The sequence below is a fragment of the Ovis aries genome, chromosome X, assembly GCF_016772045.2.
Source record: "Ovis aries strain OAR_USU_Benz2616 breed Rambouillet chromosome X, ARS-UI_Ramb_v3.0, whole genome shotgun sequence".
NCBI classification, from domain to species: Eukaryota; Metazoa; Chordata; class Mammalia; order Artiodactyla; family Bovidae; genus Ovis; species Ovis aries.
The window spans coordinates 121,942,639-122,086,817 of NC_056080.1; the positions used below are offsets into that span (position 1 = coordinate 121,942,639).

The 144,179-nt window shown below is 40.6% G+C and overlaps 1 protein-coding gene across 1 annotated transcript; it reads left to right on the forward strand.

The window, feature by feature from the left end:
* The first annotated feature begins 50,649 nt into the window (after positions 1-50,649).
* LHFPL1 (LHFPL tetraspan subfamily member 1) lies at positions 50,650-114,752 on the forward strand. Its single transcript, XM_027963347.3, has 4 exons — positions 50,650-50,895; positions 59,896-60,534; positions 73,178-73,276; positions 109,478-114,752. The coding sequence occupies exons 2-4, from the start codon at positions 60,084-60,086 to the stop codon at positions 109,657-109,659; spliced, it is 732 nt and encodes a 243-aa protein (XP_027819148.2). The 5' UTR covers positions 50,650-50,895; positions 59,896-60,083; the 3' UTR covers positions 109,660-114,752.
* The last annotated feature ends 29,427 nt before the right edge of the window (positions 114,753-144,179 follow it).

Sequence of the window (144,179 nt, forward strand, 5' to 3'; positions counted from 1 at the left end):
GTAAGTTAGGTCTTTGTAAAATAGTGGTGGTTCAACACACATACAAGTAAGTTAGGTCTTTGTAAAATAGTGGTGGTTCAATTTCAATCTTGCCTTTCAGGTTTTTGTTTTAAATTTTTTTGTACTGAAGGGCAAATCAGGAAAAAAAAAAGTACGTGGCTTCCAGGGGCTGTTTCCCTTTAGATTATTACAGCATGTTAAAAACTGATCACAGTTGATATACATCAGCTTGCCTGAGTCTCTGCAACATGCCTCAAATGCAAAAATCCTTCATGATGGACGATTGTGGGTAAAAACATACATGCATCAGATTTCTCCTCTGATAGCTTCCAGACCTCATTTTAGTGGGTTTGGCTCTTAAGGCAAACTCCACTGGACAGCACAGGAGTAGCACTCAGTCATTTCTCCCACACTTGGCCTCCATTCAGTGGGCGGACCTGACTAGCTGCTTACATCCTCTCCCTCCTAAGGGAGAAGGGAAGTTAGAGATGTCCCTGGTGAGTGCTGAGTTGCCATCTGCGCATAAGGTTTTATACTGGAGAACCAAACACTCTGCTTTCTCTCAACTTCATTGTAATAAATCTTGGCAGAGACCCTCTCAGAGAGAGAAGAGGGAAGAGGGAGTGGAGAGATAAAGAGACAGAAGAAAAAGAAAACAGAGGAAAAGGAAGAGAGTAAGAGAAAGGGAAGAGAAGGGGTACATTGCCATTGCTCTACACTACTTTCCCATGTGTGCTTTGTACTTGTAATACATGTGTCCTAAATGCCACAAAGCTATTTCCTCCCCAATGACTAGTAGTAACAGTAATCCAAATGCAACCCCTGGTTTGTTTATGAGGGGAGAATAGGGTCTTTTGTTTCCTACCTACCTGGTTATTCTTTTAAGTGAATTGTTGAGTTAAAAAAAAAAAGAAAAAAAAAACCAGCAACTAAACTCTAGTCAATGTTCCAATAACCTACTCCTTTCTGCTGCCCCCTGCCTTTTGCTGCTCCACAGGTAACCTGTGCTCTCATCCACAGCGGGGGCTTAGCAAGGCAGGGTCTCCCCTGATGGCTCCGTGGTAAAGAATCAGCCTGCAATGCAGGAAACATGAGTTCGACCCTTGGGTTGGGAAGATCCCCTGGAAAAGTGAATGGCTACCCACTCCAATATTCTCTCTGGGAAAATTCCAACGACAGAGGAGCCTCACAGGCTACAGTCCAAGGGGTCGCAAAGTGTCAGACACTACCGAGCACACACACGTACATGCACACATCCAGGGCAGAACCTTTGTCATCAGCTGAGGGTTGTTGTGCCCTGGCCAGGCTATAGCGACCACACAAACATGTCAGCCTTCATCACCAAGTCTCTGTTGCTATTGCCACTTTCTTGACCTCTGTCTCCAGCAGATGAAGGTAAGGGAATTTTTTTTCAGCCTTTGGTACAGAAAAGGAAATGTAAACTAAAGAAAGAAAAGAACAGGAAAAGAGAAAAGGAAAATATGTAAGAAAAAATAAGAAAACCCCTGTAGCAGTTGTCCCCAAGCTCCATCCCTAGCTCATGTGACCTTCTCTGCTTCTCTGCTCAGAAATTCATTAAACAAATGATGTTCTGGAGGGAAGATGGGAGCTGACATGTATATACTGCATCACTACATGCACACTAAGTCATTACAGTCTTGTCCAACTCTGTGCAACCCTATGAACTGTAACCTGCCAGGCTCCCCCATCCCTGGGATTCTCCAGGCAAGAACACTGGAGTGGGGTGCCATTTCCTTTCCAATGCATGAAAGTGAAGAGTGAAAGTGAAGTCGCTCAGTCGTGTTCGACTCTTAGCGACCCCATGGACTGCAGCCTACCAGGCTCCTGTGTCCATGGGATTTTCCAGGCAAGAGTACTGGAGTGGGGTGCCATTGCCTTCTCACATGCACACTAAGTCATTACAGTCTTGTCCAACTCTGTGCAACCCTATGAACTGTAACCTGCCAGGTTCCTCTGTCCATGGCATTCTCCAGGCAAGAATACTGGAGTGGGTTGCTGTGCCCTCCTTCAGAGAATCCTCCCCACCCAAGAATCGAACCCATGTCTCTTACATCTCCTACATTGGCAGGCAGGTTCTTTACCACTAGCACTACATGGGAAGCCCATGCGTACACTACTATGTATAAAACTGATAACTGGTAAGAACCTACTGTATACCACAGGGAACTCTCCTCAGTACTCTGGTGACCTAAATGGGAAGGAAATCCAAACATGAGGAGATATATGGGCTTCCCAAGTGGTGCCAGTGGTGAAGAATCTGCCTGCAATGCAGGAAATGCAAGAGACACAGGTTTGATTCCCTGGGTTGGGAAGATCCCCTAGGAGGAAGGCATGGCAACCCACTCCAGTATTCTTGCCTGGAGAATCCCATGGACAGAGGAGGCTGGCGGGCTACAGTCCATGCGGTCACGAAGAGTCTGACACAACTGAGCACGGATGCATGTACATATGTATACATATAACTGATTCACTTTGTTGTAGAGGAGAAACTAACACGACATTGTAAAGCAACTTCAATTTTATATTATTATTTGTTCAGATGGTAATACTCTGGATACATTTGATTAAATATTAAATTTCAAAAAAAAATTAACTTTAAAAATGATGATTTTTGTTTTGAGGCATAGCCTTTTCGTTTCCTACTGTGGGGTCAGGAAAGTATTGATATATGATATGATGGAGATTGGACAGGCAGTAGAATTCTCTGCCTGGGTTCTCATTCCAGGATCTAGCCCAGTGCCTGGCCCATAGTGCCAAATCACCTCCCTTTCTTAAAAAGCTTGTATTTGAGTACCCTGTAGCAATGCCACCATTCCTGGACTGTTCAGAGGGTTCTAGCACTATGTGATATGCCAGTAACATCTCAGTGGGAATCTACTTTTCTCAAAGATGTTTGGTTATGAGGGAAATAGATTCCCATTAATAGGCAAAATATGTTGCTTCACATGCACATATGGACACACTTGTACACATTCATTGGGGTAAACAACCCAAACCTAATGAAAGGTGTTCTACCCCCTATTCTATAAGAAACCTCAGTTCCTTGTCCAAAGGTAACTGCAGAACCACTGTTAAATGATCCTTGTCTCACAGGCAGGCTTTAGTGTGGAAAGGAGGTGGGCTCAAGTTGCTCCTGGTTTGAACAGGCTGCTGAGGTAGAGGGTCCTCAGTAGTTCAGGGTGGGAGGCATCAGGCCTTGGGCTCTCATGGGGATGATAGCTCTGAAAACAGGTACGAGGAGAAGATGGGAAGCATCACCTGCTTTATTATAGTCTTACCTCCTTTGGGGTGTGACTCGGATCCTGGAATGGAATTGTCCAATGAAAGGAAAATTTGAGGTCCAGAAAGGAAGGGCTTTGTCTGAGGTCACACACCCCCCACATACAACAACAACACACACACATAATCGCAACTCACACACACACACACACACACACACATATATATGTATATATATATATTTAGAGGCAGAGCTGGAATGCTAGCTCCTAGGTCTCCAGCTTCCCAGGACAGTGTTCTTAATTCCCTAGCATCTCTACCAGTCGAATGAGCCAGGCTAGGATCTCTGCTCCTGGTACTTTCCACTGCTATTCTATTCCCTGTGTCTAGACTGTGAGCCTTACAGATGTCAAGGGTCCCTCAAAGAGAGGATTTTTTCTCTCCTTTTAATCAAAAGATGATAGAGTTTGGGGGCCTGTAGAGAGAGTTTTCAAACTGTCAACTGCTCTGAAACACCTGAAGTGATAATAACATCAGTCTTACCCAGCTGTTACTGACAAAGTCTACCCTTTTGAGAAAGGTCTACAACTCAGCAGGATTTTTTGTGTTTACATAATGGCTTTCCTTCCAATGCAGCCCTAAATCTGGACAGAAAGCACTGTCTTGTCTTTTTTTCTTATCATAATGTTTCTATTTGATTATAACGTTCATATACATTCCCTGGCAAAAGTGAATATTGTGGAAGAATATTAGGGAAAATATAAGTGAACAGATGCTGTGCTTAAAATAAATATGTACATATAACTGAATCACTTTGCTGCACACCTGACACTAACAGAATCTTGTAAGTTGACTATCCTTCAATTAAAGTGTTAGTCGCTCAATTGTGTGACTCTTTGCGACTCCATGGACTGTAGCCCGCCAGGCTCTTCTGTCCATGGGATTCTCCAGGCAAGAATACTGGAGTAGGTTGCCATTCCCATCTCCAGGGGATCTCCCCCAACCCAGGGATCGAACCCAGGTCTCTTGCATTGCAGGCAGATTCTTTACTGCCACCAGGGAGCCATACGTCATTTAAAGAAAAAGTTAAGAAAAAAAAAAAAAAAAGAGAAAAAACTGCCAACTGTTAAGAAATCCCTTTTCTAAACACAAGAGGGAGCTTTTACCTAAAATGAAAATAAAAGCAGTTTAATGTACATTCTACCATCTTTATTTTCTTTTCATCGAAAAAATTAAATTTGTGATCTTTGAAAACACATTTGTTAAATGATTGTGAATACATATAACCCTAGAGATAACAGGCTCCTGAACTACTGTGACCTCTCGTCAGCAGTTGATATGGTTGTCTATTCCTCTCCTTAAATGTTCTCTTTCCTTGGCTCCTGGGACACAACTCTGGCCCTGGGTCTGCTCATAACTTTTTTGATCATTTCTCTCTCTTCAGTGTGGGTGCTTTCCTGATTCCCCCAGCTCTCTGCCTTCTCATTCTGCAACATCTACACACTTTCCTTGACTGACCTCATGCATGCCCCGTGATTTCAATCCCCATTATGTGCTGATGAATAAATCACCACATGTACCTCCTGCTATTAAGTCCATGCTGAGGTCAAGACATGTATATTCACTTACCTACTGAACAAGTACGTCCAACAGCACAGAAGCTGCCAGAGGAGAATCAGTTAGCCTGACCCAAGACTACAGAACAGCTTGGTTAGGGAGTCTCTGAGTTTTTAGAGTCCTGTATAAACAGTGATATTTTTGAAATGGAATAAACATCAAACCAGCAGCAACAACAGCAACAACAAAAATCCTCTAAGTACTAGAACACAACAAAAATGATGGCAGACAGCAAAAAGGATGATGTTTCCCATCCTCTTTTTGTACAAATACAAAAAGTATCACTTAGAGCTGAGTTGTCCAACTTAATAGTCACTAGTTCACAGGTGGCTATTGTGCACCCAAAATGTGGCTGGTTTGAATTGAGATGTAGAGTATAAGTAAAATACATATCACATTTAAAAGAAAGCAGAGTATCTCATTAATCTTTTTATTTTAATGTTGTTCTAGAACAGCTCCCGGCTCATATGAAGTGCTCAATAAATGTTAGCTGCTACTATTACTAGACATTAATTCTAATCATTCCAAATTTCTTGATGTCACCAAAACCAACCAGGCCCTTTATGCTTCTCTACCTTTGTGACTGCTGTTTCACCTGCCTGGAATCATCTATCATAAGTTCTTTCTCTATTAAACTCTTACTCGTCTTTCAAGACCTGGCTTCAATGTCTTTCACCCAGTGTTTGAAGCCTTCCTCATTACCAGGGGTCATGTTCTCCTCTGTGGCATAATTTACATGTTGCTATTATTGCACACATTATTATAGTACAGATACATTTGTAGTGTAATTGTGTGTCTGTTTCCTCCATTAGACTCTTAAACTCAATGAGCACTGGGGCTTGTTTGCCTTCTCTTGATATCACCAGAATCTAGGACATTTGCCACGTAATATGTACTCAGTGGGCTTCCCTGGTAGCTCAGCTGGTAAAGAATCTGCCAGCAATGCAGGAGACCCCAGTTTGATTCTTAGGTTGGGAAGATTCCCTGGAGAAGGGATAGGCTACCCACTCCAGTATTCTTGGGCTTCCCTGGTAGCTCAGATGGTAAAGAATTGAGACCTGGGTTTGATCCCTGGGTTGGAAAGATCCCCTGGAGGAGGGCATGGCAACCCACTCCAGTATTCTTGTCTGGAGAATCCCCATGGACAGAGGAGCCTGGAGGACTGAGAATCTCCATGGACAGAGGAGCCTGGTGGGCTACAGTGCATGGGGTCTCAAAGGGTAGGACATGACTGAGTGACTAAGCACAGCACAGATACTCAATAAATGTTTTCCAAATTGAAAATTAAATCAGCCGATCAAACCATCTGTCTTTACATACGAAGAAACTGAAGTTCAAGGAGGTAATGCAACATTTTAGATGGGTTACACTTTGCATTCCAATGGACCAGGGGACCTTTCTTCTTGCCTCTGAAAAGAATAGGCAAAAAGTGATCTCAGGATACAAGTGCAGCAAGTAAAACTTTAGATTAACCTAGATCCTTAAGTTTCTCTGCCTTGTAAGAAAATATCATGAAAGAGAGAATCCAAAACCCTGATACTGAATTGAGCATTTTGTGCTAAGTCACTTCAGTCACATCCAACTCTGTGTGACCCCTTGGACTATAGCACCCCCAGGCTCCTCTGTCCAAGGGGATTCTCCAGGCAGCAATATTGGAGTGGTTGCCATGCCCTTTCCCAGGGAATCTTCCTGACCCAAGGATCGAACCCTCGTCTCTTATGTCTCCTGTGTTGGCAGGCAGTTCTTTACCACTAGCGCCACCTGGGAAGCCCCTGTATCAAAACTCCCACTAGATTCGGATCTTAGAATATTGTTTAAGAATATCGTTTTCATTTATTACCCCACTTTCGCTGGCTAGTCAGCAAGATCTGCAAGTGACTGAAGAGTGTCAAGTTCAATATTGCTGTGCCCTTGATGGCAAGAATACCATAACCCAAATAGCCTGGATGCTAATTCTTACTGTGCTGCTAAACTACTTAAACTCTCAGTAACTGTTTTCACATCCATATAAGAGGGTGTTAGGTCAGATGATCTCTAAAGTCTAACAAACTCCCCTGTGACTGTGACTATGACACAATCCTTCCTAGACAATGAGACTTATTTTTAGAGCTCCCTAGAAAAAACATGCATTTTCCTTAAGGATACCTTTAGTTTTCTTATATCTCTGAGGTTAGCAAATAATTATGGGAATACCTGATCAAAATGGCATTTGTAGATTTACTTTCGCATGCAACATTTCAGTCTGTAAAACCCCTGTGAGGAAAATAAACTGGTTGTTATACCAATTCTGCAGATAGTGGTGGTGATGATGGTGAGGATGATGATGATAAGAGCTAATATTTTTTATTGAGTGAGCTAGTTGTTTTTAGAACTCTGCATGTATCAATGGTACCATCCTGTTACTCTAGATGAAGATTCTAAAGGTCCATAAGGTTAAGTGATCAAAGTTGGCAGTGACAGAACCAGTACTTGAATCCAAATCAACTGTCATTTCTATATTCTTATACCAATTACTCATTTTCCTGCAGTATACAATTTCAATTTTTTTTTTGTACCATTGAAATGATCAGTTTTCATGATAGCCCTTCACAACTGGAGGCTACTACTCTTTATCCTTTTAACTTTCTCTTCTTTCCTAAATGAATTACATTTCTGGTCACAGAGCTGGTGCTGGCTCACCTCGTCTCATGAAAGTTAATTCTGTGGACCTCTTTCTGACTCCCCATTCAGTGATATCACTTTGGTGGCTTGAAATAGCCCATAGTGGGAGATTTTAATACCATGGAAATATATAGATGTTACAAATAGAGACCACTTTCCCTGCTGGAGAGCCAGTTGTTAAAATTTACCAGTACATGTCTGGTTCTAAATGAAAGAGAGAAATGCTTCAACCTTGTTCTGGGTTCCACTGCACAAAGTGGTCATCTGTATTTGGATAAAGATAGCAGTGTAGACCACAGCATCTGTCTTAGTCTGGAGAAAGAGAGGAGTTATTCTTCCTTTGAGATGCCTTTGCTATATTTCCAGATATATCTAGACTTGGAGAGAGCTAGTAGAGCTCAAGAAACAATTTACTGCTCTAAATTGTCACTATTCTCCTTTCTGTTGACTTCTAAAAACTGCCAAGGTGGAGGCTCTGATCCATTGTGGAATTGGCTAAGATTTTTATTTTATTTTATTTTTTTTTTCGACTTTTATTTTTTATTTTTTATTTATTTATTTATTTATTTATTTATTTATTTTAGTTTTTTATTTTTTAAATTTTAAAATCTTTAATTCTTACATGCATTCCCAAACATGAACCCCCCTCCCACCTCCCTCCCCATAACATCTTTCTGGGTCATCCCCATGAACCAGCCCCAAGCATGCTGCATCCTGCGTCAGACACAGACTGGCGATTCAATTCACATGATAGTATACATGTTAGAATGTCATTCTCTCAAATCATCCCACCCTCTCCCTCTCCCTCTGAGTCCAAAAGTCCGTTATACACATCTGTGTCTCTTTCCCTGTCTTGCATACAGGGTCGTCATTGCCATCTTCCTAAATTCCATATATATGTGTTAGTATACTGTATTGGTGTTTTTCTTTCTGGCTTACTTCACTCTGTATAATCGGCTCCAGTTTCATCCATCTCATCAGAACTGATTCAAATGAATTCTTTTTAACGGCTGAGTAATACTCCATTGTGTATATGTACCACAGCTTGCTTATCCATTCATCTGCTGATGGACATCTAGGTTGTTTCCATGTCCTGGCTATTATAAACAGTGCTGCGATGAACATTGGGGTACATGTGTCTCTTTCAATTCTGGTTTCCTCGGTGTGTATGCCCAGAAGTGGGATTGCTGGGTCATAAGGTAGTTCTATTTGCAATTTTTTAAGGAATCTCCACACTGTTTTCCATAGTGGCTGTACTAGTTTGCATTCCCACCAACAGTGTAGTCAGAATGGCTGCGATCCAAAATGTGGCTAAGATTTTTAGAAAGTCTGCTTTAAGCTACTTATATCAATTAGGGTGACACGGTCAGTAAATGGTAATGCCTGGGTTTCTTAATGGCCAGCGTCCTTGTACAAGACATGATTTGAAAATATTTGCAATATGTATTGATAGTCAGTGATATATGAATGAACAAAACTTACATTGTATAAACAATCACTCTAAGGATGTTTACTTAATGTTCAGTCGTCAGAGTCCCAGCATGTCCAACTGTTATACATACTCACATTTAAGGAGAAATCTACACCCTTTGTCATATTTTGGAGATGGAACAGTGTCTGTCATTCTCTTGAAGATAGGAGTAATGGAAGGTTTGATTTGATAGTGCACAGCACTGACCACAGAAGTACCTCATAACATAAGGCTGAATGAATTATGTTCACTTTCGTGAACTGGACTTCAGATTCCTCCCCCAAACTGTTCTAGACCTATGCCCTGGAAAGCAAAAGCCCCGGATACCCCAAGATAACCTCAATTCCAAAATCTCTGTCTGGCTCTAAGTCCTTACACCAGAAAATAGGCCCTACTTTTTGGTTCATGAAAATGCCATCATTGTATGCACTGGGAATGGGACTGTTTTGCTGGAAGAGGAGAAAACTGTTCATCATTATTCATATATTTCATTTGGGTATTATTTGGGGGAGCTGGTCTGGATGAGTGGGCAGAGCTCATGAGCTGGAGAGATAGAGACATGAGGGAAACCAGAAGAAAGTCACTTGAGCTCATGCCTCAGGCAGGCCTCTTCTCAGCAGATCCTCCTCAGGAGCTGGTCTGTGGCCTTCTCCCCAGGACCTGCACGTCTGGCCACATGTGTGTCCCAAAGGGAGGTCCACCTGTTGGACACAGTGCAGGCAGTATCCATAAGGTCCCCCACTCCAAACCCAACTCTGTTGCTGTAGCCCCTTAGCCTGTTTCTCTTGAAGCCTCATCTGGGCCCAAGGCTCTGAAGAAGAAGCCAGATGACTTAGCCTCTGGAACCATGAGAAGCTTAATCAGGAGTGAAGACTGATGTTTAATCACTCAGTTGTATCCAACTCTTTTGTGACCCCATGGACTTTAGCCCACCAGGCTCCTCTGTCCATGGGATTTTGCAGGCAAGAATACTGGAGTGGGTTGACATTTCCTCCTCCAGGGAATATTTCTGATCCAGGGATCAAACCTGGGGTCTCCCACATTGCAGGAAGATTCTTTACCATCTGAGCCATCAAGGAAGCCCTTATGAAGCCTAGTTACAGAAAATCTCAGGGGCAGACTCAGAATATGATTGATGGAATGAGGACTGAGTAGAATTCCCCTCTCTGGGAATTTTTACAAGGGCAGGGGCATGAAGACATTTAGGAAGAAGCAAACAGTGAGGTAGAAGGTCAGATGTGTTTGGATGAAGAATAGCTGAACTAAACCCCTTCTCCCTTGAGTGTTTCTCTGAAGGTGGAGGGATGAGAACAGAACTTTCTGGAAAAGAGCTTTGTGATAAAAGGCAGAGCCTATCAGAGGGTTTCCTGATAGAAAGACTGATTATCAAATATGCTCATGACTCTCAAGATTATAAATAGAGAGTAGACGAAGTCCTTTTTTGTTGAATTTTCTTTTCTACATCAAAGCTGGCATTCTTCAGCTCTTTCTGATTGTAAGCCACATTATAGGACCAGCTTGTTTGTACTCTTTTGATCTCCTACCGCTTGTCCTTTCTCTCTCTTTATATTTTTAAATATGGGCTTTGTATATCCAGTCCCAAGGCTAAAATGTGTCAGCCTCAAAACCCCTTAAGCCAAGCAGTCAGGTGATTTATAGATGCCAAGTTGAAGAATCTTATATTCTTATGAGGTGGAGAGGTGTGACATACAGTGCTAACTAGAGTGAAAAGAGCAAAAACAGCACAAGAAAAAGGCAAGGCTTGAGGGTGGGAATAGGCAAAGAAACAGACAAAACCCCAAAGCCCAGGGGAAAGCTTAGGCTGTAGGCAAACAGTGAAATTAATTCCAGTGATATCTGAGGTTGGATGAGATAGCTGTGGGGTCTGGGGAATATACTTAAATGCTTACCTGAAGGAAGAGACAATTAGGAAGTTGTTGCCAAAATTACACGCAGCAATGTTTGTTTCTCTACATGTTTTCTGATTCATAGAAGCAAATGCTTGTTTGAAGGAGGAGGGGGGAAACCATCATCATCAGAATTAATCCAAGTGATACTGGATTCTGAATGAATTATAGACATGCTTTGTTTTATTGTGTTTCACAGATACTGTATTTTTCACAATCTGAAGGTTCATGGCAACCCTACATCAAATAAGTCTATAGGCAACATTTTTCCAACAGCATTTTCTCATTTTGTATCTCTATGTCACATTTTGGTAATTCTCAAATTTTGTTTCAATTTTTCATCATTATTATACTTGTTATGCTGACCTGTAACCAGTGATCTTTTACGTTACTATTGTAATCATTTTGGGGTGCCACAAACTACAGTCATATAAAACAGCAAACTTAATAAATATTGTGTGTGTTCTATTATCTGAGACTCTGAGTCTGAGACAAAATAATATTGAAAATTAGGCCAATTAATAACCCTAAGTGTTCAAATGAAAGGAAGAGTCACTTGTCTCAAACTTTAAACCAAAAGCTAGAAAATTTGATTAAGCTTAGTGAGGAAAGCACATCAAAAACCAAGATAGACAAAAAACTAGCACTCTTGCACCAAACAGTTAGCCAAATTATTAATAACAAAGGAAAAATTCTTGAAGGAAATGGAAAGTGCTATACCAGTAAGCACTTGAGTGTTAAGAAAGAGAAATAACCTTCATTGCTGATATGGAGAAAGTTTTAGTGGTCTGGGTGGAAGATCAAACCAGTCAGAATATTCCCTTAAGCCAAAGCCGAATCAAGAGCAAGGCCCTAACTCTCTTACTTCTGTGAAGGTTGAGAGAGGTAAGGAAGCTGCAGAAGACAAGTTTGTAGCTAGCAGAGGTTGGTTCATGACGTTTGAGAAAAGAAAGTGTTTCTGTAACATCAAAGCGCAAGGGAAAGCAGCAAGTGCTGATGTAGAAGCTGCAGCAAGTTATCTAGAAAACCTAACTAAGATAATTCGTGAGGGTAGCTATGCTAAAAACCAGATTTTCAATGTAGATGAAATAGCCTTCTGTTGGAAGAAGATACCATCTAGGACTTAGAGCTAGAGAGGAGAAGTCAGTGCCTGGTTTCAAAGTACAGGTTGACTCTCTTTTGGGGGGCCAGTGCAGCTGGGGACTTTAAGTTGAAAAGCCAATGTTCATTTACCATTCTACAAATCCTATGCATTTGGAATTATGCTAAATTGATTCTGCCTGGAACATATAAATAGAACAAAACAGCCATAATGACAACATATGTTCAGAGTATGGTTTTAGTTCAGTTCAGTTCAGTCACTCAGTCGTGTCCAGCTCTTTGCGAGCCCACGAATTGCAGCACGCCAGGCCTCCCTGTTCAGCACCAACTCCCACAGTTCACTCAAACTCACGTCCATTGAGTCGGTGATGCCATCCAGTCATCTCATCCTCTGTTGTCCCCTTTTCCTCCTTCCCCCAATCCCTCCCAGCATCAGTCTTTTCCAATGAGTCAACTTTGCATGAGGTGGCCAAAGTACTAAACTTTCAGCTTTAGCATCATTCCTTCCAAAGAACACCCAGGGCTGATCTCCTTCATAATGGACTGGTTGGATCTCCTTGCAGTCCAAGGGACTCTCAAGAGTCTTCTCCAACACCACAGTTCAAAAGCATCAATTCTTTGGTGCTCAGCTTTCTTCACAGTCCAACTCTCACATCCATACATGACTACTGGAAAAACCATAGCCTTGACTGGATGGACCTTTGGAGAAGAGCTAATGCCTGTTCTAAAACTCTTTCAAAAAAATTGCAGAGGAAGGAACACTTCCAAATTCATTCTATGAGGCCACCATCACCCTGATACCGAAACCAAAGACAACACAAAGAAAACTACAGACCAATATCACTGATGAACATAGATGCAAAAGTCCTCAACAAAATTTTAGCAAACAGAATTCAGCAACACATCAAAAAGCTCATAATTCTTCAATATACACAAATGAATCAATGTGATACACCATATTAACAAATTGAAAGATAAAAACCATATGATAATCTCAATAGATGCAAAAAAAGCCTTTGACAAAATTAAGCACCTATTTATGATTAAAACTCTTTACAACATGGGCATAGAAGGAATCTAGCTCAACACAGTAAAGGCCATATATGATAAGCTTACAGTAAACATTGTTCTCAAGGGTGAAAAACTGAAAGCATTCCCCATTAGATCAGGAATAAGACAAGGGTGTCCAATTTTGCCATTATTATTCAATATAGTTCTGGAAATCCTAGCTACAGCAGTCAGAGAAGAAAAAGAAATAAAAGGAATCCAGATCAGAAAAGAAGTAAAGCTCTCACTGTTTGCAGATGACATGATACTGTACATAGAAAACCCTAAAGATAGTATCAGAAAATTACTAGAGCTAATCAGTGAATTTAGTAAATTTGTAGGATACAAAATCAGTACACATAAATCACTTGCATTTCTATATGCTAACAATGAAAAATCAAAAAGAGTAGTTAAGAAATCAATCCCATTCACCATTGCAACAAAAAGAATTAAATATCTAGGAATAAACTTACCTAAGGAGATGAAAGAACTGTACACAGAAACTTATAAGACACTAGTGAAAGAAATCAAAGATGACATAAACAGATGGATAGATATTCCATGTTCCTGGGTAGGAAGAATGAATATTGTGAAAATGACTATCCTACCAAATGCATTCTACAGATTCAATGTGATCCCTATCAAATTACCAATGGCATTTTTCACAGAACTAGAATAAAAAATTTCACAATTCATATGGAAACACAGAAGACCCCGAGTAGCCAAAGCAATCTTGAGAAAGAAGAATGGAGCTGGAGAAATCAAGCTTCCTGACTTCATGTTATATTACAAAGCTATAGTCATCAAGACATTATGGTACTGGCACAAAAACAGAAATATAGACCAATGAAACAATATAGCCTAGAAATAAACACATGCACCTATGGGTACGTTATTTTTTAAAAAGGAGGCAAGAATATACAATGGGGCAAAAGAGCCTCTTCAATAAATGGTGCTGGGAAAACCAGACAGCTCTATGTAAAAGAATGAAATTAGAAGACTCCCTAACACCATACACAAAGATAAACTCAAAATGGACTAAAGACCTAAATGTAAGACCAGAAACTATAAAACCCTTACAGGAAAATATAGGCAGAACATTCGATGAGATAAATCAAAGCAAGATCCTCTATGACCCACCTTCTAGAGTAACAGAAATAAAAACAAAATAAATAACTAGAACCTGATTAAACTTTAAGCTTTTGCACAACAAAGGAAACTATAAGCAAGGTGAAAAGAAAACCCTCAGAATGGGAGAAAATAATACAAATGAAACAACTGACAAGGATTAATTTCTAAAATATACAAGCAGCTCATACAACTCAATACCAGAAAAACAAACAACCCAATCAAAAAGTGGGAAGAAGACCTAAACAGACATTTCTCCAAAGAAGACATACAGATGGCTAACAAACACATGAAAAGATGCTCAACATTGCTCATTATTAGAGAAATGCAAATCAAAACTTCAATGAGATATCACCTCACACCAGTCAGAATGGCCCTTATCAAAAAGTCTACAAACAATAAATGCTGGAGAAGGTGTGGAGAAAGGGAACACTCTTGCACTGTTGGTGGGAATGTAAATTGATATAGCCACTATGGAAAATGGCGGAGATTCCTTTAAAAACTATGATTAAAACCACCATATAATCCAGCAATCCCACTCCTAGGCATATATACAGAGGAAGCCAAAATTGAAAGAGACACATGTATCCCATTGTTCATTGCAGCACTATTTACAATAGCTAGAACATGGAAGCAACCTAGATGTCCATTGACAGGTGAATGGATAAAGAAGTTGTGGTACATATACATGAGGGAATACTACTCAGCCATAAAAAGGAACACATTTGTGTCAGTTCTGATGAGGTGGATGAACCTAGAACCTATTTTACAGAGTGAAATGAGTCAGAAAGAGAAAGATAAATACCATATTCTAACACATATATATGGAATCTAGAAAAATGGTTATGAAGGATTTATTTACAGGGTAACAGTGGAGAAACAGACATAGAGAATAGACTTATGGACATGGGGAGAGGGGAGGAGAGGGTGAGATGTATGGAAAGAGTAACATGGAAACTTACATTACCATATGTAAAATAGATAGCCAACGGGAATTCTCTGTATGGCTCAGGAAACTCAAACAGCGGCTCTGTATCAACCTAGAGGGGTGGGATGGGGAGGGAGATGGGAGGGAGTTTCAAAAAAGAGGGGATATATGTCTCCCTCTGGCTGATTTATGTTGAGGTTTGACAGAAAACAGCAAAATTCTGTAAAGCAATTATCCTTCAATAAAAATAAATTAATTTAAAAATTTATAAAAAGAAAAATGCTAAATTTTAAAAATAAAGTGTAGTTGGGCTACTCCAAATCTTGCTTCCAGGTAAATTCTCCTTCCATTATTGATATAGTTGAATATTAAAATACAGTTATAGCATTGTAAACACAAAATTTCATAAGATATAACTTCCAGACACAGTTGTTGGTTTTGTTAGCTTTGGTCTTCTATAGGCAACTGTGTTAAGTAGCAGTATTTGCCTAAGTCTTTGTGCACACTGATTTCTTAAACAGTTCTCTGTTGCTTATTTGTTGTAAACATGAGGAAACTCCACTTACAACAAAAATAATGGAAGTGATGAGACTTCTTATAGATAAGAGCAGGAGAATGTGTTTTATGGTGTCCTTTTCCCTTTCCCTATCTCTCCTCCTCTCCTTTTGCCTTCCCCTACTTCCCTCCCTCCCCTCTCCCCTCCCCATCATCCCCTCCTCCTGTTCCTCTTTCTCTTCTTCTTTTTTTTTTTTTTCCTTGCAGGAGTCCTCATAAACCCTAAGTTGTTCATTATCTTCTAAACAACTAGACCTTTCTAGACCTGCCCTGCTGTGTAAAATTCTGTGTATTTGGACTGGCTATTAATGCATCAATCCTCTAACATAAAAGTATATGAAGCAATATATAGTTATTTTAAAAATAGTTTTCTTTAGTATAATATCTAACAGATATAAGAAATTCCCTAGAACAAATGTATAAGTCAACCAGTTTTTATGAGGCAGACAGCTTTAAAACCACCACCTAGGTTAAAAAGTAGAATTTTGCCATGTCTTACCCTACCCACAACCCCTTTCCTCTTCTCAAAAGTAATCACAATTCTAACCTTCATAGCGATTACTTCTTTCTTTATAAGTTTATCACCCAAACGTTATTCCTGGATTGGGAAGATCCCCTGGAGGAGGAAATAGCAACCCACTCTAGTAATCTTGCTGGGAAATCCCATGGACAGAGGAGCCTGGCAGACTACAGTCCTTGGGGTTGTAGAGTCAGACACGCAACTGAGTGACAAAGACTTAACTTAAGCACTAGTTTAGTTATACTTCCCTCTCTGCCAGAAGTCTCTCTCTCTCTCTCTCTCTCTTTTAAAATCTTTATTGAATTTGTTACAATATTGCTGCTGTTTTATGTTTTGGTTTTTTGGCTGTGAGGCATGCGGAATCTTAGCTCCCCAACCAGTGATCAAACCCAGGCCTCCTGCAGTGGAAGGCCAAGTCTTAAACATTGGACCACCAGGAAATTCACCATATGCCTCTTTTATTTCAGGGACTATCCTCCTATTATTGTAATTTATTTGTTGAAGAAATGGTGTCCTTTGTCTCTAGAGTTTCCCACAGTCTTGATTTCACTTGATGACATTCTCTGTTGCAGTTTAATATGCTTCTCAGTCCTGAGTTTCCTGTAGATTAGTAGTTAGTTCTACAGGATTAATCAGATTTGGGTTTATTTGTGTTTTTCTCTTGGCTTCTTAGGTAGTGGTGTGTTCTGTTTGGAGGTACACAATGTGGGTTGCTTCTCTTTTCTGTCATTTTAGCTGCCATTAATGATCAATGTCATCAGGCTTTAGGTCGATAATATTTCTGGATGTTTTGATTGTTAGAAGATAGTTCTCTAAAATAAGGAGAGAACTGTGGGAACAAGATTCCCTGACTTCTCACATGTTGATAAATTTGTTGCCTTTCTATTTGAAAATCAGACTGGGTATAAAATCTTTGGCTCAGCTTTTCTTTCCTTGAGTATATTAAACATGCTATTCCATTTCCTGCTGGCATAATGATTGTTGTCAAAGTCTGACAACAATCTGGCTTTCTCTCCTTTATGAGCAATTTTGTCCTTTCACTGACATTTTCCCCCTTAGACTCTAGTAGTTTTACTCGAATATGTCTCATTGCTTTGGCTGAGTCAATTTCCTTTTATAATATGCAGTTTCAAATTCTATTTCAGATATATTTTCATGAACTATACTTTTTTGAAATTGTTCTGTTTCCTTCCTTTGATTGTCTTCTTTGAAGATTGAGAGCCTTTGAAGAGTGAAACAATTTTGAACAGCTGCTTGAGGGACATCAACATAGGGGTAAAGAAATAAAGAATTGCCAATCAGTATTTAAAGCTGAACTGAGATTAAATGGCATTCACTTGTAGTGGAGCCAACTTTGTATTGCAGAACTCAGCAGATACAAACAAAACAGATGTTTGGGTATGGTGACAAAACAGATAGCATGGAACGGTAAGGGATTGAGGGATTCTAGGATGCTACTTATGGAGAAGGCAATGGAACCCCACTCCAGTACTCTTGCCTGGAAATCTCATGGACGGAGGAGCCTGGTGGGCTGCAGTCCATGGGGTCACTAAGAGTTGGACACAACGGAGCGACTTCACTCTCACTTTTCACCTTCCTGCATTGGAGAAGGAAATGGCAACCCATTCCAGTGTTCTTTCCTGGAGAATCCCAGGGATGGGGGAGCCTGGTGGGCTGCCATCTATGGGGTCTCACAGAGATGGACATGACTGAAGCAACTTAGCAGCAGCAGCAGCAAGATTCTACGTAAAGTATAGCTGGAATAATTACCAACATATTCATCACACAAATAAATGAAAAAAAAATCTAGGTATTTCTGGGAGAGTTTCAATTTATTACTATTTTACTTAATTTTTTGTTTTCTTAAAATGATTTTCCATAAATACTCTGAAGTATTTATTTATTTACGGCTACACTGGGTCTTGATTGCTGTGTGCAGGCTTTTCTCTAGTTGTGGAGAGTAGGGGCTACTCTCTAGTTGTGGTGTGCAGGCTTCTCTTTGTGGTGGCTTCTCTTGTTGTGGAGCACAGGCTCTAGGCATGCGGACTTCAGTAGTTGTTGTGCATGGGCATCGTTGCCCAGCAGCATGTGGGATCTTCCCAGACCAGGGATCAAACCCTGTGTCCCCTGCATTGGCAGGTGGATTCTTTACCACTGGACCACCAGGGAAGTCCACTGTTTTATTTCATATGAAGGGAACATAAATGTGTAACTCAGTGGGGGTTAATTCTTATTCATTTGTAAAAATGTTCATAATATATCAACAAATCAGAAAAGATAACCTTGATAAACAATCTGTCTGGATTTTTTGTTTCAAACAAAAATATTCCATATCTGTATGTTATATCAGCTAGGTCACAAAAACAGTCGCACATGGATTTTTGTTACACAGTAATGATGTCAATGAAAACAGTGCCTGGGAGTCAGGACTTTTTAGTTGGAAATTCGTTCTTGTAAGTCACATTGGCAGATGTCTCAACATTATTTCTACTAAATTTTAGGTCTGTGGCCCTGAAACTATCACTCAGAAAGTGAGCAAAGTTAATCTTTGTTCATATACTACATTTCTGAAGTAGGAATTCTTCAGTTTCTGGTTATTTTTTACATTTACACTTACCTTGAAGTAATACTAGACATAATCGTAATGTTAGAAAAGTGTATTACTTTTTGGCCTCTCTTTTCCTCATAGTAGTGGTAAAAGGGCTCCTTGGTCAAATACCTTTTCACTCTCCTGTAAGATTCCCGGTGTTCCTCTTGTCATATCTGTACCTCTTGTCACATTTGCAAATAAGCATCATTGATATTTATTGGTTGGTTTTCTTTGCCACTTTCCCCTAGGTACCTGTTAAACAAGAGTTAAGATACTGATGTCATCTCAGATAAAAGTGTTTATGTCCACATGGTCTTGCCCTGCATGGCAGAGGAGGGAGGAGCAAGCTAGATATATATCAAATATATATCCAAAGGAACTCTGCAAGCAACTTTAGAATCTCACATGAAGTTTTATTATTTCCAACCACAAACTCTTGTTCTTTCCATACCTACAAAGTCCATTCTTTCTTGATGCCCTCTCTTGCAGTTGTCCAGGCAGTAGCCATTTTTTGCTTGCTTTGAGAAGGATGGTGAAATGCAGCTGAGATGCTTCGCAGTGAGCTGAATAGGATCTTAAAGTGAGCTTCTTGACTAATTTGCTCAGCCTGCAACAATCTCCTTCGAAAGGATCTCAACCCATTTCCGTCCCTATCTATTGTTAAGATGCATTTTGTGGCTACTCTCCACAGATGGCTCCAGGATGCTGATGCTTTCACCAGGAACACCAGTGCCTAAACTCTTTGTTGGACCAAGGTGACATTGAGATGCTGAATTCTTTGTTGTAACAACACTGCAGATACTTGCACTTAGAGTACTGACACTGTATTAGAGGTCATGCATCATGTTGCTGCCAAAGCTGTTGGCACCCATGCTACTGATTCTTTTGTTTTCAATGTCCTATGGAGATTTACTGCAGTAAAGCAGCCTCCTTGCTAAAGGGTTCAGACTCCACTCTCCAAGGCCTGGCCTAAAATACAATCTGATATACACCATGCTATAGTTAAAGTCTACCTCTCCTCATCCTCAGATACTAACTTATTTCTGAGAGTCAGATTTGTTTACTTTCCCATACAACTGTTTCCCAGAAGAATCCTTAGGTCCTAGAACAATATCTTTTCCAGCCTCACCAATGATCCTGATAATGCTCAGATTGTATCTGGAGCCCCTGTTAACATTCTTCCCCTTCCCATTAACCCCAGTAAAAAAAGTTTGCTGTCTTTATTTAGAGTCTAACCCCACCCAATAACCAGCCTGAGCAATTGACACTCCTTCCAGTGAGAGCTTACACAACACTAAGTCATTGAGAAGAGAGAAAAGTGGAGCCATCTGGTCTTGTTTATTAGCTCACACAAGTTGCCACAGCCCTGTTGATACGGTCCCTGTCTGATGACTCATGGGACTCATCAGGAAGCTACTATTCAGTGCCTGCTTGGGACATGGTAATCTTTCTGTTGGGACATTGGTATATTTTATGAGATGTCTAATGGTCCTATCTTAGACGCACATCCCATAGCCATTTCCTTTTCGGAGTCATGAGGCCTCACTATCCACACTGCCAAGAATCAGGATGCAGGCCTTTGTTTTTGTTATCCACATACCTCTTGCTTTCCATTTCCATTGTCTCTTAGCTCAAGGAACTATAGGAAAATCCCCAGTGGCCCCACCATTCACAACTCTTACCACTTAATTTAACATACATCTCCCATATAATTTAGCCAGAGGCAAGGTAGGGTGAGGTTCACAGGAACATTTTAAATATCTGTTAGAAAGAACTAAAGAGCCTCTTGATGAAAGTGAAAGAGGAGAGTGAAAAAGTTGGTTTAAAACTCAACATTCAGAAAACTAAGATCATGGCATCTAATCCCATCACTTCATGGCAAATAGATGGGGAAACAGTGGAAACAGTGACAGGGCTTTATTTTGGGGGGCTCCAAAATCACTGCAGATGGTGACTGCAGCCATGAAATTAAAAGACACTTGCTCCTTGGAAGAAAAGTTATGACCAACCTAGACAGCATATTAAAAAGAAGAGACATTACTTTGCCAACAAAGGTCCATCTAGTCAAAGCTATGGTTTTTCCAGCAGTCATGTTTGGATGTGAGAGTTGGACTATAAAGAAAGCTGAGCACTGAAGAATTGATGCTTTTGAAGTGTGGTGTTGGAGAAGACTCTAGAGAGTCCCTTGGACTGCAAGGAGATCCAACTAGTCCATCCTAAAGGAAATCAGTCCTGAGTGTTCATTGGAAGGACTGATGCTGAAGCTGAAACTCCAATACTTTGGCCACCTGATGTGAAGATCTGACTCATTTGAAAAGACCCTGATGCTGGGAAAGATTGAAGGTGGGAGGAGAAGGGGATGACAGAAGATGAGATGGTTGGATGGCATCACTGACTCAATGGACATGGGTTTGAATAAGCTCCGGGAGTTGGTGAAGGACAGGGAAGCCTGATGTGCTACAGTCCATGGGGTCACAAAGTGTCGGAGATGACTGAGTGACTGAACTGAACTGAGAAAGCCTTGGAATAGGTATCCAGCATCTACTTGAAGCTTTTTTTTTTCTTTTTTTTTTGTATATATGGATAGGTTGTTTCCCTGGTGGCTCAGACCGTAGAGTGTGCCTGCAATGCAGGAGGACCCATGTTTGACCCCTGGGTTGGAAAGATCTCCTGAAGAAGGAAATGGCTACCCACTCCAGTATTCTTGCTGGAGAATTCCATGGACAGAGGAGCCTGGTGGGCTACAGGGCCGTAAATAGTTGGACATGACTGTGAGACTAACACTTTCACTTTCAGTTCACTCTTACTATCTTCAGCTTTGAGATTTTTAATTGAAATTGTGACCAAAAAGTCCCATTTGTAAGTCTAAATTTTCCCTCAATAAATGTCAATCTTCCCCCTGCGTATAGCAAAGTGCATGTACTTCCCTAAGTCTTCCATGTTCTCTTAATAATAGTCCTCTTCCAAGGCTGGAGAGAGCCCTCTCCAGCATCCTGAAATGCAGACACACTTAGTGTGCTGGGGATGGATAGCATTGTGGGACTACCTCAAGGGGAGTGCTGGTCAGAGATAATGAGAAAAATAAAATAAGGAAGCATTTTATTTATTGTATCGTAGAACAAACCAAGGAGAAGGCAATGGCAACCCACTCCAGTACTCTTGCCTGGCAAATCTCATGGACAGAGGAGCCTGACAGGCTGCAGTCCATGGGGTCGCTAGGAATCGGACACGACTGAGCGGCTTCACTTTCACTTTTCACTTTCATGCATTGGAGAAGGAAATGGCAACCCATTCCAGTGTTCTTGCCTGGAGAATCCCAGGGATGGGGTAGCCTGGTGGGCTGCTGTCTCTGCGGTCGCACAGAGTCAGACATGACTGAAGCGACTTAGCAGCATTAGCAGCAGCAGCAGGACAAACCAATGCTATGTACTTTAATTGCTCTAATTTACATAGTCACTAATTCGTATAAATAAGTCAATTGTTAACATAGAATTCCAGGGGAGATAGTAAGCTCCTATATCCCAGGGATGAAAACAGCTTATTTAATATCTTGTGAGGGATAGGTAAAGAAGGGCATGAGACTGGCACTATGGATAATACAGGCAATAGAGTGCTTTGTAAATAGCAAGTTACTGCAGCAGGCTACCTTGCTCATTAGGGGACTATATTACTAGATACAGACCATGCTCAGTTCAACTTTGGGATGCTATCAAGCACAACATTCATAGAAATTATGGGAATTAAAAGATTTAAATGTGTGTAACAGACCTTATGGGTAAGATCCAATGACTGGGATGTACATGTATATGTGGCAGTATTGCAAATTTTTGAAATTTTGCAAGAAGACAAGGATGTCTGATAAACACTCAGAGGAGATAGTGTGAAGAAGTGTACTTTCTCAAATGGAAGGTGACCATCTTATTATCGATTGATTGATCAATTGGCAGACTTTCCTTTTCTCCAGCATCACCTAATAATGTATGGTAACCCAGGGTGGAGACTCCCTGACTGATGTCTAACTGTGCTGTAATCTTTTAGTGACAGTGCCTTGCAGCCCTTCAGCCGAGATGACTGTCTCCTTTGGACAGTCTCCTCAGTTTTTGGAACAAAGCCAAAAGAAGCAAACCCCAGGGTTTTCAGGGAACCCTTTGGTTCATTCAACCAGGAAGCCCGACACCAGGACAGTCTCCAGCTGTTACACAGGTGATATGGCAGCATTCAGGGCAAAGCCAAGAACACATTTAATCAGAAGGACAAGTGAGACATGGGTTCAGTGGAAGGAGTAAGCCAAGATATTGAAACAAGGCTGCAGACTGCACATCTATCAGTGAGGAAACCTTTAAACCTCCCAATGATGCATGATGGGTGTTTGGCCTAATGAACTATGAGACATTATTCTCTGTTAAATAGTAGGAATTCTTTCCACTTATAAAGAAAAAGAGGAAAACAAAAACAAGTTTCCACATGGATCACTCCCAGCTGTATATGATGCCTTGTAAATGCCTAGTTAGGTAGTTTACTGAGGAGTCATGGGGATTTTTCCTCTTAAGGTGAGATCTTCTTAATTAGGTGGCCTAAGAGTGTGAAGGCTGCCAGGAGAAGAGTCAGTGGTCTTGACCAAGGGAGTAATAAGACAGATAATGGAAAAGAAGTTTCTGACTTTTCAGGATCCACAGGGGATCGATCACCTTGGCTGAACTCATGACGTGCTGCTGTCCAAATTGAAGGAACAACAAAGCAAAAAATAGCTGTGAAAACTAACTAACAGGCTAATGGTGTCAAAAATGGCAAAGGACATTTGAAAATTCTCTCCTCCACAAAAGCAATGAAAAAACAGGTAAAATGTGTCAGAATCAACTTTTTCAGAGTTCTGGAAATTAACAAAAAGTTTATGGCAACTTTGGAAATGTTTATTTAAGAAAAGTGGCTAAGTCTCGAAACAGTGAGCTTGTGGTGTTTTAACAACTCTTATTTACACTGCATTCTTTCCAGCTCAGTGGTAGTCCTGAAAACCAGTAGTTCATAATCACAATAAAAACCAACATAATGGGAACACTGGAGGGAGCAGAACAGTTTTGGAAATCCTTCAAAGACTCACTCCAAGAGAACTGCTGTTATTTGGCTGATCCTGGAATGCTCCTACTTGCAAGGATATAGTCAGAGCTCACATAGTCCTAAAAGCCTTTTTCTTGAGGGTATTTGTCAAAAATATATGCAGGCATTATTTAACTTCAGTATTGCCTTAAGTGGTGGATAATAGTTAGGACAAAAAAAAAATAGGCTAACCAAAATCTTAAAATGAAAAGCTGGAGAATGAGATGTCCAATAGACTTTAAAAAGTTCTTATGGACATCTAGGTTGTTTCCATGTCCTGGCTATTATAAACAGTGCTGCGATGAACATTGGGGTACATGTGTCTCTTTCAATTCTGGTTTCCTCGGTGTGTATGCCCAGCAGTGGGATTGCTGGGTCATAAGGTAGTTCTATTTGCAATTTTTTAAGGAATCTCCACACTGTTCTCCATAGTGGCTGTACTAGTTTGCATTCCGACCAACAGTGTAGGAGGGTTCCCTTTTCTCCACACCCTCTCCAGCATTTATTGCTTGCAGATTTTTGGATCGCAGCCATTCTGACTGGTGTGAAGTGGTACCTCATTGTGGTTTTGATTTGCATTTCTCTAATAATGAGTGATGTTGAGCATCTTTTCATGTGTTTGTTAGCCATCCGTATGTCTTCTTTGGAGAAATGTCTATTTAGTTATTTGGCCCATTTTTATAATAGCCAGGACATGGAAACAACCTAGATGTCCATCAGCAGATGAATGGATAAGAAAGCTGTGGTACATATACACAATGGAGTATTACTCAGCCATTAAAAAGAATTCATTTGAATCAGTTCTGATGAGATGGATGAAACTGGAGCCGATTATACAGAGTGAAGTAAGCCAGAAAGAAAAACACCAATACAGTATACTAACACATATATATGGAATTTAGGAAGATGGCAATGACGACCCTGTATGCAAGACAGGGAAAGAGACACAGCTGTGTATAACGGACTTTTGGACTCAGAGGGAGAGGGAGAGGGTGGGATGATTTGGGAGAATGACATTCTAACATGTATACTATCATGTGAATTGAATCGCCAGTCTATGTCTGACGCAGGATGCAGCATGCTTGGGGCTGGTGCATGGGGATGACCCAGAAAGATGTTATGGGGAGGGGAGGTGGGAGGGGGGTTCATGTTTGGGAATGCATGTAAGAATTAAAGATTTTAAAATTTAAAAAATAAAAAACTAAAAAAAAAAAAAAAAGTTCTTATGTATCCCTGAGAGTCTAGATGGCCAAATACATTCCTAGACTGTGAGCAGCTCATCAAAGGACTGAGAAAGACCTAAGTACTGAAAAAGGTAACTATATAGGTAAATATAACAGATAATTAAATATATTTTTGTTTATAATTTTTCTATATAATTATAATTATATAATTTTCTATATAATCAATCAGTTATTATAAATCTGTGTTGATGGGCATACCATCAGTTCGGTTCAATCGCTCAGTTGTGTCCGACTCTTTGCAACCCCATGGACTGCAGCACACCAGGCTTCCATGTGCATCACCAACTCCCAAGCTTGCTCAAACTCATGACCATCAAATTGGTGATGCCATCCAACCATCTCATCCTCTGTCATCCTCTTTTCCTCCTTTGATCTTTCCTGGCATCAGGGTCTTTTCCAATAAGTCAGTTCTTCACATCAGGTGGCCAAAGTATTGGAGTTTCAGCTTCAGCATCAGTCTTTCCAATGAATATTCAGGATTGATCTCCTTTAGGATGGGCTGGTTGGATCTCCTGGCAGTCCAAGGGACTCTCAAGAGTCTTCGCCAACACTAGAGTTCAAAAGCATCAATTCGTCAGTGCTCGGCTTTCTTTATGGTCCAACTCTCACATCCATACATGACTACTGGAAAAACCATAGCTTTGACTAGATGGACCTTTGTTGGCAAAGTAATGTCTCTGCTTTTTAATATGCTGTCTAGGTTTGTCATAGATACCCAGGACAAATGAGAACATATGTCCACACAAGAACTTGTACACGAATGTTCATGAGAGCATTATTCAATAGCCAGAGAATAGAAGCAACTCAAAAGTCTATTAGCTAATATATGGATACAACAAAATGTGATATATCCATACAATGGAATATTTTTCATCCACAAAAAGGAATGAGTTTCTGAGACAAGCTAAAATATGGATAAACCTTGAAAACATTATGCTAAATGACAGAAGCCAGACACAAAAGTCCACACATTATATTTCATTTACCTAAAATGTCCAGAATGCAAATCCATAGAGAGAGAAAGTAGATTAGTGGTAGCCCTCAAGCTGGTTTCAAAAAAAGGCAGAGGAACCAGAGATCAAATTGCCAACATCCGCTGGATCATGGAAAAAGCAAGAGAGTTTCAGAAAACATCTATTTCTGCTTTATTGACTATGTCAAAGCCTTTGACTGTGTGGATCACAATAAACTGTGGAAAATTCTGAAAGAGATGGGAATACCAGACCACCTAACCTGCCTCTTGAGAAATCTGTATGCAGGTCAGGAAGCAACAGTTAGAACTGGACATGGAACAACAGACTGGTTCCAAATAGGAAAAGGAGTGCGTCAAGGCTGAATATTGTCACCCTGCGTATTTAGCTTATATGCAGAGTACATCATGAGACACGCTGGACTGGAAGAAACACAAGCTGGAATCAAGATTGCTGGGAGAAATATCAATAACCTCAGATATACAGATGACACCACCCTTATGGCAGAAAGTGAAGAGGGGCTTAAAAGCCTCTTGATGAAAGTGAAAGAGGAGAGTGAACAAGTTGGCTTAAAGCTCAACAATCAGAAAACGAAGATCATGGCATCCAGTCCCATCACTTCATGGGAAGTAGATGGGGAAACAGTGGAAACAGTGTCAGACTTTATTTTTGGGGGCTCCAAAATCACTGCAGATGGTGATTGCAGCCATGAAATTAAAAGACACTTACTCCTTGGAAGAAAAGTTATGACCAACCCAGATAGTATATTCAAAAGCAGAGACATTACTTTGCCGACTAAGGTCCATCTAGTCAAGGCTATGTTTTTTCCTGTGGTCATGTATGGATGTGAGAGTTGGACTGTGAAGAAGGCTGAGTGCCGAAGAATTGATGCTTTTGAACTGTGGTGTTGGAGAAGACTCTCGAGAGTCTCTTGGACTGTAAGGAGATCCAACCAGTCCATTCTGAAGGAGATCAACCCTGGGATTTCTTTGGAAGGAATGATGCTAAAGCTGAAACTCCAGTACTTTGGCCACCTCATGCGAAGAGTTGACTCATTGGAAAAGACTCTGATGCTGGGAGGGATTGGGGGCAGGAGGAGAAGGGGACGACAGAGGATGAGATGGCTGGATGGCATCACAGATTCGATGGACGTGAGTCTGAGTGAACTCCGGGAGTTGGTGATGGACAGGGAGGCCTGGTGTGCTGCGATTCATGGGATCGCAAAGAGTCGGACATGACTGAGCGACCGAACTGAACTGAACTAAACTGAGGGGCTTGGACAGGACAGGGAAGTGTGCTTGCTAATGGGTGAAAGGTTTCTTTTTGCATAAATGAAAATGCTCTGATATTAGTCACTCTTTCATAACTGTAAACGGAGTATAACCTTAAAAACTGTGAATCATTGTATTGTATACCTTTAAATTATATAATGTGGTGGTGGTTTAGTTGCTAAATCGGGTCCAACTGTTGCAATACCATGGACTATAGCCTTCCAGGCTCTTCCGTCCATGGGATTTTCCAGGTAAGAGTCCTGGAGTGGGTTGCCATTTCCTTCTCCAGGGGATCTTCCCAACCCAGATATCAAACCCGGTCTCCTGCATAGCAGGCAGATTCTTTACTGACAGAGCTATGAGGGAAGCCCAAATTATATAATATTATACATCAACTATATATCACTTTAAAAAATAAAAACAAATCAAACAAAATTAAAGGTGATAGAATAGGTAGGTAGACATTGGTGAAGGTGAATCTTTTAGGACAAATGATTTCACCTTGGCCAACCACATGACTGAGGTTCATATTTAAAAAGTATAACATTTGAAAAATATAGTAACTATTAGTATCCCTTCATGGGATAACACCTGAAGGGCACCGTTCCTGTGTGGTGCCAGTACACTTAGAATAAGATTTTATGGCTTAAGTGGATACGGAGTGATAATCTTGATTTTTGTGGAGGTACAAGGAAGAGGTTTACCAAAATTCTGGCTTCCAGTAAAAAAAAAAAAAAGCCAGAAGGCAGAGAGCCTCCTGGAAGGCAAACTCCTTGTTTAGAGGTATCATTGGCTAGACCTGAAGTTAGGGTTCAAGAAGAAGCAGAATGCTCAGATTAAAACATTTTGGGACTCCAGAGTGTATAGTCATACGAGGAAATCTCTATGTCTTCATGAGAAAATCTCTCTAATGCATAGTGCACATTTCCTTTAGCTAACTATGTGGTACTATTCTCTGTCTTAAAGATAAGAAAATTCATCGCTTTGCCAAAAGGGGGAAGAATTAAGACAGAGGAATCTACCACACTGAGGTCCCCAGTTGATCATAATCTAAATTGCAAAGCCCAAATGCCAAGTCTGTTCCTAAGGGAATCACTTGGTCTGACCTAGAGGGTACAGTACGCTATTGAGTGATAGTTGATCAGTCATGCTTGACTCTTTGCAACCCCATGGACTGTAGCCTGCCAGGCTCCTCTGTCCACGGAATTCTCCAGGCAAGATTACTGGAGTGGGTTGCCATTTCCTTCTCCAGGGGATCTTCCTGACCCAGGGATTCTGCATTTCTTAGCCATTAAAGAAAAATAGACACTGGTGAGAAAGTCTTTTAAGTTTTTAGGACCCACCTTGGCCGATGAAACAAAGAACTTTTTGAAATAAAAGAAAACAAACACTTTCAAAACTGAAAAATAGCAACAAAAGTATTGATTGCAGGGAACACACAAGAAGGCCACCATTCCTTTGTGTGGTGCCAGAACCTATAAGAGAAAACTTTATGCTTTGCATGTTTTACATAATGAGGTCTGAGGAGTATTGATTCTTGTGTGTATGTGAGAGGGAAGGGGGTTGATGAAATTAAAATTAACTAAGAAGCTAGCAAAACTCAAGACACAGAAGGCCTCCTGGGAAAGCCAACTTCCTATTAGAGGATCCATTGGCTAGACCCAAGGACAAGGTGAGCAGAGGGCCTGTAATAAGTAGTCACTGGTGAGAAAGTTTTTTCATCTTTCTGATCTGTCCTGAATATTTGCTTTAGTAAAGCTGAAGTGGTCATCTGAAAAAGAAAAATAAAAATGTAATTGAGCAACAAAACAAAAAACAGATGCACAAACACTGCACACTACTCACTAAATTGGGGGCTTCCACATTGAAATCTACCAAAGATGTTTTTATCTCCTTAAAATGTGGTTTGTTTGTTTGTCTCCTGTGGAAAGCCTACCAAAACTTAATTTTCAGTGATAGTGTTTTTATTGAAGGCTCCCTTTATTCCCAAGGGGAAGCATTGGGAAACATTCCTTACCCCTGCCTCCCTGGTGGTCCAGTGGCTAAAGAACCATGCTCCCAATGTAGGGGGCCCAGGTTCAATTCCTCATCAGGGAACTAGATCCCATAAACTGCAACTGTTTGCATGCTGAACTAAAAATATCCTGTGTACTGCAACTAAGACCCAGCAAAACCAAATAAATAAATAAATAAATAATAAATATAGAAAGTAAAAGATAGTAAGAAGAGCTAGGAGGAAAACCAGGAGCTTATACACAAGTGGTTCAATAAACTATAATTTGTATGTACTCTACACTTTTTATACCTTGATGTATATATTGAAAAGTCAATTTTTTATAGAAATTACATAGAATAAGATAAAAAACACCTGGAGCCTCCATATGTGGTAATTTCACAAAGGGAAAATCATGTTAAATGCATCAAATATCAGTTGCCTTCTTAGGAATAATGAAGAAAAACTGATGCAAGCTTCAGTGAAAGGTACAATCTATGTGTGATTCAAAAATTTGATTGTCATCTCTTATTCTGGGCTAAAATGGAAGCTCTGAAGAGGCAGCTGTTGCTTTGTGTAACAACCCACATTTTAATAATTTCTAGCCAAGCTTGGACCAGATGACCTTCAGGACAATTGGCCCATTAATCAGCAGGATGCCTCATGATTATTTGATGTCATTCAGCTCTCTATTTTCACACAAAACTCTATTATTAGCCTTATTTCTATCAAAGAGCCACAGGCACAAAGCCAGCTATGGTCAACCTGAATATTTGCATTTACAGGAAGATGTTGTTCTGCAAAGAATGGAAGTCAGTGAGAACTGAAGCTGGCTGTGGCATGGGAGATAAAAGTGGAAGTGCATGTCATAGGTAGACTTACTGCTGCAATATCTAGTTTTTTTGCCATTGCATTGGCTTATAAGTGGTCTTCCCTTCAGTTAGACCTCTCAGAGATTACTTTGAAGGATTCCACTCAATAAAAGGGCTCAGGAGAAGTCTTAAAAACTAAGTACTCAGATGTGGACAACAAGGTTCACTCTGAAAGCAGAGTTATGTTAGTTCAGAGGGCCTGACTTTCAAAAAAGTTAATTACAGACATAACAAGAATTCTCATTTTTGTACTTTTCATTTCCCCTCACAAAAAAGACTTCGAAGACCTCCATAAGCCTTGAAAACAGCCAACTCTGGATTTTAAGGTCACAGAACACTCTTGGCAAAAGATGAGATGAAGGAGGCTCAAAGAGTTGAAGTTCCCTTATGCTCCATTCTATTTCAATGGTAAGCAATATCATAGACCCTTACAAAAGGACTTAAGTTGTTGAAGTACCGTCTCATTGGTCAGAGGTGATTACATAGGAGCAGTGGGAGATTTTAGAAAAATGGCCTCATGAATGTATAGGCAAGACTTTCTAGTACTCTACCAACCTCCTCTGAGGGGGGCTAGTCAGACCCATGGGCAATTATAGAACTTACTCTTTAGTCCACTCATTTATGGGAAAAATAACAAGATAGCTTAGTAGCACACAGCTAACTTCTAGAAGGAACTCAGGTCATCCTCTCTCACTCCACAAGAGGATACCTGAAGGGAGACAGTGGAGTGTGAGGTGGAGTGGATTGGGGTGCGGCCAAAAGAAAGGGCTATGATGCAAATGGTAAGCTAAAGAGAGCAGGGATGGCTATGCTAATATCAGACAAAATAGACTTTAAGTCAAAAGCTGTTACAAGAGACAAATAAGGACATTGTATAATGAAAAATGGGTCAATTTACCAAGAAGATATAGAAATTATAAATATTTATGCACCAACGTCAGAGCTTCTAAATATATGAAGTAAATTTTGACAGAATTGAAGATAGATAATACAACAAGAATAGATTTGAATACCCCACTTTCAATAACGTAAAGTACAATCAGGAGATGAGTAAGGAAATAGAGGACTTGACTAACACCGAAGACCAACTAATTGATCTAACAGACATGAATAGAACATTTCATCCAACTTAGCAAAATAAACGTTCTTTTCAAGTACAGATAGAACATACTCTGTGATAAATCATAACTTAGGCTGCAAAACAAGTCTTAACAATCAGAAAGATTGAAATTATACAAAGTATCTTTTCTGATCATGATGGAATGATAATAGAAGCCAAGAGCATAAGGAGAACTGGGAAATCCACAAATATGTGGACATTAAGCAATACATTCTTAAACAACCAATAGGTCAAAGAAGGAGTCACAAGGGAAGTTAGAAAATACCTTGAGACAAATGAAATGAAAACACAACATACCAAAATTTATATGACACAGCAAAAGTAATAAGAAGTTTATAGTTGTAATGTGTACATGAAAAAGAAAGATTTCAAAATAACAATCTAACTTTACATATTGAGAAATTAGAAAAACAAGAGCAAACTAAACCCAAGGCTAGAAGAAGGAAAAAAGTAATAAAAATTAGAGACAAAATAGAGAACAAAACATAATAGAAAAAATAATGAAATGAAGTTTGTTTTTTGAAAAGATCAACAAAATTGACTAACCCTTACCTGATTTAACTTAGAAACAAAGAGAGAAGATTCAACTAACTAAAATCAGAAATGAGAGAGGAGATATTAGAGATGATGGCAGAGAAATAAAGAAAAGGTTTTAAAAGGATACTCTGAAAATTATGTACAAAAGGTTGGATAATTTAGCAAAAAATGAATAAATTCCTAGAAGCACTCAACCTACCAAGACTGAATCATTAAAAAATAGCAAATCTGAACTCACTGACAACAAGTTAGAATATAGAATCAATAATCAAAACTTTCTAACCAAAAAAGTCCAAGACCAGATGGCTTCACTGCAAATTCTTACCAAATATTTAAAGAAGAATTAATACCAATCTTCCTAAAACTCTTCTGGAAAACAGAGGCAGAGGGAACACTTCTAAGCTCATTCTATGAGGTCAGCATTACCTTTATACCAAAGCCAAAGACAATACAAGAAAGAAAACAGATCAACATTTCTGATGAATATTGATGCAAGAATTCTCAACAAATACTAGCAAACCAAATTCCACAGCACATTAAAACAATTATACATCATAATAAGGTGAAATTTATTCTTCAAATACAAGGATGGCTCAACATACAAAAATCTATAAATGTAATAAAACACGTTAACATTATGAGTGACAACTACATGATCATCTGAATTAAGGCAGAAAAAAACACTAGACAAGAACCAGCATCCTTTTATGATTAAAAAAAAAAACACAAAACACTCAACAAACCAGGAATAGAAGTAAATTACCTCAGCATAATAAAGACCATATATGAAAAACTCTTAGCTAACATTATACTTAATTGTGAAAAACAGAAAGGTTTCCCTCTAAGATCAGGAACAAGGCACAAATGTTCACTCTCACCTCTTCTATCCAACGTAGTACTGGAAGTTCTAGCCAGAGCAATTAAGCAATAAAAATAAGTAAAATTCATCCAAATTAGAAGAGAGAAGTAAAATAGTCCCTGTTTGTAGATGATATTTTAAATGTAGAAAACCCTAAAGATTATACACAAAGACACACACACACACACACAAACTGTTAGAGCTAATAAACTATTTCAGCAAAGTCGTTGGATACAAGCTCAGCATTCAAAAATATGTTGCATTTCTGTACATTAACAAACAATCCAAAAAGGCAATTAAGGAAACAATTCCATTTAGAAATAATAAAAAACTTAAGAATAAACCTAACCATGGAGTTGAAAGACTTATATACTGGAAACTACAAAACCATGATGAAAAAAATTTCAAAAGGCACAAATAAATGGAAAGACAGCCATGTTCATGAATTATAAGACTTAATGTTGTTAAGATGTCCATACTACCCAAAGCAATCTACAGATTCAATGCAATTGTTATCAAAATCCCCATAGCAAATTTCCAGAAAAGGAATCAAAGACGTTCATTACATATTATAGTTATTAACTCTTTTTCACATATATGATTTGCAAATATTTCTCCCATTCTAGAGGTTGCCTTTTCACCCTGTTGTTTTACAAAAGTTGCTAAGTTTGATGTCCCATTTGTCTATTTTTGTAGAAAAAAAATGTTATCCTAAAATTCACGTGGAATTTCAAGGGATCCCAAACAGCAAAGCAATTTGAAAAGAACAAAGTTGGAGACCTCACACTTCCTGATTTTAAAACATATTACAAAGCCACAACAATCAAAAGTGTTACTGACATAAAGACAGGCATATAGATAAATGAAACAAAATATAGAGTCTAGAAATAAATCTTCATGTATATGGTGAAATAACCTTTGATGAGGGTGCCAAGACCATTCAATGGGGAAAGGATAGTCTCCAAAATGTATTTGGAAAACTGAGTATCCACATGAAAAAAGAAGGAGGTTGTACATTTATCTTACACTATATACAAAAATTAATTTAAAAATGGATTAAAGATGTAAACATAAAATCCAAAACTATAAAACCTCTAGAATAAAACATAGGGGGAATTCTTCATGACATTGAATTTGGCAATGATTTGTTATGTAGGATACTAAAAGCAAAATAGTCAAATAGGACTACACCAAACTTAACTTTTATACATCAAAGCACACAATCAAAATAGAGTGAAAAATCAACCTATGGAGTGGCAGAAAATACTTGGAAATTATATGTCTGCTAAGTGGTTAATATCCATAATATATAATTAACTACTGTAATTCAAAAATATAAAATAACCTAATTTTAAAAATATGCAAAATACTTGAATAGACAGTCTTCTAGTGATGATGTACAAATATCCAACAAGCATACAAAAAGATGATCAACATTTCTAATTATCAGATAAATGCAATGCAAATCAAAACCATAATGACATTGCAATCATTAGGGTGGTCACTATTAAGAAAACAAAACCACTTTTCCAAAGAAAAATACGGATAGCCAATAAACACATGAAAAGATGCTTCATATCACTAATTAATAGAGAAATGCAAATCAGAACTACATTGAGCCCCAAGCATCCTGTATCCTGCATCGAACCTGAACTGGCGATTCATTTCTTATATGATACTATACATGTTTCAATGCCATTCTCCCAAATCATCCCACCCTTTCCCTCTCCCACAGAGTCCAAAAGACTGTTCTATACATCTGTGTCTCTTTTGCTGTCTCGCATACAGGGTGGGATGACCCAGAGGGATGGTATGGGGAGAGAAGTGGGAGGGGGGTTCAGGATGGGGAACACATGTACACCTGTGGTGGATTCATGTTGATATACGGCAAAACCAATACAATATTGTAAAGAAATTAGCCTCCAATTAAAATAAATAAATTTAAATTAAAAAAACTACATTGAGGTATCACCTCATGCCAGTCAGTATGGCCATCATCAAAAAATCTACAAACAATAAATGCTGGAGAGAATGTGGAGAAAAGGGACCCCTCTTGCAGTGTTGGTGGGAATTTATTTTTATTTGTACATCATTTATTTTTTTAAATTAATCTATTTTTCACTGAAAGATAATTGCTTTACAGAATTTTGATGTTTTCTGATAGAGCCACTATGGAGAACAGTATGGAGATTCCTTAAAAAAAAATCTAGGAATAAAACTACCATATGACTCAACAATCTCACTACTGGGTATATATACCCCGAGAAAACCATAACTGAAAAGACACATGTACCCAAGTTTTCTTGGCAGCACTATCTACAATAGCTAGGACATGGAAGCAACCTAAACATCCATCAACAGATGAATAGATAAAGAAGATGTGGTACATATATACAATGGAATATTACTCAGCCATAAAAAGAATGAATTTGAATCAGTTCTAGCGAGGTAGATGAATCTATTATTCAGAGTGAAGTAAGTCAGAGAAAAACAAATATATTAATACATATAAAATATGGAATCTAGAAATATGGTATTGATGAACCTATTTGCAGGGAAGGAATAGAGACTCAGATACAGAGAATGGACTTGTGGACACAGTGGGGGAAGGAAAGAGTGGGACGAACAGAGAAAGTAGCATTGACATATATACACTACCATGTGTAAAATAGATAGCTGGTGAGAAGTTGCTGTATAACACAGGAAGCCCCATGTAACGCTCTATGGTGACCTAGATGAGTGGGATGTGGAGAAATCTGGACCCTTGTGCACTGCTGGTGGGACTGTAAAATGTTGAAACCACTATGAAAAAACATTATGGAGTTATAGAATTTCAATTTTGCAAAATGAAAATGTTCTGGAGATCTTTTGTACAGCAATGTGAAAATATTTAACACTGTTAATATTAGTCACACATTCATGTCTTTTTGTGATGCCATGGACTGTAGCATGCACTCCTCTGCCCATGGAATTTTCCAGGCAAGAATAGTGGAGTGGGTTACCATTTCCTTCTCCGGGGAATCTTACCAACCCAGGGATCAAACTCAGTCTCCCTCATTGCAGGCAGATTCTTTACCATATGAGCCACCAGGGAAGCCACTTTTAATAACACCGTTAAGAAGTGAAGTTGCTCAGTTGTGTCTGACTCTTTGCGACCCTATGAACTGTAGGCTGCCAGGCTCCTCTGTCCATTGAATTCTCCAGGCAAGAATACAGAAATGGGTTGCCATTTCCCTTTCTAAACACTGTTAAGATGTAAACCTAAAAATGGTTAAGATGGAAAATTTTATTTACGTGTTTCTTACCAAAATTTCTTTAAAAAATCAAGGGCTCTGAGATCTGACTGACTGAAAACTGGTCATTGGTTTGAGTATGTTCATGAACTGAGAGATCTATGACAAGTATGTTATAGTTGTGTTTCAGTATTTCCAATTATTAAAAAAGAAAATGACATAGTACCTCCCACACAAGGTTGCTGTCAGAAGCAAATGAGATAAACTATGTCAAAGCACTTGACCACAGTACTTACTAGATAATATTTGTTAGCAATGATTGCTAGTTCAGGGCACCTTTAGGCTACAGTTCTAGAGTAAGGGTTTTTACGTGATGAGGGAAGCAAAGCCTGAACTCTGATGACCAACATACTCTCTTCTCACAGGCCTTAGGTGAGTCAGAGAAGCAGGGTCATGAAGGTGTACAGATAGGATATTTCTGATACTCTGCCTATCTCCTTTCAATGGCACCCCACTGCTGTACTCTTGCCTGGAAAATCCCATGGACGGAGGAGCCTGATGGGCTGCAGTCCATGGGGTTGCTAAGAGTCGGACACGACTGAGCGACTTCACTTTGACTTTTCACTTTCATGCATTGGAGAAGGAAATGGCAATCCACTCCAGTGTTCTTGCCTGGAGAATCCCAAGGATGAGGGAGCCTGGTGGGCTGCCGTCTATGGGGTCGCACAGAGTCGGACATGACTGAAGCGACTTAGCAGCAGCAGCAGCCTATCTCCTTTAAGGCAGCCAGCTACATCTCTGGTTGGACAAAACTTTATCTATTTAATCCTCTGAATTTACCAGAGAAAAAATAAAAGGTGTTAGGAGCATACCCCTAACTTTTAGAAGGATCTCAATGCTCCCTCTTCTGCCTGCAATGCAGGAGACCCAGGTTCTATTCCTGGGTCAGGAAGATTCCCTGGAGAAGGAAAGAGCAACTCAGTCCAGTATTCTTGCCTGGAGAATCCCATGTACAAAGGAGCCTGGTGGGCTACAGTCCATGGCGTTGCAAAGAGTCAGACATGGCTGAGTGGCTTTCACTTCACTTCTAACTCCACAAAGAGGGGCATTCCTGAGGGTCAGAGGAGACAGGGTAGTATGGTGTGGAGCTTAAGAACAAGTGTAGATTGACAGAACTTGGGAACTGCCCCTTATCTATGAGATATTAGGCAAGGTTTTAACCCAGCTATGCCTCAATTTCCTCACTTGTTGAACTCCTGTTACAAATGTGTAAAATCCTCACTAGATTGTTGTGTGGCTCAAATGAGATAACCTATGCAACACCTAGCATAATGCTTGGCACAGATAAGCATTCAATAAAATGTAGCTGTTAATGTTAGCAAGGTAATCCTTGGGCCACAGTTCTGGATAGTAGAGCTTTTGATGTTATGTACTTGGAACCATTGAATTTTCATGTCCTTGGAACAAGCATATCGTATCCTCACTCCATTGCGTCCTTGGTTGTATTCATGTCTCTGGAGCATTTAGTGGGAATTGGATGGAAGCTCATACCCTGAACAGGACTGGAGAGGGTAGTTGGACTACCTCTGCTCTAGATGCAAAGAAAAGTACTCTCTTTCTCTGAGTTAGAGGGTTCCCTGATCTTTGATTTTAGAGGCCCTGGGCCTAGGACAATGAGGCCAAGAAAGCTGCTTAGCATATATTTAGCATTATAAGCCTTAGACCTACAAGTAGCCTTAGGAAGATGGTATCCTTAGGTAATTTCCATCTCTGCCCCTTCTATCACTATTTTCCTATAACATTAGTCTGCTTTTTTGTGATTATAACGTTGGTTGGTTGGTTGGCTGCTAAGTCGTGTCTGACTCTGCGACCCCCATGAATTGTAGTCCACCAGGTTTCTCTGTCCATGGGATTTCCCAGGCAAGAATACTGGAGTGGGTTGCCATTTCCTTCTCCAGGGGACCTTCCCGAACTAGGTTTTGAACCCAGGTCTCCTACATTGGCAGGTGGATTCTTTACCACTGAGCCTTATTGACAAATAATTCACATATCATTCAATTTACCCATTTATTTTTTTCAATCAGTAGAATCCTTCCTTCCCCTCTCAGCTTTATTAAGATATATAAATTCACCCACTGAAAATGAGTTTCAGTATAATCACAAAGTTGTGAAACCTCACCATTATCTAGTTTCGTAATATTTTCATCATTCCTAAAGAAAATGCTGTACCTATTGAGCAATCCTCTATCCCTTCCCCCAGCCCCTAGCGAACAATAATCTTTCTGTCTCTGTAAATTTGCCTATTATAGATATTTCATGTAAATTAAATTATATGATATATGGCCTTTTGTGTCTGGCTTATTTTATTTACCTTGTTTTCAAGGTTCATCCATGCGTCATAATTTCATTCCTTTTATACGGCTATACTATAATTCATTTATCTGTTCATCAATTGATGGATATCTGGGTTGTTTAAACCTTTCGGCAATTACGAAAAGTGCTTCTGTGAATTTTCATGCACAATTTTTAAATACTTGTTTTTATTTTTGGGGAGAGTGCATATGGGTAGGAGTAGACTTGCTGGATCATATGGTAACTATATGTTTAAGTTTTGGGGAATTGCCAAACTGTTTCCCACAGCAGCTGCATGATTTTATATTCACACCAGCTTATTGATCATTTACATATCTTCTTTGGAGAAATATTCACTTAAATCCTTTGCCCATTTTAAAACTGGGTCATGTGTCTTTTTTTCCCTTGAGTTGTAAATGTTCTTTATATATTCTGGATACTAGGCCCTTACCAGATATATAATTTGTAAACATTTCCTTCCATTCTATGGGTTGTCTTCTCATTAACTTGATTGTATCTTTTGATGCGCAAAAGTTTTTAATCATGGTGAAGTCCAGTTTGTATATTGTTTTTCTTTTGTTGCTTGCTTGTGCTTTTGTTGTCATGTCTAAAACAAACTGCATAATCCAAGGTCATGAAGATGTATCTTTAAGTATTCTTCTATGAACTTTATGTTCTTTAGCTCTTATATTTAGATATTTAATGCATTTGGGTTCATTTTTGAACATGATGTGGAGTGAAGTAGGGGTTCAACTTCTCTCTTCTACACATGGACATTCAGTTGTTCTTAACCCACATTTAATTCCTTAAATATTCTGAACATTTTTATGCCTCTTAATTTTCTATGTTTTCTGCCTCTGCTTTCCCTCTAGGGAAGTTTCTTACCTTGGCTGTTTGCGTGCCTGGCTCCTTCTGATCTTTTAGGTCTCATGTCAAATATCACCTCAGAGCCTCTCTGAACTACTTCATCTAATCTAAAGTTGCCCTTATTCATACCTCAACACCTTATCTTTTGACCAAATTTTATTTTTGTTTTAGACATCATCGTTCTATTTTATTAGTTGTTCACTGTGTTTGTTTTCTAAATTTCTTCTTCACTAGAACGTGAGCTTGGTGAGAGCAAGGATCATGTATTTCTGATACACAACACATGGTCAACACTTCATTGCAGAATGAACAGAGTGGTCCCATCAGTAGTATAATACTGACAACTATGTCCTCTAAGTCATTTTGGAACTTAATAAATAATCTGTTCCCGCTGTGCATGAGGCTGGTTTTTAATTTTCTAAAATCTTTCCCTAGATAGGAAAATTAAATTCTGGGAAGGATATAAGTGACTCCCCAAGGTCAAACAGAGAGTCTTTCATTTGTGGAGTGATTCCCACAGCATTAATTTAGCTTGTGGTATCCCACAAGAGTAGAGAAAGAGGCACAGGAGAGACTGTTCAAGGCCAAATCCAAGGTGCTTGAACCTGCTTTTAGCCTCCCTACTGTTTCTCGATATTTCTCTAAACTCAAGGAAGAAAACCGGGTGGTACCAGAGTTGATGGCTCTTTGCCAAGCACAGCAAGCATCAGCCTACTGAGTGGCCCATTAAAACTCATTAAAAATGAAAGAGACTTGTTAAACAACCTGGAAATACTGTAGTGAGATTGGTTTCTCACAGCTCATCATCCCTGGTTACCTTAGGACAGTGGTTGATCAATAAAGCACTTAACACTGAAAGATTTTTAACCACTCTGCTGCCTCAGCCTCCATGCCCCCACATCCTTCCTGAGCCAGCTCTGTTCTTGAGTGGTTGTGGTGTGTGGGAAGCAGGATGATAAGGGGAGGACTGAGCATTTGTGTCTCCTTCATAGGTCCTTGTCTCTTTGTGTGCCGTCTCAGTCGCTCAGTCCCCTTTGACTCTTGTGACCCCATGGACTGCAGCCTGCCAGGCTTCTTTGTCTATGGATTTCTCCTGGCAAGAATACCGGAGTGGATTGCCATGTGCTTCTCCAGGGGATCTTCCTGACTGAGGGATCAAACCTGTGTCTCCTGCATTGCAGGCAGATTCTTCTTTACCACTGAGCTACCTGGAAAGCACTCACCACCATCTTATCTCTTTGTGAAAGTTGCTCAGTTGTGTCCAACTGTTTACAACCCCACAGACTGTATTGTCTCTTTAGCCATCCTTTTAATGTGGAGATAAACTTTTTCAGGGTTATTCACGTCCTCAGCCCTCCTATTTGACAAACACCTTGGTCTTATAATCTACTCTTGGGGCTTCTGTCTTCCACATTTGAACTTTCAGTATAGACTTCCCTCTGAGCTTCAGGCTCACATAAACTATCTATTTACTATGTACTAGTATATTCCAGAGATGCTTCTAACAGCCAAGATGATCTCAGTTATTTCTAGTTCTTCAGTATCCATCACCAAAGAGAAAGGATGTAGGGAGGTCACACTGCAATCTGCCTTTATTCTTATTTTAATGAAGGATGTCTCCATGCACCTGGTTTCTCAAAGCAGAAATGTAGGGTTCATGCCATGTTTCTCCCTTTCTCTCATACTCCTTTTGACCCATCCCCTCTGTTCCCATGCAACCTGTCTTCTATCTCCAAGTCTTTTTCTGAATATATAACTTAAGAGCTCTCTGGCTTTAGGAAAGCCATTTAACTTTTTTTTTTAATATTTCATTTATATTTTTGGCTGGGCTGGGTCTTAGTTGCAGCACATGAAATCTTCGATCTTCATTGTGGAATCTTTAGTTGCCGCATGTGAAATCGTTTTAGTTGTGGCATGTAAACTCTCAATTGTGGCCTGTGGGATCTAGCTGCCTGACAAGGGATCAAACCCAGGCCCCCTGCATTGGGAGCATGGAGCCTTAGACACCGTATCACCAGGGAAATCTCCCCATTTAGCTTTTTTAAGCTCCAGTTTTCTGCCCTGAAAATGGAGGTAATGTCTACTTTATAAGGCTGCTGTGAAGAACAACTGTACTATTCAAATTTAAGGGTCAATTACTAAGTAAAAGGCAAGTTCTGCTTGTGCAGATGAGGCAATGTCTACCCCTAATTCCCAGCAAATATCCATGATGACAGCCTTGGAGGCAAGTCTTCTAGATAGAAGGCATTTTACTTTTAATTAATTAATTTTTTGTAGTTCTTCTTTACCTGGTGGCTCAGTGGTAAAGAATCTGCCTGCGATGCAGAAGATGCAGGAGACCCAGGTTCGATCTCTGGGTGGGAAAGATCCCCTGGAGAAGAGCATGGCAACCCACTCCAGTACTCTTGCCTGGAGAATCTCATGAACAGAGGAGTCTGGCGATCTATAGTCCATGGGGTCGCAAAGAGTCAGACATGACTGAAGTGACTGAGTACCCACATATGGATAAAATTTTATTTTCATATTTAAAAGATATTATTTTATCCCTAATAATAATGCTCTTTTTTCTGATTTTATTTATTTTTTTTAATTGAAGGATAATTGCTTTACAGAATTTTGTTGTTTTCTGCCAAGTAGATGAGCCTATGACGTCCCCAGAAAGCAGGTACATTGGCTGCCAACTGTGTTTTACCCATAACTGCCAGGAAAACATGGTATATACCATATATACATGGTCTCTAGGCAAATGCCCAAATATGCCCTTGGGTGGTCTTACCCCAGCACCCAAACACTTACCCAGAGAACAAAGCCAAGGTTCATAGAGCAGGGCCTTTCTTATTGTGTAGTCCTTTCTTCCTGTGGCTGTTGCTTCATGGGATTTTGTGGGCAAGTAGACTGGCTGCTAGCACTGTCTCTGCTGGCCAGCCACTAGCCCTATCAGATTACCTCTATGGAAAATGCTGTCATATATTTCCTGAGCTCTACATCTCATTTCCTGAGCATTTGGGGGTTATCCTGTAACCCTCACTTTCCCTGCAGCTTCTAAGACTGTACTGAACTGGCAGAAGGCACACACAATTGTTTCAATTCTTTTCATGTCCTTCTGGAGTATGATAGCCCAGGCGTTTTGGAGCAGCCCAGCTGGCTACACCGGTCAGCAAAGCCAGGGAAGTGTAGTAATGCTGTGATAACCAATGGGATGTCCAGAAACCAATCTTTGGGAGTGAGGTCCCCAAATTGCCAAAGCTCCATGACTTGCTTCAGGGATCAGAGACAAGGATAATATGGATTTCTTGGTTCTGGAATGCTGCTCCTCTTGTTTCATCAAAACTCTTATACCCTCTGGGAAATGAATCAGGGTGGTTTAGAAAATCAGTTATGCTATCAGAAGACACTCCCCACATGGTTTGGCTGGCTGTGAAGACAGGAGCTTACACTGATGGCTTTGCAGTGAGAGGTGAGATAGAGAAGAAGGACAGAGGAAATACTGTTGAGAGACTTGGGATAAGACTGTTTTTTTTTTTTTTTTTTTTTTTTTGTTTGTTTAACTATGTGGACCATCATTTAGAACATTGCCCTAGGAATAGAATTCTAGTCACTTTTTGATTGACTGATGCATGAGAATAGACCTTCTGTTCCTAGGCAAGACAATTTCATAATTAGTCAGCATTGGGGTACCTTGAATGCAGAGGCTCAAAGGGAAAGGAAAAGTGAAGTTTGGTGATTGTAAATGTAAGATGATTACCTGGAACAGATGAAAGCTTTGAGGAAGACCTGGACTGCAAGGAGATCCAACCAGTCCATCCTAAAGGAAATCAGTCCTGAATGTTCATTGGAAGGACTGATGTTAAAGCTAAAACTCCAATACGTTGACCACCTGATGCGAAGAGCTGACTCATGTGAAAAGACTCTGATGCTGGGAAAGATTGAAGGCAAGAGGAGAAGGGGATGACAGAGGATGAGATGGTTGGATGGCATCACTGACTGAATGGACATGAGTTTGAGTGAACTCCAGGAGCTGGTGATAGACAGGGAAGGCTGGCATGCTCCAGTCCTTGGGGTTGCAAAGAGTTGGAAATGACTGAGCGACTGAACTGAACTGGAAATACTAATATTGCATTTTTTTAAAAGAGAAGACAGTTTTCAAATATAAATCAGATAATTGCTTAAACTAGGAAGTGTATTCCCATTGGTCTGATCTGGCCATATCAGAAAATCAGGTCAAGGGTCAAAGACTGGTAAAGATAATGACTTAGATTAGGTCAAGGCAGACTAAGTGATAAAGTACTAAACCTCAGTTTACTGCTAATAATCTGTGAATAGTAGTACCTCAGAAGCCATGAGATAAAAATACAATGATGGTTACCGTTTCCTTGTAGCTGCTCCTGTTTTCACAGCAGTACATATGAAGTTGTGTGGTCTTAGAAACCTAGTGGGCTTCTCTGGTGGCTCAGCTGGTAAAGAATGCGCTTGTGATGCAGGAGACCTGGGTTTGATCCCTGGGTTGGAAAGATCCCCTGGAGAAGGGAATGGCTACCCACTCCATTATTCTGGCCTGTAGAATTCCACAGTCCATGGGGTCACAAAGAGTCAGACATGACTGAGCAACTCTCACTTTCACTTTAGGCTTCCCTGGTGGCTCAGATGGTAAAGAAACTGCCTGCAATGTAGGAGACCTGAGTTTGATCCCTGAGTCAGGAAGATCCCCTGGGGTAGGAAATGACAACCCATTCCATTATTCTTGCCTGGAGAATTCCATGGACAGAGGAGCCTGGTGGGCTACAGTTCACGGGATCGCAAAGAGTCAGACACAATTGAGCGATTAACACTTTCACATAAATCCTTGCAGCAGCTGCCCTCTGCTTACCTCTCCACCCTTCCCTGGTACCATTCCTGCTGGGTTCACTATGTTCCAGTGCCATTGGCCTTTCTGTTCCTTAGTATGCCAAGATCCTTCCACAGAGCCTTTCCATTTACAATCCGCACTCAATTTCTTCCACCTCTTCTCTTCTCATTCTTAAGCTTGTACACTCCAAGCCACATGAGAGAAGCTTTCCATGATTCCTCTATTTAAAGTAGGTCTCCTATGATACAGAGTGAAGTAAGCCAGAAAGAAAAACACCAATACAGTATACTAACACATATATATGGACTTTAGAAAGATGGTAACGATAATCCTGTATGCGAGACAGCAAAGAGACACAGATGTATAGAACAGTCTTTTGGACTCTGTGGGAGAGGAAGAGGGTGGGATGATTTGGGAGAATAGCACTGAAACATGTATAATCTCATATATGAAATGAATCACCAGTCTAGGTTCGATGCAGGATACAGGATGCTTGGGGCTGGTGCACTGAGACGACCCAGAGGGATGGTACAGGGAGGGAGGCGGGAGGGGGCTTCAGGATGGGGAACACGTGTACACCCGTGGCGGATTCATGTTGATGTATGGCAAAACCAATACAATAATGTAAAGTAATTAACCTCCAATTAAAATAAATACATTTATTTTTAAAAAAGTAGGTCTCCCTCATTTATTCTTTGTAGATTTTTTGATGATGGCCATTCTGACCTGTGTGAGGTGATATCTTATTGTAGTTTTGATTTGCATCTCTCTAATACTTAGGGTTGCTGAGCACCTTTTCATGTGTCTCTTGGTTATCTATATGTTTTCTATAGAAAAATGTCTATTTAGGTCTTCTGCCCATTTTTTGATTGGTTTGTTTGCTTTGGTGATGTCAAGCCTCATGAGCTGTTTGTAGACTTTCGAGATTAATCACTTGTCAGTCACATCATTTGCATATATTTTCTCCCAATGGTTGAGTCCCTTTGCTGTCCACCTGAAACTATCACAACATTGTTCATCAGCTATTCTCCAATACAAAAAGTTTTTTAAAAAAGTAGATCTCCCTCAACCTCATTACTCTTTCAGTATAACTATTTTTTAAATTAGTATTCATCACTGTTTATTATTATCATTTTTTTCCACTTGAAACTATCACAACATTGTTAGTCAGCTATACTCCAAAAGAAAATAAAAAGTTAAAAAACAAAAATAAAGTAGGTCTTCCTCAACCTCATTACTCTATCAGTATCACTATTTTTAAATTACTCAGTATTCATCACTATCCATTATTATGTTTGTTTGCTTGTTTAATCTTTTGCATCTCTTTGAGTCGAATGTAAACTTCACAAGGGAACTTGTCTATCTTTAACACTTGTGTTTCCAGCACCTAACACAGAGTCTGGCACACATTAGTGATTAAGAAGTAATTGTCAGGTAGCCTTTCTCCAAGAGGGAAACAACAGCATGAGTGATGGATCTCCCCACCTAATACATAGGACTTCTTAAGAATTTTGTTTGCTGACAAACTTTTTCCATATTTTTTCCTTTTTAAAAGTTACTTTCCATATAAACATGCTTACAGAAAGATACTCATAGTAGTTAATATAATATAATTTAGTTTAATTTATACTGCACAAGATGGAATAAAAACATTGTATATTGTTTTTGAAAAAGGATTGCAATCTGTTTTTTGAAAAATTTAAATATAATAAAGATTCTCTCTCAGAAGTTGTTAAAGCAGTCAGTAGTATCCATAAACAAGTTATCTTTGGTTTACTTCTTAATAATACACCCATTGCACTCTAAAGACTCTAAGTTGGTGCAGTAAAAATTTTTGATATGTTTCAGTGTTGGCTGAATAGTGTGTTGAGAGTGGGGAGACGTCTGTGTGCAACACATAAACAACTATGGTAGCTATTGTATTTTGGTTAATATTGTATACAACTTATAAATCTACACAAACCAAGACTGAAGTAATTCCCTGAATCTGAGTTCCAGTAATGTGTGGGAATTTGATTGTACCAGCTCGTGAGAGTAGACTGTGTATGTATCTTTCCAACTCCACTTTCATTGACTTCAAGTTGGTAGCTTGAAATTGGCCATGGTGGAAGTATTTACACCATGGAGATCAGCAAATGTCACCAATCAGGGCTCTCTTGCTCCCATGACACCCAAAACCAGTTATTAAATTAAGTATTTACCTGCCCAACACATCGCTGGTTAACACAAATAAGGTCATCGTCTGAGGGTAATAAGAAAACTCAACGAAAAGTTGTTAGTTCTCATTTTTATACAAAAAAGAAACGTAAGTTTCATCCACACTGTGAAAACTCCATTAATAGCTGAATGGATAAAGAAGGTGTACGTATCTATATACAATGGAATATTACTCAGCCGTTTAAAAAAATGAAAGCTTGCCATTTGGGACATCTTGAACAGATCTAAACAGTGTTATGCTAAGTGAAATAAGTCAGATAGAGAAAGACTAATACTATATGATTTCACTTATATGATGAATCTAAAAAATAAATCAAATAAATATACAAAGCAAAACAGAAACATACTCATAGAGAACACGCTGGTGGTTGCTAGGGGGTGGGAGAAGGGGCAAGTGTTGGATGAAATAGGTGAAGAGAATTAAGTGTACAAGGGTAGGTAATATACAATATAAGAAATATATAAATAATACTATAATAACTTTGTATGATGATAAATGTTTGCAAGACTTGTGATCATTTTGTATTAGATTTAAGTGTCAAATCAATATATTGTACACCTGAACCTAATATATGGAGAAGGCAATGGCACCCCACTCCAGTACTCTTGCCTGGAGAACCCCATGGATGGAGGAGCCTGGTGGGCTGCAGTCCATGGGGTCGCTAAGAGTCGGACATGACTGAGAGACTTCACTTTGACTTTTCAGTTTCATGCATTGGAGAAGGAAATGGCAACCCACTCCAGTGTTCTTGCCTGGAGAATCCCAGGGACAGAGGAGCCTTTTGGGCTTCTGTCTATGGGATCACACAGAGTTGGACACGACTGACGCGACTTAGCAGTAGCAGCAGCAGAACCTAATATAACACTGTACATAAACTATACTTCAATAAAATTTTAATCTCTTGGTAATGTGAAAAAAAAGAAATATAAATTTCATTTCTAGGTTTTCAGTCTAGAACTGAAAATATAGTATAAGCAAGGTCACTCCAACCTGCATGAGTGACAGGTCATAGGGTCTATGTGGTTTTAAATTTGTATGCACATAATGCAAATTCTCCCAGGTTCAAAGGCAATGGGACTCTGGAAATAAATGATCCCTTCCAGTAAGACTAGAACAGAGCATAGAACCAGAGTAAGAAGAAAGTTTATTTAATTTTTTTTAAAAAGTAGCCCCTAAAGAAAAAGCAGCTCTGACAAAAGAGGAAAAATAATTTAAGTTATATGCTAGCTTGGTTTTGGGGTGGTTAAAATGTTTTGGAATTATATTGCAGTGATGGAGTGTACAACTTTGTGAATATACTAAGAAAATCATGTTGATGTATGGCAAAACCAATACAATATTATAAAGTAATTAGCCTCCAATTAAAATAAATAAATTTAAATTAAAAAAATAAACATACCACATTTTCTTTGGAAAAAAAAAAGAAAACCATATTTTATACTTTTAAAGGGTGAACCTCATGGTATGTGACATATGTCTATAAAATTGTCAGTTAAAGACTTAAAGCATATTGAAGAAGTACCTAAATGCAGGTTCAAAAAATAGTCATTTAACAGAGAAATACATTTTTGTAGATTTAGCAAATATCTGGTTTATTCTAATCTATAGTGCATTCTTTTTTTTTAAATTTAAATTTATTTATTTTAACTGGATGTTAATTACTTTACAATATTGTATTGATTTTGCCATACATCAACATGAATCCACCACGGGTGTACACGTGTTCCCCATCCTGAACCCCCCTCCCACCTCCCTCCCCGTACGATCCCTCTGGGTCATCCCAGTGCACCAGCCCAAAGCATCCTGTATCCTGCATTGAACCTAGACTGGCGATTCATTTCTTATATGATATTATACATGTTTCAATGCCATTCTCCCAAATCATCCCACCCTCTCCCACAGAGTCCAAAAGACTGTTCTATACATCTTCTCTTTATTTCACTTTCCCTCCCTTTTTTATCAACACCTTTCTTATAACAATTAACATAATATCTCTGTTATAATCTACTGGTATGGATCTAAACCAGTAGTCAGATTTTTTTTTTAATAGCCAGAGTATAAATATTTTAGGCTTTGTGGACCATGAAATCTTTGTCACAACTACTCAACTCTTCAGCTGTAACATGAAAACAGCCATAGATGATACATAAATGAATAAGTTATGTCTGTGTGCCAATAAAACTACAAAAACAGGCAGCCTATTGAATTTGGTGCATGGCACAGGCTCCAGCTTGCTGACCCCTTGTCTAGACTGCAAATGTTGTGGGAGTGTTGATTCTGCTTGGGAAATTCTATTGTACAGAGCAGTGTTTTGCAAACTAAGAATGGGGGTGAATCACCTGTCACCATATTTTATCTTTGCAGGATCTCTTGTTTCATGCTGATCAAAGGCAGGATGTAGGTATTCCCCAGGTCCCTGACCAATACCCATTTTAGTATTATTAAAATATTATATATCACCCTGTCCCTTAAATGACTAATAAGATGTGTTCCCTTCTCAGTCCTTCCCATATGATATTATGGAAGCAGGGCTTTTCAGATGTAAATTTACCAAGAGCTGCAAGATGCCAGCAATTTTTTTTTCCCAAGGTCACTATCACTATCAATTTTTAAATTAAGACCAGGAAACAAAACTTTACTCAATAAATTTGATTATTATTTAGCATACATTTAAGTTTCCATGGTATTCCACTTAAAGGAACTGGAGGCACAGGAAAAAGAGGATTAAAAAAAAGGTAAGTAAAAATTAGCTCTTCTTAGAATTGCAGATAGTGATGTTACCCAAATGTCAGATGTAGCCACTAAGCAAAAGGCAGTCATTATCAATGCATAGCATGGAATCACTATCTTTCTGATGTCAAAATTTTCAGCCATATCTCACGCACAGTGTCTGTTAATATTGACTTAATTTTAATGGGAAAGGGTCAGCATTTCTCTTTATATAGTCCCATATCTGAAGCAGTAGTTCTCGAGAGGGCATGAACAGGAAGATTATAAAACTTATCTTGGGAGTTCATACTACTGAAAGTTTGACATTCAATCTATGGGGTCACCTCTTCCTCCCCCAGAAACTCCCTTAGTAAGCCATTATTACAGATGGGAATGTGGTTTATCAGTGCGCTGGAGCAGGAAAAAAATGGTTAGAAAGTGCTGGTGGAAAGTAGCAAGATAGACAAATGCATACATTCATGAATATAAGGCTATATCACTGATGAAAGACAGGAATGCTGGTGGGAAAAATTTCAACAACTTCGTTAAATACTCAGGCTACAATGAATGTGCTAAACTACTAGTTCATTTGCTCTCATATTCTGAATTATAACAAGACTGATAACCTCCATAGCATTCTGAGAAGGTAAGTGGGCCATTATGGATGGAAAGTTTCTTTGGGTCAGTCTAGTATGCTCTATTAGGGCTTCCCTGGTAGCTCAGATGGTAAAGAACCCACCTTCAATGCAGGAAACCCCAGTTTGATCCCTGGTTCAAGAGGATCCCCTGGAGAAGTGAATGGCTACCCACTCCAATATTCTTGCCTGGAAAATTCCATGGACAGAGGAGCCTGGCGGGCTGCAGTCTATGGGATTGCAAAGAGTCAGACACAACTGGGCAACTAACACACAACAACACAACAGTATGCTCTAGTAAGTTTAGCTAGTTACCATTCCTTCTTCTCACTCATCTTGTTCAGCCAAGTTCCCTGTTCACAAGGCAACTCAGAGGTGAAAGGAGACATATATGCAAAAAGTTGATACAAGGTAGAAGGTAATAAATTTCCTGAAATAAATATAAAGTGCCAGGGACATTAGAGGTGGGAGAAATGACATCAGCTTGGAGCAGAGTGTCAGGCAAAGCTTCATGAATCTCCAGACTTCTCAACTCTTCTCTCAAACATAAAAACAGTCATTGGTGCTTTGGGATATTAAACACTGACTTTTGGTAGTGCTGCTATTATTTTTTGATAGTAGTGTCATTTTTAAAAAAAGTATTATTTAGCCTTTTCAATATGTGATTTTTACTTTTTCAAGGTAAACTTGCGACACCTTGGAGTCATGGATGGCCCTGTTGGAGCACCTTCCCTGTCATATAGTGGAAATCAGTTTGGGGAAAACAGTCTATTCTGTCCTACTCCCTTCAGGCATGTGTCTACTGAGTCATTTCCAGCCATGTAAATCTGCTATGTAATATACATGGTGAGATTATTTAGGGTTTGGGAAGTTAGGGAGAACCTCTATTCCTCGGCAGGCATTTGGGCAGCAGGTGAGGAAGTGAGACAGGTATGCAGTTCAAGTGTGGACATGCCTGCACACGCTCATACACACACACACACACATACACGTGCATGCACACACTCTCACATACTCTCGCACAGCTGACTTGGCATCTGTGAGGATGGAGGTTTGGGATGCTGTGCCAGCTGAGTTACAAGTGCCTGCATGTCTGAGGCTGACTTTGAAGACTCCAGCATGTTTGGAGTTAATTTCCATTAGGTTAGACTCCGCCTCTCTCTCCCAAAGGTAAAGCAAGTTTTTTTCAGGCATCACTGCAAAGAGCAGCTGGAATTCCCATCCCCTCTGACAAGCTGTGAGGAGAAGTTGTTTCTCAGATGTGAGTCCGAAGAGAGGGAACAAGTCAATCAGCCTTCGTGGTCAGAAGGTAAATTTGCAACTTGGGCCAAATACAATGGAAACAGCTGGATAAGAAACGGTTTGCTCTCCCCTTGCTCAGCCCCCCTTCTCCCCTTACTTTCTCAGGCTTCCTGCCCTTTCATCTGACAGCTCAGAGAAGCTGTTTTCTTCCCAAAGGCAAACTGGTTCATTTTTACTTCCTCAAGTCTGTTGTTTGCACAGAGGCTAAGAGGAATCGGGGCTGGATTCCCGTTTCGTGTTGACACGGTGTGAAGACCTAAGAGTTAAATGCTGGTTGGTTTCCCCAGGAGAGTTGGTAACTTGAGGAGAGGAAGTCCGTGTCTCTGGGAGTGGAGGGAAGGATTTTGTTCTGACCTGTCTATAAAAATAAAAGTGGATTGGGTTTGCTGATGTGCTGGGTTGACTTCTTAGACTTGCCAAAATTGGGGTTATGGTACTGAAATGGGGTGCTGGGGTTAAACTGAAATGCAGATGTTGAAGTGAGTTGGACTGAAAGTAAAAGATTGCATTTGCTCAGTAAATATTTGAGTTCCTACTGTGTGCCAAAGCATGATGATTTCCAGAAAAACCTGAAATAGTTTAGCTATAAATCCATTCTTGAAAGGAACACTGGGCCAAATGATTCTGTTTCATGGTAGGAAACAAAGCAGAAAGAAGTCTCATGGTGAGGAGAAGTCACTGAGATACTGGTTAGGGGAGAAAGGGAAGAGGAATAATGTTCTCCTTCTTGAGTGACTCTGAGTCTTCTCTATTACTTAATGGGACGATATTGTCTTCTCTAGTAGATGGGAGAATTACCTATCCTGGTGTTAGGATAACAGCACAGATGATACTTCACTTGAACTCTGTGTCCCATCATCTTCATTTTATAGAGGAAACTCAAACTCAGAGGTTTTAAGTGAGCCTTTCAAGTTCATCTAACTTGTAAGGGGCAGACCTCAGGACCCTATCCCAGATCTGGATTCCAAAATCTGGACTCTTGTCCATGAAGATGCTATTTCTCAATCATTAGTTTCCATCAGAATCAACTGAGGATTTTTGAGAAATGCAAATTCCATAGATTCTAATTTAGTGAATCCTAAAAGGAGGTTGTAATCTACATTTTGGACAAGTACTGATGGTGATTCTGATGCAGAGGTGTTAGGGGACCCCATTTGAAAAACACTCTTCACATGCCAGGCTGCCTCTCATGTCTGCTGAAGGAGGAGAAGCATTCAGTGCACCTTCTTCCTACATTGCTAGATTCATTGAATGGAGGAGGTCAGCTGTGGTGGCATTTTATTCATTACTGGAGGTCATGGGTAGAAGGAGTACTGGGCAACAATACTAGGGCTGGGGATATTAACTTAAAGTTGTAGGGAAATGCTTTACCAGCTAATCCATTGTTGATAGAATTTAACTGCGTCTTGCCAGAGCAGGCTGGTTGGAGTAGTTCCTAACCCATGGAGGGTGTGAGAGAGGTCTCCTAGCTGACCAATTGAACACTAAAGGTGGTGGCACTGGTCCAGGCAAAATAAGACCTGGAAGTGAAGATCTCTGATTGATACCCCACTTTCCAAAGCAAAAGACAGGGAGCTCAATGAGCAGTATTTTATTTTATTTTTACAAAGAAGGGAAAAGCTCATATAAAATTTAGGGAAATCATTCCAATTTCTACCTTTCTAATCTCAGACCCAGGAGAAAGGGAATAGCCCAGGATATAACATGGAGATTCTTTTTATGGGCTTTCCCTGTCTCTCCATGGCCAACGCGATTATTTAGAATTGACCTTCTGGGTTATTGATGACTCGGTTGGTCCTCTCTCGGCACTAACTCCCTGGCTTCCTGCCTCCCAAGATCTTACCTCCTGGTGAACATCTTCACCTCAGGATGGAGAAATGCAAATAAACGAACAAACAAACCCAACACAGGTACTTTTGATAGTCTTCCTACCCCAGATTAAAAGAGGATGGGAGGAGGGAGAAGACTTAGAAAGAATCCACAAGCAAGAAAGCTGAGGATTTGAAAGACAAGATTTAGACCTAAAGTGAGGTCTTTGTAAGCATAGAGTAGAATGGTGGTTGCCAGGGGCTGGAGGAAGGGGGAATGTGTTTCTCAGTAGGCATAAAGTTTCATTTACACAAGGTGAGTAACTTCTAGAGATATTCTGTACAGCTTTGTGCTTGTGGTATAGTGTTGTGCACTTCAAAAATACATTGCAAGGATAGACCTTATGTTATGTTTTCTTAACACACACAAACCCACAAAACAATACAAGGAACTTGTTTTTTCAATTGGTTTATTTAGTTTTACTTGGAGGATAATTGCTTTACAATTTTGTGTTGGTTTCTGCTGTACAGAGCATGAATCAGCTATAAGTATACATGTCTCCTCCCTCTCCAAACTCCCTCCTGCCTCCATCACATAGCACCCCTCTAGGTTGTCACAGAGCACTGGGTTGAGCTCCCTGTGTTATACAGCAACTTCCCATTAGCTATATGTTTTACATACGGTAGTTTATATGTTTCAGTGCTACTCTCTCAATTTGTTCCACCCTCTCCTTACCCTCTATGTCCACAAGTCCACTCTCTAGGTCTGCATCTCTACTCCTGCCCTGCAAATAGGTTCATCAGTACAGTTTTTCTATATTTCATATACACGGGTTAATACATGATATTTTTCTCTTTCTGACTTACTTCACCCTGTATAACAGGCTCTAGGTTCATCCACCTCACTAGAACTGACCCAAATTCATTACAAGGAACTTTTTGAAGATTATGAATATATTCAGTGTCTTGGCTGTGGTGATGGTGCTACAGATGTAGGCATGTGTCCAAACTCATCGAGATAGATAACATTGAATATGTGCAGATTTTCATATATCAAGTATACCTCAATAAACCTTACAAAAAGTGAGGTCTTCAAGTCACCATGATATGAATGGGAAACAAACACAATTCTGGGGGGTAGATAAGTCATGAGATGATTTCAGGCATAGGAGAATCTGGAGAGATGCCCATTGTGGAGATGTATAGAGGAGAAAATTCTGGGGGAACTCAGGTGGCAGAAAATCAGGTGAGAAATACTTGGAAAGTGGTTATAGATTCTTTTTGAGGCTGTGTCTGAAGCAGGTGGCACTTGTGGTAAAGAATCCATCTGCAGTGCAGGAGACCAAGGTTCCATCTCGGGTCGGGAAGATCCCCTGGAAAAGGAAATAGCTACCTATTCCAGTATTCTAGCTTGGAGAATCCCATGGACAGAGGAGCCTGGCGGGCTAGAGTCCTTAGGGTCACACAGAGTTGGACATGACTGAAGTGACTTTGCACGCACTGAAGCAGAAAGATCTAGAATGGTCATGTTGCTTATATACCCAATTTGATACAAGAGCAAGAAATTTTTCTGGAAGTGAAGTGAAGTGAAGTCGCTCAGTTGTGTCCGACTCTTTGCGACCTGATAGACTGTAGCCTACCAGGCTCCTCTGTCCACGGGATTTTCCAGGCAATAGTACTGGAGTGGGTTGCCATTTCCTTCTCCAGGGGATCTTCCCAACCCAGGGCTTGAACCCGGGTCTCCCGCATTGTAGACAGACGCTTTACTGTCTGAGCCACCGGAGTAAGACTCTATTTATGCACTGAAACCATATGCCTATGCTTATTAATTATTTCTTAAAGTCTCAACACTGAGTATGATGAATAGGGCTGGCCAAAAAGTTCTTTCAGGTTTTCTGTAAGCTGTTATGGAAAAAGCTGCACAAACTTTTTGGCCAACCCACTATTTGTTAAAGGGTTGGCTAGTAGGCTATGCACACTGTTTGGGAATGTGAGGAGAAATGCCCGTTCATATTCCCTCGCCAATAACAGTGCCAACAAAGCTGCTTCTCACAAACCAGTCCAAAACCAGTAGTGTTTTGAGTCCTTTTCCATGGAGACTGGGGAGGAGATAAGGTGTTGGTAGAATTTGCTTTATTTTTCTCCACCAAGAAAAATACAAGAGCAATGTTTCCAGTTTCACTGATACTAAGTAAGTGCTCACATATAAGTAGGGACACACAGGAGTGAAAAGTTGAGAACAAATGATTACACGCTCGGGAAGGAGACACCACAGGGAGAGGTAGAGTGCCCATCTTGGGGAGGAAAAGTCCAAAGGCAAGGTACCAGCAGGGCTTCCCCTGTGGTTCAGGTGGTAAAGAATCCTCCTGCCAATGCAAGAGATGCAAGAGACACAGGTTCAATCCCTGGGCTGGGAAGATTCCCTGGAGGAGGGCATGGCAACCCACTCTAGTATTCTTGCCTGGAGAATCCCATGCACAGCAAAGCCTGGTGGGCTATGATCCACGGGGTCACAAGAGTTTGACACAACTGAGCGACTAAGCACAAGATACCAGCAATCTGAGTTAATCTGTGTTGATGAAAGGCTCTTGTCTGGATGACAGTGGCCAATCTGTCCTCCATTTCCTCTGAGGACCTGACCAAAGGAATTGGTCTTAAGTTGGGAGTTGGTGATGGACAGGGAAGCCTGGAGTGCTGAGATTCATGGAGTTGTAAAGAGTCAGACACGACTGAGTGACTGAATTAAATTGAACTGAACTGTATCAGAAAAAGGTTTAAAATGAGACATAAATGATTTATTGACAGCTAGAGTCATCAAGCTACTGAGAAAAACTGTTGAGTCCTCTTTTCTCTAGAGTTCTTTAAAAGCAGTGTAAATGATCATTTGATATGTATGGCTTAGGAGTGTTTCCTGCATCTTGTAGGTTGAAATGACCTCTATCCATGAGTCTATTTTAGAATGACCACAGTATCCTTACTACTAGTCTCTAGTAAGGACAATAAATTTAGAACAGTCTTCATGCTTCCACCCTGGTCATTATAACTTTCTAGCCACACTCACTGCATCTCATACAGCCACTCTCAGAAACAGGCATGTGATCCATTGAGGAGATAGAGCAGCCAAGGGGGAGAGACCATGTGATAAACAAAGAAAGAGGGACAGTAGCCAACCTAGCAATACCTGGTTACTGGACCATTTAGCAGGAGCACCAGGGTGAGTTCTTGGTTTCTGAAATCCAGTGTGGCTGTGTGGTGAGGCCTTCCAGGACTGGGAAACAAAGTGATTGCTACATGAAATATACAAGAGAAGTAAAGTGAAGTATAGCATTGTGTGTGACTTTTATTTATGTGAATGTAAAAGAGACTTGGCTAGCTCCTGGGAATGAACTTGATTGCTTTGGAGGGCTGTCATGAAGGGAGGTTACTCCATGACAGGTGGCAGTAACTCAAAGCATTTGGTTGAATGCATTTCTCTGTGTGAACGTATAACAGTGTACATGCAGACCCCACATGGCCCATTGCCATAGGAGAAGCTGGGCTGGGGCTTATTTTGTGCTCAGAAAATATTGAGCAATGGGATCTTTGACCTCCCTTTTTTGACTGCATGAGGTCAAGCCTATGATTCAGAAAGATTTTACCTTCAGGATATAAAGATTTCATCTCTCCATTATTTAATTCCATGGTCACTTTTCAATTTTTATTGTTTGAGTCCTGGAGAGAGAGCAAGAGAAAATTATCTGTGTCAGTGATTCTCAACCTGCTGTCCATGGATTGTGCTGGCTCACCACACTTCTAGTCCTAGACAGAATGACTAACTCATCCATTTGGGGACTTTCCTATTAATAGTTTCATCCCTGACAATCTCGCATCCCTTAGTCCCAAGTTAACTAGCGTGGTTGGACATCCTAGTTCTAAATGAGATAAGAAGAAAGTTTTTCCTGAAGTTGAAAGTATTTAATTTAAATTCTGAAAGCCAATGAGTTTTTCTAAAGCTAAACATATGTAATTTAAACTGAATTTTGTAATTCCACCTTCCTATCTCTTGGCTTCAAAATGGCATCTTTAAAATGAAATGATGGTAACAGTGGTTGGTAGTCTTATAGTTTTTTAAACAGCCTGACTTGGCATAGATGGTGATTACCTTATATCAGAAGCCCTCCTCCTATTTTAGTATAGTCCAGGTACCACTCACCGATTTAGTCCCTTTCTCTGCCTTATATTCTCTGCCCTTCTATTGGCTTTTGTCCTGGGACTTGCTCTCAGGATGATAAACATTCATGGTGGACATATGGGGTTAGTTCTGACTACAAACTTGAAACATCTAATGCCCTGGTCCTGGTGGTGACATGCTGGGTAGAGAAAGTCGCTTTCCTCCTGCCTTGCCTGTCCTTCCCGTCTGATTTTTTTCATCATCCTTAAACAGATTTGCCATTGTGGGTGGGAAACCATGGAGGCTTTTCATCAAAACACTTTTGGGGAGATGAGGAAGAATATGGGGAGGGTGAAGTGAGAGGTGAGAAATGATGGTGCTGCCATTTGAGTCACTGTGTAAATTTGGGCAAGTTCCTTAGCTTTCTTTTTAAAATTTATTTTTAATTGGAGAAAAATTACTTTACAGTGTTGGTTTCTGCCATACAAAATGCAAAACAGCAGTAACTATACATATACCCCCTCCCTCTGGAGCCTCCCTCCCCTCCCCACATCCCACACTTCTGGGTAATCACAGAGGACCAGGCTGGACTACAGTAGCTTCCCACTAGTTATCTACTTTACACGGGATAGTGTATATATGTCAGTGCTACTTTCTCCATTCATCTTGCTCTCCTTCCCCCACTGTGTCCGCAAGTCTACTCTCCATCTGCATCTCCATTCTTTCCCTGCAAATGGGTTCATCAGTACCATTTTTCTAGATTCCATATTTGCTCGTTTGTAAACCAGGGGGTACTACCTTTCTTACCAACCTGAGGAGATTGTTTGGCAGAGCACATGAAACAATGGTCTTGGAAGGGAATATGATGGTGCACCCAGCCGCTGTTTATCAGCTTGTTTCCTCTCATCCTCTGGCCTGGGCTTCTTCACCAGGAAGTGATCTCATAAAAGAGAGCTGCTTGCATTTTCCATAATCTTACATGCTCTAATATAGCAAGCAGAGGCATTACCTCATTGCGGCCAAGCATACCTGCTTTCTAACAGCAATTACTCAAGACTAGTTTCACTTCTCCTGTTGGCTTTCAACCCTGCATCACATCTTTCTTTCATTCCCCCAACTCTCAGGCACAAAGCCTCATTCCCTGGGGCCCAGCTCAGGGCACTTTCTTCCCAAGCCCTAACATTCCAAAGTAAACACCTGCAATTTATAGTCTCTGCTCCCTTCCTGCGCAAAACACACAGCACACAATATATCTGTATTGGGAGGGGAATTGTGGTGAAGCAAGAAAAGAGCATTATACTAAGAATTGGATAACTGGACTCTGATCCAACCAGGGTACTTCACTAGTTCTTTACTCTTGAGGAAATCATTTCCTCTCTGTATTTCCATTTGTAAAGTGATAGAGGAGGAGGGTGGTTTGCACTGTGGAGTACAACAGTACAGGCTTAGGCATTTGTAGATTGGATTTCTTTTTCCAGTCTGGCTGCTTGCTAGCTTCTCCATGATTTGGGGGAAATCACTACCCACTTACAAGGCCACACCTCCCCATATGTAAAAAAAAAAAAAAAAAAAAAAAAGGTTGAGTTAGGTGATTCATCAAGATTTCTGCCAGCCTAGAAACTGGATGCTTCTCTAGAATGGGTTTCATTAAACATACTTGGATGGCAGTGCCTGCTTCATGCCAGACATTGTTTGATGATAGTTGTGACACGGCTCATGGCTGGGCAAGATTCTTGAGACCCTGAGTACAACTGCTACTTGTTTCTGGCCATGTCTCAACTGGCAAGATGGTGACCCCAAGGACAGTTCCTATAATTTCCCTGCCTTTGGTCCCCTACCCCCCTCTCCCTTTTCCCACCACCTGTAACTTTAAGCAGTGGTGATGAATCATGAAGAAGTTTCTGAAACAGATTCCACCATCTGTTTGCTGGAGATGTTCACAGTGCTGTCAGCAGGCTGCAGTGTGGTCTTTGGCTGCTTTCATCAAGAAACAGGCCAGAAAGCAATGGCAGATGAATGTAGTTGGGAGGGAAGCAGTTGATTTTTGACAGTGGGGTCTGTGAAAGCCATTTGTGAGCTGGGCTGAGGAGATTAGATCTAAAAAGGCACTCAGCGTCTTGAATCTGAGATGACTTGTTCCAAAAGGCATTTTGAAAGGCCCTTACAGCTCGAGATCTATGTTCCTGCGGCCAGGCAGGGGGAACCAGATCTGTTTCAGAGAGAGAAGTTTTCATGATTATATTCAGCAAAGGACTGGGCAGCTCTTCTTAGTAGACAGTTTAGTGTTAAACAACTCTCACTGTTTGGGAAGGTGCCTCCCATTTTGTTCTTGGGGAAAAGTGACTGAACAGAGCTCACTCAGTGATGAACATAGGGAATGAGACTAGGTGCCCCTTATTTTATTTACCCATTTCAACCTAACTGATGCAACACTGAGAAAGCCCAAGTTAATGCTCTCTTGGATATCTCTTGGTCAAATGGGCACATGCTTTAACTCCAAGGTGAGTGCTCCTTCCATCTTTTCCCTTGGAGTATGGGCAGGCGCTGTGAGTGATCTTCCTTCTTCCTTCATTCTCTGAAAGCACCTTGGTTCCTGGCCCTCTTGAGGCAGTACCTCCTTCCAGGCCTCAGGTAAACAAGGTCATTCCATCAGAAACTGGGGGCTCTCTGGAGAGCCTAGGTTTGATTCAGGCCTCCCTCGTATCCCTTGTTCCAAGCTAGATGTCAAGAACTAAAAGCTGTCTGTTTGGGTTGCATTGGGCTTCCCAGGTGATGCTAGCGGTAAAGAACCTGCTTGCCAATGCAGGAGATGTAAGAGATGTGGGTTAAATCCCTGGATTGGGAGGATCCCCTGGAGGAGGGCATGGCAAACCACTCCAGTATTCTTGCCTGGAGAATCACACGGACAGAGGAGCCTGGAGGGCTATAATCCATAGTGTCACAAAGGGTTGGTCACAACTGAAATGACTTAGCATTCACACACTCAGGCAGGCTGCATTGGAGTAGATGGAACAGTGACTAATTCACTTCTGTGGTTCTTCCATTGCAGCCTAGAGATCATAGAAGTCTGAACCAGGTGGAAGGAAGGGAAGATTGGAAAAGTGGTGGAGAGCAGAATCCCATAGGGACCCAAATGGTCCTCAAGACAATAACCTTATCCAGAAGTAAGGGCCAAGAAGCACATGACTGAGCCCTGGGGCTGGCCAGGCAGATGAAAACTAGGCTGGTGGAGCCTACATGACAACTTTCTGCATTTGGTGCTGTGAATCGACTCATCTCCCCATCCCCACCGAGAAACCTGGGATGATGAGGAGCAGCCTGACCCTCGTGGGGACCCTCTGGGCCTTCCTGTCCCTTGTTACCGCCGTGGCCAGTTCTACCAGTTACTTCCTGCCTTATTGGCTCTTTGGATCTCAGCTGGGGAAGCCAGTGTCATTCAGCACATTCCGGAGGTGCAATTACCCTGTGAGGGGAGAGGGGCAGAGTCTGATCATGGTTGAAGAGTGTGGGCGCTATGCCAGCTTCAGTGCCATCCCCAGCCTGGCCTGGCAGATGTGCACGGTGGTGACAGGTGCTGGCTGTGCTCTGCTGCTCCTGGTGGCACTGGCTGCTGTCCTGGGCTGCTGCATGGAAGAACTCATCTCCAGAATGATGGGACGTTGCATGGGAGCTGCACAGTTCGTGGGAGGTAAGACTGTGTGGCTGAGATTGGAGAGGTTGGGGAGCTTTGCAGGGGTGGGCATAGTGGGCGTGTTGCCTTACAGGGAAATCCACTCTGAGCTTCTCCTCTTTGTCCAACTCTAAGGCTGTGAATGGGCTAACGCTGTGAATAGGCTTCCCTGGTGACTCAGATGGTAAAGAATCTGCCTGCCAATGCAGGAGACATAGGTTCAATCCCTGAGTTGGGAAGATCCTCTGCAGAAGGAAATGGCAGTCCACTCCAGTATTCTTGCCTGGGGAATCCCATGGACAGAGGAGCCTGGGGTGCTATAGTCCAGGGGGTCACAAAGAATCAGACATGACTTGGCAACTGGACAACAACAACAAGGCTCTGAATGGGGACTCCTTTGAAATACCTGGTCTGGGACTCCCCAAAGTGCAATCTACATCAGGGTTTTATTCACAGCAAGATTGGCTAGTAGGCAGAATTGATATCTGGTTTTTTGGCCCTGATTTTCATCGCGTTCTTTTGCCTGCAGAGTGCCTATTTAACAGTATTATCCAGGTCTGCTTTGCAGAGGAAGCAACTCTAGTATACTACTAGTATGGTATACAACTCTATACTCTAGTATTACAGTTCCCAAATAAACTTGAACTCTAAGATCCCTGATCACTGGTAGTTATCTGAGGACCGTGATCTCATTAACACATACACAAAGATGCTAATTACTGAATGAGTTTAATATGCAGTCCTCACCAAAAAAATACACCTCTAATAGTGAAATGCTAGCTACCAGGCAGATTGCAGTTGACCGCTTATCTGGCAACATCTAAGGCTAGCCCTGACTGGTAGCCATCAACAATCTATCTAGGTTTCCTCTGGCCCCGACTCACTCTACTTATCTTTTCCTTCATTCAGTCTGCCTCTAAATTTAGTGCAGGAGACCTGGGATGCTGCAGTGTGTGGATGGGCTAAGAAAGAACAAAATGCAAAAATGGCAGACAGTAGGAAAGCAATGGGAGTGGTTTCATTTGAACTGAGAAGAAAAAGGCAAGTTTAGACACAGGCAAATATGTGTGTGAATATATGAGCTATTTTTCACACCTGGATGGGGAAATGGAAAAAAGTGCTGGTAGAATCTATGGCTGAAGTTTGTTGTTGTTCCTGAAGTTGTAGAATTCCTATTCATTATAACTGTCATCTCCATTAGCAGCACAGTGTGGGTGACTGGAGCCAGGAAACTTCGATCCCACTTCTGGCTCTTTCACTAAGTTGCCCTGTGGTTTTTAGCAAATGACTGACCTCTCTCATGTTCACTTCCTTTCTTTCCTTGAATTGGTTCATTGGCAAGATAGCCCAGATCCTAATTTTCTTCTTCTCTCCGATGACTGCATTCAAGTGGTCTTGGGGTGCAATGATAGTGATGAGCTAAGACAGTGCTTCTCATCAGGGACTGACTTGTTACACCCTTCACCCCCCACCCCCACCAGAAGACATTTAGTAATGTCTTTGAAACATTTATGGCTATCACATGTTCGGGAGGGTGTTACTGACAATCAGTGGATAAAGGTGAGGGATGCTGTTAAATATACCACAATGCATAAGAATAAAACAGTTGCCTACTCCCCCAAATAAAGAAATATCTGGTCCCAAATGTCAATAGTGCCGAGGTTGAGAAACCCTAAGCTAAGATATGATTTCCTTGCCTTCTTATGAAAAGTACCGGATTCTCTTTTGTGCCAGTTAACGTGATGTTTTCTGTTTCCCTCTTTCCTTAGACTCATTGTAAAAATTTTAAATTTGAATTAACATTCTAATCTAATGAACTAATCCATAAACTGAGTGGGCAAGAACTTTAACTGAGTGGCAGATGTCATGCAGAGGCAACAGAAACATCAGTATAAGTTTCATCTCATATGATTCTGCCATTTTATATTCCCCATTGGCTATTGCTCATAAGAACACAGTCACAGTGTTTACGCTTAGATGAAGATCTTTAAAACTCAAGAATAAAATGCCATTTGACAGTAGTCATGGAAAGAATTAAGACCCAAGGTGTGCTACAAGGTTTCTCTCTGGGCAAGGGAATAATATTGGACAGATGGCTGAATTTCCACAACTTCCCCATCCGTAATACCAGCCAACGAAGAGTCATTTTCATTTCCTTTTTAGAAACTGGAGCCTGTCAAGGTTACATCAGATGTGAAGGAATGGTAAAGCCTGCTTGAATGTATCATATTTTCTAGGCATCCCTTGGCATACAACCATTATCCAAGGTTCTTCAGGGATCTTGTGCCTCACTCCTCAGAGATGGGCACTGTTAGTGGCAGAAAGCCAAACCTGAAGAGTGTTTTGAGCTACACGGATAAAAGACATAAGAGAAAGAGCTGTGGGGGTTAAGTTGAAGCCTGTTGTTCAACTGAGGGAAATTGATTTCATTGCTCCAGGCCGGACTGCTTCTCAGCAGCTAGTGCATTAACCAAAATATATCAGGGGGAGGAGCCCATTTGTTTCAGGTTTGGTTTATCTCTGCCAGACCTCAAACCACTGAAGAGATGGAGTATCCATTAAGAACTACTCCCTCCCCTCTGCCTGACTTTTGTTCCCCAGTTTGGCGGCTGTCCACAGAGATGAGTGGTGGGAAGTGGGAGAGACAGGAAGAAATAAAGAACTGCTGGCCTGAGTCAGATTCAGCAAGGTGACCTGATGGGGCCCTTGGGTCCTATTTGCTCCACCTGCAGCCAATCCAGCTGGACAAGTGTAGGGTCCAGAGAGCCTTCCACTGGGACCTTCATGCCCTCCTCTAACCAGGGAAGGAAACATCTGGTTAGGAGATTATTTCAACCCCGGGGATGCTGAGGTTTCCAACCAGCTGGCCCCTGATCCCAGAGAATAAGGTCATTATTTACATTCCCCTGTGTATACACATGCAAGATGCTTGTGAATTATCCTCTACCTTCAGTGAGAGCTAACTGAAGAAGAAATAGGTGAGAAGTAAATATAAAGAAGTCTTGGCAGGAAAAAGTGTAAGATCTTGGATCAGGTTACTTGAGGGAGGCCAAGAATCTTTCTAGAGCAGGGAATGTATCAGAATCACCTGGAGTGCTTAAAAAAATTGGTTTCTCTCTCACTCTTTCCCATACTGATATACATAGCAACAGGTGGAAGGCTACATGTTTTTTAAAAAAATTTCCCCAGTGACCCTGATGTGTGTGCTGTGTTCCCTTTCCCCAACCCAAGTGAGAACTACCACTCTGGACTTTTTTGTTTTGGTTTAGTTAAACAGATAGAATTCAACAAACCCAGACAGGCGCTAATGTTTTGCTCCATGTAAGATCCTAATGCTACATGCTTCAAGCTGAATGAAAATTGCCACTGGAGACAGATCACTGAGAATGTGATTCAAGGAAAGGGTGGTGTTTTCTAAAAACCATTATCTTCTCTGCAAACCAAGCATTTCCTGAAAAGTCTTCCAAGCTGTCATCAGTCATCATTTAACTTATCTTTACCATGTTGAGCAAGGATTATAAAAGTGGCTTTCTGTTTGGGAAATGGTATTTAAAGAAGTTAACCTATTAACAAAGACTCATGTGGAAGATTTGAAGCAGAGCAGAGAATGTGGTCCAGGCCTTCTGACTCTCAGCCCTGGGCTTTATGCACTGGTGTCATTGATTTTTCTTTATCTCTTTTTTAAAATATAAATTTATTTATTTTAATTGGAGGTTAATTACTTTACAATATTGTGTTGGTTTTGCCATACATCAACATGAATCCGCCACGGGTATACATGTGTTCCCCATCCTGAACCCCTTTCCCACCTCCCTCCCCATACCATCCCTCTGGGTCATCCCAGTGCGCCAGCCCTAAGCTGTATCACGCATGGAACCTGGACTGGTGATTCATTTCATATATGATATTATACATGTTTCAATGCCATTCTCCCAAATCATCCCACCCTCTTCTTCTCCCACAGAGTCCAAAAGACTGTTCTATACATCTATGTCTCTTTGCTGTCTCACATACAGGGTTATCATTACCATCTTTCTACATTCCATATATATGCATTAGTATACTGTATTGGTGTTTTTCTTTCTGGCTTACTTCACTCTGTATAATAGGCTCCAGTTTCATCCACCTTATTAGGACTGATTCAAATGTATTCTTTTTAATGGCTGTTTAATCTCTTTAGAGAGGAAGTTCTATCACAGTGTTTCTCAGAGTGGTCCTTGAAGCGCTTGTATAAGAATTTCTTGGTGTGCTTATTAAATGCGGATTCCTTAGTGCCTTCCTAAACTTCGGAAAGAGATGGGAATATCAGACCACCTGACCTGACTCTTGAGAAACCTATATGCAGGTCAGGAAGCAACAGTTAGAACTGGACATGGAACAACAGACTGGTTCCAAATACGAAAAGGAGTACATCAAAGCTGTATACTGTCACCCTGCTTATTTAACTTCTATGAAGAGTACATCATGAGAAACTCTGGGCTGGAAGAAGCACAGGCTGGAATCAAGATTACCAGGAGAAATATCAATAACCTCAGATGTGCAGATGACACCACCCTTATGGCAGAAAGTGAAGAGGAACTAAAAAGCCTCTTGATGAAAGTGAAAGAGGAGAGTGAAAAAGTTGGCTTAAAGCTCAACATTCAGAAAACTAAGATCATAGCATCTGATCCCATTACTTCATGGCAAATAGATGAGGAAACAGTGGAAACAGTGTCAGGCTTTATTTCTGGGGGCTCCAAAATCTGCATCTCCAAAATGCAGATGGTGACTGCAGCCATGAAATTAAAAGACACTTACTCCTTGGAAGGAAAGTTATGACCAACCTAGACAGCATATTAAAAAGCAGAGATATTACTTTGCCAACAAAAGTCCATCTAGCCAAGGCTATGGTTTTTCCAGTGGTCATGTATGAATGTGACAGTTAGACTGTGAAGAAAGCTGAACGTCAAAGAACTGATGCTTTTGAACTGTGGTGTTGGAGAAGACTCTTGAGAGTCCCTTGGACTGCAAGGAGATCCAACCAGTCCATCCTAAAGGAGACCAGTCCTGGGTGTTCATTGGAAGGAATGATGCTGAGGCTAGAACTCCAATACTTTGGCCACCTCATGAGAAGTGTTGACCCATTGAAAAAGACCCTGATGCTGGGAGGGATTGTGGGCAGGAGGAGAAGGGGATGAGAGGATGAGATGGCTGGATGACATCACCGAGTCAATGCACATGAGTCTGAGTGAACTCCGGGGGTTGGTGATGGACAGAGAGGCCTGCTGTGCTGCAGTTCATGGGGTCGCAAAGAGTCAGACACGACTGAGTGACTGAAGTGAACTGAAACCTCCCAAATAAGAGCTGATGCCTGGCACTCTGGATTCTACATAGCCTCTCAGGCTGACTTATTTATTTTTGAAAGTATAGTATAAAATATTTCAGATATATGCATCATAAGGCTTAAGGAATAGACTATTACTGATGTTGTTGAAGTCTTCATACCCTGATCGTATTCCCTTGTCTCCATAGCAAAGGTAACTACTCACATCCATATATGTATTACTACAGGAAAAACCATAGCTTTGACTAGATGGACCTTTGCTGGCAAAGTAATGTCTCTGCTGTTTAATATGCTGTATAGGTTGGTAATAGCTATTCTTTCAAGGAGGAAGCATCTTTTAATTTCATGTCTGCAGTCACCATCTGCAGTAATTTTGGAGCCCCCCCCCCCCCCAAATAAAGCCCCTCACTGTCTCCATTGTTTCCACATCTATTTGCCATGAAATGATGGGACTGGTGGAGAAGGAAATGGCAACCCACTCCAGTATTCTTGCCTGGAGAATCCTGTGGACAGAGGAGCCTTGTGGGCTGCTGTCCATAGGGTCACACGGGGTCGGACATGACTGAAGTGACTTGGCATGCATGCATGCATGGTGGAACTGGATGCCATGATCTTAGTTTTCTGAATGTTGAATATTAAACCAGCTTTTTCACTCTCCTCTTTCAATTTCATCTAAAAGCTCTTGAGTTCTTCTTCACTTTCTGCCATAATGGTGGTGTCATCTGCATATCTGAGGTTATTGATATTTCTCCCAGCAATCTTAATTCCAGCTTGTGCTTCATCTAGCCCAGCATTTCGCATGACGTACTCTACATATAAGTTAAATGAGCAGGGTGACAATATACAGCCTTGACGTACTCCTCTCCTTATTTGGAACCAGTCTGTTGTTCCATGTCCAGTTCTAACTGTTGCTTCTTGATCTGCATACAGATTTCTCAAGAGTCAGGTCAGATGGTCTGGTATTCCCATCTCTTGAAGAATTTTCCAGTTTGTTGTGATTCACATAATCAAAGGCTTTGGTGTAGTCAATAAAGCAGAAATAGATGCTTTTCTGGAACTCTCTTACTTTTCTGATGATCCAATGGATGCTAGCAATTTGATCTCTCATTCCTCTGCTTTCTCTAAACCCAGCTTAAACATCTGGAAGTTCACAGTTCACATACTGCTGAAGCCTGGCTTGGAGAATTTTGAGCATTACTTTGCTAGTGTGTGAGATGAGTGCAATTGTGTGGTAGTTTGAGCATTCTTTGGCATTACCTTTCTTTGGGATTGGAATGAAAACTGACCTTTTCGAGTCCTGTGGCCACTGCTGAATTTTCCAAATTGCTGGTATATTGAGTGCAGCACTTTCACAGCATCATCTTTCAAGATTTGAAATAGCTCAACTGGAATTCCATCACCTCCAATAGCTTTGTTCGTAATGATGCTTCCTACAGCCCACTTGAGTTTGGATTCCAGGATGTTTGGCTCTAGGTGAGTGATCACACCATCATGGTTATTTGAGCCATGAAGATCTTTTTCGTATAGTTCTTCTGTGTATTCTTGCCACCTCTTCTTAATATCTTCTGCTTCTGTTAGGTCCATACCATTTCTGTCCTTTATTGTGCCCATCTTTGCATGAAATATTCCCTTGGTATCTCTAATTTTCTTGAAGTGATCTCTGGTCTTTCCCATTCTATTGTTTTCCTCTATTTCATTACATTGATCACTGAGGAAGGCTTTCTTATCTCTCCTTGTTGTTCTTAGGAACTCTGCATTTAGATGGGTATATCTTTCCTTTTCTCCTTTGCCTTTAATTTCTCTTTTTTGCTCAGCTATTTGTAAGGCCTCCTCAGACAACCATTTTGCCTCTTTGCATTTCTTTTTCTTGGGGATAGTTTTGATCCCTGCCTCCTGTACACTGTCATGAACCTCCGTCCATATTTCTTCAGTCACTCTGTCTATTAGATCTAATCTCTTGAATCTATTTCTCACTTCCACTGTATAATCATAAGGGCTATGATTTAGGTCATACCTGAGTGGCTTATTGGTTTTCCCTACTTTATTCAATTTAAATCTGAATTTGGCAATAAGGAGTTCATCATCAGAGCCACAGTCAGCTCCCAGTCTTGTTTTTTGCTGACTATAGAGCTTCTTCATCTTTGGCTGTAAGGAATATAATCAATTTGATTTCGATATTGACTGTCTGGTGATGTCCATGTGTAGAGTTTTCTCTTGTGTTGTTGCAAGAGGGTGTTTTCTGTAACCAGTGCATTCTCTTGTCAAAACTCTGTTAGCCTTTGACGTGTTTCGTTTTGTACTCCAAGGCCAAATTTACCTGTTACTCCAGGTATCTCTTGACTTCCTACTTTTGCATTCCAGTCCCCTATAATGAAAAGGACATCTTTTTTGACTGTTAGTTCTAGAAGATCTCCTGCGTCTTCACAGAACCTTTCAACAATGAGGATAAATGACCCTGTGACTTTGTTTTTAAAATAATTTGTCTCCTTGGACATCTTTATCCATCTATGATCAAATGTGATATAATCCTCTGACACAAGTGCAATGAAGTATGCACTTGTATGTCACAAGTTCATGACGGATGTTTACAACCTATTGTGCTCACCTGTCTGAAAGGCAGGAGGGAGAATGGGGGATGGGAGGGGTGGTAGGGCAGGTTGAGAAGAGCATGTGGCCACCTGCACTGGGGTAGAACACATACCTGGCAGATTCCTACTTTCTGACTTGGTGCCGGAGAAAAATTGCAAGAAAACAACTCCAAGCAGGTGACTTTTCAATCAAGCCTTGTTCTGCTTTTGACTTTTCAACTGTTATGAGGACAAAAATGTGAGGAAGAAATTAGCATGGTGAATATAAGTAGAAAGTGAAGGAAAAGCCAGAGGGAGAGGCTGCTGTTTAATAATAGTAATAAATCTTTATTGAGCACATTCTATATGCCTGGCAGCTTTATGAGTACTACTTTTTGAAACAGCCCTGTAAGTTACAGTACTATTATTCCTATTTTAAAGATGAGGTAACTGAGGCACAGAGAAATTAAGTAACTTGCCAAAGTCACACAACCTCTAGGGGGAAGAGCTGGAATTTGAAATTAGGTCTTGGGACTACAGAACCCAATCTCTTTCTCTTTCTCTTTTTCCCCAGCTTCATTGAAATGCAATTGACATAACATTGTGTGTTAGGTGTACAATACACTGATTTGATGCACGTATGCATTGTGAAAGGATTATCACAATAAGGTTAGAGAACACATAAATCGCCTCACATAATTGTTTTGTGGTGAGATCATTTAAGATCTACTCTCTGCGATGAACATTGGGGTACATGTGTCTCTTTCAATTCTGGTTTCCTCGGTGTGTATGCCCAGAAGTGGGATTGCTGGGTCATAAGGTAGTTCTATTTGCAATTTTTTAAGGAATCTCCACACTGTTCTCCATAGTGGCTGTACTAGTTTGCATTCCCACCAACACTGTAGGAGGGTTCCCTTTTCTCCACACCCTCTCCAGCATTTATTGCTTGCAGATTTTTGGATTGCAGCCATTCTGACTGGTGTGAAGTGGTACCTCATTGTGGTTTTGATTTGCATTTCTCTAATAATGAGTGATGTTGAGCATCTTTTCATGTGTTTGTTAGCCATCCGTATGTCTTCTTTGGAGAAATGTCTATTTAGTTCTTTGGCCCATTTTTTGATTGGGTCGTTTATTTTTCTGGAGTTGAGCTGCATAAGTTGCTTGTATATTTTTGAGATGAGTTGTTTGTCAGTTGCTTCACCTAGATGTCCATCAGCAGATGAATGGATAAGAAAGCTGTGGTACATATACACAATGGAGTATTACTCAGCCGTTAAAAAGAATTCATTTGAATCAGTTCTGTTGAGATGGATGAAACTGGAGCCGATTATACAGAGCGAAGTAAGCCAGAAAGAAAAACACCAATACAGTATACTAACACATATATATGGAATTTAGGAAGATGGCAATGACGACCCTGTATGCAAGACAGGGAAAGAGACACAGATGTGTATAACGGACTTTTGGACTCAGAGGGAGAGGGAGAGGGTGGGATGATTTGGGAGAATGCCATTCTAACATGTATACTATCATGTGAATTGAATCGCCAGTCTATGTCTGACGCAGGATGCAGCATGCTTGGGGCTGGTGCATGGGGATGACCCAGAAAGATGTTATGGGGAGGGAGGTGGGAGGGGGGTTCATGTTTGGGAATGCATGTAAGAATTAAAGATTTTAAAATTTAAAAAAAAATAATAAGATCTACTCTCTTAGCAACTTTCAAATATATAATATTGTATTGTTCTCTTAAGCCGTCGTGCTGTTTCTCTGAATCTTAATGCCTATAAGATTCCGAGTGCCTACTATAGATGCTGTTGCCAAAAAGTGATCATTTCTGGACACCTGTCTCTAGAAGAATAACACTTCTAAGGATCTCTCTTATTAGTAAGAAAAGCATTGCCAGCAACTGGCTCTGCGAGCTTAAGTAAATTGCTTTCCCTCTCTGGGTCTCAGCACCCACATCTGTAGTGGAGAGGGACTGGAGTAGATACTCTCCAAAGGCCTTTCCTTCTCTGAAATTCTGTAGCTGTATTGAGTGTCTAGGATGACCTCTCATCTCTACCATGGAGATCCTTTCAGAAGGCTCCCCCCTTGGGAAGTGGGAGCAAAGGAAGCTGTCTGTTAGATAGGCAGAGCATACTCTGACACAGGCACATTTATTGAGCACTTATTACATACCAGGTAATAAGTAGGTAACAAGGATACATAGTTGAAGAGAAATATGATACCTGCCTTCAAGGGATGCACAGTCCAGTAATAAAAGCAGGTGGCAGTTTTAAGGGCTTATATCACAGAATATTCTGATCACAGAAGTAAGCACAGGGTATTTCTGGAGCAGAGGGAAGGAATATGTAACTTTGCTTGGGGTAGGCACTGGGGATGGTGAGGAAAGGTTTCCTGGAAAAGGTAATCTGTGACTTGAACTTCTCAGCATGGTAAAGTCTAAGGAGCAGGAGGGCTGGAGAAGGTGGAAGGTTTCTCCAGCCATGTCGGGAAAGGCATTTAGCTAACACAGGCCCCTGCTTGAAAAGTCAACAGCTCATGCCCATCCCAGAGATCTGAGTGTGGAGGCTGGAATACAGAACTGCTATTCTTTTACAGACATATGTTTTTTTCTTCCTGCTCTGTGTGGAAAAGCTCATTTTTCGTTAACTCTTCTCTCAAACGGTAGACACTGAAAGCAGGGAAAGGCTGAGGTTTCGTTTCCAATTCTGTCCTTAACCCATTGTGTACACTCTGGGATCACATACTTTGGTGCATACCTCTTCATATCATATGATTTCAGTTTATCTGTAGCAAGAAAAAAAATGAGTACTGTTCCATTGCCACTGGATAAATTCCAGAGCCTAGAAAAGTCTTTTGCGTGACCAGTTTCATTTCCTTTAAGACTATCAGACAGATAAGAATGTCTTCTAATTTTAAGCATTCCACTGAAGGGAATTTCTAACCTTAATTGGTCATTCTTTTTAGTTTCTAAACCCTCTCTCACCATCAGAAAGTTCCTTCTGTTTTCCTATTTAAACTCTTCTTGTTTTTTCTTTAGGTTCATATCTTTTTCTCTGGCCTCACTGAATATTGAGAACAGCTCATGTTGCCATCAGAGAAGGCGATGACACCCCACTCCAGTACTCTTGCCTGGAAAATCCCATGGACGGAGCAGCCTGGGAGGCTGCAGTCCATGGGGTGGCGAAGAGTTGGACACAACTAAGTTACTGCAGTTTCATTTTTCACTTTCCTGCATTGGAGAAGGAAATGGCAACCCACTCCAGTGTTCTTGCCTGGAGAATCCCAGGGACGGGGGAGTCTGGTGGGCTGCCGTCTGTGGGATCGCACAGAGTCGGACACGACTGAAGCGACTTAGCAGCAGCAGCAGACTATGTTAGGTTCTGCATCCACACTTGTGGTAGGTGACCATCCCATGACCTGTGGTGTAGCACTCAAGTATAGTGTTCTTGTATTTAGACTCTCTTGGTTGTAAGTAGCAGAGACTCGAGTTCTCCAGTGAAAAGGGGGATTTATTATAACATAAGAAAAGTGGAACTGGAAAGCCACTGACAAGGACTGAATTCCCTAACTCTTTCAGGAACAGTATGGAGTTTCCCTTCATGCTGTATCTGATTTCTGCCACTGTGTTCTCTTCTTTTACCAATCAGTTTGCTCATCTTGCCCAGAACTGATGTCTATTCATAACTTTGGATTGAACTTGGCTTCAGCTTGACACAGACTTGATTTTACCTCCCGGTGTTTTTCCCTATCTTCTGCTCCATCTGCTAACTAGCACGTTTCTGTGTTCCTTGATTAAAATTTCCAGAGACAAGAATCTGGCCCAGCTATTCTCTTCAGAGCATGATATACCACCCATTACTGGCCAGCCAGCGAGTTTGGTTGCTCCTGTGTCAGATGCCAACGCTTAGTCCAATTCACGATCACCAAAGGCAAGGGGAAGTGGGTCACAGGTTACAAAATGTAAACCTAGGCAGCAAACAAGAGCTGTATTTGACACAAATGTCCTTAAAAGGCAGTGCCAACAAGTAGACCCAGATTTATATCTCTGGTCAGAACAGTAAGGTTATCACTAAGATTGCACAGAGTTGCCCTCTAATAAATAAATGACAGATGAAGAGAAGGGGCAGAATGAGAGATGAAGGCAAGGGGCACAGTGGAAGGTTTTGGAAGCTAAAGAAAGTAGGAATGCTTAGCATGAAGCTGGAATGGTCTCTCAGAAGTGTTTCTGGAGGAGGGAATGTGGTCCCCTGCTCACCAGTAGAAGCCTACATAACGTGTATACTTTGTGTAGATCTCAGTCTGCCAACTGATTTCAAGTTACAGAAATCATGACCTGTCTTCAACTAGTAGGGACTGACCTGATTCTTAGAAAAGGCTGAATTGTAGGGACAAGTAGCTGTCTCTACCTTGTTGTTCTTTGTAAATCAGACCAAGATAGAAGAGGACTCTGGTTAGAGAGGCCAACTCAGCTTTGTGAATCATTGTCAAAAACATTTTGGCTGTTAAATGTACATTGGTTGGTCTCAATCCCCAATACTGTCCTTTTTTATGAGTTGGCCCCTTTACTGTCTGTTGCAGCTCACCACCCATGACACAGTAAAGACATCCTGTTGAGTTGATAGTGTCATAGATATCTAGGGTAAAAGAGGAAAGGTAAACTCTGAGTGAAAGAGGCTGAATTTGAGCTGAGCTAATCCAGAGGGGATGTTGGGATGACAGAGGCTTGTTGTATTTTTTTCTGCCTGTGTGTATTTTTTTTTTCCAGGACTGCTGATAAGCTCAGGCTGTGCATTATACCCCTTAGGATGGAATAGCCCGGAGATAATGCAAACATGTGGGAATGTCTCCAATCAATTTCAGTTAGGTAAGATGGTTTGTGCAAGATGGCAGTGACGGGGAATCAGTTTCTCAAAGTGGTCTTAGAGGGGCCTGTACTTACTAGTGGTGCTTGCCTGAGTCTCTCATTGTGTTAGCTTGTGGGAAGTGGTATCTTGCTCAGCCTCATGTGGCCTTGATAATTTACAAGGACTGAACACAAATTCTGCTTCTTAAATGATGTCTTACCACACCCTTATGTACCTTTACCCAGACTGATTTTCTCCCTGTCTACAGAGAGCTTCCCTGGTGACTCAGATGGTAAAGAATTTGCCTGCAGTGCAGGAGACCTGGGTTTGATCCCTGGGTCCAGAACATCCCCTAGAGAAGGAAATGGCAGCTTACTCCAGTATTCTTGTCTGGAGAATCCCATGGACAGAGGAGCTTAGTGGGCCACAGTCCATGGGTTCGCAAGGAGATAGACATGACTGAGTGACTAACAGTTTCAGTTTTATCTACAGAGGGATTCTAAATGCTTAGAGACTGCAGATCTGTCATCCTTTGAATAAGTCCTAGACTCTATTAATATTTCTTTCTAGGCAACTATTTTCCAAATACAAATCAATAGTGTCTCTTCTCACTCTCCACTGAGCATATAACAAGATGTAATTTGTTTTATATCATGCATTAGGAACCTAAGTTAAACACTGGGAACTGTTACTGTCATTTTTACATTGTTACTGGCATGTTAATGACAAGAGGTGTTAAATATTAAAATGGGTGACAGAAATAACTTTGGACTCTTCTGTGGTTGCCAACTTCTCTGAGAATGGCTTAAGTTCATTATTGTGAACTGGGGATAGATTAGCCTCTACCTGGAAGATTTCAAAATACTTGTCCAAACTACCAGGATGGAATGTCTAGGTTTCCTTGAGTATTTTCAATTGTAGTAGAGGATTTTGGAACAATGAGGCCACCCATTCGCTGTAGCTTATGCTCCCACACTTCCCTTTTCTCTCTGTTGCCTCAGACTGTTTTTTGAGCCTTACCTGACTCAGTTTTGGAGGGAGGTGTTTACTGTACAAACATAAGGAAAGGGCTGTAGAGAATATGTCACAAAATGAAGACCCTAGCGTGCATGTCCAGTGTTCCTGGCTCAGGGTAGGGCTGACTGGTAAACACAATGATTCTACCATAGGTGAAGGAAGGAGTAAAGAAATTCCAAAAGAAACTTTGGGGGCAGGGACTGAAGAAAAAAGAAACAAGACACTGATGCTGCTAACCAGGGTAGAGAAAGCTGAAGATTTAGCACACATCTCCTACTGGGTTCTTACTCCTATAATTCTACTTTAAAAAAAAAATAATGGCTTTCACAGAACATTTTTAGGGCAGTGAAACTATTCTGTCAGACTGAGTATCTACTATAATGGTGGACACACCCAGGTGGCTCAGTGGTAAAGAATCCATCTGCCAATGCAGGAGACGCAGGTTCAATCTCTGGGTTGGGAAGATCCCCTGGAGAAGGAAATGGCAACCCACTCCAAGATTCTTCCTGGAGAATCCCATGGACAGAGGAGCCTGGTGGGCTAAAGTCCATGGGATTGCAAAGAGTTGGACACAACTGAGTGACTAAGCACCTTTGTCCAAGCATATTGAATGTATGATACCACGAGTGATTTGTAATATACCCTATGGACTTTGGGTGGTTATGATGTGTCAATGTTGATTCATCAATTGTAAACAATTTTCCACTCCATTGTGGGATGTTGACAGTGAGGGTGGTCGGGGGTGTGTGGGACAGGGTGCAAAGGAGAAATCTCTGTAACTGTCTGCTCAACTTTGCTGTGAACCTAAGACTGCTCTAAAAAGTCAGGTTTATTTTTTTAACTGAAAAAAAGTAACAGTTTTATTTATATAAAATTTGCATAGTATAAAATTTGCCCTTTTAAAGTGTACAATTAGTGGGTTTTATTATATTCACATGGTTGTACAATCATCACTAATATCCAATTTCAGAATATTTTCACAATCCCCAAAAGAAACTCCTTACCCATTAGCAGCCACTTCTCATTCCTCCCTGTGCCCAGCCCCTGGCAACCACTGTCAATTTATATTTGCCTGTTCTGGACATTTCAGATAAATGGAATCATATAACATGTGGCTTTGTAGGTCTGACTCCTTTTACTTAGCATAATGTTTTCAAGGTTCATCCGTGTTGTAATTTATATCAGTACTTCTGCCTTTCGTGGATGAATAATATTCCATTGTATAGCTATATTTTATTTATCCACTTATCAGTTGATGTATGGAGAAGGAAATGACAACCCACTCCAGTATTCTTGCCTAGAGAATCCCATGGATAGAAGAGCCTGGTGGGCTGCTGTCCATAGGGTTTTGCAGAGTCAGACACGACTGAAGTGACTTAGCATGCATGCATGCATTGGAGAAGGAAATGGCAACCCACTCCAACATTCTTGCCTGGAGAATCCCAGGGACAGAGGAGCCTGGTGGGCTGCCGTCTATGGGGTCACACAGAGTCGTACATGACTGAAGTGACTTAGCAGCAGCAACAACAGCAGTGGCAGCAGTTGATGTATACTTTGGCCTTTCTACTTTGGGGCTATAATGAATAATACTGCTATAACAATTTGTATACACATTTTTGTAAGGAAATCTATTTTTATTTCTCTTGGGTGTATGTCTAGGTAGGCACAGAATTACTGTGTCAAATGATAATTCTATATTTAAGCCTTCTGAGGACCTTGCAAGTTGTTTTCCAAAGTGGATGCATCATTTTACATTTCCACCAGCAATGTACAAGGGTTCCAATTTTCTAGCATCTTCACCAATACTTATTTTACATTTTAAAAATTATAGCCATCCTAATGTGTGAAATGATATCTCATTGTGACTTTAATTTTCATTTCCCTCCATGACTGATGTTAAGCATTTTTTCATTTACTTATTGGCCATTTCTATATCTTTGGAGAAATGCCTATTCAAATCCTTTGCCGATTTTTAACTGGGTTATTTGCCTTTTTGTGTTGAGTTGTAAGAATTCTTAATGTATTCTGGACACTAGACCCCTTTCAGATATATGATTTGCAAGTACTTTTTCTCATTTTGTAGGTTGTATTTTTACTTTCTTGATGACATCCTTTGAAATACAAAATTACTTAATTTTAATGAAATCTGCTTTTATCTAATTTTTCTCTTGTGGCTCGTATTTTTGGTGTCATATCTAAGAATACAATTAGTAGTGCCAAATCTAAAGTTATGAAGATTGTTTTGGCTACTCTGGCCCCCTAGTGTTTCCCTGTGAATTTTAGGTTCAGCTTGTCAATTTCTGTAAAAAAGTGAGCTGGGATTTTGATAGAGATTGGATTGAATCTAGACATCAATTTGGAGTATATAACCTCTTTAGCCATATTAAGTTTCCCAACCCATGATCACAAGATGATGTTCCAGTGAATCAGGTTATCTTAAATCTCTCTTGATGATATCTTTTAGTTTTCAGTATACAGGTCTTACAATTTGTTTGCTGACATATATCCCTAGGGATTCTGTTGTTTTTGATGATATTGTAAATGGAATTGTTTTCTTAATTTTATTTTTGGATTGCTCATTGTTGGTGTATGTGTGTGTGTTAAGTCGCTTCAGTCATATCTGACTCTGTGCCACCCTATGGACTGTAGCCAGGCTCCTCTGTCCATGGGATTCTCCAGGCAAGGATACTGGAGTGGGTTGCCATGCCCTTCTCCAAGGGATCTTCCCAATCCAAGGATCGAGCCTGGGTCTCTTGCATCTCCTGCATTGGCAGGTGGGTTTTTCACCACTAGTGCCACCTGGGAAGCCCATGTTAGTGTATAGAAATACAAATGACTTTTCTGGATTGACCTTGTATCCTGAAACCTTGCAGAACACCTTTGCTAATTCTAATGATTTTTTAGTCGATTGCTTAGGATTTATTATATACCTGATCATGTCATCTGAGAAGAGAGAAGTTTTACATCTTCCTTTCCAATCTTTTCCTTGTGTAATTGTCCTGGCTCAAACCTCCAGGATAATGTTGAACAGAACTTGTGAGAGTGCACATCCTTGTCTTATCTGTGATCTTAGGGGTAAATCATCCAGTTTTTCACCACTAAGTATTGATGTTGGCTAGGCTATATTTGGACTTTCCCAGTGTCTCAGCAGTAAAGGATCTGTCTGCAATGCAGGAGACACAGAAGACATGGGTTTGATCCCTGTGTCAGGAAGATCCCCTGGAGGGGGGTAGGGCAAACCACTCCAGTATTCTTGCCTGGAGAATCTGATGGACTGAGGAGCCTGATGGGCTACTGTCCATAGGGTTGCAAAGAGTTGGCTATGACTGAAGTGACTGAACATGCATGCATAGGCTATTTTCATAGATGGCTTTTATTGGGTTGAAAAAGTTCCCTTTTATCCATTCCTAGTGTTGTGTTTCCATTATGAAAAGATGCTGAATTTTGTCAAGTGATTTTTCTACACTTACTGAGATAATCATATGTATTTATTGATTGGTTTTCATATATTAAACCAACCTTGAATTTCTGGGACAAATCCTAATTGATCATGGTGTGTAATCCATTTTATATGTTGCTGGGTTTGCTTTGCTCATATTTTGCTAAGGATTTTTACATCTATATTTGTTAACCTGTAGATTTCTTTCTTGAAATGTTGGCTGGATTTTGGTATGAGCATAATATTATTCTAATAGAATCAGTTGCTGCTTTGATTAATGTAGCAATAAAATACCAGAGTGAAAAACTGGAGATGTGAGTTGCATGTAACCATTTGGCAATTTTCTGCACCAATCACCACTGCTAAGGACTTAGTTCCCAAAAGGGCAACTTTGTTTGTGGCTGTCTCTGTCCCAAGTTGGTGGCCTTCAATTGTGTTTACCACAGGATCATTAATTTTCTCATCTCCTTTATTTAACCTTCTCTCCTGCACCATATATTTGCCTAAGGACAACAGTGCCCGTCTCCTTAGTGCACTAAACACTGTGCTCTGTGAATCCATAGCGATGAAGGAATTACAGAATTTTGCTTGAGTCAAGTCCTCCTAGTTCCTTTTTTGATTCACTGTTGCATTCTTCCAACTGCTCATGTCTCTTATTCTTCTGAGGCTTGCATTTGTTGCCCATATTCTCCAATAACATGCCCGTATATTAGGACCTTCCTTGCATCCTATCTCCCCCACCCCCACCACCTGGACTCAGCCTGAGTTCCCTATCAATCTTTTAGTATAATCAGAGTACAAATAAATAAGGCAGTGGCTGGACCTGATGGAATTCTCAAAGAGTTTCAGTAGAATGAATATTCATGGGAAATTTTAAAGTGCCTCTGGGTTTGACTTGCATCATAAAGGCACCTAAATGGTCCTGTAAAACTTGACCATAGAAGAAAGATATAAAGATATATAGAAAAGTTTTGGTGTTCCAAATACTAAGATCATATGCAGTCTACCTAAGGTCTCTCTCTGGTCTTCTGGGATATCTACTCCTTATGTGTGTTTTATCTTCTTTAGAGAAAGAGATTGTATGTGTGCGTATGTATTTGGGTGTGTGTGTGTGTGTGTGTCAGATAAACAATCTGAGGCAGAGAGGGAAGATACAGATCTCAAAATAAAAACTTACAGTTGCAAAATATCTCAACCCCCTTGCCTTCCAAAAGTTTGAACTCATTCTTTCCAACCTTCTCCTGTTTCTAGGATCTGCTCTCCTATTTCTCTGTCCATCTTCCAGGTGCCATGGGGGTCCCAGTCCTCCCCTAGTGACTGCTCCACCCCGCTGGAAAATCACTTACCTGGCTCTTACCCACCAGTCAAGTTTAGGGAATTGACTATCTTCTTTTTCTTCATTTAAAGAAAAAATTAACTTGTATGGAACCACACAACACCCTGAATAACCAAAGCAATCTTGAGAAAGAAGAACAAAGCTAGAGGCACCACAATTCCTGATTTCAAATTATATTACAAAGTTATAGTAGTCAAAAGCAGTATACTGTTGGGGTAAAAACAGACACATAGATCAATGGAAGAGAATACAGAGCTCAGAAATAAACCCACACATGGGTCAGTTAATCTGTGATAATGGAAATAAGAATATACAATGGGAAAAGGGTAGTCTCTTCAATAAATGGTATCAGGAAAACTTGATGTCCACATGCAAAAGAATGAAACTGGACCACATCTTACACCATACATAAAAAGTAACTCAAATTGGATTAAAGACTTTAACATAAGACCTGAAACCATAAAACTCCTAGCAGAAAAACATAGGCAGTAAACTCCCTGACATGGATCTTGGCAATGATTTTTTTTTTTTTTTTGGATTTTACCCCAAACACAAAGGCAACAAAAGCAAAATTAAACAAGTGGAACTACATCAGACTAAACAACTTCTGTACAGCAAAGGAAACCATCAACAAAATGAAATGTAACCTACCAAATGGAAGAAAATATATGCAAATCATATATCTGATAAGCTGCTAATATCCTATATACATATGTTTATATATATGTAGAGAGAGAGAAGTCATATAAATCAATAATTTAAAAAATCTAATTTAAATATAGTCAGAGAATATGAATAGACATTTTTCAAAAAAAGATATGCAGATGACAGTTGTCCAACAGGTACACGGAAAGGTGCTCAACATCATGAATCATCAAGGAAATGCAAATAAAATCCACAGTAAGATATCACCTCACACCTGTCAGAATGGCTATCATCAAAAAATACAGGAAATAACAAGTGTTGGTAAGGATGTGGAGAAAAGGGAACATTTGTGCACTGTTGGTGGGAATGTAAATTGGTATAGCCACTATGGAGAACAGTATGGAGGTTCCTCAAAAAATTAAAAATAGAACTACCATATGATCTAACAATTCCACTTCTGGGTATTTAATCAAAGGAAACAAAGATTCTTTCTTGAAAAGATATATGCACCCCTATGTTCATTGCAGAACTATTCATAGTAGATAAGACATAGGAACAACCTTACCATGTCCACCAATGAATGAATGTATAAAGAAAATGTATACAAAGGAATATTATTCAGCCTTAGAAAGCAAGGAAATCTTGACATTTTCAACAACATGGATTGGCCTTGAGGGCATTATGCTAAGTGAAATATCAATCAGTCAGACAGACAAATACAAGTACTGTATGATCTGAAGAAAACAACCAATGACAAAAGATAAAAATAAATTCTTAGATACCGAAAATAGGTTGGTCATTGCCAGAGGCCAGGAGCGGGCACTGGGTGAAATGGGTAAATGGAGTCAAAAGGTACAAACTTCTGTTTATAAAATGTATAAGTACTAGCAATGTAGTGTATAGCATGGTTACTGTAGTTAATGATAGTCACATCTGACTCTATGACCCCATGGACTGTAGCCCACCAGGCTCCTCTCTCCATGGGATTTTCCAGGCAAGAATCCTGGAGTGGGTAGCCATCCCCTTCTCCAGGGGATCTTCCTGACCCAGGGGCCAAACCTGGGTTTCCTGCACTGCAGGCAGATTCTTTACCATCTGAACCATCAGGGAAATCATATTTTATGATGCTGCATTGTATATTTGAAAGTTGCTAAAAGAGTAGATCTTAAAATTTCTCTTCATAAGAAAAAAAAAGTGTGGTGATGGATGTTAACTAGACTTACTCTGGTGATCATTTCATAATATATGCATATAGTAAATCATTATGTTGTACATCTGAAACTAATATAATTTTATATGTCAATTGTATCTCAATAAAAATAAGAAATTAATGAATCATATTTTAAACAGAGGAAAAGAATCATGAGCTTGAACTGAAACCTACAAGGAGAGGAATCATGTAGATCAATCAGTGGTCTCATTTATAGCTAATAAGATCCAAAAAGTACAGTGACTTTCTCAAGTCCCCACTAGGGATTTGAGACTAGCCCACTGATCCTCATATATACTACTAAGATATTGCCCAATGGCAATCTAATATCTGTTTGTTAAATGTATCACCTATTCAGTAAGAAGGGAAGAGTCAGACAATGGCTGCCAGCAACAGCCAAGTGCAAATTTCCTCACACTTAAATTTGACTAAGTAAATGAAAGATATAAGCTGAGAAAGGTGTTTTGATGGTTGTTAATTGAACTCTAGATATCAAATAAAGATTTCACGGACTTGATCCATACAAATGAATCTATCTTGGTTCAACTTTAGCTTTGATGCATTTAATGCCACCTTCACCAAGCCTTTAATTGGCTTCACCAAGAGTAGGAGCCAGAGAAGAACCCATGAGAGGACTGGCTAGTGGTAAGAGTGGGCTTTATCATCACTGAACCCTTAGTTCTGTGACTTTGGGCAAATCTTTTAGCATTTGGGAGCTTATTGCTACTTCCTGGGGTTGTTGTGAGGGTCAAATGACATCACACATGCAAAACACCTAGTACAGGGTTTGGAATATAGTAACCTGTCAATAGTTGTTGTCTGGTATCATCATCATCATCATCATTATAATGATACCAGTTATTGAAAAGGTTCTCAGTACTTTAGTTTTCAGAAAAAGCCTCTATTACAGCAAGGACCCACTTGTACAAAGCATGATGAATAACAACACAGTCTAAGTAGAAAGATCTGGGTTCAAATGTGAGCCCTGCCACTTAAATAGTTGTGCATCTCTGGGTGCACTACTCAACATCGCTGCATTTCCATCAATGGGGATGGATAAAAATATGTTTTTTCCTAAGGTTATTGTGAAGGCTAAGTGAAGTAAAACATGCATAAAAACATTTAGTACACTCAGTCAGTCAGTTCAGTCACTCAGTCGTGTCTGACTCTGCGACCCCATGGACTGCAGCACACCAGGCTTCCCTGTCCTTCACCAACTCCCAGAGCTTGCTCAAACTCATGTCCATCAAGTTGGTGATGCCATCCAATCTCTGTTGTCCCCTTCTCCTCCTGCCTCTAATCTTTCCCAGCATCAGGATCTTTTCCAATGAGTCAGTTGTTTGCATCAGGTGGCCAAAGTATTGGAGTTTCAGGTTCAGCATCAGTACTTCTAATGAATATTCAGGACTGATTTCCTCTAGGAGGGACTGGTTGGATCTCCTTGCAGTCCAAGGGACTCTCAAGAGTCTTCTCCAACACCACAGTTCAAAAGCATCAATTCTTCAGTACTCAGCTTTCTTTACAGTCCAACTCTCACATCCATACGTGACTACTGGAAAATCCATAGCTTTGACTGGGCAGACCTTTGTTGGCAAAGTAATGTCTCTGGTTTTTAATATGCTGTATAGGTTGGTCATAGCTTTTCTTCCAAGGAGTATGCATCTTTTAATTTCTTGCTTGCTGTCACCATCTGCAGTGATTTTGGAGCCCCCCAAAATAAAGTCTGTCACTGTTTCCATTGTTTCCCCATCTATTGGCCATGAAGTGATGGGACCAGATGCCGTGATCTTAGTTTTCTGAATGTTGAGGTTTAAGCCAACTTTTTCACTATCCTCTTTCACGTTCATCAAGAGGCTCTTTAGTTCTTTGCTTAGGTTGCACTAAATATAACCTGCTGTTAGTAGGTAATCGCCCATTTCTCAAGAGCCTCTTTGGAGACGATGTCCCAGGCTTGACTTCTGGGAGGGAGGGTGGGAGCTTGATAATGGCCCACAACAGAGTCTACCTAAAGGCCTTGTGAGTGCTCCCTGTTTCCTCTCTCAGAGGCCCATTTCCTCTATTTTCCCATCATTTCCTGTCATTCTTGCCAGTTCAAAGCCTTTTACGGTGACTCGGGGTTTAGCTTTTATGGTTTCAGTTTACAGGGATTTCCTGTTACCTTTCCTCTCTGCTAGTTTCCTTCTTTAGGGACAGAGTGTTCTTGTGCTCACCAGAGCACAATAGAACAGGTTAATACATGCTCATGTCCACAGAGGGGCAGCAGAGTGTGGTAGAAACAGCCCCTGCCTGGGTTTCAGAACAGTTGGGTTTTAATTTTCCTGATCTTACTTGGGCATGTCACTTTCCCATTCTGAGCCTTGGTTTCCCTGTTTTGACATAGAGAGCCTTGGACTAGCTGATGAACAACCAGAGGCCCCAAATACGTATTGAGCTCCCTGTCATGACCTGACTACCTTTTTTATTCTTTTAAATCTATTTTATGTGTTTTCTAAAAATGTTATGCAACATTTTTAGATGCTTTTATAAAAAAAACCCACAAATCTACATTTAGCTGTTGATGTAAAGAACCAATTATCTTGCTTCACACATGCTTAATGTGGGATGAATTTGACGAGTTAAATAATATGTTTTTATTTTTTTTTATTTAAACCTTCCTGCCAGCCAGATACACTCCCTGTTTTTCTAAACAGTTTCTCACTTCCACATGAGCATTAGCACAATCCAAAAACCTTCATGGCATATGGATGCAATTATCTTTTCTCCTGAGGAGGTAAGTCAACCGATTTAGAGAAGTGTTTCTCTAGGCCTCCAATGGTGTCAGCCATGGGAATGGTGTCTTAGGGTTTCAGTCATGCGGTGCTGACTCTCCCACCTACTTCTGTGGGGAGACATTTACAATTTTATATTTACTTTGTTCTTAAAAACCAGAAAGATAGTGAAGAAATAAGCCAATCTTAAGGCAACCCTCCTAGAAGAAAGGAGCCTTTTAGTATCAGTCATCCATGGCATCACCAATTCAATGGACATGAATTTGAGCAAACTCTGGGAGATAGTGGAGGACAGGGAAGCCTTGTGTGCTGCAGTCCATGCGGTCACAAAGAGTCAGACATGACTTAGCAACTAAACAACAACATGGGGGTGGAGTCCAAGGATTGGCCAAAGGCATTGCCAAAGCAATTGATGGGCAGCATGAACTAGAATGCCCTGGGCAGCCAGTCCTTCCAGAAAACTTGTGGTTCAGGTGTTGCTTAAGGTTTTTCAGTTGCCCTCCTAGTTCACTCAGAGAGGAATCTCCACCCAGAGAGTAGTCTCCACCAGAGAGGAGTCTCCACCCTGAGAGGAAGCTGGGCTAAGCTGGAGGAGGAGGGAGGGAATCAGCGGATAAGGGAGAAACTTAATCCAACTGCAGATCCCTGGTACTTGGCACGCCCTTGGCACTCTCTAAATATTGCATTGAGTAGAATGAACAAACTGTAGAGTGGTTATGTTGCCATCTTACTGCGTGACCATAGCCAAGTGATTTCGTTCTTTATTTTATTGTAGTGATCACTAGCACCTATATTACATTGTGTAATTATAATTTCTTTGTAGTAATTGGAATAATTATGTTCTAGTCTCTTAGCAAGTTTGGTGACTATAATACAGTATTGTTTTCTATATTCACTGTACTGTGCATTAGATCTCAAGGTCTTATTTAATATTTGTTGCAAGTTTGTATCCTTAACATCTGTCCTATTTCCTCACCCCCAGCCCCTGGTAACCATTTTATTCTATTTTTTTATGATTTTGGCTTTTATAGATTTCACATGCAGAGTTCAGTTCTTTACACCTATTTCCCTATGGCTAAAGTGAGGATAATTTTATCTACTTTCAGAGATGGTTTTGTTCATGAAATGACAAAGTCTACTTGAACCTGATTTATGAAAACAATGCCCAACAAGTGTAAGTGATAAAACATGAAGAAGCTGCTTTGTTAACTTCCTCCTCCCTCTCATTTCAGTAGCTAAAATTCAGGGCAAGTTTTTTCACTGACCATTTTCTATTAAAAATAGAGACAAACTTAAAGTAATGAGATTCTACACATCTCATGGAATGCTAAGCTATTTTCATTTTGAATGTAATAGAAAAAATGGTGGTTCTTATAGACATCTCTGTCTTTCCTGAAATTCCCCATATAAGAGGAGGGTGCTTACCCCTGGAGTAGTTAATCTCTAGGGTGGTGTCTAGCCTAGTGACTCCAGAGTGAGTGTCATGTGTGCTAAGTCACTTCAGTCGTGTCTGACTCTTTGCGACCCATGAACTGTAGCCCTCTAGGCTCCTCTGTGCATGGGATTCTCCAGGCAAGAATACTGGAGTGGGTTGTCATGCCCTCCTCCAGGGGATCTTCCTGACCCAGGGATCGAACTGGTGTCTCTTAAGTCTCATGCATTGGCAGGTGGGTCCTTTACCACTAGCACCACCTGGAGGGAGACAAGCTCTAAAAAGTCCCCAAGGGCAGGTCCTCAGCTTCACTTGGCTTTATTTCCTTATCCAGAGTACTGGAGGGGGTCTAGTAGGCTCACAGAAAAAAGGCTCAATTGTGAACCAGTTGTCTATACATCAGACCACCATGAGGTGGCAGTAAAGTCAGGCGGATTTCTTTTCTCTGCCGCTTTCCCGGTCCTGCCTCTGGTCTTATTCACGCTTCATTTCTTTGTTTCCGTTTTCCTCCGCTCGATTTCCCTCTATAAACCTCAACATTGGCTTTCTTTGTTCTCCTCACCTTTAATGAGTGTTTGTCTTTCCCTGCTACCCAAGGATTATACTGTATCCTAAACCTTCGTTTTAAAATCAGAAAACATTTTTTAATTCAGTTCAGTTCAGTCACTCAGCCGTGGCCAGCTCTTTGCGACCCAATGGATGCACACCAGGCCTCCCTATCCATCACCAACTCTCGGGGTTTACTCAAACTCATGTCCATTGAGTCGGTGATGCCATCCAACCATCTCATGCTCTGTCGTCCCCTTCTCCTCCTGCCTTCAATCTTCCCCAGCATTAGGGTTATTTTTTTTTTTTTTCAAATGAGTCAGTTCTTCACATCGTGGCCAAAGTATTGAAATTTCAGGTTCAGCATTAGTTCTTCCAATGAATATTCAGGACTGATTTCCTTTAGGATGGACTGGTTGGATCTCCTTGTAGTCCAAGGGACTCTAAAGAGTCTTCTCCAACACCTCAGTTCAGAAGCATAAATTCTTTGGCACTCAGCTTTCTTTATAGTCCAACTCGCACATCCATACATGACTACTGGAAAAACCATAGCTTTGACTAGACAGACTTTTTTTTTGGCAAAGTAATATCTCTGCTTTTTAATATGCTGTATAGGTTCGCCATAATTTTTCTTCCAAGGAGCAAGCGTCTTTTAATTTCATGGTTGCAGTCACCATCTGCAGTGATTTTGGAGCCTCAAAATATAAAGTCTCTCACTGTCTCCATTGTTTCCCCATCTGTTTGCCATGAAGTGATGGGAGAAATATCAATAACCTCAGATATGCAGATGACAACACCCTTATGGCAGAAAGTGAAGGGGAACTAAAAAGCCTCTTGATGAAAGTGAAAGTGGAGAGTGAAAAAGTTGGCCTAAAGCTCAACATTCCGAAAACAAAGATCATGGCATCCAGTCCCATCACTTCATGGGAAATAGATGGGGAAACAGTGGAAACAGTGTCAGACTTTATTTTTGGGGGCTCCAAAATCACTGCAGATGGTGATTGCAGCCATGAAATTAAAAGATGCTTACTCCTTGGAAGAAAAGTTATGACCAATCTAGACAGTATATTCAAAAGCAGAGACATTACTTTGCCGACTAAGGTCTGTCTAGTCAAGGCTATGGTTTTTCCAGTAGTCATGTATGGATGTGAGAGTTGGACAGTGAAGAAAGCTGAGCGCCGAAAAAAAATAAAATAAAATAAAAAATAAAAAATAAAAAAAAAAGAAAGCTGAGCGCCGAAGAATTCATGCTTTTGAACTGTGGTGTTGGAGAAGACTCTTTAGAGTCCCTCGGACTGCAAGGAGATCCAACCAGTCCATTCTGAAAGAGATCAGCCCTGGGATTTCTTTTGGAAGGAATGATGCTAAAGCTGAAACTCCAGTACTTTGGCCACCTCATGCGAAGAGTTGACTCATTGGAAAAGACTCTGATGCTTGGAGGGATTGGGGGCAGGAGGAGAAGGGGACGACCGAGGATGAGATGGCTGGATGGCATCACTGACTCGATGGACGTGAGTCTGAGTGAACTCCGGGAGTTGGTGATGGACAGGGAGGCCTGGCATGCTGCGATTCATGGGGTCGCAAAGAGTCTGACACGACTGAGAGACTGAACTGATGGGACCAGATGCCATGATCTTAGTTTTCTGAATGTTTAGTTTTAAGCCAATTTTTTCACTCTCCTCTCTCACTTTCAACAAGAGGCTCTTTAGTTCTTCTTCGCTTTCTGCCATAAGGGTGGTGTCATCTGCATATCTAAGGTTATTGATATTCCTCCTGGCAATCTTGATTCCAGCTTATGCTTCAGCCAGCCCAGCATTTCTCATGATGTACTCTGCATATAAGTTAAATAAGCAGGGTAACAATATACAGCCTTGATGTACTCCTTTCCTGATTTGGAACCAGTCTTGTTCCATGTCCAGTTCTAACTGTGGCTTCCTGACCTGCATATAGATTTCTCAAAAGGAATCGCCAGTCTATGTCTGACGCAGGATACAGCATGCTTGGGGCTGGTGCATGGGGATGACCCAGAGAGATGTTATGGGGAGGGAGGTGGGAGGGGGCTCATGTTTGGGAACGCATGTAGGAATTAAAGATTTTAAAATAAAAAAAAATAAAAAAATAAATTGTCCTCTGTGTTCAGAGGGGAAAAAAGAGAAAAAAAAAGGCAGGTTAGGTGGTCAGGTGGTATAATTTTTTAATTAGGGGTGTTAATACTGCAGCAACCATTTCACTGGGTTCTTGTGATAAAATGAAATTATATACTTAAAACATTTAGTACAGTGTCTCCACTCAGTAAATGTGAACGATGATTGCTATTATTATATGTTAGACTGACTCAGAAATAATTTTTTAAAAGTAAAATTAAATGTGTTTCAAAGGTGGGAAACAGAAAGAAAACCGGGGACCACTTCTGCACATGCTAAAATCAATTCTCTGGCTAAGATAATGATACAGGGGTGAAAATATATGTCTGTGTATTGTGTCATATGACTTTCCAAACCATCTTCTCCAAGTCCCTTCCAGGTGAACTGGAAAGAATTGTGTACAAATGTATCTTTCAGATGAAAGCCCCTATGACTGCACTGAGCATACTGTAGATTCTCAATAAATGTTGATTCCCTCCTACTTTTTACCTAAAAGCTCTGAATATGATCTGGTTCAGGTGATTCCCCAGTGCACTGTACATCAGAATCATTTGGGCCCTCACCCAAAGATAACAATTCTGTACGTCTGGAGTAGAGCCTAGGAATCTGTTCTGTAAAGCTCTTCCTAGACACTTTTGGGAACTAGTGAATTAATTGAAAATTGTTCAGCTGAGAGAAAACAGAGCTGAGAAGTATTGATCATTCTAGGTGCCATGCTAAGTGCTTTATGTGTGTCATCTCATTTGATCTGCACAGCTGTTCTGAGAGCTAGGTGGTGTCACTTCTATTTTCCCCATGGGGGACCTGAAACTCAGAAAGGTTAAATGCCTTGCCTAGAGATTCGGTAAATGACAGGGCATGGTTTCAAACACAGTTCCTTGTAATCCTCGTCCCAGGCCCTTCTCCCTGTACCACAGACTTGCCAAGCACACGTGGGCCTGGTCCTGTCTCTACCCTCTGACCAAGTGAAAATCTTGGTCAAACACTTCATCTGGCTGCTCATTTCCTTCCTTGATAACAATATTCCTGCCTCTGACTTGGACTTGATGAATGAACAAACAGAAGAGAATTAAATGAGATAATGGATGGAAAAACTAGCTTGTAAAGTGCAATACACATATTGTATTATTTGTGGCATTGGTTATTGTTTAGTCTCTAAGTCCTGTCCGACTCTTTTGTGACTCCATGGACTGTAGTCTACCAGGCTCTGCTATCCATGGAATTTCCCAGGCAAGAATACTGGACTGGGTTGCCATATCCTCCTTCAGGGGATCTTCCCAAACCAGGGATCTAACCTGTGTCTCCTGCACTAGCAGGTGGATTTTTTACCAATGAGCCACCTGGGAGACAAGGCATTGGTTATTGCTCAGGGATCCTGGATCTCAGGAGAGTGTGTATGGCCTATATCTATTGACCAATGGAACCTGGAAGGAAATAGATGATACACAAAGCTGGCATTGCTGGTATGGCATAAAGTCAATAGCTGGAATGAGGGTGCATTCACTCCAGAGTTCTAAGGTAGGTCAGCTTGCCAGATCTGGCTTTTTAGCACTTATAAGCATTTGAATATTATGTCAGAAATAGACAACAGTCACTCAATAAGCATATTCTGGACACTCACTGTATACAAGATGCTGAATGGAGCACTGTACATAATTCACAGAACTCAAGATTACAGTCTTCAAGGAGCTTGTAGTTTATTTGAGGAGACATGATATATATATTTGAGGATAAATTATATATATATATTATATATATATTTTATATATATATTAATATATATATATATATATAAACAATGGTTATCTAATGAATATGACCACAGTAATGTCAACCCTAAACTATAAGGATGCCGGTCATCAGAAGGAATAAATACTGCTAGCAATGTTATACAGTGAGAACCCCGTAATCTATCTTCTTTCCCTTAGTATCAGTTCTTATCTGGATTATAGAAAACAGCCCCTGACTTTCTCTTTCTCTATTCCTCAAGATACTGCACACGACTGCCCTGATCTGTCTCCCGTTCTGTGTTCAAAAGTGATGTTTCAAAGCTGCAAATCTGATGTCATTCTCACTAATTGGCAATGGTTTCCCCACTGCCTTAAGGATAAACCCTAGATTCCTTTACATGGTCCATAGGGACCCCGACCATCATTTCCATCGCCACCCAAGTTTCTCTTGCCCAGCCACCCTGAAAATACCATGTTCTTTCAAACTTTGGCAACCTTGCATGTGTTCTGCCCTTTGATCAAAAGTACCCTTCTCACCTTCCTCACCTTGTTGTTGTTGTTCAGTCGCTCAGTCGTATCAGTCTTTGTGACCCCATGGACTGCAGCATGCGAAGCTTCCCTGTCCTTCACAATCTTCCAGATTTGCTTAAACCTATGTCCATTGAGTTGATGATGCCATCCAACCATCTCATCCTCTGTCATCCCCTTCTCCTCCTGCCTTCTATCTTTTCCAACATCAGGGTCTTTTTCAGTGAGTTGGCTCTTTGCATCAGGTGGCTAAAGTATTGGAGCTTCAATTCAGCATTAGTCCTTCCAATTAGTATTCAGGGTTGATTTCCTTTAGGATTAACTAGTTTGATTTTCTTGCAATCCAAGGGACTCTCAAGAGTCTTCTCCAACACCACAGTTTGAAAGCATCAGTTATTCAGTGCTCAGCCTCCTTTGTGGTCCAACTCTCACATCCATAGCTGACTACTGGAAAAATCATAGCTTTGACTATACAGACCTTTGTTGGCAAAGTAATATTTCTGCTTTTTAATATGCTGTATAGATTGGTCATAGCTTTTCTTCCAAGGAGCAAGCATCTTTTCATTTCATGGCTGCAGTCACCATCTGCAGTGATTTTGGAGCCCCCCCCAAATAAAGTCTGTCACTGTCTCCATTGTTTCCCCATCTATTTGCCATAAAGTGATGGGACCAGATGCCATGATCTTTGTTTTTTGAATGTTGAGTTTTAAGTCAGCCTTTTCACTCTTGACTTGTTCACCTTCATCAAGAGGCTCTTTAGTTCCTCTTTGCTTTCTGCCATAAGGATGGTGTCATCTGCATATTTGAAGTTATTGATATTTCTCCCAACAATTTTGATTCCAGAGTGTGCTTCATCTAGCCCTAAGCAGGGTGACAGTATACAGGCTTGATGTACTCCTTTCCCAATTTGGAATCAGTCCATTGTTCCATGTCTGGTTCTGACTATTGCTTCTTGACCTGCACACAGATTTCAAGGAGGCAGGTAAGGTGGTCTGGTATTCCCATCTCTTTATGAATTTTCCAGTTTTTTGTGATACACACAGTCAAAGGCTTTAGTGTAGTCAATGAAGCAGAAGTAGATGTTTTTTTCAGGAATTCTCTTGCTTATTTTATGATCCAATGGATGTTGGCAATTTGATCTCTGGTTCCTCTGCCTTTTGTAAATCCAGCTTGAACATCCAGAAGTTCCCAGTTCATATACTGTTGAAGCCAAGCTTGGAGGATTTTTAGCATGACCTCGCGAGCATGTGAAATGAGTGCAATTGTGTGGTAGTTTGAGCATTCTTTGGCATTGCCTTTCTTTGGGATTGGAATGAAAACTGACCTTTTCCAGTCCTGTGACCACTGCTGAGTTTTCCAGATTGCTGGTATATTGAGTGCAGCACTTTCACAGCATCATCTTTCAGGATTTGAAATAGCTCAACTGGAATTCCATCACCTCCAATAGCTTTGTTCGTAATGATGCTTCCTACAGCCCACTTGAGTTTGGATTCCAGGATGTGTGGCTCTAGGTGAGTGATCACACCATCATGGTTATCTGAGTCATGAAGATCTTTTTTGTATAGTTCTTCTGTGTATTCTTGCCACCTCTTCTTAATCTCTTCTGCTTCTGTTAGGTCCACAGCATCTCCGTTGTTTATTATGCCCATCTTTGCATGAAATGTTCCCTTGGTATCTCTAATTTTCTTGAAGAAACCTCTAGTCTTTCCACTCTCTATTTCTTCACATAGTTCACTTAAGAAGGCTTTCTTATTTCTCATTGCTATTCTTTGGAACTCTGTATTCAATTGGTATATCTTTCCTTTCCTCCTTTGCCTTTCATTTCTCTTCTTTCCTCAGCTATTTGTAAGGCCTCCTCAGTCAACCATTTGCCTTTTTGAATTTCTTTTTGGGGATGATTTTCATCACTGCCTCCTGAACAATGTTATGAACTTCTGTCCACAGTTCTTCGGGCACTCTGTCAGATCAAATCTCCTGAATCTATTTGTCACTTCCAGTTATAATCATAAGGGATTTGATATAGGTCATACCTGAATGGCCTAGTGGTTTTCTCTACTTTTTTCAATTTGAATCTGGATTTTGCAATAAGGAGTTCATGATCTGAGCCACTGTCAGCTCCTGGTCTTCCTCACCTACCTTTTTATTTTTCTTGAAAACACCCTGCCCCCTTCAAACTGGATTTGACCCCCCTAATCTGTACCCCTTTGTCACTCTATTTCATAACACTCATCACACTAATACTGTATTTCCTTGTTCTACATCTGTCTCTGGTACCCTTTTACTCATCTGATTTGTTGATCTTGCATATGTGAGAACAACATGTTTAAAGAGCTTAACACAGTACCTGGCACATAGAGGCATTTGACCAATATTAGCTGTTTATATTCCAGTTGCAAAACTAATTAGCTGAGAAAACTCAGGTGGATGCAAGAAGAGGTCTATTGAGCAGATGTTAGAGAAGAGGGGCTAATTTTTTATTCATAGAGGTCAAATATCCTACAGAGCTCATACTGAGTTAGAGGTCCAACACTTCCTTAGCTGTTTTTTAAATTAAAAAAAAAAAAACCCGTCTCTTGGGGAGAGTACGTGTCCTAGTCTGTTTGGGCTACTATGAGAGATACCAAAGACTGGGTAGCTTACAAATAACAGAATGTTTTTCTCTCAGTTCTGGAGGCTGGCCAGTCTAGGATCAATGTGTCATCAGATTCAGTGTCTGGTAAGGAAATGCTTCCTTATTTGGTACATGACCATCCTTTTACTGTATTTCACATGGCAGAAGGGGGCAAGGGAGCTCTCCTCCTTTATAAGAAGACTAATTCCATTCATTAAGGGTCTGTCCTCATGACCTGATCACCTCCCAAAGGTTCCAACTCCAAAGGCCATCACACTGAGCGTTAGCATTTAACATAGGAATTTGGGGGACACAGACTTTTAGTCTATAGTAATTCCCAAAGTTCTTGTGAGAAGCTGCTCCAAGTGTGCTGTGTGTGCTCGATTGTTTCAGTCATGTCCAAATCTTTGCAGCCCCATGGACTGCAACCCACCAGGCTACTCTGTCCGTGAGATTTTCCAGGCAAGAATACTGGCATGGGTTGCTATGTCCACCTCCAGGGGATCTTCCCAACCCAGGAATCAAACCCGAGTCTCCCGCAGTTCCTGCATTGGCAGGGATTTTTTTTTTTTTTTACACTGAGCCTCCTGTGAACCCTAAGTGTAGTTGATGGAGTATACAAAGGACAACACAGAGTGACATGGAGGTCTTTTCAAGGGCAAGTAGGGGGTCAATCTTGGTAAAGACCCAGTAGCATAATTTATATTGGTCTGAGACATAATTCCTTCTTCTCACCCCTAGTGGAATAAAAAACATGAGCAGAGTAGCTGGACCTCAGGCTAGTGATGCCAGAAATGATATAAATAGGAAAAGCAGGCTGGCAAAGTATAAGGATAGATGAGAATCAAATGCTCAGTAGTGTTGGGGAAGATTTCAATAGGACTCAATTTGTTTAGCAGAAGTTTGTGTAAAAACAAGAAAACAATCAAGCAAATCTCTGTCACTGTGAAGACTTGATTCTACAGAGTGCTACCCTGACTTTCTAGAAAGTGCCCTGGTCTTCCCTTGCTTTTTAGAACATCAGGTTGGACCAAGATGGAGTTGGCAACTCAGAATGTCCTACCTCCCTGGCAGACCTGACTGAGCCAGCCAAATAGTGACTATGGTAAAGCGTCTGTCTACAATGCGGGAGACCCAGGTTCGAGCCCTGGGTTGGGAAGATCCCCTGGAGAAAGAAATGGCAACCCACTCCAGGACTATTGCCTGGAAAATCCCATGGACAGAGGAGACTGGTAGACTACAGTCCATGGGGTTGCAAACAGTCAGACACGACTGAGCAACTTCACTACTCACTACACTAGCAATAATATGGTTACCTGAACTACTGAAGTTTTCAGAAGTTTTCTTGTTTATTTGTTTGATTTGCCTTCCTCTCTAACAAGGGAGCCTGAGAGGCTCCTGGAATCTTCCATAGGTTCTTGGCTTCCAATCTAAGCTCCTACTAATACTCATATTCAGTGAAGCAAGTGAGAAGAGAGCTATTCTCATGGCTTGGGTATCTTCACTGGGGGCTGTGGTGGGTGTGGGTACCTTTGAATTCACTGGCTTTGCTTTATCTTTGACAATTATGCACCTGTACTGAATCTAGCAGAGAAGGTTCTCTACTCATTTAACTTGGCCTTGCCGGCGTTAAAAATGTTTTTATGCTGCTACCTATGGCCTTCCCTGGTGGCTCAGACAGTAAAGAATCTGCCTGCAATGCAGGAGACCTACGTTCAATTCCTGGGTCAGGAAATCCCCTGCATAGGGAATAGGTATCCACTTTAGTATTCTTGCCTAGGGAATTCCATCGACAGAGGAGCCTGTTGGGCTACAGTCCATGGGATCATAAAGAGTCAGGCATGACTGAGTGACTAACACTTTCACTTTCATGGAGACCGTGAAGTCAGCAGTATGCTTAGCACTAAATTCAGGTCCCCATGGGAAAAAAAATATGTTGAGTAAGCAAGTAACAACCTGCCCTCTTCCTCACTGCTTTCCTAGTCCACCAACCACACACACCAAGCAGCAACTGGGGCAGTGGGTTGGAGATTTCGTCTCATAAGCTTAGAGGGTGCTGCAGTGATGAAGAGAGTACCTGTTTTTCCTGAGCTTAGTCTGCTTTGAAAAAATAGGACCCTCATGAGGAAGAGGTCTGTTGAAGATCTCAACTCGGTGTGCCTTGTGTTCTCAAGTGTTCTGCTCTTCTCCTAATGTTCTCTCAACAAACTTCCCCTGCCTTTCTTCTCATACTCTTCCACCTTCCCCTTTGGTCTCATTGTCTTATTTAGTCTCACTGCCTCCTTTGATCTCTCTCTAGTCTTTCTCCTCTCAAACTACTCCTTGGAATTCCAAAGGAAACTTGGTTATCTCTCTGTAGCTGAGGGTCTTTCCCTCAGGGCCAGTGTAGGCAGCCTGATTTGATATGATGAAGGCTATGAAAGCCCCAGACATCCTGTGTAGCTCATATCTATGCCATCCCTCTGCTCTGGGTACTGAGGATGAGAGCTATGCTGGCTCCCACTGCAGGTCCTTTGACATCCTGCAGTCACTCCTTCCCTTATTTTGCCTACCTAAGGCTTGAGCAGTGTTTTTCACATTTCTTGGCTATTGGAATAAATTAGACCAAAACAAAAAACCCACAACAAACAACAGCTGTTAATATGGTTCTCTTTACATTCTTCATCAACCACTTCCCAACATTCTGACTCCATGAGTTGCTAGAATTTGTATTTTCTCTTTGCACAGGATTTCAGTCCTCTCTCTACACCCTGGAGCTGCTTATATTTTCAAAGCAAATTTATTCCTTCTTCCCCTACCTTAAGGCTTGCCTCCATCAGCTTCTCCTCTACCACACTAATATCTAGGTCTTTTTCCCCACTGATCTCAAGTCACAAGCAAGTCTTTTCCTGAAGTATTAGCTCTCAGAACTTGACTTTTGCCAACTATTGTGTCAAATCAAGGGCTTCCCAGGTGGCACCTGTCATAAAGAACCGGACCTGCCAATGCAGGAGACATGAGATGTGGTTCAATCCCTGGGTTGGGAAGATCCCCTGGAGTAGGAAATGGCACCCCACTTCAGTATTGTTGCCTGGAAAATTCCATAGGCAGAGGAGCTTGGTGAGCTACAGTCTATGGGGCTGTAAAGAGTTGGACACGATTGAGCACATACGCACGTATAAACGAAGAAGGCAATGGCACTCCACTCTAGTACTCTTGCCTGGAAAATCCCATGGACAGAGGAGCCTGGTAGGCTGCAATCCATAGGGTCGCTAAGAGTCGGACACGACTGGGCGACTTCACTTTCACTTTCTACTTTCATGCATTGGAGAAGGAAATGGCAACCCATTCCAGTGTTCTTGCCTGGAGAATCCCAGGGACAGGGGAGCCTGGTGGGCTACCGTCTATGCGGTCACACAGAGTCAGACATGACTGAAGCGACTTAGCAGCAGCAGCAGCAGCACGTGTGAAATCAAAACTTAATGTATCTATAAATTCCATTCCATTTCATTTAGCTCTCATCAGTTTTCAAGGTGTTAGTGGTTGCTATATTCTTTCTATATCTCTGCTTCTCTGTCTCCTCCTCCAGCCTTTTAGGAGCCTAGCATCTGATCAAATGATTCTAAAAGGGAAGACTTGAGAAACTGAAAAGACAGACTTCCCTCAGTCTTTCTCTCTCATTTTATTAAGACTTTAATAAATAAGTTTTAGTTCACAGCAACACTGAGGGGAAGGTACAGATATTTTCTATATACTATCTGCTCCCACACATGCATAGTTTCCCCCATTATCAACACCCCTACCAGAGTGATGCATTTGTTACAACTGATGAAGCTACACTGACACAACATAATCACCCAGAGCCCATGTTTGAACACTATGGTTCATTCCTAGTATTGTACCTTCTATGAGTTTGGGCAAATGTAGAATGATGTGCATCCATCATTATTTTGGGTTGGCCAAAAATTTCATTTGGGAAAACATCTTCCAGAAAAAAACTTGAATGAACATTTTGGCCAACCCAATAGTATCCTACAGAGTATTTCACTGCTCTCTCTTCTGTTATTAAAAAAAGCAGAGACATTACTTTACTGACAAAGGCCTGTCTAGTCAAAGCTATGGTTTTTCGAGTAGTCATGTATGGATGTGAGAGTTGGACTATAAAGAAAGCTGAGTGCCAAAGAATTGATGCTTTTTAACTGTGGTGTTGGAGAAGACTCCTGAGAGTGCCGTGGAATGCAAGGAGATGCAACCAGTCCATCCTAAAGGAAATTAGTCCTGAATATTCATTGGAAGGGCTGATGTTGAAGCTGAAACTCCAATACTTTGGCCACCTGATGCGAAGAATGGACTCATTTGAAAAGACCCTGATGCTGGGAAAGAGTGAAGGCAGGAAGAGAAGTGTACGACAGAGGATCAGTTTGTTGGATGACATCACTGACTCAATGGACATGAGTTTGAGTAAACTCTGGGAGATGGTGATGGACAGGGAAGCCTGGCATGCTGTGGTCCATGGGGTTGCAAAGAGTTGGACACGACTGAGTGATTGAACTGAACTGAACTAAGCAATCCTCTGTGCTCTGCCTAGTCATTCCCACACTCCTGCAACTCATGGCAACCACTAATCCTTTTACTGTCTCCATCTTTTTTCCTTTTCCAGAAGGTCATATAGTTGAAATTGTACACTATGTAGTCTTTGGGGAATGGCTTCTTTCACTTAGTGATATACATTTAAGGTTTTCCCATATCTTTTCATGGCTTGAAAACTCATTTCTTTTCAGCACTGAATAATAGTTCATTGTCGGGATGTACCACAGTTTACTTATCCATTTACCTAATGAAGGACATCTTGTTTGCTTCCAAGTTTTGGCAATGATGGATAAAGTTGCTGTAAACATCTGTGTGCAGGTTATTCTGTGGCTGTAAGTTTTCAACTCCTTTGGGTAAATACCAAGTAGTGTGATTGCTGGATCATATGGTATGAATATGTTTAGTTTTGTAAGAAACTATCTTCCAAAGTGGGCACATTCTCTTTTTATGCCTTTCTTCTCTTCCTCCAAGGAAGACTCTTTTCTTTGGATTACTTCACTGGTATTGTTGGCTTTCAAGCTGGAACTACAACCATGCCCCCTGCAGAGAAATATTCTCCATCAGACTCATTCTTACTCTTATTTCCAACTCTGACACCCACACCACTGTTGGGCCCCACGAAAACCATTAGCTTATGGCTAACCCTTCCCACTTGCTCATCATGAACCATTGACATTTGGCCAGACACCAAGTCCCTGAAAAGCATAGGACTAGATCTCTAGGGAGGAGGGTCAGTTTAAGTAGCAGACAATGATGACTTGTTCTCTAAACAGTGGAGATGTAATAACATAACTTAATGCTGAATCAAAGGAAATAGTCAAACTCCAAACCAATTTGATTTGCAGCTTGGAATAAAAGGCAACGTTTCTTGATTTAAATGTCAGGCCCACTGCTGAGTGATGATTTAATAACTCTTATGAGGGATCTTGTCACAGCAAATTCAACACTGGAATAGAATGACTCACAGAGAGGGTGTTAGAAATGATACAGAAGAGCACAAAAAGAAACAGGCTTATCTCAAGGCTTATCTAGAAGCTTTGCATAAAGCTAATTTGCAGTTAGGACCTCTTCTCTCGCCCTATCCTGCCACCCAGTCTTTCATGTCACAGATAACTACACATGTATGTAGGTACAATCCCCAGGTGTGATGTCAACTCACTGCAGTATTTTCTGGGGACACAGGTCCTTGAACAGTTCCAGCACGCAGGCTCAGTCCATGCATTCCAGCTAAAAGGCTAGGCACCTGTGAGCCTGGCTATTTCTGAAGGTGATCTCAAAAATTCATCTCGTCCTATTGCTCTATCTTTACAAAGGTACTCAATTATTTTCTCCCATTTTAAGAGTGAGAGAGCTGAGATCCTATAGGGTTAAGAGATTTCTTCAAAGACTCCAGTTTCTTGACTCTCAGGGAATCAGTAGATCCTTCTCAATACCATATGAGATCTCTCTCCTTGACCTTCCCCAGCTTCCCTGGGCTAGCACACTAGAATGCTCAAGGCTGACCAGGCCCCAGTTTCAGCCAGCTTGCCAGGTCAGTGAGGAACCATGCATAGCTGTTCTTAAGGAAGAAGAATCCATTCTTCTGGGGTAATCTTTCAGTCATCAAGATTAATTTTGGAGGTAATACAAAGTATAAAATTGTGGTGTTTGCCTCGATGACAGTTGCTCAGTCTTGAAAACATGAACATCTTTGTCCAGATGATTTTTTGTGGTGGGAGGCTGCTTTGTGTATTGTTGGATGTGTTGCAGCATCCATGGCCTCTGGTTAGCTGGCCTCTGCCTATAGCACAGGATTACTTCCAATCCCTTTTACACAGAGCTTTTAGGTTAATCTTCCAAAATGTAATTCTAACTCAGTGGTTCTTAATACCTCCACCCTGGGGACATGGCCAAGTCTGTCAATATTTTTGGTTTCCACAGTTCAGTGGAGCAGGGATAAGTTGAAAACATCTAGTAAGTAGAAGCCAGGGTGTTATAATTCACAGAACAACACTACCCACCCCCATTACGACAAAAGCCTAAGATGTCAATAGTGCCAAGGGTGAGAAACTTTGTTCTATCATATCATTATCTGATCAGAAATTACCATTGTTCTCCACTCCTGGTGGAAAAGATGACAGAGTCATGATCCTTCCTTGTCTAGATTCAGCTCATTATTTGCCATCTACAGCTTCTTTTCTGAAATGACTCTGAATGGAGTGCTGTTTCCGAACCATGTGGTCTGCATTCTCACTTGTATAACTTTGCTCACCAACCTCTCCTCCTGCCCAGAATGCCCACTCCTCATGACTAAAGTCTTGTTGAAATGCTAGCTACTCTATCAAACCCTACCTGAACCTAAATCCTCTCAGCTACAAGTAATTCTTTCCCTGGATATTATGTACATTTTTTACTTGTATGTCTCTCAAAACATTTATCATATTCATAATAGAATGGAAAATTTGAATTGGAAGCTGCCTTTAGAAATGTCTCCAGTAAAATTCCCTTCACTTTAGTAAAAGGAAATTGAGACCAAGAACAGTGAATTAATTAGGTGAAGGTATCATGCGTGTGTGTGTGTGCTAAGTTGCTTCAGTCGTGTCCGACTCTTTGCAACCCTATGGACTACAGCCCGCCAGGCCCCTCTCTCCATGGGATTCTATAGGAAAGAATACTGGAGTGGGTTGCCATGCTCTCCTCCAGGGGGTCTTCCTGACTCAGGGATTGAACTTGAGTCTCCTACATCTCTTGCATTGGCAGGTGGGTTCTTTACCACTAGCGCCATCTGGGAAGCCCAAAGGTATCATACTTTCTCATAAAACTTGGGCCATAATAACTTGTATTGTTGATTCCACTCTCCTGACATGGTTGAAATGGATAACCATGGACTTAGTCCTGGCATTCAAATTTCAACTCTGACACTGAAAGTTGGTAAAGTAATTAAGTTTCTGAGATGACTAAATCTTCAGCTTTAAATGGAAATAATCATGGCTGTTGTGAGAATCAAATGAGATGTTGTATTCAAAATGTATGGCACATAGTAGATACTTGATAAATATTTGTCAGATGAATAGAAGGATCAACTGTATTTTAAGAAATAGAATTTAGGGATTGGTGATGTTCCATGGGGCTTCACTAAAAGGTGATTGGAGGTAAAGTGTGGTAGCTTATTCCCACGGCTTCCTACTTTTACATCCTTCCACAGAAAACGCGAGTTCTTCTGTAGGCCATGAGACCAGTGTCCAAGCTTTCTGTGGAGTATGTGAATAATGACAGCATCTCTCAACTTGGAAATGTAGTTCTTAAAAGGTTTGCTCTTTCCCTTCGTTTGCAATGCTAATGTTGTAACCTCTCTGTTCCCTCAGGTAGATAACAGGTAGGATTGTCGGGAGAGGATTGGATAGGAGATATATTTCTTCTATTTCTCTTTGATTTCCTGTGTGATAGCAGCCTTGGGCTTAGATGCTGTTCGGTGGCTTAACTGGCATCTCTGTGAGAGGAAATTCTGCACTTCAGGTGGCCATGGGGGCACTTTGGTGTTGGCTTTTAGCCCAGGGATACCTGGTTCTGACTTGGCTTCAATAAGGTTTATTAAGACCTTTCTAGCTAGCTCTTCACTCTGGAGCTGCCCACTGTGTCAGCTTTCTTCCTGCTTAGGGCTTTGGAGTAATGGCATGCTATGCATTTATTCCTTTCATTTACAGAAACAAGTCTTTCCCTGGCCCCAGGGTGCATGGACCTAATAGAAAAAGCTCTGCCCCTCCAATGGGGGTGGGAGTGACCAGACAGGAAACTGAAGCAGAAGCTTGAGACTTCTGATGCCTGCCTAGACTAGATTGGAAGGATTGCAGAGAGGAGAAAACTCTCCAACAGTGGCCCCTCCACAAAGCTGGCTCCTGCCTACTCTGTCATGTGAGCACAGGAGATTTTCATTTGAGGGGTTAGGAAAGAAGCTCTGGTGAGTGAGTCTACTGCAAATTGACACAGGATCCCCCTCTGTACGGTTTACAGATTAAGGGTCCTGGAAGAGGCTTTTGGGAGGATGAGAAAAACAATAGAGGGCAGAGAACCAGATTGAAAGTAAATATACTTGATCTGGATCCCTGCTTGTACCTGCTGTTTCTGAGAGAGTTTCTAAAGGCTTTAAATTGAGCCTCAAATTCCTGTCTGTGAAATAGGTACAATATAGCCTGTAGCCTTCCTTGTAAGGATGGCAAAACTGGAAGGTTTGACCTTCTCTAGAATTTTCACTCTGTGAAACCCTAAGTATATAAAACCTCCTACTTTTACTGAGTGACTGAGTGAATGAAAAAGTGTGTGTCTAAAGGAAGGTGTGACAAGGTTGGAGTGGGGGATCCAGATCTATTGTCTGCTTGCCTCAAGATGTTATTTTTCACTTTACTCTTCCCAGAGTTCTACTGTCATTGTTCATGTTGCAGTTACTCAGAAAGTTGGATTCCTTTCCTCTCTTTCACCTTCAGAGTTGAGCTCTGAAGAATGATTGAACATTGACTACATAGAGTGGTGGGAAGTGTATATGTATGTATGCACATGCAATAAGCATTTTAGGCAAAAGGAACAGAATACGCTTATGCCTTACAGGACATTCCAGAAACAAATAAAATAGCTGGTTTTGTCATTTTAATTCAAATTTGAAGTCATAGTTTTGGGTGTTGAGGGTTGAAAATGCAAATATATCTATCTTTGAAGTATTGTTAGGCTAAATCATACTGAGCATCCACTGTTGACAGAGCATGGGGGGCATTATCAAAAAAGAAACAAATACATTTACTCTATTGAGCCAACAATCTGGAATGAGGTAAAGAGTAAATGAAAAATACATGATCTGAAAATATTTATTCCAACACTTTGTCTAACAGATATACTTATGTAAGTGGTATATAGATAAATTCCTGGAGGGCTACCTGGTTGAGGTGACTTGAGCTCACTGGGGTTAGCCAGGGAAGATTTCCTGGAGGTGCTGAATCCTGAAGAGTATTTTTAGGAAGATATGAATTGGTGAATAAAAGGAAAGAAGCTGTTTATAGCAAGAGAGACAGCATGACTGATGCCTTGGTGGTAGAAAGATTATTTCTAAGGTGGGAAATTAGGGATAAATTAGCCTGGCCCTAATGGAAAAGCAAAGCAGCCTAACTTGGGGGTATCTTAGACTCTTTATATAACATGCCAACCAGACAAGAAAAACAGAAAATTAAGAGTCAGTGGGAACCATGTGAAAATAAATAATTGGTTATTGAAAAATAAATTGTCATGAGGGGAGATCAATCAAGATGGTGAAGTGAGAGGACTTGGGGACCACATCCCCCCCGTAAAAACATCAAAAATGTATTATGTGTGGAACAAGTCTCACTGAAAATCATCTGGAAACTGTCAGAAGGACTCCTGCACAAGCAAGTCTATATGAAAGATACATACGTAATTTGATAGGAAGGAAGAAAAGGACCTGAGTCCCTGGGAAGGGAGAATGCAAGGATGGAGACAGTGAGAGTTACAGATTGGGTCCCCAGTCCTGGGGTCCTATGTATAGGAGACAAGCCATTTTGGCTGGTTGGAAAACCACAGGGATTATTGAAGGGTGGTGGAGTAGGGTTGTGGGACGCCTGAACTCTGCTCATGTGCTTGTGTACACATGCTTGCTTGCTCCCTAGGCAGGGCATAGAGAGCTCTTCTCTGGTGACTGCCCAGTTTCCCATGAATGTCTTGCTGTGCCCCAGCCCAAACCAAGATAATGCTCCAGTGCTGCTCACTCCACATCACAATGCAGCACTGGATCTGGGGCAGCCACAACCAAGGAGAAGACTCAACCATGGGATACAGAGGTGATCGGGTCCTAGGGCAAAGTCTCGGTAGAATAGCAGTGGCTATCATGGGTGCTTATTCAAGCAGTGTATCAGAAGCAGCCTAGACCTCTGAGGATTCCACTATAGCTCAATCCCAAATTTACACTGAGAATTCACATGGGCCCTGCCTGCCTTGTGATATGGCATGGTAACATGGGTGGCAGAGGCTGGAGCAGTAGTCAGCTATGAGGAACAAAGGGATCTTGCATCTGAGGCTTTGCCTGAGCAGAGAGGAAACAGTTTCAGTCGTCTGTATAGGCAGCTTATTGGAGACAGTTTGAATCACTGTCTGCAGCTGACTTGAGCAGAGAGGCCCCCTTACTTAAGCACTCTCCATCTCTGGGACAAGGGTCCTGGTTTAGGGAGAGGGGAAAATACATGCATAAAGGCAACAGAGTCAGCTTGAGCTCAGACTTCAGAGCTTTTCCTCCAGCAAGATGGGATCAGATCCAATCCTTGACAGGGTGGTAACAGCCACTGAGCAGAAGTTCCACCTCACACTGGCTCCAGCTCTAGCCCCTCCATTTCCAGCCCAAACACATGGAAGTGAAACAACATGCTACTAAAAAATCAACGAGTCAATGAAGAAACCAAAGAGGAAATCAGAAAATACTTGAGACAAATGAAAATTGAAACACAACACATCAAAATCTATGAGATTCAGCAAAAGCAGTTCTAAGAGGGAAGTTTATAACAACAAAGGCCTTCCTTAAGAAAAAAATAAATCTTGAATAAACAACCTAACCTAAGGAATTAGAAAAAAAGAATAACAACAACAACAAAAAAAAACCAAAGTCAGTAGAAGAAAGAAAATAAAGATCAGAGAGAAAATAAAGATAAAAAAATAGAAAAGATCAATGAAACCAAGATCTGTTTTTTAAAAAGATAAACAAAATTGATAAAATTTCACCTAGCATCACCAATAAGAAAAGAGAGAAGGCCCAAGTAAACAAAATAAGAAATGAAAGAGGAGAAATAATAACCGCTACCACAGAGATACAGAAAATAATGAGAATACTAGGAATAGTTATATGCCAACAAATTAGGCAGACTAGAAGAAAGAAAATTTCTAGAAACATAGACTCTGCCAAGATTGGATCAAGGAGAAATAGATAATTTGAACCAACTGATCACTAGTAGTCAAATTGAGTTTGTAATTTCAAAAATACTCCCTGCAAACAAAAATCCAGAACTAGATGGCTTTATATGGGAATTCTACCAAACATATGAAAAGATGATACTTACCCTTCTGAAACTATTCAAAAAAAATTGAAGGGGAAGGAATACTCCCAGATTTATTCTATGAGGCCACCATTACTCTTCCCTGGTGGCTCAGATGGTAAAGAATCCGCCTGCAATGCAAAAGATCTGGGTTTGATCCCTGGGTCAAGAAGATCCCCTGGAGAAGGGAATGGCTACCTACTCCAGTATTCTTACTTGGAGCATTCCATGAATAGAGGAGCCTGGCAGGCTACAGTCCATGGGGTTGCAGAGTCAGATGCAACTGAACAACTAACACTTTCATTTTACCATTACTCTTATACCAAAAGCAAACAAAGATACTGCAAAAACAGAAAATTACAGGCTAATATGTTTGATGAACATAGATGAAAACATCTTCAACAAAACATTAGCAAACCAAATTCAACAAAATATAAAAAGTATCATATACCATGATCAAGTGGGATTTATTCCAGCGATGCAAGAATGCTTCAGTATTTACAAATCAATGTGATACACAGATTCATAAAATAAAAAGTCACATGATTATTACATGATTAATAGATGCAAGAAAAAAATTTTGACAAAATTCAATATCCATTCATGATAAAAACCCTCATCACAATGGGTATAGAGTGAATATATCTGAGCATAATAAAGACCAGTTATAGCAAACCTACAGCTAACTTATGCTCACTCAACAGTGAAAAGCTGAAATCCTTTCCTCTAAATTCAGGAATATGACAGTGATGCCCAATCTTGCCATTTCTATTTAACATGGTATTGGAAGTGCTAGCCATAGTAACTAGACAAGAAAAAGAAAAAGCATCCAAATTGAAATGAAGAAGTAAAACTGTCACTTTTTACAGATGACACAATACAACATATAAATAAACCTAAAGTATTCACCAAAAAACTATTAGAACTAATAAATAAATTCTGTAGCATTGCAGGATATAAGATTAATATACAGAAGTCTGTTGCTTTCCTATACATTGTTAATGAACTATCGGAAAAATAAAGTTAAAAAAATCCACTTTAAAACCACATCAAAAAGAATAAAATTCTTAGGAACAGACTTAACCAAAGAGGTGAAAAACCTATACTCTGAAAGCTGTAAAACATTGATGAAGGAAACTGAAGTGATACAAAGAAATGGAAAAGGTAGCTCATGCTCTTGGATTAGGAGGCTTAATATTGCTAAAATGGCTATACAACAGAAAGAAAGAAATCTACAAATTTAATGCAATCCCTCAGTCCAGTTCAGTCGCTCAGTCATGTCCGACTCTTTGTGACCCATGAATCGCAGCACGCCAGGCCTCCCTGTCCATCACCAACTCCTGGACTTCACTCAGACTCATGTCCATCAAGTCAGTGATGCCATCCAGCCATCTCATCCTCAGTTGTCCCCTTCTCCTCCTGCCCCCAATCCCTCCCAGCATCAGTCTTTTCCAATGAGTCAACTCTTCGCATGAGGTGGCCAAAGTATTGGAGTTTCAGCTTTAGCATCATTCCTTCCAAAGAAATCCCAGGGCTGATCTCCTTCATAATGGACTGGTTGGATCTCCTTGCAGTCCAAGGGATTCTCAAGAGTCTTCTCCAACACCATAGTTCAAAAGCATCAATTCTTTGGCACTCAGCCTTCTTCACAGTCTAACTCTCACATCCATACATGACCACAGGAAAAGCCATAGCCTTGACTAGACGGACCTTAGTCAGCAAAGCAATGTCTCTGCTTTTTAATATGCTGTCTAGGTTGGTCATAACTTTTCTTCCAAAGAGTAAGCATCTTTTAATCCCTAAATATTAAAACCCTAACCCTAATAAAATACTCATAATATTTGTCACCAAGCTAAAACAAATAATCCTAAAATTCATGTAGAACCATAAAATACTCAAAATTGCCAAAGCAATCTTGAGAAAAAAAAAGAACAACTAGAGGTATGACCCTTCCAGATTTCAGACTATACTACAAAGCTACAATAATCAAAATAGCATAGTACTGGCACAAAAACAGACAGATTAATAGAACAGAATAGAGTGCCCAGAAATAAACCTACACACTATGGTCAATTAATTCATGACAAAGGAGACAAGAATATACAATGGAGAAAAAACAGTCTTTCCAATAAGTGGTGCCGAAAAATTGTACAGCTATGTATAAAGCCATAATATTTCTTCATACCAAATACAAAAATAAACTCAAAACAGATTAAGAATCTAAATGTAAGACCCAAAACCACAAAATTGCTAGGAAAGAACATAGGCAGAACACTCTTTGACATAAATTGTAGCATTGCCTTTTTTGGGTGTCTGTCTTCCAAGGCAAAAGAAATAAAAGCAATAATAAGCAAATGGGACCTAATTAAACTTAAAAGCTTTTGCACAGCAAAATAAACTAGCAACAAAATAAAAAGAGAACCTGTGAAATGGAGGAAAATGCTTGCAAATAACATGACCTACTGTGATTAATACCCAAAATATTAAAAAATAGCTCATACAAGTTAATATTGTAAAAACAAACAACCAATTTAAAATTGGACAGAAGATGGTGTGGGGGGGGGGGGAGGAGGGAGGGGGGTTCAGGATGGGGAACATGTGTACACCTGTGGCAGATTCATGTTGATGTGTGGCAAAACCAATACAATATTGTAAAGTAAAAAAAATAATAATAAATAAAAACAAAATAAAATATACAGTACTATATGTAAAATAGATAACCAACAAGGACCTACTTTATGGCACAGGGAACTATAGTCAGTACCTTCTAATGACCTATGATGGAAAATAATCTAAAAGACTATTTATATATATAAAACTGAATCACTTTGCTGTATACCTGAAACTAATATGACATTGTAAATCAACTATATTTCCATAAAAAATAAATAAAATTGGACAGAAGATATGAATAGAGATTTTCCCAAAGAAGATATACAGATGGCCAACAGGTACATGAAAAGGTACTCAATATTACTAATTATCATAAATTCAAGTCAAACCAATGAGAGATCACCTCACACATGTCAGAATGGTTATCATCAAAAAGCCTACAAATAACAAATGTTGGTAAGGACATGGAGAAAAGGGAACACTGTACATTGTTGGTGGGAATATCAATTGCTGTAGACATTATGGAAAACTGTTTGGAGAGTCCTCATAAAATGACTGTATGATCTAACAATTCCACTCCTGTGTATAGATCAGGGAAACATGAAAACACTAATTCAAAAAGATACATGCATCCCAATGTTCATAACAGCATTATTTACAATAAAAAGCATATGAAAGCAACCCAAATGTCCATCAACAGATGAAAGGATAAAGAAGATGTGGTGTGTGTGTATATATATATATATATATATATATATATATATATATATATATATAAAAGTATATATAAAAGTTTGTTCAGGTTTTTCCATATGATGTTATGGAAAAACCCAAACAAACATTTTGGCCAACCCAATGCAATGGACTATTACTCTGTCATAAAAATATTGATAATGTAATTCTGCCATTTGCAGCTATATGAATGGATCTAGAGAATATTATGCTTAGTGATTTGTCAAACAGAGAAAGACAAGTGCTGTATGATATCACTTATATGTGGAATTTAAAAATATAGTACAAACGAATGTATATGGCAAAATAGAAACAGATTCACTGATATGGAATAGAAACTTCATTACAGTGGGACTAGGAAAGGGGGGCATGACAAGATAGGGGTATAGGATTAAGAGATACACACTACTGTGTATAAAATAGAGAAGTAACAAGGATATATTGTATAGCACAGTGAATTATAGCCATTGCCTTATAATAAATTTTAATGGCAGTATAATCTGTAAGAGCTTCCCTGGCTCAGGTGGTAAAGAATCTGCCTGCAATACGGGAGACCTGGGCTCAATCCCTGGGTTTGGGTTCAGTCCTTGAATTGGGAAGATCCCCGGGAAAAGGGAATGGCAACCCACTCCAGTAGTCTTGCCTGGAGAATCCCATGGACAGAGAAGCCTGTTGGGCTACAGTCCATGGGGTCTCAAAGAGTCGGACATGATTGAGTGACTAACACTATAATTTGTAAAAGTACTGAACCACAATGCTGTACATGTAAAACTAATATAATCTTGTAAATCAACTATACTTCAATTAATACATGTAAATTGCCCTGAAAATCAGTCTTGACATCACCACTGACTGACTATAGTCAGGACTTGCTTTCTATAGGACTGTGATATAGGTGAAAGCCGCTTTTTTTTCCCTCTCAGGATTCCTTTGCCATTTTGTATTACTGGGCATCTACTCCAATTTCTGGAGTCCTATTTGCTTAAGCACTTGATTTCAGCAGTTACTTATTACTCTGATCCCTTGTGATATAATAGCTCTCTTTCTTTGGGCATTGACTTTTTCTGATGGATCTCTGAAAAAACAAATACTTCAAAGGAAAGAATCTACCTGTGCTAGAATAAATGATGGGTGTGGTGGATGTTTGTGAGCAGGTGACTTTTCCCATTATCCTTCAGACTGAAATTACCCCTTAGAAGATTGGCCTTGATTCCAGTGCATATTTCTTCCCTGGATGTTGAAAGATTAGGTTAGAATAGAGACACATGGCATGGAGCAAGTAATTTGATTTTGCCTGCAAATTTCCCCATGATACAGGATATAGTTCTTTGAAAACAGTTCATGCAGTGTAGTATATCAGTGTGGTTAAAAGTGTGAAGCTGCAGAGTTAGGATGAGCAAGTGTTTATATCCTGATTCTACCACTTCCTATCTGTGTGATTTTCCACAAACTTGTGCCTAGGTTGCCTCATCTTGTATAAAATAGGTAGGGATAATAAGAGTACCTAACTCCTATAGTTACTATTATGTTCATTGAGATATATGTCTAAAGAATTTAACATAGTTCTTGACACTTGATCAAGTTGTTCTTGTCATCATTGTCATTAGCATCACCACCACTGCCATTACCCACACCACCCCCATTCTGTTACAGATGTGTAACAAAATACCATTTTATAACCTCTTGCTAAAGCTAATACCAGCCATCAGCAAAGGAAGAAAGAGAAAAGAGTGAGCCTAGTCTCATTCACTGTTCCCTACTCTCACTTTAACCTGAACATCTCCAAGAGAATGTATGAGAAGACAATCTAACCCTTATGTCTCTATCCCTGTTTCCACAGGTACCTGTCGGCTTGGCTGGGCCTATTACTGTGCTGGAGGTGGCGCAGCTGCAGCCATGTTGATTTGCACCTGGCTCTCTTGCTTTGCTGGAAGAAACCCCAAGCCTGTCATGTTGGTGGAGAGCATCATGAGGAACACCAATTCTTATACCATGGAGCTTGACCACTGCCTCAAACCTTGAGATTTGGCAGAATTGGAGAGGGTGGGAAAGAGGAGGGAAGGGAGCCTTGAAAAGAAGTACTAAGACTAGGCCAGTTGCTACCCACTTGCCAGTCATGTAACACAGTGTTTGTATGCTTTTTAACTCATCATTCATTTTCACTTTGCCTTAAATCAGTGGGTCAGTGGCTATTTACAAAATTCACCAAGGACAATAATTCTCTCAAATATTTATCTAGCTGGTGAGTACCCACTGGCCTCCAAGTCCCAAAGTGCCCTTTAATACAAAATAATAAGAAAGATCCTAAGTTGAAAGCTGTACAATCAAGCAGTTCTTCAGAATTCTGCATCTTCTGTCACTTACCCCAAAGCTTAAAGGTTGGGTAAAAACACTTATGGGCTTTCCGGGTGGCTCAGCAGTAAAGAATCCACCTGCAATGCAGGAGACATGGGTTCAATCATCCCTGAATTGGGAAGATTTCCCTGGAGAATGGCACGGCAACCAACTCCAGTATTCTTGCCTAGGAGATCCCATGGACAAAGGAGGCTGGCAGGCTGCAGTCCATAGGGTCACAAAAGAGTCAGACTCAACTTAGTGACCAAACAACAGCATCAATAGCAACAACAAAATACTAGTGCAGGGAGGAGCCATTAGATGAACAGGGCTGGTTCCTGCTGCTCCATTCCTTTGGTCCTCCCTTGATATTTGTTGCCATCTGCAAACATCTATGAAGCGCCCCTGCCCAATTTTGTATGCCTCTCTCATGATTGTGCCTTGACTCTTCCTCTTTTTCCCTGCTTCTCTTCCTTTCTGGTTGTGACGAAGCTTGTGGGGAGAGCGACTGCCAGTGGAAAAAAAACAGTAATCAAGGATGCTTGCATGTAGCCTAAGATTCCTTCCTCATTATGCTTCAGAAAATATTCATAAGAGTTCATTTTGTGTTCTGGCCGGGTGACTGGCATTAAAATAGTGGCAAGTATTCCCTCGTCTCTTATAGATACAGGAATGGTTTTCATCAGATGTTCTGAGCAGAGACTAGCATTTGTTGTGTGTTCAATAAATACTAATTCAAAATGATGATGACAAGGATGTTTCTGCTGGTTCCTTATAGAAATTCTTACTAGAGTTCATTTTCACTGACAAGGAAATCCACAGTGGCCTTTTGCCCCTATAGTCATTCCCAGCATGATACATGTTTCTCTGCCTGTTTCAAAGACTTTCAAGTGCTTTCCCTTCCATCTGGGGTGAATTAGACATAAAAGAACACAGTCCTGATGTCACCTAGGGCTGATGTATTTTTAGGCCTGGCCTCCATCCCATCTGTGCTCAAGGCTGATGGATGGTGAGGAACTTGGTGTTTCTCAGGAAGAGCATTTATCTCCCCTACTCTTCCTTAATTAATTCAGGCTAGCTCTATTGTTCCATAAGTACAGTTTTAGGGACTAGGGACGGCTTGTGACTCAAAAGGCCAGTTCATCTTTTTCTATTCTTAATCACTCCAGTGTGGTTTTTATACAACCCAGAACAGCCCTACCTGGAAGGAGAGAAACGGCAAAAAGTGTTCTCATTAGTTACAGGCCATCCTAAGAAGGGCCAATCAGGGTCCATATATCGGCCTTATGGAGGTAAGTGAATTCAAGTGTATACTCCATTCATGAGCTCATTCATTCATTTAATCACTCATTCAGGACACACTTTTTGAATATCTATCTATATGCCACTTTCTATGCTAAGTACTGGGGGGGAAAGATAAAGATACAGTTACCCTAAAAGTGATAGGGTATTGACAGACATGTAAATAAATAATTGTCAAACAGTGTGTTAAGTGCTAATAATTGAAGGGGTGGGGGTTAAATGTTCACATACAGGGGCTTTTAAACCAATTTGGGGATGAAGGAGTTCATGGGAAATATTTCTAGAAAAGATGATGTCTAAGATGAGTCTGAGAGATGAATAGGGAGAGATAGCAAAGGCTAAGTGTGTACCATACAAGGGAACATGGAAAGCAGGGCATGGAGACTTGACAAGACATGGCTCCATCACAAGAACGACGAATAAAGGTGTGAAAAGGGAGGTGGCAAAAGCTGAGGCTGCAAAGGTAAATACTAATGGGATCTTCTAAACCAGGATAAGGAGCTTGGATTTTATCCTGAAGGAGGGCCATTGAAAGGGAAGTGATGTGAACGTATTTGTGTTTTTCAAAGATCAGTTTGACAAATGTGGGGAGAATGGAAGAAAATAAGGAGAGGCTATAGATATTTCAATAGTCTAGGTGTAAGACAATCAGGTCCTGAACTAAGGCAGTGACTGTGGGGCTGGAGCAGATGGACTAATCTGAATGAAGATATTTAGAATATTTTGTTACATACCAGAATTAAAATACCTTATTAATAATTTTATACTGATAAGAACAGATACTAACTACATTTGCTTTTAGCCAAAAGGCCAAGTAATGTTGAAATGATAATATTTGGGGTATACTGGGTTAAATAGAACATATTAAAATTTTATAAAGGCATCTAGGAAATAGATCCCATAACACTTGATGTCTAGTGGTTTTGTGATGGTGAGGACAAGTGAACATTTTGGTATGATCACTTTGGGATGTAGGCTTTCATCAAGATGGGGAATAACATAGGGATACCAGATAGTAGGGAACTGATATTTGAATTAATGGCAAGTATTTTCTCCATAAAACTGGATTAAGTGTTTAAGGTAAAGAAAGTTGAGCATACCTCACTGGGAGGAAAACAATGTAATTAGGTTTGTAGCACCCCCTTTCCCCGACCAAGATGACTAAGAACAGGTGAAACAAAAATGGAACTGGCTCAAACTTCATTTCTATTGTGTAAGCACAATAATGCAACCTTAATTTAGGAGAGCTTGGTATATGGAGAATATGTCTGTCATTTGAGAAAATGCAGATCCATTTCTTTAGAAAAGGCAGTTGGATCAGGTAATCTTTCTTCTCAGAAGTCTAGGGAACCTTTTGGAATTCTGCAGGATAAAATTTGTGAAAGTGATGTAAGTGTTTAAGTTAGGGTATTGGCAGGAAACAGATGGTATACTCAAGGAGTTTTCCTAGCTGAGCTTAATGAAGGGGCTATTTATGGTGGTACGGGTAGAATTCAGGGAATCTACCATGATGGTGGGGCATGCAGAGACGATGAATGGTGGAGAGCTGATATCACCCCAAACACTGAAGGGGCAAAGGGAAGAAATTGTGTTATTAGAACCCAGCAAGAATTCTAGCGGTGTAAGAGGGGCTATCTGATAGGAGCTGTGTCTTTAGGCAGAAGAGTTGAGTGAAACAAAGTTTCAGTCGTGTCCAACTCTGTGACTCCAGGGACTGTACCCCACCAGCCTCCTCTGTCCATGGGATTCTCCAGGCAAGAATACTGGGTGGCCATGCCCTTCTCCAGGGGATCTTCCCCACCCAGGGATTGGATCTGGGACTCCTGCATTGGCAGACAGATTCTTTACTGTCTGAGCCACCAGGGAAACCCACTGCCTAAATGTAACACACCTGGGAGGGAGGCAGGGGCACAAAATCTTTATTTCCCTCTCTTCCTGCTCTCGGATCTCCTACTGTTGCCCACCATTAGCCAGCCCCAGCCAGATGCCAGCTGACAAAAAAGTCTGTTGCTACAGTCCATCGAGGTCAGCCTCCTTTGGCACAGAGCATGGCAGAGAAGGGCAGAGCATGGACCTTGGGGCTTTCAGAGGCAAAAGGAAAATAACAGCTCAGTGAGTGTTCTCAGTTCCCGATTTCCTTCCACATTGCTTCCCCAATGCCTCGCTGCCCTCCCTGGCTCAGATACCTGAACACACTGTGAAGTAGCTATACCCTAGAGAGGAGGCTGAGCAGAAAGGGATTAATTCAAAAGAACCATTTAAAATGACTGTCATCTTGTATAAGGTATTAGTTCGTTGGCCAGTTTCCTCTCCTTTTCCAGGGAAAGGGGATAGGATTTAAAAGGGATTTTTTTTTCCTGTGAAGAAACCAGGCCCACGGGGGCTTATATTCAAAGAGGGATCCAGCCCCTTGTTCAATTTGAAGTTAAATTCCTCACTGCCAGTGTCTGGTTTCTTTCCTGCCAAGTCTTGTTTTTTGCACAGAATAGATATCTGACTAGCCTGCTTGTTTTTGTCCCCCTGTGGCCTAGAGCAGACTCTGGACGCTGAGCCAGCCTTCCTTGTCTGTCCCTGTTAAGTAGAGAGGAACGAGAGCCCATGGATTAGGGGAGGGTTGAAAGAGCAAAGGGAGGATCTGAGAGACAGGGGTCTGTCCCACGCTTGGCTGGCTAACATGCTCCCTCCTGTACACACAAATCGAGTGCCTAACCATGGATCCTCTCTGACTCTCAGAACCACTTAGATCTTGTGTGTAGAGGGGTGATGGGTGGCAGGCTAGCTCAAAACCAACTGAGCATTTCTGAAGAGCCTACTTAGCAGGATATTCCTTCAAGAAGGAATGTCAGATTGACAGCACCTACCCAATTGACATGCCTGTTCAGTTCAGCTCAGTTGCTCAGTCATGCCCAACTCTTTGCGACCCCATGGACTGCAGCACGCCAGGCTTCTCTGTCCATCACCAGCTCTAGGAGCTTAGTCAAACTCATGTCATCGAGTCAGTGATGCCATCCAACCATCTCATCCTCTGTCCCCTTCTGCCTTCAATATTTCCCAGCAGGAGGGTCTATTCCAATAAGTCAGTTCCAATGTGCATCAGGTAGCCAAAGTATTGGAGTTTCAGCTTCAGCATCACTCCTTCCAATGAATATTCAGGACTGATTTCCTATAGGATGGATTGGTTGCATCTCCCTGCAGTCCAAGGGATTCTCAAGAGTCTTCAGCCACATCACAGTTCAAAAGCATCAATTCTTCGGCGCTCAGCTTTTTTTACAGTCCAACTCTCACATTCATACATGACTACTGGAAAAACCATAGCTTTGACTAGATGGAACCTTGTTGGCAAAGCTTTTTAATATGCTGTCTAGGTTTGTCATAGTTTTTCTTCCAAGGAGCAAGCGTCTTTTGATTTCATGTCTGTAGTCACCATCTTCAGTGATTTTGGAGTCCAAGAAAATAAAGTCTGTCACTGTTTCCATTGTTTCCCCGTCTATTTGCCATGAAATGATGGGACTGGATGCCATGAGCTTGGTTTTTTGAATGTTGAGTTTTAAGCCAACTTTTTCACTCTCCTCTTTCACTTTCTGTAGGGTTATAATATCTCCACCTTGGGTGTCCCTCAGTATACTGCAGGTCTCAAGTCACTCAGACCTGTCTTGAATGATCCTTCTGCCTAATGTCACCTCTCATTATGCCAGTCCTAGGGGAGTAGCTGCCTGCATTGATTTTCAGATGCTGGTGACTTCCAGGCAGTGGGTCCCTGCCTTACAGGAGCATGTGCCCAAACCAAAATGGACCAGCTCTGGTTTCTGAGTTTCTGCAAGAGCAGGTGGTAATATGAGGTTTGGGTTGGGTGAGGAGAAAACCTGGGAGGATGAAGGCATGAGGAAGCTGCTGGCAAGCAGAGATTTTATAAACTGTCCAATAGTTTGCGCTAAGACAGAGGTCTGGCCCCTTCAAAATGTGATAAGGACACTTTCTTCAATCAGGTATTCACTGTTGGTAGAAATACTAATGTGGAGAAACTTCTGGATTGTATTTAGTCCCAGGAAGTCTGTTGGTGAGAAAAAAATGGAAATTTCCAGAAAACTAATAGTGCATGCATTTTGTAAAAGATGGAAGGTAGGACACTCAGTGGCCTGAGAGGAAAGTTGTATGGTTTCACAATCAATCTCCAACCAGACCTAGTAAAGCTTTTTTAGCAAGCAGACAGAAGGAGTCATCTCCTTACAAGGAGTCATGTCTGTTCTGCATCACAGTTTTAAAGGCATTTTTCTGAGCTGGAGAGGGGCTGAAGTTGAAAGATATTTATTACTGGCCTCTTTCAGATGTGGAGGAATGCATTTTTGGGTTCGTTTTTCATTTTGTCTCCTTATGAGATTAGACTCTCCCAGTGTTGATCTCTTCTCTAAATGTATCGAACCCCTACTGTGTCCTCAAAGCTAACAGCAAATAAACAGTTGCTATGTGTGCACACAAATGATTTAGATTTTCATTACAGAGCTGCTGCTATGTCAGGAGGCAGAAGTAGTGGGAAACAGAATGCTTGGTTTTGACTGCAGCACTGTATCCTGTGTCTTCCTCTCTCTGCTTAAAGGAGGCTCCAGGGCACAGTACTTGGGGAAGGAGGACATCAAATCTGGCTGGCCTCCATGAAGGCAGCCTGCAATGTTGGCTCCTTTTCATGCAGTGCCTCCACTTCTGAAAGATGTGGTGGCAACTACAGAAAGGAAACAAAGCTAGTGGAAAGATCAAAGGGAAGAAAGAGGGGTAGATGGAGAGGTAGACATGGGGATCATTCCAGAGACACAGTGCCTTTTGCCAGTGTGGCCTATTAGAATCTCATTTGGGGAAACATTGCATTTTCCCCCCAGAGATATCTCTTTGTACAATTAAGGTTTTGGAGTCAATAATGGTTGGGTTTTTCCCCTCTCTTTTTTTGCTTTTTTGGCCACACTGTGCAGCATGTGGAATCTTAGTTACCCGACCAGGAATCGAAGCTGCATCCCTTGCATTGGAAGCATAGAGTCTGAACTGCTGGACCACCAGGAAAGTTCCCAGACAGATCAAGGTTTGAATCCCAGCCCAGATATTTGTGAGTTGTGTGTTCTTGGGCAAATTACTTCTCTGAGTTTACAAAGCTTTCTGAGACGGCCTCTCCTGTCTGCTTCTCAGTGTCCAGGAGCTATAGGAGGCACTAACCATCCAATGGCCCCATACTTTTCAGTTTGCACTGATTAACAGTAATTTTGAATCCTGGTTCACATTAGTATTGGGCTTCTCTAGTAGCACAAATGGTAAAGAGTCTCCCTGCAATGCAGGAGACCCAGGTTCAGTCCCTAAGTTGGGAAGGGAATGGCTACCCACTCCAGTATTCTTGCCTGGAGAATTCCATGGACAGAGGAGCCTGGTGGGCTATAGTCCATGGGGTTGCAAAGAGTTGGACACAGCTGAGTGACTAAAACTTTGTTTCATACTGTTACTACTCAATGTGTAAGCTTTAATCCAAAATCTTGGGATGGCATTAGAGATTTAGAATCTTGGGCCCCACCCCAGGCCTACTGAATCATAATCTGCATTTTAGTAAAGTCCCCTGGTGACTTTTATTCATTAATGTTTGAGAAGCACTGTTCTATGCCAGTTGGTCTCAGCTTTGATTGCAAATTGGAATCAGCTGAAGAGTTTAAACCCAGCAAATGCCTAGGCCCACTTTCAGAGGTTCTAATTTAATTGGTCTAGGGTAGAGCCTTGACATATGCAAGTTTTGTAAGTCACCATGTGATTTTACTTTGCATCTATGATGGAGAACCACTGATTTAAATATTGATGACTCCAAGAGTACTATCTCTAGGCTAGTGCTTCACTAGTGGGTGGAGTCCATGTTCAGAAGAGTTTCGGGCTGTTCCCCACCCACTGGTGGATGAAGCCAGGTCCTGTGGTTAGTGCTGGACTACTGACAAGCAGAACTGGGTCCCAGTGTCTGGTTGCAGGACCCAGGGTAACCAGAGTAGGTGTCAGATCTCTAGTGGTGGGGAATGGGTTGTTCTTGACACAGCTGGGTTTGGGGCCTGGAGTGTCCCAAAGCTTGTACTGGCTTGCTAGTGAGCAGGGCCAGGACCCAGCTGGTCTAAGGGAAGGGTCTGGCCTACTGATAAGCATGCTGGGTCCACAGGCTCCAGGACTATGGTTTTCTAGGCACCTGGTATCTGCCCCCTGGTGGGTGCAGCTGGTTCAGAGGCTAAAGCAAGCTTCTTAGAAGGCAGGGCTGGGGCCCAGGGCATTCTGGGGCTGGTGGGTGGAGCTGGGCCCTCTGGTTTGCAGGGCCTTGTCCAGAGGCGGCTGTGGGCTCAGACGGTCTAGGCAACCTGTGTGCTGCCTAGTGGGGCTGTGTCCCTGCCCAGCTAGTTGGTTGGCCTGAGGTGCCCCAACAGTGGCAGCTGCAGGTTGTTAGGCCAGGGCAGGACTGGGTCCTGGGGTTAATAAGCTAGAGGGAGGAGCAGCAGTACCCTGTGGTAGAAGGAGCTCCCCCAAATGGCTGCCGCCAGTGTCTGTGTTTTCAGAGTGAGCTGCATTTGCCTCCTGCCTCTTGGGGAGACCCTCCAAGACCAGCAGGTGGGTCTTACCTAAGTTCCTACTCAATTATGGCTTTTGCCCTGGGTCCCAGAGCCTGTGAGATTCTGTGTGTGCTCTTTAAGTGAAGTCTCTATTTTCCCCAATCTAATGTTACATTTCTGTCTCTGCTTCCTTGCCCCCTGCCCCCAAATGCAAAGCCCCTTTTGGCTGAACTTTATATGCTTCATCTCTCTTTTCTAGGTCAGACTTGCTCTCATTATTTATACAAAATTCTGACTCAGTAGTAGCATTCCAGGATCCTGAATCAAACTCTAAACTGTCTGGAATATAACCTAGGAAAAAGGACCTATTTCATTATTATGTGAGCTTTAAGCTCTTTCACCGTTTTGCTTTCTCAGCCAGGACTAGCTCATCTCCACACCATCCTTTTAGGTCTGAGTCAGCAGTAGTGTAGAACATTAACTCATTAACAATGAAATCCTCTTACCTAACTCTTGCCAGGCTAAGGTTGTTTTCAATTAGCAGATTTGGAGAGAGAGGTTTTTTCCCCCCTTTATTGCACAGCCCTTCCTTTTACAGGGTAACTAGGAACTCTGAACTCTGCCACAACTACACAAGCACAGAAGGGAGTCCTGGGCTTCCACAGGAAAATGCAGTTCAGCTGACACCTTAGAAGACCCTGAGCAGAGGTTCCTATCGAAAATACAGCTCAGCTGACAGCTTAGAAGACCCTGAGCAGAGGTTCCTATTACACCATGGTGCACTTGTGACCTACAGAACTGTGAATGAATAAATGGGTATTATTTTAAGCCATGAAGCTGATGGTAATTTGTTAGGCAGCCAGAAAAATGAATACATTACTGAATGAATTCTGTCCCAGGACCGTGAAGCTCCTGAAAGCATGGATCATGTCATCTTCATGGAAAAGGTTGACAGTCCCTAATGCAAAATCTTGTGTCCAATAAGTACTTCAGAACTGCTCACTGATGATAGATCAGCTCACTAATCCAGGTGCAATTGCTCAATCTGCTCACAGGACTTAGAGTATCATTGAGCTGCTTCTCTGATTTCCTGCCACTATTAAAATACTGGCTGGAAGACAAGGGCCAGAGAGCTAAGTTGCTCAGCTTCGGTTCTCTCTTCCCCTGAAACAGATAGGAAGTGTCCCTCAGGCACACACGAGTTTAATAACAATGTTGTGCGGTCTTAAATAAGACAGGCTGGGCCCCTCTGGGATCTGGGACGTGATTGGAGTGGTTTATAAAAATAAACCATGAGGCACTTGCTGCCCTCATTCTTGGGCTGAAGAGCCTGATGATGAAGTTACACTTTAAACATGATCATGAGAATGGACCACTCATCTTTCCATTCCCATTAGGGTTTTTGTCCAGAAAAATTTTGTCTATGTAGAGGTGCTTTGCAAAATGTGAGGAGGGTATAGCAACCCACTCCAGTATTCTTGCCTGGAGAATCTCATGGACAGAGGAGCCTGGTAGGCTACAATCCGGAGGATTGCAAAGAGACGAACACTACTGAAGTGATTCATTAGGCATGCGTGCATGCAAAAGGCAGCTCTCTTCCTGTTCTTGGCAGGAAGGGCAGCATGGTGCTGGAAATGGCTTGGCTTTCCCTTCCACCTTCATTGCTTTCTTTGCTTCCTTCTTCTTTCCTCCTAGCCCTCTATACCTAATTTCACTTTTTGCTATTGAGCTGTTTTTTGGGGAGAGTGAGAGCCCCAGAGCTGCAGCAGGACAAAACAAACACACAAATAAACAAAACCACAAAAAAACCTCAGCCTCTCAGAGTGAGATAAATATCCTTCATTCTTATTTGGGTTTCTCACTGCCTAGAGTGTAAGGATAGAAAATAGAACTGTCTAACAGAAGCAGAGAGCAAGACCTTTTCCATGGTGTTTGGAAAATACTGAAAAAGGGAGCAGAAAGGAGGATGAGGTGACCCTGTTTCTGTCCCTCAGCAGTCAGTCAACATTTCTGGAGTGCTGTGACATTTACTGTCATTTCATGTCATGTCATTAAATAGGGCATAATGTGGTTTTAGTACATGTGTCCCCTGTGTGCCCAGACGTTTGCTACTTGTTCTGGTGCTCCAAAAGTAAAAGACGATTTGGGCTATGCCCTTGAGGAGCTAATAGGGTTTTTTGGGAGCATAGAACTCATGTATGAAAAACACATGCAGAAGATAAAGACAGCCCCAGGACCAGGCCACAAAACCGGGGACAGGGTGTTTGGGGGCTGGAGTAGAAGGGATGTGACTTGAGGAAGCACCAATGATGGTTATAGAGATGTGTGTGAAGGGTCTTTGTGGAATGGGGTTGGGAAAGAAGTTGGAAGTGCAATTGCATAGATGCAGGGAGTGACTTAGCAGCAGCAGGGTGAATGAGGATAAACATTCTTTGTATCCAGTCGTCACAGTTTTCATGTTCTTTTGGACTGATCTTGTTGTTGTTCAGTTGTGTCCAACTCTTTGCAGCCCCATGTACTACAGCACACCAGGCTTCCCTGTCCATCACCAACTCCCAGAACTTGCTCAAACTCATGTCCACTGAGTCGGTGATGCCATCCAGTCATCTCATCCTCTGTTGTCCCCTTCTCCTCCTGCCTTCAATCTTTACTAGGATCAGGGTCTTTTCCATGAGTTGGCTCTTCACATCAGGTGGCCAAAGTATTGGGGCTTCAACGCCAATACTTTGGACTGATCTCTGTTTCTTCAAATTTATATGTTGAAGCCCTAACTCCCAATGTGACACTCTCTGGAGATAGGGCATTTAGAGAGGTGCGTGGGTGCTAAGTCACTTCAGTTGTGTCCAACTTTTTGTGACCCTATGGACTTTAGCCTGCCAGGCTCCTCTGTCAGTGGGATTTCCCAGGCAAGAATTCTGGAGTGGGCTGCCATTTCCTCATCCAGGAGATCTTCCCAACCCAGGGATCAAACCTGTATCTCCCATGTCTCCTGCATTGGCAGGTGGGTTCTTTATCACTAGCACCACCTGGGAAGCCCTCTAGAGAGGTAACTAAATAAATAAGGTCATGAGGTGGGAATCCAATAGTATTAGTGTGTGTACAAAAAACAAATTAACAAACAACAGACACCAGGAGGCACATGCATAAAATAATAGGCTATTAAGAACAGAGCAAAACATGGTCATCTGCAAGCTAAGGAGAGGGAGCTCAGGAGATCAACCCCACTGATGCCTTCATCTTGGGCTTCTAGCCCTCCATAATTGATAAAATAAATTTCTATTGTTTAAGCCTCCCAGTCAGTGGTATTTTGTTTTGGGAGCCCAAGCAGACTCATACATATGTGAAGGAAGATTGTTTGCAAGCCCCAGTTCTCAGGGCTGGATGCCAGTTGCTGTAAGTCACTTATTCTCATGGTCAAACATTTAAGAGGACCAACAGTGATGGCTATGTAAGCACTTGAAGAGACAGGCAGCTTCTGGCATGGTTCTCAGCTAGGTGACCTTTTGTAGGTCATGTTACTTATCTGGGCCATTTTTGTCTCTTCAGTGAATTAGGAAATTAATAAGAGTAACTTGCTAATGCATGGATATAAAGTTAAAGGTAAGGATCATAATAACCTTGGCATATTTTTCATAATAGTCATGCTCTACTGCTTGGCTCCCTGTTCCTACTGAGAATCCTACTGCTTTTGATATTACAGGTCAGTAAATTCTGCAGTCTTACCCATACATCCCTACTTCTTGTAATTGATAAGTTCTTCAAATTCTAAGAGAACCAGTATCATCTGCCTTTTCGCTGGGTAGAGTCAAGAACTTAATCCATCCTATGGTACCACCATTAGGTGCTAAGAGAGAGGAAAATGTCTCTTCTGAGGTGAAGGTTGAGGGACCTGGGAGTGGTGAATCAGGGCTTGGGAACTCTCAGATGGTCAAATAAGCGTGACTCAGGTTAGGAAACACCAAAGCCTTCACTTCCTGTTGTATGTTCACTCTTAGAAAAAGTGCCCCTAGCTCTGGAGGAGGTGGCATGGAGTAGTATGACTTCTCATGGGCAGAGAGGAGCCCCCCATCCTTAGCAGCCTTTGCTTCCCACTTAGCAGGCATGTCTTAGCTGTAGTTCTCATTCAAACAACTTGAATATAGGACTGTTCACAGAGACCAGGGGCCTGGGTACAAGAATGAAGCTTTGGACTCACAGGCGCAGATCACCTGGTTCTCCCCTGCCACTAAAACTAATGACCTCTCCCACTGTGTTTGAACCTCCACTTTTCATATATATCCACCACCCCTCTGAACTGGAGAGGATCAAAGTCTCCTGAAGCCCATGCTAGAAATCCTGAGTGCAACTGAGTAAGTGCCAGAATGATTGAACATCTTTTCCTTCAGCTTTGATGAGCTTCTAACTCAGGCAGGAGATTTATTTCTGCTGTCAATGTTATTTCAGGGCTCAGGAACTAGTTGTCTACCTGGCTCCTCAGCCAGTCACAGGCAGTGGTAAAGAGAAGGCTGGCAGGCAACAAGGTCCGCCGGGGATAGTGCAGGTTATTTTAAGCTTATCTTATTCTTAGCCAGCAGCCTGGGGTATTGGTGTCTGCACATGATTCAGTTTTGCCTGGTGGCAGTGGCAGCAGGACACTTTGCTTCAGGTGACTGGCATGCAGGATTACAGAGATGAATTATGGGTAAAGCAGTTTCCTGATGCCAACTCAGTCTCCCGGTGGACCTAGAGGGTCAGGGGGAAGATTTCAGGCAGGCAGCCTGCTATGTGAGCAGACGCAGAAATGCCAGTGCCCACAGGGGAGCCTGGTGTTTAAAACAGAAAACAACCAACTTGGCACCACAGTTTATCTGGCCTGATTCCGAGATGCAAGAAACCAAGGTCCCCATCATTCTGATGTGGCAAGACTGGCAAGGGACTGGGCAATAGGAGAGGGGCTGGTAAAATGCACAAGGAAAGGGATGCTTTATTCTTTGTGTTGCTCCCTCTTTGGGAACAGGATGGACAATTAATACCCACGCCTTCTCAATACATAAAATACTAGGTGATGAGTCACTCTGGTTCCCAGAAAGTCGCTCCCCATGGCCTTAGATTTCCAAATCCTTGGTGTGTAGAATCCATTAATAATTCCCAACTCTTTCCTAATTGCACATAGGAATGCTTAGCACAGCGCTGGCCACATTTGCATTCATTCAACACATTCAATAAATGCTCTCTATTGGTGGTTTTCATACATAAAAAGTTGACAGAACCCTGTTTTCCAAATATAGTCACTCTGAAACTGACTTCCTTGGTGGCTCAGACGGTAAAGCATCTGTCTACAATGCGGGAGACCCGGGTTCGATCCCTAGGTTGGGAAGATCCCCTGGAGAAGGAAATGGCAATCCACTCTAGGACTATTGCCTGGAAAATCCCATGGACAGAGGAGCCTGGTAGGCTACAGCCCATGGGGTCGCAAAGCTGAGCGACTTCACTTCACTTCTGAAACTGAATACACAGAATGGATAAAGGAGAACCACACTGTTATACTGTTACTGGGGGAAGGGGAGGGGCAGAACTATGCCTCTGTCTTCCCTTCACTGTTTTCTACGGGACAGAGTCAAGAATGCTAAGATTCCCTCAATGAGGATTCATTAAATATCTATGGCTTTCTCAGCCTCATATGCATTCTGGAAAATTTAAAATGAGTAGAAAACTTTATTATGGATAGGACACAGTTTAAGATGAATGATAAGCAGATGTTAGATGCTGTTATTAGCAAGCCTCATTTTACAGCAGCACTGGGTACTGAAAGTAGCAGAAAAAATGAGAGACATTAGTGTAGATGTGTTGAGGGGATGTAGAAAGGGCCCCTATAAGGGCTGGTGCACTGGGATGACCCAGAGAGATGATATGGGGAGGGAGGTGGGAGGGGGATTCAGGGTTGGGAATTCATGTACACCTGTGGTGGATTCATGTCAATGTATGGCAAAACCAATACAGTATTGTAAAGTAAAAAAGTTAAAAAAAAGAAATAATAAAAGTGTTAATAAAATGGAAAAAATGATAATAAAATATATACATGAAAGCTATATGGGGGAATCAGAGAAACATGAGGAAGGAAATTCATGGGCTGGATTCCACAGAAAAGCTTGTCTTTAACCTAGGCCTTAAAAGAAATGAAAGATTTCAGTTTATGCCAACAGGGGTAAGTACTGCAGATTGAGGCTACAGGGTAAGCAAAGGCACAGCAGTGGGAATGAGCATAACAACGGCACCAGGATGGAAGGAAGGGACTGATAGTGGAGCAGCCTAACTATGTACGTGGAAGAGGTGTGTGTGTGGTGGGTGTGGTGGGTGTGATGTTGTGTTCAGAGGAATAGGATTTACTAGGCATCAAAGTGGAGTCAGATGATGGTGGTCTTTTAAAAAATTTTTGTTTCATTATGTTTTTAAATATTTATTTTAATTGGAGGATAGTTACAATATCATGATGTTTTTTGCCTACATCAACATGAATCTGGCACATATATACATGTGTCCCCTCCATCCTGAACTTCCCTCCCACCTCCCTCCCCACCCCATCCCTCCAGGTTGTCCCAGAGCACCAGCTTTTGGTGCCCTGCTTTAGGCATCAGACTTGCATTTTATTTTTTTAATTTATTTTCAATTGGAGGAAAATTGTTTTACAATGTTATGATATTTTCTGCCATACAACAAAGCAAATCAGTCATAATTATACATATATTCCCTCCCTCTCAAGCCTCCTTCCCCTCCCCTCACCTACCCCTCTAGATCATCACACAGTGCCAGGCTGAGCTCCCTGTGTTACATAGTAACTTCTCACCAGCTATCTATTTTACACATAGTGGTATATATATATATCTATTCTGCTTTCTCCAGTCATCCCATTCTCTCCTTTCCCCACTGTGTCTGAAATATTACTCAGCCATGAAAAGAATGCTTTTGAGTCAGTTCTAATGAGGTGGATGGACCTAGAACCTGTTATACAGAGTGAAGTAAGTCAGAAAAACAAATATATGAACATATATATGGGATTTAGAAAAATGGTATTGATGAACCTATTTGCAGGGAATGAATGGAGATGCATATACATATATATGGCTATGCTAAGTCTTCATTGCTGTGTGGATTTTTCTCTAGTTGTGGTGAGCGGGAGCGGGAGCTACTCTCTAGTTGCAGTGCAAGGGCTTCCCGCTGTAGCGGCTTCTTTTGCTGCGGAGCATGGGCTTCAGAAGTTATGGCTCCTGGACCACAGGCTCAATAGTGTGGTGCATGGACTCAGCTGCTCCTCAGCGTTTGGGATCTTCCTGGATCAGGGATGGAACCTGTGTCTCCTGCCTTGGCACATGAATTTTTTTTAGCACAGAGCTACCAAAGAAGCCCGATGGTGATCTTGAAAGACTGCCAGAGAAATTTAGGAGCTGGTAGGCTGTGAGGAAGCTATGGGAGGTATTTAAGCATGTGAATGGCTCAGTGAGAAATTTCTCTGACAGTAATCTAGAGAACACATGCATGGAAGAGATGAAAGTCCACAAGTCCATTTAAGAAGTTACTGCATTAACCAAGGTCAGAGGCATCTCTCTCTCTCTCTCTCTCTCTCTCTCTCTCTCTCTCTCTCTTTTTTTTTTTTTCTGTGTAATATGATTTAGTCCCTGTTGAGTTGGGTCAGACCAACTGATCTAGAAAATGACTATTTGCATTCCACTGCAGGTTATATCAGAGAAGGCAATGGCAACCCACTCCAGTATTCTTACCTGGAAAATCCCATGGATGGAGGAGCCTGGAAAGCTGCAGTCCATGGGGTCGCTGAGGGTCAGAAACAACTGAACGACTTTACTTTCACTTTACTTTCATGCATTGGAGACGGAAATGGTAACCCACTAAAGTGTTCTTGCCTGTAGAATCCCAGGGATGGCGGAGCCTGGTGGGCTGCCGTCTGTGGGGTCGCACAGTGTCAGACATGACTAAAGCGACTTAGCAGCAGCAGCACAGGCTATATAGCCTGCTAAAGTGGTATCCATTTTTAAAGCAAATAATGTGCTTAGTCTACAGCAAACTGGCTATCTGAATGTTTCAGATTGTTCAGTGAGTTTCTGATCAAGAGAAATAACCCAGGGAAGGTAGCTTCTAATGACATTGGCACTGAGTACTGTCTTGAACCAACACAGGTCTGCTTTGAAGCATTAAATTAATGTCACATCATGTTGGGTGGCACTCAGGTTGGACATGCAATGAGGATTTATTTTTAAAGTATCTGGAGAAAATTACACAGTACAATTGGATTACAAGCATCCTGGTAATATTTATGGAGTTACAAGTTCTAGATAATACATTTAAGCAGCCCAGTCTATGCACAAGCAGTGAGGTGTATTTGCCTAGAGCAGTGTGATAATATCAGGCATTAGTGCATTTATCCCCTTTTGCCTCTCCAGGCAGACCTTGCCAATTCTCAACCTAACCTCAAGTCAGATACTCCCATGAGAATTTCAATTGTACAAGGCCTCTCTAAGTTTGGGTAATAAGTCAAAGAAGTGGGAATGGTGGTAAGTAAAAAAGTCACAAGACCTAGGCAAAAGAAACCCATAGAGATGGAAATATCAGGAGAGGCAGATGTGACCAGATAATAACTTTCCCTGGAGCTTGGAGATGTGATGGCAGTTGTTATGAGAGACTATGACTCCTCATAAGAGAACAAAGAATAAAAAAATTACTGAATGGGAGATGGTATTTCCAAATCATATATTTGATAAGGGGTTAATATCCAAAATATGTAAATAACTCATACAACTCAACAATGAAAAAAATCAAATGACCTGATTAAAAAATGGGCAGAGGACCTGAATGGTAATTTTCCCGAAGACATACAGATAGCCAATCGGTACATGAAAAGAAGCGCAACATCACTAACTATCAGGGAAATGCAAATCAATACCACAAAGAGATATCACCTCACCCCTATCAGAATGGCTATTGTAAAAATACACAAGAAATAACAAATGTTGGATGTGCTGAAAAGGGAACCCTAAGGGCTTTTTGTGGGAATGTGAATTGCTGTGGCCACTATGGAAACAGTATGAATAATCCTCAAAAAATTAAGAATAAAACTACCACATGACCCAGTTATTCTACTTCTGGATATTTACCCAAAGGATACAGAAACACTAATTTGAAAAGATATGTACCCTTATATTCACTGCAACATTATTTGCAATAACCAAAATATGGAGACAACCTAAGTGTCCATTGATGGATGAATGGATAAAGAAGATGCAATACATGTACACAGTGAAATGCTACTTGATCAGAAAAAAAGAATGAATTCCACCATTTGTGACAACTTGGGTGGACTTTGAAAATATTAAGCTAAGTGAAATAAGTCAAATGAAGAAACACAGATACTGTATAATTTCATGCATATGTGGAATCTAAACAAAGCAAATGAACAAGTAAACTCAAAACAGATTAGCACTTACCAGAAGGGAAGGAAGTTGGAGATAAGGGAAATGGGTGATGGATGATAACTAGACTTGTGGTGGTGATCACTTCGTAATGTATACAGCTGTCAAATTATAATGCTGTTACCTGAAACTTATATAGTAAAAAAAAGAAAGAAAGAAGGAATAGGAGGCTAGAGTAGGCCCAAGTGCCATCTATTGAGAGGTATTTAATGAGAAACATAAAATCATTCATTTTGCATGTTCAAAGAATTTTTAATAAGTGAACAAACCTAGGCACTAAAGAATCACCAGTAAATAGAAATACCTGCTTGCATGGAGCTTACATTCTAATGTGGGACTGGAGCAGGCAAGAGACAAAATAAACAGACTCCCTAAATGATTTCATCCAGATTCATGGTTCTATTTACCATCTATATTTTGACTCCTAAATGTACATATCTAGCCCTGATGTCTCCCTGGGACTCCAGATCTATTTACTTGATTGCCAATTCAGTGTCTTCACTTAGGTCTTATAGGCCTATCAAGTAGAACATGACCAAAACAGAATTCTTGTATCCACCCCCGCCCCAGATCTGTTTCTCCCATCACATACTCCATCTTGATAAATGATGTCCTTCAGTTGCTCAGATAAAGACCTGAGAGTCATTCTTGACTATTAACTTTTCTTCACCCTCCAGTCTATCAGCAAATCTTGTAAGTTCCACCATCAAAATACATGTTGGATCTCTCCACTTCTCACCACCTCCATGACTATCATCCTATCAAGCTGTTATCTCTCACCTGAAAAACTGCAAGCCTAAAAAACTTACTACTTGGTCACTCTTCCTCTACTTTTTTCTTTTTTTTTTTTTTGAAAGAAATGCCACTTTCTTTATTCAAATGGTACAATAGTGCTATTAAAACAAGACATTTGTCTTCGAATGTGCCTTCTTTATCACTACTAATGCACAGGGTCATTAGTTCCAACACTGTGAATAGATTTTCACTAACCCATTCAATTTAATTAGTACACCAGATAATATATAAGAGTACACTTTGTACTGCAGCTAATAGTAGATAATGGTTCTTAAAAAGAGAGAGTAATTGCTTACACTTTGATGGCTATACAGAAGAAAAAATACATATATATACACACATATCATATAAATACATAATACATATTTTAATATACACACATTTAAAGTCATTGAAAAATGTCAAAACATAGCTCTCTTACAAGAAGCAAAGCCCATGATCATCCTCTAGAAATTAAGGACAGTCACAGATTAGGATAAATCATTGCCATACACAAAGAGCAAACATGTCCAAAGAAGTCTAACCCTTTTTCTGCCTCAATCACACTAAATAGAGCCTGGCATTAGCTGGCCTGAGGATTATTTCATACTTCTTAATGAAGTGTTCAACTCCAAATATTTAAGCAATATGCTATGACATTTCCTTGTAATGTAGGCTGATATTCTGTCAATTTACTTTGAAATATGAAATTAAATCAATATTGAAATCATATTCCTAACAGAAAAGGAAGGTATGTTTCTTGCTGTGGTAGTGTACATTTTGCACATTAAAGGATTTAAGCTAACTCCTCTGCTAAATTCACCAACTCCTTAAATCTACTCTCAATCAGCATCTATAGGCAATTACAGAAATCACCAGGATATATTGGCAAGAGAGAATCCTCACATTCAATAAACCTCAACTAAGTACCAGCTGCATGCCAGGATACCAGGTCTTGGCATTAAGACTCCACCCAGGCCTCAAGCTGCTGATGACTTTAGCAGAAAAAAAAACAAAAACAAAAACAAAAACAAAAACAGATAAGGGGGCTTGTGAAGAACTAGGAAATAGTTTGGCTGTCAAAGAATTAGGCTTTGAAATCAACAGAGGGCCACATATTTGAACAATTTCCTGTAGTACCACATGAATACTGAAGCAACAGCTAAGTGATCAGATCAGAAATATGTAAAATCCTCTTAAAATGGTCCAAAGGCTTCTAGGCTTTAAATATATGATTGATTTAAGATACAGTGAGAGAATCAAAATCTTAAATGAACATCTGGAATTAGACTGTTAACATTAAATTAATGGTTCTAACAAATCAATGCCTGAAGCATTTCAGGAAGAGACTGATTTTGAGTGTACCATCTACCATCCCAGAACAGGTTCATAGAGGGCCTCACTGAATTTGGATTAGGTATGAAATCCTAATGCAAATGTGGGCTTCCCTGGTGGCTCAACTAGTAAAGAATTTGCCTCCTATGCGGGAGACCTGGGTTTGATTCCTGGGCTGGGAAGATACCCCGGAGAAGAGAATGGCTACCCATTCCAGTATTCTGGCCTGGAGAATTCCATGGACTGTATAGTCCATGGGGTCTCAAAGAGTTGGACAAAACTGAGTGACTTACATTTCACTTCCATTCATTAACATATGTAAAGCTACAACACCTAGGATGGAAGAAGGACAAAGGATGCTTGTACCCCCAGAATAAGAGAGAATGACAGAGAAAATTCAGAGGCAAATGCTTTCTGTCTTGTACTTTGAGGAATGATCTTATATACTGAGAATTACATCACATCACTCTGGCACATAGAAACTAAAGTCTTCCCATGAGTTTAAGAAATAAACAAAAATGCTTTTTCAAGGACTCCAACAGAGTCTGGTCAAGATCTGGTCCCAGCATAGTAGTCTCTTGCTCTCTTGATCAGTAAGCTCCAAGTACTCTGGTTGCCTTTCCTCTTTTTTTTCTTTAATTGAAGTATACCTGATTTATAATATTGTGTTAGTTTCAGGTATACAGCAAACTGATTCAGTTTATACATATACATATTTACATATATGTATTCTATATTATTTTCCTTTATAGGTTATTATAAGATGTTGGATATAATTCTCTGTCATTGTGAAGTTGCTCAGTCACTCAGTGTCCAACTCTTTGTGACCCTATGGACTGTAGCCCACCAGGCTCCTCCATCCATGGAATTTTCTAGGCAAGAGTATTGGAGTGGGTTGCCATTTCCTTCTCCAGGTAATTCTCTGTACTACACAGTAATTCCTCAATGCTTGGCTGTTTTATGTATAGTAGTTTATATCTGTTAACCTCATATCCATAATTTATCCCTTACCCCTGCTCCCTTTCCCCTGTGATAACCATAAGTTTGTTTTCTGTATCTGAAGTCTGTTTTCTGTATCTGAAGTCTGTTTGTGTTCTGTGTATAGATTCATTTGTATTATTTTTTTAGATTTCCAAATATAACTGATATCATATAATTGTCTTTTTCTGTCTGACTTACTCAGTATGATCTTCTCTAGGTCCATCCATGTTACTGAATAAAATATTTTATTCTTTTTGTTTTTATGGCTGAGTAACATTCCATTGTATGTATATACCACATCTTCATAAGCCAATCATCTATTGGTGGGCAGTGGGGTTGTTTTCATGTCTTGGCTATCATAAATAATGCTGCTATGAGAATTGGGTTGTGTGTATCTTGCCAAGTTAGATTTTTCTTCTTTCCTGGATATATACTCAGGAATGGGAGGGACTGCTGGATCATATGGTAGCTGAAATTTTAGTTTTTTTTAAACAATCACCAGGTTGTTTTCCATAATGGCTACACCAATTTATTTTCCAATCATCAGTATAGGAGGGGTCACTTTTTCCATACCCTGTTCAAAATTTATTATCTAAAGACATTTTGATAATGGCCATTCTGATCAGTGTGAGGTGATGCCTCATTATGGTTTTGATTTGTATTTCTCTAAAAATTAGTAAAGTTGAACAAATTTTCATATGCCTGTATGTTTTCTTTGGAGAAATGTCTATTTCAATCTTCTGTGCATATTTTGAATAGGTTATTTGTTTTTTTTTTTTTGATATTGAGTTGTATGAGCTGTTTATATATTTTTGAAATTAAACCCTTGTCAGTTGCATTGTTTCCAAATATTTTCTTCCATAGGTTGTCTTTTTGTTTTGTTGATAGCTTCCTTTGCTCTGCAAAAGTGTATATATTTTATTAGGTTCCATTTGTTTATTTTTGCTTTATTTTCTTTTGCCATGAAAGATTGATGTAAGAAAGTATCACCATGATTTATGTACAAGAATATTTTACCTATGTTCTTTTCTAGGGGTTTTTTAGTGTCATGTCTTGAACCATTTTGAGTTTACTTTTGTATTTGGTGTGAAGATGTGTTCTGATTTCATTGATTTACGTGTAGCTGTCCAGCTTCCCCTACACTGCTTGTTGAAAAGACTGTCTTTTCTTCATTATATACACTGCCTCCTTTGTTGTAGATTAATTGACCTTAGGTGTGGGGTTTATTTCTGGTTTCTCTATCCTGCTCCATTGATCTATAGATCTTTTTTTGTGCCAGTATCATGCTATTCTGATTTCTATAGCTTTGTAGTACAGGCTGAAGTCTTCAAGATTTACACCTCCAGTTTTGTTGTTTTTTCCTTAGAATTGCCTTGAAAGTTCTGGGTTTTTTTATGGTTCCATACACATTTTAGGATTATTTGTTGTAGTTCTGATTAAAATGTCATGGGTATTTTGATAGGGATGACATTAACTCTGTAGATTCCTTCAGGTAGCACGGCCATTTTAACATTAATTCTTCCAGATCAAGAGCATGAGATGTCTTTCCATTTCTTTGAGTCATCTCCAGTTTTCTTTATCAGTATTTTATACATTTCAGCATATAGGTCTTTCACTTCCTTAGTTTATTCCTAGTTTTTTTTTTTAACTCAATTTTAAATGAGACTTTTCTTTAATTTTATGATATTTAATTGTGAGTATAAAGAAATACAATAGATTTCTATATATTAATCTTATATCCTACTACCTTACTAAATTAATTTATTCTAATAATTTTGTGCAGAGACTTTAGAGTTCTCTATATAGAGTCTTCTGAAAATAGTGACAGTTTAACCTCTTCCTTTCCAATTTGGATGCCTTTCTTTTTCTTGTCTGGTTGCTATGGTTAGGACTTCCAATACTATGCTGAATAGGAATTATGATAATGGGCATCCTTGTCATGCTCCTGAATTTAACAGGAAGGCGTTCAGCTTTTCATTGTTGAGTATTATGTTGAGTATGGGTTTATTGTAAATGGCTTTTATTATTTTGAGATATATTCCCTATATACCCACTTTGGTGAGAGTTTTTACCATGAATGAATATTGGATTTTGTCAAGTGCTTCTTCTGCATCTTTTGAGATGACCATGGTTTTTGTCTTTCTTTTTGTTCTCATGGTGTATGACATTGATTTTCTGCATGTTAAACTATACTTGCAACCCTGGAATGGCTCCAGAGTTTCTTGGTGTATGATCCTTTTCATATATTGTTGAATTTGGCTTGCTAATATTTTGTTGAGGGTTTTTATATCTATATTCATAAAATATATAGCCCCATGATTTTCTTTTTTGTATTGTATTGTCTGGTTTAGGTATCAAGGTGATGGTGACTTTATGGCATGAATTTTGCAGTGTTTCCTCATCTTCAGTCTTTTGGAATATTTTGAGAAGGGTAGATATAAATTCTTTGTCTGTTGGGTACAATTCCCCAGTAAATCTCTCTGGTCCGGGACTTTTGCAGGGAGTCCTTTTTTTTTTTTTTTTTTTTTTTTTTTGACAGAGTCTATTTCACGTTTGGTGCTCTGTCTGTTCAAAGTATCTGTTTCTTTTTGGCTCAGTTTTGGCCATCTGTATGTCTCTAGAAACTTATTCATTTCTTTAGGTTGTCCAATTTAGCTGTTCACACTATTGTTTTTTTATTTTTTTAAATTTCTGTCTTATCAGTTATTTCTTCTGTTTCATTTCTTATCTTGTTTATATTGTGCCTCTTTCTTTTTTTCTTTGTGAACCTGGCTAGAGCTTTGCCAGTTTCGTTTATCTTAACAAAAAACCAGATCTTGGCTTCATTGATTTTTTTTCTATTTTTAAATTTCCATTTTATTTATTTCTTCTCAATTTACTTCCTTTTTCTGAGTTTGGGTTTTGTTTTTTTCTAACGTTTTTAGCTGGTAGATTAGGTTGTTCATTTCAGGGATTGTGTGTGTGTGTGTGTGTGTGTGTGAGTGTGTAAAGCCTTTTCTGCTGTGGACTTCCCTCTTAGAACTGCTTTTGATGCATCCAGTAGATTTTGTAAGGTTGTATTTTCATTGTCATTTTTCTTGAGGTATTTTCTGATTTCTTCTTTGATTTCATCATTTTCCTATTGGCTTTTTCAATAGGATATTTTTCAGTTTCCATTTGCTTGTTCTTTTCCCATTTTTATTCCTATGTTTAATTTCTAGTTTCATACCATTGTGGTCAGAAAATATTCCTGAAATAGTTTCTATCTTCTTAAATATATTGAGGCTTGTTTTGTGACTTAGTATGTATTTTTTGGAGAGGAGGGGATGTAGTACCCTGTAGATGTGAATTGAATCCAACTGGTCTATTGTGTCATTTAGGACCTCTGCTGCCTTATTGATTTTCTGTTTGTAAGATCCATCCATTGATCTCAGTGGAGTATTAAAGTCTCTTAACTATTAATAGCTTTGTATTTCTGTCAGTTTCATCCTTTATTTCTGTTCTTATTTATATGTTTAGGTGCTCCTATGTTGGTTATAGGAGAAGGCGATGGCACCCCACTCCAGTACTCTTGCCTGGAAAATCCCACGGATGGAGGAGCCTCATAGGCTGCAGTCCCTGGGGTCACAAAGAGTTGAACACGACTGAGCGACTTCACTTTCACTTTTCACTTTCATGCATTGGAGAAGGAAATGGCAACCCACTCCAGTGTTCTTGCCTGGAGAATCCCAGGGATGGGGGAGCCTGGTGGGCTGCCGTCTATGGGGTCGCACAGAGTTGGACACGACTGAAGTGACTTAGCAGCAGCAGCAGCAGCATGTTGGTTACATATATGTTAACAAGTGTAATATCCTCTTCTTGAATTGATCCTTTTATCATTATATAATGTTCTTCTTTGTCTTTCTTTATGGACTTTGTTTTAAAGTCTATTTTGTCTGATATGACTATTTCTATCCCTGCTTTCTCACCATTTCCATTTGCATAAAATATCTGTTTCCAAATTCTCACTTTCAGTCTATCTGAGTCTTTGACACTGAAGTGAATCTCTTGTAGGCAGCATACTGCAGGTTCTTTTTCTTTTTTAAAATCCAATCTGCCTATGTATTTTGATCAGAGCCCTTAGTCCCTTGTAGTAAACTGAGTTCCTTTCTTTTTGGTTTTTGTGAATGTATTGTGTGTTTTTGAATTTCAGCTACCATGGAGTTTAATATGTTGACCCATAATTATATCTACTCCCTTAATTAATAGTCATTCAAATTCAAACACATTAAAAAGATTTTTAAATTCCCCTCTCCCTATTTTGTGATTTTGATGTCTGTTTGACATCTTCACACTTTTATTTTCACTGTTTATTGTGTTAATAGTTAAAATAGTATTTACAATATTTTATTCTTTTTTTTTTTAAATCTATGTACTGGCTTTGTATTTAAGTGATCTTTCATTCTTTTATACATTTGCCTTTCCTATCATGATTTTCTTTTTCTAAAGGTTGTAACTTCTTTTCTATTTATAGAATACCCTTTAATATTTGAGTGTAAGTATAGTATTGCTTAATTCTTTTAGTTTTTGCTTGTCTGAGAAATTCTTTACTTTTCCTTGTATTCTAAATGATAATTTTGCTGGGTTGAATATCTTAGGTTGCATGTTTTTCCCTTTCAGGACTTAGAATATATTTTGCCACTCCCTTTTGGCCTGCAAAGTTTCTGTACAGGAATCAGTTTATGGGGTTTACCTTGTAACTGACTCTTTGTTTTTCTCTTGCTGTCTTTAGAATTCTCTGTTTATCTTTAACTTTTGCCATTTTAATTATGATATGTCTTGGTGTGGGTCTATTTGTGTTCATCTTGTTTGGGACACTCTGTGCTTCCTGTACCTGGATATTTGCTTCCTTCTTTAGTTTTGTGGAGTTTTCAGTAATAAATTCTTCAGATACATTTTCAATCTCCTTTTCTCTCTTTTCTTTCTAGGACCCCTATTATGTGTAGATTGGAATACTTTATATTATCCCATAAATTTCATATGTTGATTTCTTTATTATTATTTTTTTCTATTTGTTTTTTTGTCTGCTGTTTTGATTGGGTGGTTTCCATTATTCTATCATCCAAGTCACTTATTCATTCTTCTGTATTATTTAATCTGTTATTCATTGCTTCTAGATTGGTTTTTATCTCAGCAATTGAGTTGGCTAATTTTTATTGGTTCCTGTTTAGAGTTTCTAGTTCCTTGCTACAGTGATCTGCATTTCTATTGAGAATCTTTCTTAATTCCTTTCACATTTTTATTACCTCCTTTTTGAACTTGGGGTCTGTTTCATTATTTGTTCTTTCATGGGATTTCTCATGTTCTTTTAATTAGGAGTAGTTCCTCTGCTTTTTAATATTACTTAAATCTACCTCCATGAATTTAGGAGAAACAGTTATCTACTATGGTTTTGAAGGGGTATTTTTATGTGGGAATGTCCCTGTGTAAATTGTGTGAGTCCAATATTATTGGTGCTGCTTTTGGTATGGATTCCAACCATATCTTTCCTCAGAGTCTGCTTGCCATTTAACCTTGATACAGGATGTTGTGGTGTCCAGAGCCTACACTGGATGTTGACCAGGCCTTTCTTGTTGCTTCATGGCTGCCACAGCCTTGTCAGGGACAGGGTCTGCTCCCCAGTTATTGGAGTAGAAGCACTGATGTTCAGTTTTGATCAGTCTACATTGCCCTCTTATGCATGCCCTGCCCCAACAGAGGTGATTGCTGAAGCAAGTGAATCCCACCCATATGGTCACAGCCAACCTATTCACTGCCTGTGTAGACATCCATAGGTCTGGCCATAAGCAGCCCAAGGTCATGTTCCTTTCTCTGTTATGTTCATCCCAGACCTAACAATAGGCTATGGTGTGGAATGGGCTGGTATTAGGGGCCCGGGTGCTGGCTGCAGGAGCCTAGGTACTTGTTCTGCTGCCTGGGGCCTGGGTTACTCTGGGGCAGACCTCTCTTAGACTCTGTCCACCCCAGATCCAGCTCTAATCTGCCATGTAGTCAGGGCAGAGCCGGAGTGCTCCTGCCAGGAAATGAACCACTGTCTATTTTCCCCAAGGGCTGTCCACCTGAAAGTTGTGTTTCTGTGATGCTGCTTGTGTGTACACAAAAGTCTACTTCAGCCAGACCAGTCCCCACCATGAGTTGGTTAATAGTGGACTCCACAGTCAGACCCACCCCTACTGTGTACACACTGACAAAGGACTCTATAGTTCTGGCTGGACCAAACCCCAGGTCCTCCATGCTGTCCCCATGTAGCTAGATGAGTCCTTTCCTGGGGCCTGTCAGTCTGAGATTCAGTGCTTAGCAGCTCTGCATAGTTGTGGCCCCAATTAGTGTGCACTTCAGACTGGGAAGTGGGGGAAAGTGGTAGCCAGTTCTGGTCTCTTTCTGCCCTGATCGTTAATAACCCAGCATGTGCACACTTGCAAGTAGATTTTGGGCTACTCCAGCCCCTCTATTTGGCTCAGTGGATTTCTTAGGAGGCAAGGAAACTCCCAAGGGTGAGGGTATGCCCCTATAGATTTTCTTCGTTTTACAGATACTCCCCACGGGCACTGATCCTGTCCTGATGACTTTTTTTCCTCTGTCCTACCTGGTTATAGGAAGATGTTTCTTGCAGATTGCTTGTTTAGGAGATCATGTGCCAGTTTCCAGTTGGTTTTCTATGACATTCCACATGTAGATGTATTTTTGATGTGTTTGTTGGAGAAGGTGATCTCCGTATTCTTCTACCCCTCCATCTCAATCCCCCTCCTGCCTCACTCCACACTGGTCTCCGTTCTATTGCTGAACTATCCAAACCCTTTCCTCCTGCCTTTTGCTATTTCTCTTCCCCGTGTCTGCTGTGCTCTTTCTCTGGCTCTTCACATGACTAGCTCCTTTCTCTTTCTAGCTTACTACCTCAGAGCAACCTTCCCTGATAATCTAAAGTAGACCCACTTCTGTTTTTTCTCTGGCAATAGCTCCTTATTTGTTTCCTTCATCATACTTATCACTTGCATGAGTGCATGTGCACATGTGGGTGTTGTCTGCTTCTCCCGTTAGGCTACAAGCTTCATTAATGTCAGAGTCCATCTAGTCAAGGCTATGGTTTTTCCTGTGGTCATGTATGGATGTGAGAGTTGGACTGTGAAGATGGCGGAGCACCGGAGAATTGGTGCTTTTGAACTGTGGTGTTGGAGAAGACTCTTGACAGTCCCTTGGACTGCAAGGAGATCCAACCAATCCATTCTGAAGGAGATCAGCCCTGGGATTTCTTTGGAAGGAACAATGCTAAAGCTGAAAGTCCAGTACTTTGGCCACCTCATGCGAAGAGTTGACTCATTGGAAAAGACTCTGATACTGGGAGGGACTGGGGGCAGGAGGGGAAGGGGACGACAGAGGATGAGATGGCTGGATGGCATCACTGACTCGATGGACATGAATCTGAGTGAACTCCGGGAGTTGGTGATGGACAGGGAGGCCTGGCATGCTGCGATTCATGGGGTCGCAGAGTCAGACACGACTCAGCAACTGAACTGAACTGAATGGCCATCTAGTGCCCAGATCAGTAAAATGTTTTGAATGAATGGGTGGAGAAGGGTTTTTGGATATAAGCATCATGAAGGTCTGAAGAAACTAAAATTATGAATATTCTGGGCTCTAGATCTTCATACCAAAGACTTTTGAGATTAGGCACAAACTTTCAGGATAGGGTCAACCCAGAGATTATCATGGCTAGGGTGCATGATGTGGAGGTCAGAACAGTGATTGTATCTATACTAGGTCAAGAATACTGAAATAACAAATTCATGTGTAGCGTGAATCTGCCCTGATAACTTATGTCCCAGGGACACAGAATTTTCTTTCATCAGAGGCAGAATATTACTTAAAAGAAATAAATACTTTGGCATCAGACAGACCTGGGTTTAAACATCTTCTCAGTCATTGACAAGCTGGGTGACTTTGGGCAATTTATTTAACCCATCTAAGCATAAGTTATCTCATTTTCAAAATGGGTATGATAACACAGTTACTGCATAGGATTATTGTAAGGACTAATGAGTTAAAATATAGAATAGGACCTAGAGCATAATACGAATTAACAATGAATAAGAGAGGAAGAAGAAGGAGAAGAAGAAGGAGAAGAAGAAAAAGAAGAAATGAGTTCTCACAAGATTATACAGTACTAGGATTCTCTCTGTCTATATCATTGGTTGGCCTGGGATCTCAGGAAAGTGATTGTGATGACCTGGGCATGATTGTATGGGTTACAATCTTGAGGGCTATGGTCATAGCTCCATAACCATACCAAAACCCAGTTAATTAAATCAGGAAAAAATAGAATCATTCAAGCTATTATAATTGTATGTCTCACGGCTCAGACCATGGGCCATCAGTGGTTTACTAACCCAACAGTTCCATGCCACCTTTATCCGTATGGGTCCCTATAGACTGACTCCTCCTTGTACTTTGAAATAGAGATGTACTGGTGTAGCATGGAGTTACAGGTGGCCAGGGAGCCAGGACAAGTTTCAGTATGGCTTCCTTCAAAGAATGCCACAAATGCAATACAGTAAAAAAGAAGTCACTTATCTCCTGAATGAGGGCATAAATTCTGAGAAGTAATCATATTTCTAGTTGTTCTTGGTGCACAAAATAGAAGCAGCAATGAATTATCAATCCTAAAATTAGAAAGGAATATTTTCATTATTGCCTTTTGAGGCTCATTATATGGGAACTAAAATATGGAATTTTGTGATTACTTTGTATAATTATGTATAGACAGAGGGAGCCAAACTCCCTTTAAAGTCAGTGGGAGATATGCATAAAGAATGAGAGCTAAAATTGGCCCCTCTGTATCTTTCAATTTTGCTGGATGTAGAATTCAATATTTTAAAATGACAAAAGACTCATCTTGTTTTCAAATTGACTATAAAGCACAATAACAATAATTGATGTACATAGCTGTGTTCTGGGAGCTTATAGCATTTTGCAGCTGTTCCCTTAATTATTTTTATAATGGAAAGAATAAGAAATCTAAATCTCTGCTTTTGCACGTATAGGACACTTCTTGTATAGTATCAAATCATCTCAACCTTACCTCCTACCCTATCCACTCCTGCATTGTTTATTTCCTCATAGACTTTCAATCTGACACTGCTTCACATTGGACCCATTGCTCCTGTCTATTGTTCCCTACTCTGTGGTTTTGAGGACATCTTGGAATTGAATGTTCTTGGAACCACCCTTGACCAATGGAAGTCATAGTTTATAGATAAATGCTTCCCTGGTGGCTTAGGCAGTAAAGAATCTACCTGCAGTGCAGGAGACCTGGGTTGGATCCCTGGATCAGGAAGATCCCCTAGAGAAGAGAATAGTTACCTGCTCCAGTATTCTTGGTGATAATAGCTACCCACTCCAGTGTTCTTGCCTGGGAAATCCTATGGACAGAGGAGCCTGGTCAGCTACAGTCCATGGTGATCTAAAGAGTTGGACACAACTGAGTGCCGGGAGCCAGCATGAGGAACTCCGCCCATGGCAAAGGTCATGAGGAACGAGGCTTGGCATATGCAAAGGCGTGATCAAGCCTCAGGAGACCCCCTGTTCCCGAGTATCTACCCCAAAACCAGTCTGTTTTATGCTCTCACCTACACCTCTGACTTTACGGGGGGCTCTCCCCCATAACCGTTTCTCTCGGAGAAGGAGTAAACCTGCAGCTCCAAGGCAATAAAAATTCTTGGGCGAGACAAGAGTGTTTCAGCTTACGGACTCCTCTGAAGGTTATCTAGCCAGCCTGTATAGGTTCGTCCGGCCACATGTGATTGTTTACAGCCTCCCAATCTGAGAGGCACGAGATGTTTTAGACTTACTAAAGGCAAATTCTTTTGGGGAGTTAGAAATTATTAGTATAGTGGGTGGGTTAGGAATTATATTGGTGAAGGGTTTTTCATTTGTTGTGTCAATAATTACTGCTAATTCCCTGCTCTGGGTGGGACAAAGATGTCTCAGGTCAAACCTCTCTGCTGACAGACTAGCTTGTGTGACAGGATTATCCATACTCCTGCCACTACGCACATGATTGTTTACTACCTCTCAACCATAAACAGCACAGAGAGTTTTGGAGTATTTTGAGAGTCTTAATTATCACAGGACTTTTTCTTCTTGTTGAGTCAATGATTGCTGCCAGGCCTCCATATCCTTAGGCACCTGGGAATATATTAATCAATGTATTTGGACTATAGAAAAGGAAATATAGTAGTTTTTAATGTTAGCAATACTAGACTTTTTGAGTTAATGGATTTTATCTTTTGTAATAGATCACTGTACTTTGTTATAAATCACTGTGTCCTTGTTATGTAAAAATGTAACTTTATCATATCTTAAGACTAAATAGATCTTAAGGGGAGCATTGGTGAAAGGATTTTCATTTGTTGGGCTGATGTTTGCTGCTAAATCTCCATGTTCCCTACCCTTATAATGAATATAACTAGCATATAGGAAGAATTAAGTATCAACCTTTAAGCATATAGGAGAAATAAGTATTAACCTTTAAGACTAATCATTTATTTAACCTTGGGTTAAATAAATTCCTTTCTTGCTTGTAACTCACTACACCCTCATCCTATAGGAATGTAACTTTATTTGGAGGGTGGTGCCTGGTTTAAGAAAAAACACCCTTGGAAGAAATAAATTTTTTGGTTATCAGAAAGAAAGGATCATAAAATGTCAGCAGGTCTCACTCATGGCCAGAAGATGATGTACCTTTTTTATACATTTATGTGAAGCACCTGATTTTGATAAAGGTCAGGACTGCTGACCCCCTCATGACTCTGTATTCATCCCTATGTGTAACAAAAGGTATATAAGCTAACCCAAAAATAAAGACATCGGATCAGTTTCCGGAAAGACTGATTCCCCCATGTCGCTTCTTTCTTGCTCCCATTTTTATGGCTGAATCCCATCTGGAGCATGGATGCTATTCCACGTAATCCAAGTTATTCAGCCTCTTTTTCTCCACTAATCTTCCTACTAGGCTATCCATTTCTAATCTCTCTATATCTGTGATTAAATATGTATTTTTCCAAAGATGCCGACTCCATCCCCCCACCTTCGAATCACCCTGGATCCACCGGGGCTGGACCCCAGCAACTGAGCAACTAACCTTCACTTTCTTTTCCTCATTTTCCCCTGGGCTAGTAGTTCTGAGACACCCTCTTTGAGTTTCCTCAGCTTCCCAATTATCCATGAAGATAATCGGTTCAAGAATGTATCATTTTTCTCTCCTTTCCCATTTCACTGCCCTATCTCTCTCCTTTGTATTGTTTTTCTAATATACTACCTGCACCCAAACCTTTCCCTTAGTCTCTGTTTACAGATTAACTAAGGCCAAAGAGAATGACATGAAACAGTAACATATATGAGAAAACTTGAAAAACCCAAAATGCTATGTAATATAAACTATTACTATGGCATATAATAGTAGTAATATTTGTACCAATTATAGTCATTATAATTAATTTTCAATTTGAAGCTATTGAAGCAATGAAACAAAAATTGTCAGGTCTTTCTGAAACTCTGGAATCATCATAAAAAATCAGCAGTATTCCTTTCTTGGGGGGCACAATGATCCCCCAAGGGATACACAGGCAAAGGAAGTATTGAGAATCAATTTTCAGCATCATTTCAACTTCCATATGTATAATTCTTAAAATTTATCTGCCTAAGAATGTGCCTGCAGTTAAGGTGCCTTACTAAGATATTTTTTTCCCACCTGTCCTTTCAGAGTTGTCCTCCTACTACACAAAAGAACATGCATCCTGAAACTTCTGATCATATAATTCATCTTCTGACTACTGCTTAGAAACAATAGCAACATTCCTGAGAAAGAGTCCTGTGAGAGAAGACCAAAGAGAGCACAGGTAAGAAATAACTTTTGTCAACCTGTTATTTCTTTTTTAAAAAATTTATTTTATTGAAGTTAAGTTGACTTAAAATGTGCTAATTTCTACTGTCCAGCAAAGTGATTGTTATACATGCATGCATATATATATTATTTTCATATTATTTTCCATTATAGTTCATTGTAAGACATTTTCTATACCATTTATTTTCCTTATTATAGAATATTGAATATAATTCCCTGTGCTATATAATAGGACCTTGTTGTTTATCCATATATATAATAGTTTGCATCTGCTAAACCCAAACTCCCAATCCATCCCTCCTTCATCTTCTCGTCCCTCTTGGTAATCACAAGCCTGTTCTCTATGTCTGTGGGTTTGTTTGTGTTTTGTAGACAAGTTCATTTTTGTCATAGTTTAGATTCTGTGTTTAAGTAATATCATATGGTATTTGTCTTCCTCTTTCTGATTTACTTCACTTAGTAAAATAATGTTTAGGTCTATTCATGTTGCTGCAAATAGCATTATTTTACTCTTTTTTTAATGGCTGAATAGTTTTACATTGTATATATGTACTATTAATTCATCTTTATCCATTCATCTGTCAATGGCCATTTAGGTTGTTTCCATATCTTGGCTACTGTAAATAGTGCTGCTATGAACACTGTGGTGCATGTATCTTTTTGAATTATAGTTTTGTCCATGTATATGTCCAGGAGTGGTATTGCTGGATCATATGGAAACTGTATTTTTTTGTTTTCTGAGGAAATTTCGTACTGTTTTCCATATTTGCTGTATCAATTTACATTCTCACCAACAATGTAGGGGGATTCCCTTTTCTCCATACCTTTTTCAGCATTTATTGTTTGTAGATTTTTTAAATGACAGCCATTCCGACTGGTGTGAGGTGGTAACTCGTATTCATGTACCTATTGGCTATCTGTAGGTCTTCTTGGGAGAAATGTCTGTTTAGGTCCTCTGCCCATTTTTCGATTGAGTTGTTTGTTTTTTTGTTGTTGAATTGTATGAGCTATCTGTATATTTTGGAAATTAAGCCCTTGTCAGTTGCATTGTTTGCAAATATTTTCTCCCAGTCTGTGGGTTGTCTTTTCATTTTGCTTATGGCTCCCTTTACTTGTGAGCTTGATTAAATTGTGGACCTCTCACTTCTTAATGGTTCTATAGTGTCTCTTTCATGTGCTGTTAATTTCTATGTATAGATTAAAATTGCCCTTATAAAAGTGAGCATCTGCCTCTGTACAAGTGTAGGACAAAAGATTTCTAAAATGCCTTAGAATGTGATATCCAGGACTTTAGGAAACCAGTTGTATTTAATTAGGGAAAAAAAAACTCTTTCATCAGCTTATGTATGTTTTTATGATTCTGTCAAGTGAATAATTATAAGCAATAATTTCAACAATAAAATTACTAATCTATATATAAAATTCTTGTGTCTTTCTCTCTGTCTACCAATTTTAAAGGCATTTCTAGGATAGTTTGATTATCCTAGAACTGAAGTAGAGCATACAGCATATGTATGTATGTGTTTATGTGTTTGTAGCCCATGAGACTGGAGAAGGCAATGGCGCCGCACTCCAGTACTCTTGCCTGGAAAATCCCATGGGCAGAGGAGCCTGATAGGCTGCAGTCCGTGCGGTCGCTAAGAGTTGGACACGACTGAGCGACTTCACTTTCATGCACTGGAGAAGGAAATGGCAACCCACTCCAGTGTTCTCTCCTGGAGAACCCCAGGGACGGTGGGCTGCCTTCTACGGGGTTGCACAGAGTCAGACACGACTGAAGTGACTTAGCAGCAGCAGCAGCCCATGAGAAAATCTTAAAAGTACACAGCTTCCAATTTTTTAATTTATTTTTAACTTTTTACTTTGAAATAATTTTAGATGTTCCCTTTG

Excerpts from the sequence above, each read along its gene's own strand:
- LHFPL1 (XM_027963347.3), top strand. The coding sequence starts at position 60,084 with ATGACAACTTTCTGCATTTGGTGCTGTGAATCGACTCATCTCCCCATC. Across the intron at positions 60,535-73,177 it reads AGCTGCACAGTTCGTGGGAG|GACTGCTGATAAGCTCAGGC; the intron begins GTAAGACTGTGT and ends TTTTTTTTCCAG. Across the intron at positions 73,277-109,477 it reads CTCCAATCAATTTCAGTTAG|GTACCTGTCGGCTTGGCTGG; the intron begins GTAAGATGGTTT and ends CTGTTTCCACAG.